The 144,179-nt window shown below is 40.5% G+C and overlaps 3 protein-coding genes, 4 long non-coding RNA genes and 1 other non-coding gene across 12 annotated transcripts; 5 read left to right on the top strand and 3 right to left on the bottom strand.

Moving 5' to 3' along the window:
* The first annotated feature begins 25,655 nt into the window (after window positions 1–25,655).
* LOC111271248 (uncharacterized) lies at window positions 25,656–54,916 on the top strand. Its single transcript, XM_022851926.2, has 6 exons — window positions 25,656–26,464; window positions 47,077–47,271; window positions 49,806–49,947; window positions 50,083–52,431; window positions 52,980–53,149; window positions 53,386–54,916. Exons 1-6 carry the CDS (start codon window positions 26,441–26,443, stop codon window positions 53,773–53,775), a joined length of 3,270 nt encoding a protein of 1,089 aa, XP_022707661.1. The 5' UTR covers window positions 25,656–26,440; the 3' UTR covers window positions 53,776–54,916.
* Window positions 40,160–46,698, top strand: LOC147752019 (uncharacterized). Its single transcript, XR_015315247.1, has 3 exons — window positions 40,160–40,510; window positions 40,892–41,668; window positions 45,282–46,698. It is a non-coding gene; the product is annotated as an uncharacterized LOC147752019 (long non-coding RNA).
* Window positions 54,917–65,346: 10,430 nt separating the features above from the next.
* Window positions 65,347–73,632, bottom strand: LOC111271247 (uncharacterized). 3 transcript variants are annotated; one of them, XR_002686763.2, is made up of 5 exons: window positions 73,462–73,601; window positions 70,313–70,456; window positions 68,725–68,841; window positions 65,952–66,216; window positions 65,347–65,560 (listed from the first exon to the last, which is right to left on the bottom strand). It is a non-coding gene; the product is annotated as an uncharacterized LOC111271247 (long non-coding RNA). The 3 variants fall into 3 exon arrangements; XR_002686760.2 differs by lacking the exon at window positions 68,725–68,841 and having other exon boundaries at window positions 73,462–73,632; XR_002686761.2 differs by lacking the exon at window positions 68,725–68,841 and having other exon boundaries at window positions 65,965–66,216; window positions 73,462–73,630.
* Window positions 73,633–73,650: 18 nt separating this feature from the next.
* Window positions 73,651–88,314, top strand: LOC111271246 (uncharacterized). The gene is made up of 4 exons (XR_002686759.2): window positions 73,651–73,764; window positions 83,216–83,541; window positions 84,781–85,067; window positions 87,434–88,314. It is a non-coding gene; the product is annotated as an uncharacterized LOC111271246 (long non-coding RNA).
* A 1,514-nt stretch (window positions 88,315–89,828) lies between these two features.
* On the top strand, window positions 89,829–90,144 carry LOC147752018 (Nuclear RNase P). The gene has a single exon (XR_015315248.1).
* A 955-nt stretch (window positions 90,145–91,099) lies between these two features.
* Window positions 91,100–91,806, bottom strand: LOC111271251 (uncharacterized). The gene is made up of 3 exons (XR_002686764.2): window positions 91,713–91,806; window positions 91,299–91,405; window positions 91,100–91,189 (listed from the first exon to the last, which is right to left on the bottom strand). It is a non-coding gene; the product is annotated as an uncharacterized LOC111271251 (long non-coding RNA).
* On the top strand, window positions 91,417–112,511 carry Tango1 (transport and golgi organization 1). 2 transcript variants are annotated; one of them, XM_022851927.2, is made up of 17 exons: window positions 91,417–91,700; window positions 95,375–95,577; window positions 95,893–95,995; window positions 98,552–98,814; window positions 99,367–99,417; window positions 100,796–100,970; window positions 101,328–101,440; window positions 101,845–102,015; window positions 102,775–103,800; window positions 104,369–104,596; window positions 105,233–105,828; window positions 106,032–106,186; window positions 106,567–106,921; window positions 107,066–107,376; window positions 107,525–107,653; window positions 108,560–108,925; window positions 110,799–112,511. In XM_022851927.2, exons 1-17 carry the CDS (start codon window positions 91,574–91,576, stop codon window positions 111,002–111,004), a joined length of 4,578 nt encoding a protein of 1,525 aa, XP_022707662.1. In that variant the 5' UTR covers window positions 91,417–91,573; the 3' UTR covers window positions 111,005–112,511. The 2 variants fall into 2 exon arrangements, with proteins under 2 accessions (XP_022707662.1, XP_022707663.1); XM_022851928.2 differs by lacking the exons at window positions 91,417–91,700; window positions 95,375–95,577; window positions 95,893–95,995 and adding an exon at window positions 97,250–97,904.
* A 2,211-nt stretch (window positions 112,512–114,722) lies between these two features.
* On the bottom strand, window positions 114,723–139,001 carry LOC111271253 (uncharacterized). 2 transcript variants are annotated; one of them, XM_022851931.2, is made up of 7 exons: window positions 138,786–139,001; window positions 136,969–137,016; window positions 134,518–134,561; window positions 122,719–122,953; window positions 121,198–121,352; window positions 117,861–118,194; window positions 114,723–116,732 (listed from the first exon to the last, which is right to left on the bottom strand). In XM_022851931.2, the coding sequence occupies exons 2-7, from the start codon at window positions 136,997–136,999 to the stop codon at window positions 116,599–116,601; spliced, it is 933 nt and encodes a 310-aa protein (XP_022707666.1). In that variant the 5' UTR covers window positions 137,000–137,016; window positions 138,786–139,001; the 3' UTR covers window positions 114,723–116,598. The 2 variants fall into 2 exon arrangements, with proteins under 2 accessions (XP_022707666.1, XP_022707665.1); XM_022851930.2 differs by having other exon boundaries at window positions 138,871–139,001.
* Window positions 139,002–144,179: the final 5,178 nt, after the last annotated feature.

Here is a 144,179-nt window from a genome sequence, read left to right as displayed (position 1 = left end):
ATAAAGCGTCTATACCGTGTGAGTTAGGGCTGGAATCAGTCGATGCTTTTTTCACAAAACCGGACAGGGGTTAAAGCCGAGGGGACGAAGAGGTTTGGGGGGTAACAAAAAAAATGCCAAATCGTGATAATAGTCATAATAGTACTACTGATCGGTGACACTCTGCTGCATAGACAAGACAAGGTGAGAGTCTGGCTAGCAGTTCACTGGCTCCTACGCTGATAGAATAGAAGCACGCACACACACAAGATACTGCCGGGTATGTGCTGATGCTGCTGTTGACTGTAGTCAGTCAATCAATTGATCAGTCGGTCCTCTGCTTTTTGCTGTTTTCTTTTATTTTCGTGTTGCGTTCTCTGTTGTTGTTGTTGTTGTAAAGATCCATAATAAAGCAGACGGGCAAGAAGGCTGACAAACAGCTAAGAATATACGTGGATTGAAAGCAGTCTGATGAAAAAGGAAAACTGAAGCGAATAATCCTTGGAGAGGCAAGGTTGACAAGAAAACCAAAAGTGTCCGGTCGCAGTGAACGTTCGACAAAGTCGAAGAGATATGAAAATAAATACACGACCCGCTATCATACATCTGTTTTTCATTTACAGTAACCATATCTGGCCAAAATGGCTGCCGCCATTGCTATTGATGGCTTTAGCACAAGTGTATTAGTGGTTCTCATCAGTGAAACGCTGAGTTAGCAACGAGCTTAAGTGCGTGTATGTACGTACATGGTTTACAGCACGGCTACCTAATATATATATATACGAAAAGCCATCATTGTAATGTAGCTAATATTAGGGCGTAGCAAAAGCACAGAGCAGAAGATGTTCTATTGTACCCACTATTCATTTTTGAATTGCGATTAACTGGAAAGATGTTTGATATAGAAATACACCAATACCAGCCGTATTTGTTCTGGAAGGTGGGCATAGGGCAGTATTCCACAGAAACACTGCGCGTCATTGTGAAAATTTCGGCTTTTGCTGCGACAAAAAAAATATTTATCCGATTTGGGTGTGGGCCCCTACACTGTCTCTTACAATAATAGATATTCATAAATATCTATAATACAGTATATGATCATAATACGTAGGTCTCACGTCACGTGTCCTTGTAAGGGTATATATATATATATATATGATAAATTATGTTTAGGCTTGCTATCAGCGAAGGAGGGCCAAGCCGGCAATTACCTTGGATGTACGAGTCAAAATCCAGCCATTAGATAAGGCTTTGGCTTTAGCAGGATAATTACCACCGTCCTCTCCTATTTCCCCTTTTTCACAAAAACAACAGAGTTAGTATAAGTTCGAGGTCTATTTTAAAATCGTACGGATATACAATGGCGGTTTGGAACCACAGAACGGTGATATAGTCAATATTGTGGTTCATTGTAGCAAGTTCGTCCTGTTTGCTACGCATGAAAGCTTTAAATTTACTTCCAATACTATCACATGCCAAAATATGCGGACGCAATAAATGCGAAAACCGTGTTCCTTTTTTTTTTCTAATCGCAGTCGCAGAGTCATTAGTTCCGCAGTTCTTATTGTTTCGCGAAGAACAGCTGAGGTAAGTAACCAAGGATGGTCTGCGGCTGCTGATTATGGTCAACACTACAAGCGCCCCAATATCTATCCCAACTCTCTGAAGAGAAGTGCACGTGCCCGATGAAGGACTAACAATAGGAAAGGTGGTATTACAAAAAAAAATCAGCTTTAAAAGGACAGAAGGCGCGTTACGTGAACAGGACCTGTATGAGAGAGAATGGAGAGCATGGCAAAATGTGACAAATAGTTTTGAGCGCTATACTGGAAGCAATAGATGAAACAAATAGACCCAATCAACCAGCAGTACCCAGCGCGTATTTTCGTCATTGCCACCGTTGCTGAGCGTTACGGCTAAGTGGTATTAGATAGATAGATAGATTGGTGTGTGTTTGTGTATACCGGCCGCTGTATGATGTCGGCCTTTACCTGCACCAGATTCAGCTCATTCCGCTAAACCTGTATACATTATTGCGGCGATATATGCTTAGCTAGACATATTAGTATGAATATAATAAAAAAAAAACTGGGGGAAGTAGTCACCAGTCGTTTGCATCTGGGGTTACGTATCCGCATAATAATGGAGAGATAAAAAGACAGTAAGCCCGCGTGCAGCTTTTCATAGATGGGTTAAGCCTTCAGTGTGGACACATTGTATGCTTACGTACATGAAGAAACCCAATTTTGTTCATTCGACGTTACATGAAGGTTCAACTTCTTGGGAGAATTATAATAATGGCATTCGCAGGATAATGGATTCAATCTGTAATACCATTGACAAAAACAAGATCATATTTTTATTGAATCGTCCGTCTAATCAAATAGAGCCTCTATGCATTACTACCAATACAATGTCTTTACACGTTAGCGCTTCCCTGTGAAACGAAAGATTTGGACCATTGAAGGCACCTGAATGAACTGAGCAAACAGCCAACGTTACTTCGGTTGACGATGTTTTTGTATTTAGAATCATAACAGTTGGCTATCATAAGTTTGTATGCCTAAAGTGACAAAAGCAACAGTATCTCTTCGGTATTTTCTTCTTCTTCTTCTTCTACTAATCAAATTCGGTCTCCAATGTGCCTACCATTTGACGGACGGCGCCAACAAAACGTAGCCGGCATATGTAGCCCTATGTTCAATAGGTTCATACATGTGAATCGAACCATAGTGGTCGATTTCGAGGAAGACAGAAGATCCTCTGCTTAGCTTGGTACATTTCGTTCAGTGACAATGGTACTTCAGTATTTTTTTTTTTTTTTTTTTTCTATTTTATTATCGTCCTTCCCTTCAAGTAGAAGTGTTCTTTCTGCATGCTCGATTTTCTCATCATTACTTTATGGATTACCGGGTTTGCCCTTGTACTGTTCCCATCTGCCCCCACTCTATCTCTACCTTCACCAACTCGATGTCCGTTGTTTGCGTTAAGGAGAAGGTGTTGTACAATAAAAGTGAGTCATGTTACAGCATCCGGACGCCAGCCATGTCGATACTATCAGATACCGCTGTTTCACTTACACGCAAGTCTAAACGAGGAGCGAATCCATTTCGCGCAGCTGGCGATCCACGAAATCGCCGCAGCCGCCACTAAGAACAGGCCGGACACTCGACTCAGAGTCAACAGCGAAGAAGATGATGATGCTAATAATGAGTGTTGCATTCAACTTCTTATTTTTGTTGCTTGCTGTCTCAGTTGACGACTATTTTTCCTCCAGGATGTATCCATTAATAAACCCCGTTTGGCCCCCAATCGCCGATTACTCCCTCCACACGTTCGCCTTCTTTGCGAATGACTAACCAAAGAATTACCTACTAATGACAGATGCAACAACAAGAATCCATTAAGTTCTACTCATCCGGTGTCTCTTCCTTATCAACTCTTTCGTCCGCCCCTCTCAACGGCCATCCGCCCACTGTCGCCCCTTCAGATTTGCCTTCAAAGTTTACACTTCTGCACCACCGTTTCTAAGTAATTATATATGCTGCCTTTTACTTTATACTCTATGTACTTTATAATATTGGCAACTTCAAGCTAGTTCTTCGCCAGTATCGTTTTTCGCCCTGCAACACTGTTGACGGGAACCTTTGCCGATAGGGCGCCCGTTCTGTGCGCCAGCACAATCAACTATTCAGTCATGTTGACACGGCCACAATGATAACAACATTGATCGAATACCAATGCGTCACGTAATGTCATAATGCAGGACTGTTGTTCCACCTGAGTCGCCTGCTCGGTCACGTGGAATTGCTTGAGCTTCATTACGTTTCGACGCCTACTTTGCTCGAAGCATTGAAGCCACATTGGTCCCCACGACAACTTCAAATGATCGCACTGTGACGACCAACGCCGCCACTTGGACACGGCAGCAAGCACGACAGTGATGACAATGGAGTTAATGATGGATTTAAGACGGCGACGATCAGTTCCTACCACGGAAGCCCTTTGCCAACCACCCGAGGGTAGAAACAGGGGATGGCAACGCTTGTCGTAAGCAGGGGATGGGTAGAAATGGAAGGTCGATCGGTAAATATAAGCACTGCTGTTATGCCATGTTGCTGCTAGTAGTAGTTAGATTTCTGCAAACGCTTTTGCTCCTCCTCATAGTTACAGTCGTAGTGGTAGTGGTTGCCATCGCCGACTTTTCTCTCCAACCATATTTCCAAGCATCCCAGCGCAGCTTCCGTCTGAATGCACATCTGATCACCACCATCATGACGGCCGCCGCTAGCGCTAACACTGGCGCCGTCGAAGATACGCTGCCCTGCCTGACGGCTGTCTATCTGCCTATGAGGCCAATCTCCAAGTGGGAAAATCTGGGCTAGCAGTTCGGCCGTCTGGCATCCTAGTCATGGTGCTATGGTTGTTGTTGATGGTGACGAATCTTGGGCCACTGCTTCAGCAGCCTCTTTTCTTCATCATCTCTGCTTCGTCTCCCTCGTTCAGCAGCAGCGGTAGCTGTTGTTAATGTTGCTGACAACGCTATTGGAAATGATAGAAGCGCTGCCAGTTCTGCTACTACTCGTCGCGTTAGTAAAAATCGCGCGAAGCGATCGAGGAGACATGACTCGGTTTCGGCTCCTCAAATGCTTCTGGCCAATATCAGCGGACAGCAGCGGCAACGGCATAACATTATCGACTACCGCCGATGGTAACGCCCGGCGTTGGCCACAACAGCCGCGACGACAACGACAGTAGTAACTAGAGTTGCCAGCATTTCGGTGGTTCGCTCTTTTTAGTAGCCGATAGAAATGTAGTCGTATCCAACAATATCTAATTGCTTCGTTATTTGAGAATTTTCGGCAGCGGCAGCGGAGGCTGGGGCAAACATGAAAGCGCTATACCGCCAAAGTCACGATGTATTTGACGACGACGGCGGTACAAGATACCAGATATCCATCAGACACTCACTCCACCAACAGATGAGCCTGCAGAGTGTTTCCGGTGCATGTGTATGCCTCGACTACCTAAGTAGACAACTGAAACATTGAAAAATACATACCACACTGGCGATGGCAGTAACAGTCGTGCGTCATAATAAAGAACAACAGTAGCAACAATGGCTCGTGTATGTGTTCCCGTATACGTGGTACTATTGATGCAAATATGACATATAGGAGGAGTCCGAGTCCCGTGAGAGAAGAGGAAGCCCTTTCGCAGTTCCTTCGTCTTCTATAACAATATATAATACTACGATATAGAGGTATAGATATGAATGAATCGTTTAGTCTCCGAAAAACATGATTAAGAGGTACAGAGACACAGTCGGGAACACGGGCCAAATGAGCATTAGAAGCGTGAGTATTATTGTTGCTCTTATCAAAGACGTTCCATCACTATGTTATTTCAATAGAAACACTGAATAACGTTTTCCAATTTATTTGTTTGACAACGAATGCACGCCGTACTGGCAGACAGACAAATAAATACGTGATCAGGTTCGAGTAAACACAAGCTTTACACATTCAGATAGATAAATACCACCAAGGTGTACATGAATCAGAATTAAATTATAGAAAAATAGGACAATTAAAATGTACCTTATATGTTTGCATACCGTAATAGTCCATTGTTATACCCACGTTAATTCTTTAGTCACATGTTTAGTGAGCTATATATCAAGAGAGGTGGTATGTAAAACAGCTTCAAACTTTTGTTATACTTATAGATCAATGGTAGAATGCAAATATCTTCTACATTGAACGACAGAGAGATAAACGGTGATCAAGCAAAAATCTCAAACCCGTTCTTACACGCGGTAAAGGAAATTTCCCTTTTGGTACCTAAATAAAGGTTTTGAATTCTACTTAGTTGGGAATTAACGCCTAATAGATTAGGCCGGTCCCCAATACAGGACCAACGACTTCTCTTCCTGCTACGTTGTGTGTATTTTATGTAAGGTTCGTAGGTAGACATTCAGTGCTAGAGTCAAACTATTACGGGATCCTTTTTTTTTTTTATGACAATATCACGACTTCAGGCGTCCCGTGCTTTTTTCAGATCGGCTCTGACAGGGGGAGGAGCTAAATTTCTTGGCAAACTGCCGTTCTGTACACAGAATTCTTCTCGTTTAATGTTTTACAGGATTTGGTCGAAAGGGCTTCTCTATAGATTTCAGAGCGACGAATCTTAATGCGACAATACGACCTAATCACCTCTTTGGCGTTTTTATCTCATGAGATTTAACGTTAATTTTACCACTGGCACAAGCACCAGGACCGATTATTCTAAATGCGCCTGAGGGACTAACATTGGCCCGTTGCATTATTGTAAATTAGTAAAAGCTAGGTTTTATATTGCTCATTAGACACGTTTCAGATGGAAAGGATGATGGGAGTAAACTAGGGGCTCTTACCTTTGGCAGATGCGAAGCTTTCAGTCACCATATCGAGTACGTCTAAGCCGTCATATATGAATGTAATGCAGATCCCAAATACTCTACAGACATCCTAATATCAATACTAGCACTGTAGAATGGCTGTGATCTACAGCGACCTGCAGATCCTTACGTATCTGGTGGGGGCATATTTAGTCACTGTTTGATTCCTGCAAAGCAGTCACGACCGACAGAAAATCTACGAAGGCAATCAGCGAATAAAAATGTAACACTTACCTGACACATAGGTCAAACTTTTTCTGGAAGTTCATTAGTTTCCAGTACGTCTAGACAGGCCGCTGATACTCGACGAAATCATCTGAATTTGATGTACACTTTTATTTAACTGTATTCCTGAATCACCTTATTGGAAACTGAATATAAAGACAAACGGAATTCTCTACTGAAATTGATATTTAGACAAATAGGCTACAATGGTATCAAGTGCTCTTTTTATTTACTCTGATGTGCCCGTTGGCGATGAAACCACATGGCGCATGGTTTAACATGGCGGTTAAACATGTCGTTAGTGTTGTCCATCTATATATGTAGACGCGAGAACTCATTAGTATGTTGGGAAAAAAATTCCAAAACAGTTTGATAACGACAACGCTTTAACGTTTCGTTCCGGCACTCAGTAATCCACCAACCAGCAGTTACTTCCGGACAACTCGGATTGTTCGCCTAGCTCGACGTGGCCGGCCGTCCCCGCCTTTCCTATTTTATTATTCAGAAATCAATAGTAATAAAAATAATGACAGCATAATATATACATATATTTAAATTGAGCTTCTAGTATAGGTACATATAATTGTACGTAGACACACTTGTGTACAATCATAATCAACAGCTTCAAACGTACAGGACCAATAAAACTACTACCGATACAGTTAGTTATATAGTGTCTTCTCGGCTAGATTGAGCGTTTACTAAGTACTGTCGCAAGTTTAAAAAAATAAGTTAATCTACATTTCCAAATTACGTCACGACGCGTCGTGACGTAATTTGGGCAGGACCGAATCTCAATTCAGCCGGCGACGAAAAACTTTGCCAATAAGTAACGCTTCTGCCATATTCTTTGCATGATTCTGCCATTTGAGCTTCCTAAAGTACAGAGTATCTTCGATCGACTTGATTACACGTATTTTAGTCCAGGGGTGAGGTAAGGGCCTCTTGACAATTTGAAGGGAAGCATCGCCAGTTCTTTTTTTTTTTTTTTTTGTTGATTTCGCATAGTTTACTAACGACAACGTTCACCGCTCACGTAAATGTGATGTCTGTATTACGTTATTAGATACGAATAGAGCGAATCACTACAAAAGCGGCCATTATGCGACCACAATGAAAATGCGGCCAAACAATACGTGTGAATAATGATCGCCTGGTCCTGGTAAATGCGACCTTTTAACCACAAAACCATTAGTAGATTCTAGCTATAACATAACACGTCAGACTGAAACCCCTGATCCCTGCATTTGGGAATCGAAACTGAGACTACAGTAGTCATAATAGTACGTTGTGTTATCGGTGGCCGTCACAAAATGCTACCCTCCTCGTGCGCTGCTTTTCAAATTACACAGCTATGTCAGTCGAATTCCCGCACACGATGATGCTTTTACTATCTCCAGCCAAACGGACAAAGTTAAGAATGGAAAATGTACCAGAAGGACTCAGCGACGGTAATCTAAGCAGCATTGGCCCGACCTCATGCTTAATCGTCATTTACTGTTCGATGATTAAGCCTAAAGTCAAACCGGTGTGGACCTGTTATTGATTTGGCGTAGTTTCTGGTAAACACAAAAAAAAGGACACTCTAATTATTGGTACAAGCCGGTCGGACTTCCGGCCAATGTTTTTTGCATCGAATGTTAAACACAATCATCTGATGGCGGCAACAGCAAGAACCGGTCTCACGTTAGCCATCTGTCGACGAGTTCAAGGTGTTATGCTATCGAAGAGTGGCGAACGGAAACAATCGTTACCGTGTTTACCACATACAGCATCACCGTGTGCTACTCAGTCAACATGCAATTTTTGGACGGTCCTTTAACAGTACGTTCGGGCACAGACACTTGTAGCTCCTGGGATCGTTACTGCAGTATCTCCGCTACTCGAAGTCAGCATCACTGGTTTCGCAGAAGACAGCTCGTAAAGGTAAAGGGTTCGAAATCAATTGTGCGACGAATGGAGACGGAACAGGCCGGCCAGGTTAGTAGTACCCGGGGTCAACGTGAGCACTGCGAGTGAGGCAACATCAGTATGGGGCAGTGATAAACAAACACGAGGCAGAGGTTTAGCAATAACAAAAGCAGGGCATCAATACCTCAAATGCATTGTCAGTTACTTATTGGATAAAAAAAAATTACCACGCAGCAGCAATGTCACCAATGGTCAATTCCTACAATCAGAGGTACGCACTCTTAATTGCGGATGGGTCGACGAATATTCCGCCCTAACAGATAATACGGGTCTTCAGTTGTTTCATCAGCTCCCACCGCAACGGTGTAGCATTATCATAGTTATTAGCAGGTATCATTTCTCATCATCACTCAAGAATCCCGTATGCGATCTTTTTTAATAGATTAAAAAAATCCAACGTCCTTTTCAGTATGACCCTATTTGTATTCGGCGTACCGTACGTATGACGCAAGCTTGTCTACAGTATCTTCCTCATTTGTTGGATTCGCAGACCCAACAACAGCAGCAACAATCGGCAAGCCGAGAAACGTGATCGATCTGGGAAAGTGACAAATTAGGAAATATATATGAGAAGAGTGACGCGTGGATAATACTTCTCAGCTGGAATCACTTTGGACAAGACGAGTCACTATCCACCCGACGACTTGGAAAGTTCTCGGAACAAAAAAAGGAAACGAATTTATCGGACTTCGTATTAATGTTGTTAGTCATAGAAGCAGCAAAGGGTCCTGTCAGCAGTGTGAGCAATGATAAAATAGTTGTAGCTACCCTATGTTAGCAGCTCAGTCTCATAATTCCGACTCATACTGCTCACCGCTAGCCCAAGAGCCATAAAACTATCGTCTGCAATTGCTATGTCTGCAAATGTTTTCCCTTAAATCGTCTACGGGTCTGTTTCACCGACTGCGTGATTTTAACAGGGTGTGTATGCTCAAACGCCTGCGTCTGCGTGTTTCTATCGGTCTCTCTTGCTTTCTTGTGCTGTATAATATCGCTCCGTGTAATGCGGCAAGCTGGCCATAAAAATAACCACAAAAAAAAAAAATATATATATATATATATATATATATATATATATATATAGAAAGTGGCTGTAATTGTAATAAGATACGATGACTGGTGACTGGTATTATAGCGGTGGCGGTGGCACTTAAAAAAAGGTGGCCGACACTTCACAAACTACAGGGTGTATCTTTACGGCTCTTATTTCGGGCCCAGGTTGCAGCGGCGGAGAATTTCTAGCGAAGGTAAGGATTAGATTTAACCAAATCTGTGTACGGATGAAGGAAGGTGACAGACTTCGAACAAATAGGATCAGCCGTGTCTGATGTCTCGCTTAGCTAATCAAGGGGCGGAACTTCTTCTGAAAATAACGTAGACGCCTTTCCAGACATTTATCTGTGTTTAAGTTAATCGGCGTGGCATTTTCTCTACATTCACCTATCGATCTGTCCATTTGCTTGGAGAACGCGTATCGTAGAACACATTTTATATATCGACGATGTGTGTCGTTGACCTGTTCGTTGTAAATTTGTCTTTGTCTGTTAATTAAATATTTTTTTCGATAGGTCCTATGATATAGAGCCACCTCTCTTTGCTCGATATACTAAAAGTGAAGGCAGCTATGTTGAACGCGTTTCACCTGACCCCAATCTTTACGCTACATATTTGTTTTTCGTGAGCCTTCGTTGTCATAGGGGAACAATCCGTGTCAACAATATCGCATGCGGCACGGTACTCTGGCCCACATCGAGATGACTTATTGGACTCGTCCACTCTAGCCTAACGTAGACTAACAACGACACGAAAATTACTATGCGTTGGGCACGGTTTAAGTTTGCCGTGACGTCTGAGCGTCGTAATCCTTTGACTTACTACTGCATACAGACGGATTGCATAGACGAAAAAGGACGACGTTCTGCCGACAACGACGGTATCCTGCTCGCATAGGGCTACCAGAGCTAGTTGTGCTCACCTATCGTTCACTCTGATACCGTCATCGGCCCAAATATATTGAATGGCTGACGCGAAGCTCACGCGAAGCAATGAGATATTGCAATATCAACGCCGTTGATTGATACGGCCGAACGACCGGTAGTGATTGACACCATTATAACTACAATACGATGCAACTGCTCCTACTACTACTACTACTGGGGCACAATAAAGAAGTGATGACATGAAACGTCCATCAGCTGAATCGCTTGTGGTGCAGCTGTGTACTGCCAATGGCCAGCTGGGATTTCGACGACACCGATTCAACCTAATATAGTTCAAAAGGCTGCCGAAGCCGGCGGGCGGATAGTATTCTCTAAGATTTAGTTGACGTCTATCCTTCCGTCCTGATCGCCGAAGTCGCCATTAAGTGACTGATCTGATTGCAAGAGCCAAATGCACGTGGCTCACCGCTGTCAGGCCGCGTTAACACAGCGAAAAATGGCAAACTGATTATTTGTTTAGCTACAAAATGGTTTTGTTTTTGATGGAATTAACAAAAATAGTAAATCGGTACAACAATGTTATTAAAACATCAATTGTTGAGACAATAGCAACAACAAAAACAACGAATAACACTTACGGTAACATTTGTTTTAACTCGTCGTGAGGACAATATTTGGTATGACGCCATAACTAAACGGAAGCGACTTGTTATAATTTACCACTCTGACTATTAGATGGCATCAGTCGTTGCTATTGCTATATAAAATTCAATTTAATAACGTACTCAAATACAAATCATTATAAGCATTATAGAAGAAGCACCATTAGTATTTTTTTTTTTTATAGAAGATGACTATATTAAATTAAAGAAAATTAAGGAAATAAAATAAACATCCCTCAGTGATTACTAGACCTGTTCACGGTATGTAGTTATAAATTTGACAGTGTGATATATTGTTGAAATGTCCATATTGTCACTGCACTATCTCGTATTTACACACCGTGTAAGTACTAAAAATGCAGTTCTGAATATCTTCGCAAGGCACGATGCTTAGCACACGCAATATTAGTATTTCGACTTGAAGACGTAGTTATCTATTTTAGATTCGTTAGCGCGCGTACTTGCATAGAGCTATAGAAACCTGAAGGAACCACGTTACAGTAAAATAGCACAAACGGTAAAACGTATACTTCAAGCCAATTTATCTTAAATATTGAACTGTAAACAGATAATATTCTTAGTAACTTAAGCAGTTGACCGGCTTACAAACACCTCGTAAGGATCAAAGTTGGTCGCTGGCGTCCAAAAAAAACTTAGTGGTCCTTTTGTTCCTACCAAAGCGTTAGATGCGAAAGAACGTACAATGTCAGGAATTGTTCAAGAAGACCTCAGGAACACGTTGCATGTCCTTAAACAAAAAAAAAAAGAATCAGATACGTGCTTTCTCAAAGCAAAACCAACAGGTATGACTGATGCGGTTTACTAATCATTTTTCTCCCGTAAGTGAAGCCACCTTTGTGCTCAATTGCCCTTTAAAAAATTTTTTTCATTTCTCGATGTAACGACAAGATGATCGCTGACCTATTCACGATCCAGAAAACGTGCCTGGTGTGAGTAAAATCAAATTTTCGGCCAAAGCTCGTACTCTGTGCGGTTTCTATTGAAAAACGCGACAGGCCACTATTTATCAAAAAAGTACCTGTATATTCTGCCAAATATTGTGCGTTCGCGGATAACCAGTCTCTGGTGGGAGACTATACGTCTTCCAACAAGACGGCGCACCAGTTCGTAGAAGCCTATTACTGCAGGGTTTGCTGTTGGAGAATAGGAGCATGTCCTGAAACGAAGACAAATGGTCGCCAAACAGCCCAGATTTTAATCTCTTGCGTAACAATGTATAAAGCGGTCTTCAGCGAGCGTCCGACAAGCTTCAATCTGACAACGTGGACTCATTCACGTTCGCCAAATTGTAAACGGAGTATTTGAAACGAACCTCAGAGCGGTCGAGGATACGAAACTTTAATCATAATGATTCGTGGTCATACTGAATAAGCACATGTAAAACAATTTGTTGAAACATGTTTCATCTAGATACAAACTAACAGCATAACATTAACAAGGCGTAAGGAAAAGTCCCAATTTAGGTATATATATGTGGGTGTGCGTGTGTAGTGTGTCTGTCTGTACAGGCAGTGTCTATATGGAATACCAGTCGAGAAACGCAGCAGGTAAAAAAAATTAAAAAGACTTGGTTTATCACACTTTTTAATTCGTAGTTTTTCTGCTTCAACTTTTCGTTCGTTCGTTCGTTCGTGATGCTTACAGACTTCGGAATGACACAAAACGCATCGTCTTCACCGGCAATTTTCTGCCTTGCTGTTGCTATTGCTTGACGATGATAGGATCTTCAGTGCGCGCATACGTTCGGCTAGCTTTCATGCATAACAATGAGCGCGGCATTACCGTGGCAACTGCTGCCGCCATTGAAAAAATGGGGGGAAAAGGGGGGTACATCGGCAGTCCGACGTATCAACGGTCTTCACCGACAGGCGAACGGAAGAACGATCGACCGGATGCAAAAGGTGGACCAATTTCTCAAAATGACCACCGTAACAACACACGACCAACAAACTGGCGAAAGCGATCCCAACCTTTTTCATCATTATAAACAACACGACCAACGGCATTAGCAATACACTAGGTTATTGCATCAAAAATGTGTGACGTATGGCATTTACCAAGCAGTGCATTACTTGGATATATTTATATTGATCGCCACCTTATCCCGCTGCACCCTCTCGCGGACGATGGGATGCATCTTTATATCTGCGATCTTCTACCTCTAAGCTTTCAAAAGATTGGTACTTGTTGCCCCCGTCAGGTATTATTGACTGGTACTAAATACTTCTGACGTGCTGTTCCTATTTTGTCATCATCGACAGTTGTACATGGAATCGTTATAGTGACAGGACATGCTGAAGCAAGTCAGTTACTTGATGATGTGATGCTGACAATACGACAATGTCCATAGCTGAAGGCTAGCCAAAAACAACAAAGAACTACAAAAAACCTGAAGTACGAATAATCCATTTGAAAACTTTATTTGCAAATAATCATGGAATCGATGCCGTTCCAGCTGAAATGAAGAAAAAAAAAAAAGTAAAAATGTCCGCACCTGTTATACCTTCCCGCCTGTATACGTATCAACGTCTTTCGTTTCTGACGCAACTGTTGGTTTAATCGAGATCATTTGAACAGTCCTCTAGTAATACGATTTGAGTGACTTTTCGGCGAAGCTTACCACGTGGACACGTCACAAGCCCAACAAAGCGTTTGGATGTACACCTTTTTGATAGGAAAGGCTTGCCAAATACATGCACACATAGCTCCCGACCGAAGCCAAAGATGTAACGGAAGCGTCGTGTAGCGGACTCCACAATTAAAACCGATGTCGAACTAAGTTGTTTGCCTCTAGTTAATCACTTCGCTTAGCGTTAATAGACCACCATTTATCTGACACAATCTACATTAATCACCATGTGCATAAGTTAATCGTTACTAGATCTAGTTACAATCAGCGCCGTCATCAACCCTACCAGTGGAAAAAAAATGCTAGTAGCGATTGCAGACGAAGCCAGTGTAACAAACAACGTTCGATGGCATCGACATCATAGAGAAAAAGAACCTATCTGAATGATGATCATCGTGCACCGTTTGATCGGTCCACGGTATCGGGTCGTACGTGCCGGCGCATCATCGACTACGCAGAAGCAGCACATTCCCGCCCTGCCATTTCCGGAGCCATTTCCAACAGAGATTTAAATACGTTCCCTTTTTTTTGGCGCCAAAATATGTGTCAGCTTCATGAGTAGAAGCAAGACAAAGACGGACTAGCCCGTTAATGCTGCGATAGACGTGTGAAGCCGCCCCCGAAAAAAGTAGGAAATACTGGGTAAGTTTCGCATTTGGCATTGTCTCGCTATAGGTAGTGGTGGAGCTCTGGGACATCTGGGCGCTCGATGTTCCAGCGGATGGGGCCATCTTTCCTTTGGGACGATCTTCAGTCGAATTAGCGGAACAGCCGGGCCGCCAGCACTGATTCTAGTGCTGCAGCTCTGTATGTCTACCGGTTTCATTGTTTTCCTTGTATTTGTCCTGCCCCCGGTGTAGCTTTTACCATACGAGATCATGATGGAATCTTTTTAAATGGTGCTAAAGATAATGTGGACAAGTCTGCATCGCATCGCCGCAGTTAGGCGCAAAGTAACTCTTTGCCGAATTTCCTTTCCGTTGTGGTTCTGTGAAGAGAACGGGGGTACCGCAACTGTGCTTAGTGGTCCAACTAGAAATGTACCTTGAACCTCCGTAACCATGGCAACAACGGCGTTGCAGAATTATAGCGAAATTGGGAGAATAAAGCGACGTCGTTCAGAGGTCGGTTGAGAGTGTAAGTGATGATCTCTAGCATAATCATAGGTTTCTATGAGCTGGCCGGTTCAAAATGGGAGACGGGACAACAAGACGACGGACAACAGTCTCGAAGACTTGATATGCTGTAAAATGGAATTGAAACTATAGGGAGCTTGCTTAAATATAATGGTATATGCAGGAAACGAACCAATTTTTAATTGCACGGATAGGGGTTTAAATAGGATGTGCTTACAACCACGCCGAAATAAGTAAGGTGGGAAATAGTAACTTTCAATACTGTTCTAAGGGGTTAGCATCAAATATCTATTTTCACAGCTGAGTCTTACAGCTACAGATAATACAGCTAATACAGGTCTGGGGTGCGCCGTTTAGCCTCGCTTTCAAAGTAACTCAATACGATCGATTTGGAACTGATGAACAGGGAAAGAAATTATGACCGTATGAAACGTCTTAGGAGGTGAAAATATGTCCGCGCCTAGCCTTGAAGCTAGGCCACCTCACTTAATGTCGTTAGCTTAAGTAGTCAAAGACATTACCAGCGTTGGGTCACGGAGCGCATTAGCAGCCAACTCAGTCGGTAAGTATATGTTCACAGTCCATAGCCACGATCCGCTCAGTCATCATTACTGTTCCGTTAATTCTTCATCCACGGCACTTAACACCTGTTAAGGTTGCCGCGTTACCAACGCCAACCACCCCATCCTTTTTCATCTCTTCCACTTAAGAGCCACCAGAGGATCAGGATCAGTTGTGGAAACAGGAATTCACAAGTGTATATATATATATATATATATAATAATCACAAATCACGTTTTTTTATGACTAACAAACATGGCGTCAGATCTAGCGGTCATATTGTCCAACTAATCTAAAACATTCGCCCAATGATTTCAGTCATCGCAATGATTCTGTTCAACACAACGCCTCATTAAATCCATTCAGTTATGTAAATATGATGATGATGATAATAATAATTTGCTTTTCAACTGACAACACTGTTACTGTTGACTTGGTTTCGGCGACGATCTCGCACAGGTAGAGCTATATGTATTACCTGTCTTTGTCATAGTAAAGCTATCCTCCATAGTAACGACTATGGTGATGGCCTCGTGCAGTTGAACAGCCCGCACTCTATAAACAGCAACGACAAGGGCCATGGAATCAAGCCAATCAGCACGATCGATTTGATTGATTTCCTCGATCTGCTTGGTTGTTATTTGTTAGCGGCAGGCTGTTCTTCTATTGGCGACTGTATGGCAGAGCATCGTAATGTCGCCTTGCCCTATTATCTACTACTAGATCGATCGGTGAATATCAGCGATGCAAAGCGACGATTCATGTGAGCTTTTTGTTTTTTTGCATTGGTAACACACAATCTAACATACAGACAACGAAAATTCCGACGGCGAAATTGACAATGAGTGGGCACCGTAGCGATGATAGCTACATGAGACGATGGGGGACAGATTCATCGACACGTTCCACTAACTTTTACCCTTTTCCACCTTTATTTTCGATAGATTTCTGTATTCGTTAGCGGCAGTAACGATAGCAACGGCCCACTTTATACGGAATAATTTCACTGGTAGTGTAGACCTGGGCAAACCTAAAACGATGAGGTGAAGTCGATACCAAAGTGAATCCGAATTTGAATGTCCTTCCCTGAGATCAAGGCGAAAAGCGAAAGTGACCGTCATCGTCGTGGTCGTCATCGCCCCCAATAACGTTCTTAAGAGCGAATAACATAACAAACACCGAAGTAAGTAACTTCAACGACATCGATAATAACGATCGGTCCCCTGGCAACCTGAGAACGGTAGCGTTAATAACACGTGTTAGATTGTCGGTCGACAGCAGCGCTAGTAGTACTAAGTGAATATGCACTTGTTATGCACAAACACACAAATAACTAACAGACACACAACAAGCAAACGATCCAAGTGAGCACAAAATACGTTGTTTCTTTTTATCGTTCGCACCTAGTTTCGTTGTGGCCGTCCTTTCTGTTGTGCAACAATAACAACGGATTAGCAAATGGATGACAAGTAATGGCAACGGCTCGATCTAGATGTAGATCAATAATAGATTTGTATAGTAAATATAACTGTGAATCGGAAGAGGAATTGTAACCGAAGAACTAACATACGCCATGTGGTCCACATCATTATTCCTATTGCTAGCAAGCAATTAAGTTAAGGCTTAGTGATGGTTGAATGAATGGCAAGTTCACTTTTTTCTCGACCCGAACCCACACGTACGTCGCTGACTGTTATTAACCTTTAATTAAAAACAAACATTCGGAGAGCGTCTACTGGGTATTTGTACTGACAATAGATGCAGTAGTGATCTGAGGACGAATGTCTTCGGGGTTTCGTATTAGGGACCACTGTTCTCTTTCGTTGTTCGCGCCATTTGTACACCAGAGGTAAAAGTCCATCTGTCAATGACTGATCGATAGAAAGCACGAATGATAGATCGCATGTGTATCTACTGTGGTTCGGACGGTTAACGATATTCGGGGACGAGAGGGTGATGATAGTGAGTGGGGAGTAAAGACGGTGGAAAATTTTGATAAGAAGAAAGAAAGTGTAACCGCAACGGTTATAACAATTAAAGACGTTATCGCTAAATTACGGGTCTAAGGTAGTCGACAGGAAAAATAGAGGAAAAAAGTCTGTTACAGCTCAATTAATCAAATGTACTTCACGGTCAGACCATGACAAACCTCGACCATGAAGAGGATGGTGGTAATGATAATCGTCCCAACAAGGTGGGAGTCCTTGGCTGGACGTCATAGTGATAGCAGTCTATGGGGTACATTTATCTTGGACGTTGGACAGAAATCTTTTTGTAAAGAAATATTTTTCTTATAGCGAATGTATTTATATTAAAGTTATTAATTATTAAACTTCATCTCGGTGAAAATATCCTGTACAATCCCATTCCCAATAAAAAAAAGTTATTCAAATTTTGCGTTTCGAGATTTCTCTTTTACGTGAATCTAGTTAAATAGTGGTTACAAAAATAGAGTTAAGTAAATAAGCAAAAAGAATTCATATACACATATGTATACCCTACTCGACCTGGCATCATTCTCCACTCGCTTTCTATTTAGCAGGTTATTTCAATGATCTTGCAGAAACGTTATGTTATTTAGGCTCGTCTAAACTCCAATGAAGACTACGGTTTCATCGACAGCACAGCTCCGTAACTATGTGTTTCTAGGCTGTACGTTAAACATCTGTTTCACTCGCAAATTTCGTGCTACTTTCAAGCTTCACATCGTACCAATGTCCGCCTTAGGCATTCCAGTAAACGGCTGACTCCCAGCACGGAACGATAAGTCTGTCTTCGCCCGGATCCAAACCCAGACCGCCACGGGACCTTCGGGTACAGCAGTCAAACACGTTACCTACTAAACCATCAACGGAGGACACTAAGCGTACCGCTAAAGTCGACAACGCGGCTGAAAGCAAAAGCAATAAAAATCCGCAATGAAGGTCTAAATCGAAAGATGATGCTAATTCAACGCGTCGGCTGGAATTTTATTTTCAATCAACAATTTACCCAAAAAGAAACATTTTAATTTTAATTAAATGTTTTCGTGCGCTTACGCTCATTGGAGCGTTCTCGTGCTCAGTACAAACAGGTAATGAGATTTTCCGTGTTCAAGCCGTAAGCCATAAAGACCTGTTTATACGTATTCGGCTGCTTCGTACTCTTATTCCCATAGGTTTTTTTCTTTGTGTTGGTGTGGTAACGCAGAGAGTTATATATGGGGAGACGCGTACAGCATCAATAGATTAACATAAATCAGTTCACTGGCTGGCTTGAGTTGAGAGGTTGTTCATAGTAATACTGAAACTTAACCAGAGTTCCTTTACCTTTGAGCTCAATAATGTTGGGCTTGTAGGGGCTTTTCTCTGACCATATCACTGATCTGATGCGGTAGACCGATAAATGTAAAGGCTCTGACAGCGACTCATCTAGAAGGGCATTGCAGTCAACGTCCCTTAGTCATACTGATTGCTGGCTACGCTAGACGGCCAGGCTTTGTTTCGAAAAGGCAGAAATATATATGAGCCTGTTTAGTAGGAGAGGTAAGGGATTTAGTTAGTATGGATAAGGCGGATGTCTCGGCGACTTTTTCGCTGCGGGGTTAGCTATATCCACTGTAATAGATATACGTCGTTGTGGTGAGCTGTGTGCCTGCCAGTGCCGCTGATTCTGAGGTTTCGCTATCTTTACCGCTTTACCATTTTGAATCAGAAAGCGGATGCTCCAGGGGCGGGTGCCCAACGAATAATGTCCTACTACCTGGGTTTCGTCCGGAATAGAAGAAGCCGATATCCAGTAGTAAGTAGTTGCTTATTTATGTAAGCGGGCAGTATACGTACAACAGATACGGACGTGAAGACGAATTTGCATATACCCCACTACGTTTTTTTTTGCTTGACGAGTTCCGCTCACAGACACCAACTCGGGCGACATGATGATTTTAAACAGTGTAGTTCTCGCCGTCTGAACACAACGACGGCGCGTGACGCAACGTGCGAGCAGTCTATGCTATTATTACCATTGCAATTGCTGTTATCATCACTTAGTCGGTCCTAAATTTCATAGCATTTATCGGCTATTTCATAACCACAATAGATATGTGCTTTCTAGCTGAGGCTTTTTATTGTCGTCATCACTTCTAGCAACAAAAAATTCAACAATTATGGGGGCCCTCGACCATGCGAACTCACCCCTTTTCTCAACGATCGGCCGTCGTGTCTCAAGACACTTCGGATAACATAGCTGAATAACTTTTATGTACATCTACTATTCCTACATATGAGGCAAACTAAATTTGTATTAACTGTGAATTCGGATAATATCAAGAATCGCAGGATGAATTTTAATCGTTCCAAGACAAAGTTGTCCACTGAAAAATTCCTGTCTGTGGAAATGCGTTTCCATTTCCCAAGGGAACCCGCAACAAACTTACCTAGGCCAGTAGTCCGGTCATTTCCCTATCGTGTCCTGTACAACGAATTGCTATCATAGACAGTTCAATAGAAAAACGCAAGTCACGCATCTTCGGTGCTATATCTCATTAAAATGCGATAGGCCTGCGAAAGCAGGCGCTACGTTGCACAGAACAGTAGCTAGGTCCGGTATCATTCGAACAACGACGTCGCCTAGCGGCAGCCGCTGATTTTTTTCTGATGGGTGGAAAAGGGAATGATGTTGAGCGAATTTTTCCGCTAAAATAGAATGTTCAGTGAAACGAGCTCTGTTGAGATTACCAAAATATATCTATTAGATCTTCCCCTAGCTCGTCCATATTAAATATAATATCTGTTATTGGTTCACAAGCCATCGATAAGCTAAGGGCCAGAAAGCAACCGAATTACACATATAAATTTGGAACCTCCTCACAGCTTTTGGCTTTAACTAGCTTGGAAAAAGGAAAGAGTTGATTTTTTATACGGAAACTGTATAATCAACTTAATAGTTATCATTTGAAATAATGAGACGTTTTGTTGTTCTATTACGTACGGCTTCTCCCGTTAAAAAGTTTGACAGGCTGGTTCACCCGTTCTCACAGCCCCCCTTCCTCCCTCCTCCATAGCTTCTTTTTTTAAATCGCTGTGTTGGCTCCGGTAGAGTAAGGGTTTTTACATCAGCTTCTCACTTAAGCTATTACCATCATCATCCTTAACAGCGGCATCAAAATCAGTAGCAGGACAGCACCTTAATAAATGATCGTAACTCGACTATGCGCGTGCTTAGTAGAGTCATGCGTGAGTCCCGTTACCATTAAGTAGAATAAATGACAGGGCAATGCCCGTTCGAATCAAACAGTAGCGCATCCCTCTAAACAGTGACGCTGGTGGCCCTCATCGATGACTTCTTACGCCCACCCATTTCATCGACCAGCCTTCCACGTTCGTCGTCACCTTAAATCGACAAAGACGAATAGACATCCCCTTGTTAAAGTGTTTTTGCGCAAAAATCATCGAATATCAACGAAGAGCACAACGAGTCGCGAGTCGAAAGAGAACCAGGAGGAAACAAGAGCGCATGATAAGACCGGAGCCAGGTAGCCAGCCAGCCAGCCCGTTCAGCCAAATCGGCAGAAATACTTGCGTTCGGGGGTGGATCGAAATTTAGAAAATATATTCATGCGCTGTTACTTCTACTGAAAGAAGCAGCTAAAAAATCTATGTGAAAAGAAAGTCTATAAAAACAAACGGTTTTTGATTAAAAGTTGTGAAATTACTCATCAATTTAACCCTCATGGGGTTCGGTCAGCTGGCGGCCTGACAGTGGCGAAATTAGAGATGCATGATGGCAGGGGCATCGAACTAATGTCTGTGGGCCATGATGACTGATCAGTGGTCGAACTTGTTGGAGTCGTAATGGCCGAAAGTTTTAGTGCCAGTAGTGTCAATAGAAGCGGATCTCGTCATGGCAAGCGTGAATGGCCTTAAAACTTTGAATTATGAAAGACGCAGTGACAGGACTTAGTGCAGCGTTGTAGCGTTCATCGTTTCAAGTTGACTCTCAGGCTTCCGCCTCATGGTCGTCGCCGCTCTTTAGCTATGGAGTTACTGAGAGACACAATGCCACAGGGATTGGCGTCTAACGATTTTTCCAGTTGGGTCCAGATACTTGTATATGGAGACGGCAGCTGCTGCTACGTAGAACAACACGGGGACGCCGTACATGAAGAGTCGACTGCCGATCGTTTTAACAGCGCAAAGCAGCTTCAGTACATCAAAAATGATGATGGGAAAAAAACAGTCTTTCATCATCATCATTTATCTCTGTTCTTTCGCAGTTTCCCTATTAATATTTCTCACTTACGTAAGTATCTATCAAAGTGTATGTGGGGTTTATCCGTATCGTCTAAACCTATAACAACTTTTAGCCTATGTTCGTTAAGTTAAATAGTAAAGTGTGGAAGAGGTGGCGTTGATTGTGGTCAAAATCAGTGATTTCTTTATTTTCGTTGTTGATATTTCCCATTTTGGGCTATTTTGTTCAGGTAACAAGTAGTAGCCGTCGCGGTTAGCCAATCGCTCGACCGGCCGGCGTTGTCTCTCTCACAATAGAAGTTTGTGTGGCGGTAGCAGCGAAAGTACTATGTCTCAGCAATTTAGTTCGTTTTGGCCGCCTATAGCTATTTTCCTCTAGCTCGCGTCCATTTGCTACCGCCGCTGTTTTACATTTACAAACCGTTTGCACCAATTTTTCTATGGTTTTTTTTTTTTTTTTTTTTTTTGTTTGTGAAATTGTCTCATTTTATTGGTCTGTCATCGTCGAAACACACGATATATTATCCATAGTTGTTATCTGCTGCCTTAGAAGAAGACATCACTGCTGGAATGATTTTGGCATAATATATATTTCGCTCAATGTTTTATGTTACTACTACATCGTTCTAAGCGAGTTCTCAAGCTTCTATCTGAATGTAAAGAAGACTATTTCCTCAGACACCTTTAGCATACACGTACTACCCAGGGATTTGAGCTAGACATTATTAAGGCTAATAAAATTAACTAGTAGATAAAATTTATCGATGAAAACAGTAAGTTTCTCTTGTTCTATTTCCCTTTCTCTGGATCGGTCGTACAATTAACATTGAGATAATTTAGATTATTTGTAGAATTTGAAATTGATAGAATAATAATAATTCATGGCACACTTGAATCGACAGCGTAGAGCTAGTAGATGTTGAACATCGTCCCTTGCAGTGCTGTACGCTAAACCATTCATTGATTGCCACTCAAGTTGGCAGCATTTCGGGTTGCATTTGCCTTTCGTCTGATATAAAAGAATCAAACTCGAGCGAAAGATAAAATTGTGTAGATCTTGGTAACTAAGTGAAGTTTTGCTGACCTTGCACAAGTGTGCGTGTATCGGTTAACCAGGACACTTGCGGGACAGCATAAAGCTGCCACGACGACAGAACTTTTCAAAACACAATAAACGCCGAAACACGTGACAGTTCCTGTTAACTGTACCTTGCGTATGAGTGAACGATAAGAAAAAAATTGAGGCTCAAGCAGCGATTTCGAAGTTAGTTGGTACGATGGCCGAACATTGAATCCACTTGCTTGAACAACTTCTTAAATAATCCTAACTTAAACTTGTTATGGCGGGAAACCAGCCGCCTGAAACGTATTGCCAAAAGCACCACTATCGAGATCACTGAAAACTCGTCGTACTTTAGCCATTAGACAAAGGAACATAATCTAGTTTCGGCAACAGGACTAGTTCAATGTATTACTCACACGTATGAAAATATTTTTTAAATTAATTTTTCTCTACCAGTGTCGAACGAACGCGTTGATACAACAGAAAAGCATAAAAAGCCTTCTTTTGTCCTAGCTTTTTTTCTTATGCATTCTATGAAGGATAGCAGCTCAAATCATGTCAAATGGAGTTGGCTACGTTTCGTTTATAACGATTTGTTCACTCATTAGCCATCTGCATTCTGATTGAAAAGGTCCTTTCCTCAATGAACAAATTCCATTTTCTTTTTATGGACGGAAAATCGTAGAGCCGAAGATCGGCAATAAACGCTGTACGGCGAAGCGGCGATATAAATTAACGGTTAGAAGATTAGTGGGTAGGCACCTATTTATTTGTATACGACGAAATACAACTTTTGAAAGCGTCAAAAGGAATGCTTCATTATTTTACGTTAAAGTAACGTCATTTGCGACTTTCACCGAAATATTGCGTGTCTTAATGATTTCCGGGGTCAGTAGCGCCTAAGGATCAAATCTTTGCCGCTAGGATAAGGTAGTTTTCGTGTAGAGTCGCTAGTAGACTATTAGTCAGAATCGAGCAGGCTATCTTATTATTATTATTATGTCCACGACATGCCCACGTTACGTATTCAATGTCGTGGGGCATGCATTTCAAAGAGAACTAGTCCCGTCAATACGACATTTTTTTTTTAAATAAGTTTCTTTTATGTATCTGTGCTAGTTTATAAGCGTAAAGAAAAACATTAAGAACGATGGATAGCTTCATTAGCAATATGTTGTAACGTAATGTTCTTTGGAGCTGACTTTATTTACTATAGAAATGCTGTTCGATCTTGATTCCACACAACGAAGACGTGTGCGTTGGAAACAAACGCCTTAGCAACAGGAGACTGAAGTCACCAGGTGCGATACATAGAAATTCTATTACATCACATAGCTCTGGTGGTTTCTATTCTATCGAGTAATTAAACGTCATCGCAACCGCTAAGGGTCATAAACTAATGTGTGTATATATTGTTCGTTAGTCGATGTTGCCAAAACGTTAGATTTCATCCCTCGATAAATTCACTTCTGTATGCTCTTTGTATTTTTCTATACATGAATCGGGTACGATCATAACTGCGCCAAATGGAAAAGACTCATTGTCGAAAGGCATGATGATGACGATGATGGCGGGCGTCTTGACGATCATCATATGAAAACCCTTCTTCTTTGAAGGTTTACTATATGAGTGTGTGTATCGGTACCGTGATGTCACGTTGCCTTTGATGAAGTCCTCGCGCGATTAAACCCATATGACACAAGTTTCGCCAACACGGCAAGCGTAATCAATAGGCCTTTTACTGATAAAACCTATGACAACAACTGCGATATTTAACCGTGCTAAACAATTTACCACGTGCAGTATGACCGAGACACTGCTGGCGCATGCGTCCTGAAGCGCGCGACTTATTTGCCCGGTGGTGCGGCCGCGTTTCAATATAACATGTATATATATATATATATATATGCGTGCATTTTCACAAAGAGTCCCGCATTTTCCCCATAGTTTTGGACTCGGCGCACACGTCTTCAGCACATCTATTCCATTGCCAAGCCCGCCCGTGGATCATCCAGTTTCTGTGTCTGTAATTTGACGATTATGACTGTTACTAGCACTGCAAGATGGCGTATGTCACAATTCATGCGCAATAGCGCTCAAAGTACAGACTTGAGCTCTGCTTAAAGTTTCTTACTCTAGCTTTTGCTATATTTTTAAGTAGATCCTAGCTGCCAAACTCTGCGAAACGGGCCAAAAAGATTTTTTGCCGGTTAAACCAAACCTGTGAATCCAACAATGTAACAAATCATAATCCTACCCGTCTATACATTGAGTCCATTTGATAAAATTAATTGTAAAACACTTGATAGACGTTTGAGTTAGTCGTAAGTTCTAAGAGCCAGTGCCGTGCAGCGGTGTAGTGTGTGGAATAACTACATTTACGGCGAACAGCGTACTTTTCGCATAGACCTATCAAACACTAACCGGTAGTAATCATTTCTGGTACGAGCAATAACTGTACGTTATTCTGCTATTTAACGTTGGAGAGACTGTTCGACAAATATGTTTGTAACATGCTCTCAAACTAACGTTTGAGCCCGTTGGGCTTCCACGCCCGCCCAGTTTACCAACTTTCACCCAGCTCGTTTTTCTCTTTAGAATGCTCCAACTCATACACTCTGAGTGTTAATCGTCTGACATATCTATCAGCCGCCGCTTTAGCTCAAGAAAGCCTCTTTATCTAATATAGCTGGGGTAAACATGGTCTCCGTAAGCTACGGATCGCGCTAGCTAGCTAGCGCTGATGCGGCGATTCACTGTCTTCACTGACCAATGGGCACCCGCTGACTTCGTTGCGTTACTACGAATTCGCATGTAGAAGAGAAGGGGGTCGACACACGAAGTGGAAACTGTACAAACAGCTATCGTGTGCTGTGGCCTAATGCACTGAGGGACTGAATGCTGCCGACGCTGCGGTCTTCGTCGGATCCTTTGCCCGTCAGGGACAACGATGCCTCTGGTACGGTTGATCGCCGACTTCGACGGCACTAACAGAGCGGCCGATAGGCGGACGCGCAGACAGACGGAGCATCTTCCGCGCTAAGGGCTTGCTGCCTGCCGCTACCGTCAAACACCCGAAGCAAAACCCTCGTTCGAATTGGTGGCAGTGGCGTGCGATGGAAAGGAGGTAGCTGTAAGACATGCGAAGCCGGGCCCGGACTGTCAGTGTAGTGAAGTCCGGGGCCCGAGACGGTCGCCGGAATTTTGTGAAACGAACAGAAAAAAATAAGAAAAACACGAACAATTTCTATTTCTGCCGCAAATGCTAATACAATTATAAGTCGTTGCAGTTCTCCCTTTCTCTACGAGAAGTCGTATTGATGCACAAAACAGAAAAGCGAACATACTTCGTTGAAGCCTAAACATCTCGTTCAAAATAACCCCAACTTACGGCCCACAGACAGAAGGTAACGGTGAAGATCCAGAAGAAGCCGACGGAGACGTCAGACTAGCGAACTTGGAAGTGCTTCAAAAGGATAGTGAGTGTGTAGCACGACAGAAGTGTGGTGTAGTACGAGTCACGAGGAGGCGTGCAGAAGTCGAGAAGCAGTTCTGGACATTTTTCGGCCGCTCACATCGACAGGATGAGGGTGGCGTGCAGGCCAAAGGTACGTCTTACTAGTTTGCCTTTTTGGTCGCTTAAAAACAAAAAAGCAAATTTAATTATCGATTAAATCTCCGTCATTAGACTTCCATACATTTTATTAAGACGAAAGAATAAAGAAATCGAAAGATACCGTAACTGTAAGAAAGCGCACCGTTACTCAACCTTACGACACTTAAATTGGCGTGTCCGGTATTATGCTTTCCTTTGGCTCATTGAGTACGATGTACGTAGCTAATATGCTCTATACAAAAATATAAATTGAGAATAACATTTTATTACAGTACCGATAGACGTAACAAGCTCATGCGATAAATACCGCTTAGCTTAAAAAACCTGTCAAAGTGGAGCGCACTAACCAGAAACCAAGTAATCACCCAATGAACACGATGTCAGTTAAACTAAGACGTTTGGTAGCAGTATCAAGAAAGTGGTAGTAGTAATAATGCAAAGAATCAAGAATTGTTTATGGGAAAACAGCTCGAAGGCTCCGCTTATTTCTGCACGTGTATTTTTAAAATGGCAGAACAGAGAGCCTGGGAATTTTGCTGGTTATGTGTACACTCTACTGCAAGCCTTGTCAGATACACTAGTAGCGACATATAACCGTGTTTTTCTGGCAACTCTATTGCATAACATTTTGTCCTCGTCCGCCCACGAGTTCTACGTCACAGTTACTACGTTAGCCGCGCGACCTCAGTTGGCGTACGTTTGCATTCATTTAAGGCATTTGTATATATATTCAGTATATCCTTCGGTAGATTCTTAAACTTTGACGACGCAAAAAATTTGAGACAGTTCTCCTGTATATGCTGTCGGTTGCTGTAGAACTACGCTCGGTAATAGTCTATGTTCTCTTAATTAGTGTTTTAGATAAATCGGTAGACCAAGTTCGTTGCCAAGGGCATGGCTTCGACTACGGTCGAAACTCAAATTGATCTATGCTGCAATTTATTGTCACCTTGTTGCACACTTTATGCCATCGTACCGAAGCTACGTTTTCCTACACTATCTGTACCCTGTTGGCATTCATAGCTAGCTTAATTAACTTCAAGCTTAATTAAGCTTAAGCGACCTGGCTGTAAACAGAAAAATTACAGGGATCGTCGTTAGCTTTCGATAGGGTGGCTAACTTTCGATGGGTCCATTGTTTCAGAGGGGCAAATTCTCTTTGCTCCTGTCCTTTCTATTTAGCTTTTATGGGCGACATCGGAGCAAAGTACACTGAGAACCCTGAACTTCGTTGCGAGTGCTAACGGTTTACGCGATGATCGGCGTAAATGTCTTAGCAGTTAAAAAAGAAAGTGGAACTTGTTGTGAACTTATAAATAGAAACGTTTAAAAAATATGATGGACGAACGCATTTTTTCAGACCAACCTTAAAATGAAGATTACTGTTGGAAGTAGTATAGAAATTACTCTCTTTTGAAAATATGTAGAGTATAATTCTAGATAAATAAGTTCCAGCATATGCTGTGTTTTATAATAAGTTGCTGCACGAGTGCGCATGGACCGTAGTGCAAACGCCGAGTTGTAATACTAATAATGATCTTAGTAATCATCGTCAAGTATAAAGCATTAGTGACAATCTAGTCTTAGACAAAATGACCTTCTGATTTCCGGCGCCGATAGGCGCGTTATTGATGTTCCCGTAAGTCTGTGCTTATGGTTGTGCCACGGGATACTATTCCAGCACAAGCAAAAAGTATTGTCTCTGGTGGTGTCCGTATGCGAGAAAATGTCAAGTAGATACATGACCGCGGAGAGAGCATAGGACAGGTAAAAAAGCAGTGAAAAGGTTCTAGCATAGAAACGACAATCAGCCATATTGACTGCTGTTATTGTTAGAGTTGCTAAGAACACGATGTTCGTCTTCGTTCTAACTGAAGTATGTAACGCTGATTTTGACAATTTTTTCGATTTGCTGCTACTGTTAGATGGGGCAAATATCTGTATGTACATGCAAGCCAACTGTGTCCTGCGACCGGCATTTGCGTTGTTGTACACCGCAGCTGTTGCCGTCCAGCAAGGGGTCTAACGATCCTAGGCCAGCGACAAGGGTAGATAACTCAACCGTGCTCAAGTTATCTTACTTTATGCCTATGAGTATATTCTTATAAAGGTTGCTGATTGTAGTTTTGGTTATGGCAACGTTGACAAAATAGATCAGTAAATATTTTCCATTGGAATAAAGTAGCACAAATGAAACTATGCAATGGGGACACATAAGTAGAATCTACGACGAAATCGAGAAAATTACATCCACACTTCGCCAGGTAATGGTTCAGGGTGAACACTTTCATCTTTTGTATGAGAAAGTTCGTGTGCGAACTTCACGTCCACGGTATGTCCAGAACGTAATCGTGGTCAAATTTTTCATATTCAACTTCATTCATGATCTACTGCACTTTCTACATCGGGAAACACATCCATATCACTCGTGTATTTACTATAATACAACGCATGTCATGGATTTTAATAGCACTCTTAACAGAGGAGGAAGTTCATTGATAATGTAAAAAACAGTAATTTCTTAATATTAAACACCTAAATTTGTATAGTTGCGTCGGACCCAGTTCTGTCTGAGTTGTGCTAAATTGGTCGTCCGTAATCAATTCTGTTTCGAGCACTCAAAGGTCCCTGGTTGCAACGTTCCATAAAAATATTGCATAGAAAACTGGAGCCTCTCATATCAGACTAACTAGTAAGGATATTAGAGAAAACTGTAACCTAGGACACGTTCTATTGAATATTTACGTTGTATTTTTTACGACTATTTACTAATAACTATATACCGAAATATTAATCACAGGCCCTAAAAACATAAATATATTTTTTTTCTATTTACACAGGCGGCAATATTGGCGCCATGTGCGAAATTAGTTCTAGATATATAAGTATGATATCGAGCTTTAAGGCTGAACAACGATTTACGAAGGACAAAGCAGTAGGACTTTTTTTCCACATGTCACCTACGGAACCGTTGTCAGATATACTGACTTTAGTCAGAGGCAACAAAACGTTCGCGCAGTACTAATTCAGGAAGCAGACAAGCGGCCAAAGTGTTTCAGCTCAGCGTCAAATGTCGTCGCTCGCCTTAATGTTGATAGTAACAGGCATTAGTGCGTGTTCTATCGTGGTTACTACTGCTCGTGTCAAACAAGTCATTCTCGTATGTCTATGGGTGTGCGTGTTTCGGCGTACGAGTTCATAAGAGTTGGCGCTTCCCTCAATCTTCGTAGGGGTCTTCTCACCCCCTTGTCGGCTACTGTCGCAGCCGACGGAAGCAAATGTCGCGATGCCACTAGCGAGAAGTGATTGGCCGATCCACACATAACTGAGAAACGAACGCAGAAATATCAAACAAACTAAGCCACGACGAAATGAACGGAAAAAAATCCAGCCTACAATGGTGATGCTGCCTATAAAGTCAAATGTCGAGGACGAAAAAGGAAGGAATATTTGCAGATTCAGATGGCTGCCGTCTTCGTCGTCGCCGGATCAGTGTCGTTGCACGACACGCAAGACCGGCCGAAGAGGCTGTACATGCGGGTCGCAAATGTCATTCACGAACGAAACAAGTATTATCTTCTGTAAACGTTTACACGGCTAGAGCAAGCCGCTGCCGATATTCTTCCTTTTGACATCACAGCTACTGTGGGGTCAGCAGCAGAAGCAGCAGCAGCAGCTATTCTGATCGGCTAAAAGCGGCATCGACGCATTTATATACCGATTTGATTTTTAAGATATTCATGTTTGTAAGGTCTGAACCTCACTAGGCCACCGTCATGCTAATGGACAACTGTAAACGAAAAACGAATGTAGAAGGGCGCTGTTGTTACCTTTAGCCTAGACGTCTCCAGGACGTTGAAACGGATTGTCTGCAGCCGTGACAACAACGCTGTGAGAGCCTAGTAAATCGCTAGACCAAGCTTAAAGGAGCTGGCGATCAAAGCATGCCATCAACGATCTCTCGCAGATGGACCTGCCATACTTTCGATGTATTATACAAAACAACGAAATTAGTTTAAAGCTAATTATTTTACAGAATTGTCTAACTATTAATATAATCAAGTTAAAATCACACTACTGAATCAACTTTAACTATGTCAACCTCGTTGTGCTTATAAGTGCTCGACCAATATTGGTGGAAACATATCGCTGTAACTTACCCGAGACCCACATGTTTAGATACTCACAGGTTCAGGTCCCGTTTACTGAACAGTCCTTGCCCTAGTGGCATTACTACTGCGCCTAATAGGATGATCAAATTTAACAATAAGCTGCTAGAAATCAATATGCGAACAAATTAAAAGGTAAAGCTTGTAAAGTTGCCCCAGCTGTCTGCCACGTAACTTACGACTTACACGATCGACTTGAAATGATTCAAACTAAAAATATTGTATTGAACGCGCTTGCCTCGCTCCAATTTTTAAATCTTCGCCACATACTTCTTTGTCTTCAAAACGTAACGTTGTTTCTTATACGGGCACGTTGCGCCTGTTAATTCATATATCCTTACTATCTCCAATCGTCCATTATTCAACTAAACCTATGAGATTGTTTGATTATCGTCTTTTGTAGTAGACAAACAATCTTCTTGGTCCTTGTGAACGAAAATCTAGGAGGAAACCCTGCCTGATAAGAAATAACTCTATAAATATAACATTTTTGCCAAAAGTTATTACTAAAAATTTCGCCTCCGTACAGATCGTATTGCTTGCCCATTCTTTAGGCAATGTTAATCGCGTTTTATGCTGTATCCTGCCGAATTTAACGTGCGTGTTCGAGGAATAGAAAAATATTTATTCCAATTAGAATGCAATGAGTAATAGCCATGTAAAGAGAAAGTTATGCTGCTTGCGTCGTCTTATCAACGGTGTACTTCAGCTATTTCAGTCGACAAGAAAGCACAAAAATGAAAAAAGGGAAGGTTCACTTCGGCGATTTGGGCGGCACACTCCCTATCTCCGCTGGGGGTGTCAGACGTTCACAGACAGATTATCTTACGGCCTCGCCACTGTGGACACGTTATCCAAAATCCGAGTGAGTGTCTAGATAGCAAGACCAGATGGGCGTCATTGCCTCTTCAACATTGTTGGCTTATCGGACTGATTTCGGCAATGTAAACAGCTGGGTAGATTGATAAGTCACGAACTGGATTACCTTCCGAGGCGTTAGCAATTCAAACTATCTTTCCGCGATTGCTTACTGTAAAAATTATTTCTGTTTTATATCTGATGGCGCGCGTATGTGCGTCTGAATCTGATAGCCAAGTAGACTTATTCAGAACTACTTTTTTTCTGTCAAAATGTGAATTAGACACAGGAGCAAAAGTGTTGCTAAGAATGAAACAATCGTCAGATGTCATGCTTCATGATATTAGTAATATCATGCATGGCCGGAAAAAAACGTCTGCATTGGCGGGCTAACCAGCTAGTTGTTGCAACAGATCCACTTTTCCTTGCGGATATATTTAGTACTATACTAATTAAACAATTAACGTTTACATGTCTATAACCCAAGTCATCTTCCAGCTGTTTTGCGTATCACCGCCGCCCAGTATAACGCATTCGGTCGGAAAAAGCTTTCTCGAATCATCTTGAAACTTTTCGCAAAATGTTTTTCGAAGTGTTGCCTGCGTCCTCGTATACACACGTAAGTTGTCGTATACGGAACCTTCCTTTAACATCAAAACATTTGATTTCAAGAAAGTACTATACGTATATTCATTGTCGACGGCCTGCTCGATGTGGAACAATTGCATAATTTGATAATACTAAATGCCGGTGTTTGACTTCATGTGAAACGTGCATTGTACGTGGGAAACAGGACGGGTTATGTTCTACTTTACGAAATGGAACTCGGTTGAATTATTGTGGAGAAAATCAAAGCTTTCAGAGCGTTCAGCCATATAACAACATAACCTTTTATCGTTTAATTGACCCTTACGTTACCAAATTATAGATCGTTACCGTTAAAAGTTTAATATGGTCATCAACGCGGAATTAGAAATATCCCCTAGCATGTCTCTTCTCGGTACTAACGCCTATCCCCCGCGTTGTTGACTTTAGCTCTGAGCCATACAACCAGTCAACGATTATCATTGAGTAACAGCATTTAATGTCGTCGTTTTTGTCGTCATCGAAATGCCGGGTTTATTTTCGCTATCGACGTTCGCCGGCAGTTTCCACTAACTTATAATTAAATATACCACTTCCCCATCACCATATTTCAACTTTCGTCCTCTTTTACTTTTATCCCCCCAGCCATGCAGTCGCCGTCGCTCTGCGTATCTCTTGTCTGAGTCTAGCTAGCCTTTAGTTTCTTCGAGCGTTAATTCCCCCCTCCCCTTCCCCTTCCCCTTCCCCTCCCTCCGCCTGATTGAGGGGCTGGCAAAACTCCGATAATTCGTCGTGCAGCCGATACGCTGTCGCAAGTGGCAACGCGATATAATCAGTTGAGTCTGAGCGGTGATGCTGCTGCCATTGCTACTTGTCGGGTACCTGATCCGTCCGCCGGCTGTCTGAACAAACGATTGGTCCAACCGAGTCAGTCAGTCAGTCGTGATTTGCCACGTTGCTGCTGCTGACGCTGACGCTGACGCTGACGTGCTACTTCGCGCGTTCTCGTCGATTTCACTTTTTAGTGCGCTTCCTGCTGATCGTGGGCTAGACGAAGAAGCGGTTGATCAGTGAACATCGCTTCACGCAGTGGGGGAGACTGATTGCCTTTTCCCTGGCTTTCCTTCGTATCGTCGTCTTTCTATGCACGCATATACACAGACTAAAAATGACGATCCCCACTCTTTCCCTAGAAGAGCTCGAAAAAGCTATCACCAGATAATGGGCCTCTTACTTTTTTTAATACATATGGATATATATATATATCTCTCGTGGTTAAACTTGTCATGATGGCTATGATGATTTGTGGGGCGGCGGATAAACAACAGGAAGAGCAGGGCGGTTGGAAATTACGCACATACTAGAGGAAATCCGGGCAGCGAAGCAACAACAAACAAATATGGTGCTGCTACTGACCTTTCCTCCGTTTCATTGCGCCCTGAAGTAGTCGTGGTTTAGCGGATGGTCCCGTAGTTCATGCAGACTTCACCGCGCTGCAAAGGCATGTTTACTGGTGCTGGTTCATCCTGACGCCCGAGTGCCCGGCATCAACGCTGTCTGTATATGCTGATCAGCCAGTCAATACTTCCTAGGTTCGCGCGCCATGTCGCAACAGCCTGCTAACAACTGTAGTTTGTACCGTGTCCATGGTAGAGGCAAGCAGTTCGACCATACTTCTGATAGCACAATCACTACTATTATATTTTCCATGAAGAGAAAGTAGACGAAGTGGAGCTGGGCAGCGTGGATAAACCTGTAGAGTCAAGTTAGCACGCTTCTGTTGTTGTTACTGATGTTGCCGTTTCGGCATTAGCTGCAGTGGTTGGTTATGGTGATGTTTCAGATGCCCAACGTCATAGCGGCTAGTTGAGCTGTCAAAGAAAACCGTTTTAAAGAATTGCTTTGGCAGGCGTCAGATGATAGGGAAGCGACGAAATCCCGAGAAATCAACAAGCAGCCAAGCATCGTAGCCGGCATCGCTGCCCGCTCCGACGCGCGCGTCGGTGCCGCTTTGTTTTCCTCGTCTTGTGTGATGGCTGTATAAGATAGCTGGTAGTTGAAAACGGTGCACTTACTACTGTCGCCGTTTTCCCCACCGTTCAACGTCAATGCGACAGAATGCGATGCAATATCCCAATGCGCAATTCAATGCCAGTGAAGGAAACGAGAAAGGCTCAAGTGGTCATCTGTCGATCGTTGCAGTGGCCCCAGGAACTCGCGCTAGCTCAGGCGACGACAGTGCTGGCGTCAGCAACAATAGCCGCAGCGCCCAAAATGACGTGGATCATTCTTCGTACGCGTCAGTTCGAACCGGGCTCGACCGAGGGCCTGCAAGGGGAGCAAGGCTGCATGGGAAAGAGCAACTTTAGGCGGAAGAACTATGCTTGTTATAGCTGTTATTGCTGATATTTGTCTACGATACACTTGTAATGGCCATCGATATCACTAATACCCTCACCATTATGATCATCATCAGAAGCAGCGTCGTAATCACCACCGTCATTATCGGCATCGACGTGGTCATGATTAGCATCTTGTTGGTTACTTCGACCGCTACTAACGGCAGTGACTTGGAGATGCGGCTAGCAGATGTGTACACAACGGCACAAAACGGTCACACCTAGTAGAAGACGACATGATTACTATTAGGAATAGCATTGAGTTAAAAGGTACATCGGTACACCTGCTTCTTTCTGCGGGCGTTGTTCGCTACTGGCAGGACAGTTACCGTTGGTTTAAGCTGGCGCCACTTCCCTCAATCGTATTAAATTATTATTATTATTAAATATACTTTGCATAATATTAACGTGAATGTACAGCAAAAGCCTTCGAGCTGTTCGTCGTACGATAGTCAAAAGCAGGCTATTGTATCGAGGATTTGTCGCTTGTTGTTGACCGTTATATGTTCTTGATTATTGTAGACGCTGTCTGTCGACCAATTGATTTATTGCCGTTGTTATTAAAGGCCTGGTGATTGTGATCAGAGAGATCATACAGACCGATTGCCGTTCGTATGAGGTTTGCCATCGAAGAAGGACCAACGCCACAGAATGATGATTAGCGAGAAGTCCACGGTTTGATACTTTTTGACATACTTTGATACTGAAACACAAAGCTATCGTAAAAATCGTCTGGACGTTATTCAAAATTCAATTATAGCAACACATGTGGACAATATGGTTCAATTTCCAATGGGATACTTGGTTCGAGTTTTCGAGCATAGTTCACATCTAATGCCTATAAATAAAGGATAAAAATGCAATTTTAATAGAACTTTTCTGTTCTATAAACTTCTTTGTGCTTTGTTTACATTTTTAAATACGCATTATAACGCGCATAACGACATCATATATACGCATGTGCCTACGATATAATGCAGGTCGAATTAGCTTAGGAAAATTGTTGCAAATCTAACGAATTTAAAAGAGCATCTCAATTTAAGTCATCGCAAACCCAAAACCATTTCATCTGGCCTTTATAATAAATCAGAATAGTCGTGCTCGTATAGGAACGTTCTTTTTTATAGGAAAATATCTGCGTTCCTCTGTATGTATGATGACTACGAACTATAGAGATCTAACTTTGTCGTAGATGACGAAAGGGCTTTTATTATAAGGGAGACGGCCGAGCACCACCGAACTACTACCATCGAGCTCTAACTAGGCCCGCGTTTAGAAGTTAGCATAGTATTTAAGGCATCTGCCGCCCGGGCAATGACAGGTGTAATCTTAACAACATGATAATAGTGAGTGAAGCCTGGTCGGAATCCAACTCAGCAACCAGATCCTGTCCCCACGAAGACGATACGGAGGGCCCAGTTCCGCCAGCCTTCACTAGCAAATGCAGTATCAGCAGCACTAGCCGTTATGCCAGTCTCTGGCATAACGGCTAGTGCCAGCAACATGGCCAGTGTTGCGGCCCCTCTGAGGCGCAAGAATTTAACCATTAGGTCGTTAAAAAAACACAACACATACGTTCAAGAACACACACATATTAACCTAACCAGAGACGTAGAAAAAGGTAAATACAACAGCGTTGGTTAGCAGTGAAACACCTACTGCCTTGCCTACTGGAAGGTTTCGTTTAAGGAAGGCTAACTACAAATTTCACTACAACTCGTACGGATGCAGATGTTGCTGCCGGTAACTTGTGCGGCTGGAAGTCAACACACGGTTATCGTTTCTATTGCTTTGCTCCTCTATTGCACGCAGCTGCAGGCGACGTAAGAATCATCATTAACACCGAACTGGCAGTAACAGCTGTTTTGCAATGGAGGCATCAGAAGTCGTCAGCAAAATCAGCATCATCATTAGAATCGAATCGGTCACAGAGCATTATTCCTCTTCCTCGCCCACGCGTTTTTCCCCTCTCTCGTTTCATCTTTTCCTTCCCCTATCCTGCTGTCTCTGTCTACTTGTGGTGAGTGGCCTTGCTTGCCTCTATTCCTCTAGATCTGTCCAGTGCTCTACTTTTGTTACTGTGGGCATCCACTCATGATTTTGTTTGTTCGTGTCATCTGCGCTTAGATTTCGCGCCGGCTTTCGTTGCTGCTTCTGTCGCCAATGCACAGCGGCGGTGGACCATGGTCTGGCCGCCGTTCGCTGTACATTGCCCAGATAACTGCCCATGGATCGGCAAAGCGGTCTAGCCCAAGAGGCGTTGGCGGGTGCAACAAGAAAACGCGACAAGCAGTAGCGGTGAGCGCGAACGTCAGGCACAACAAGCGTAGCAAGGTAACATGATGCATCTCTGGGGGGAAAGAAAGTATGGAAACGGCTCCTCTTCCCCCAGTTTTTTCCTCTCTCCCTCTTCTGTCAGTATGTTGTCGCAATCGTCCCGGTAGCGGTACTCGCACTCGTTATATCGCTGTAGCGGTAACGGCCATCAACATGGTGCGTGGCGTGATGCTCGCGAAAACCCCTTCGAAGGGGAAAAGCAACGGCATCGTTCGTACACTCCCCGATCGGCGTTCGTGCATTGGGATTTATCGGTCATTTCATCTGGCTTATTGCTATTATTTCATTCTATCGTTGGCTTAAGCAAATATTACTGGTAAGCGTTGATCGTACACTGAGCGAGCAATGGTCGAGATGAGTGCCGCGGCGATAGGGGCAATGCAAGTGAGCGTCAAGTCGTTTGTCGTCCTAGATTCTACAAATGCAACGCCCTACCAAGCAGTTTTGTCCGAATGGTATTATTAGGAACAGGATAATCACAGTAAGTAGGTATACCCTATTGCGTCCACATTTGGTGGACTGAAAAAAAGGCATGTATATAAACGGCATGAGGCATCAGAAACATCAAAGCTCTCGTGTGAGATAAATAAGCACAAAGAAATACTGTTTACGCTTGTAGATTGGATAGCGAGGTTTGCTAATTCGTTGAGTAGTGTTGATTAAAAAGTGCATGCACAGAAAACAAATGATTGGCTAAGCAAAAGTATTCATAGAAAGATTTGCAATTTTAATCGTATCAATTACCTTAACTCTCTGCTGCCGTTAACTAGCTGACTTTTACTTCTGAAAAAGTATACTTTTTATCACTAGTTTGTTACGATTGTTATCCCACAGGTTCATATGCTAAGTACAGCCCAGTTTAAGGGATGATTCATCTTTAACAGGCCTTAAATTACCTGTCCAAAATGGAAAAAAAAATCGAAGTTCCCGCTAGCGTTATTTCGGTATTTTCAATCAGCCACTTAGCACGTGAATTGACCTACCTAGTCCTCGTTTCTTTGATCATATACCATATTGTCATATGATGAATAAGCTAAGCGTAAAGTTCCTATAGAATATACTAAGTCTGCGTTCAGCTGGTTGACTTATTTAAGAGAGGCTAAAGAATGTCACCGTATCACTCATACTCAGTAGTCAGCAGGTGAAACTGTCAAAGCTGGTGGTACCTACTACGCGTACGACATCCGCGTTTGTTACGCTAGGCTGTTACTCCTCGTATATGTTCAAGTGCATGGTCCATAAGCCGATGTCTGTCTATACTGGGCAGGCCACTGGGAGGGCCCCGATGGGACAAGATACATTTTCGTCCCGAAGTCTGATCCAGCGCGGAAGAAAGCTATGAATGGTGGGTGAAAGCTGTATGCATTATCGCGAAACTCATGTACCCAGACAAAACAAATAGAACAGTAATCGCCTCGGGCGTTTCCACATAGCTGCTACATACTACTACATTTTAGCAAGCAAACTGACTCAGACGGAGTACGAAATGAACAGGAGTTGTTATTATTGTTGTTTTTCCGTCAGCTTCTTCGATGTCTACCTTCACTGTAGACTTCATTTTAACATTCACGTTTTGGGAGGATAGACTTTTGGCAGCCGGAACGCGTTTTGCTATTCTTGGCTCTATTACCCAACAGCAACATTGGCGCAGATAAAATAACACTACTAACAGGGAAATCAATGTCAACTTGTGAGCCACTCAGTGAAATATATATATATATATATATAGTAATGCGTTCTGAGCTGTTGCTTCTGTTGGGTTCGCTTGCGAAAATCGGTACTAGCCCTCTTTTATCAAAGCAGCTTTACGGACAATTACGAGATAGTTACGTTGATGGTAATTCTGCGCGATTATTTTGTTTATTATGAATCTATAATGCAAAAACGACAGAAAGAGCGCTGCATCAACAATGCTGTGTGCAAGGCGGAAAAATGAACGCCCATATATTGTTTAGTAATAGATATTGTTGCACCCGTTCCCTGATAATGTTCGTCATGATCGGCACTGATCTATAACGATACATTGTGTAGGGATGATAAATACGGTGCCTTCTTTCATGTCGTGAAGGTGTGCGTTAGCAATTGAGCTAATTTTCTATAAGCGGAAAGTCATCAGGCATTAAATGAAGTCGCAGAAGAAACAGCAGTGTGCGCTCCGCAGTATCTAGTACTAAAAAAACAAGATAAGAAAGACGTGATAAACAACATAGTAATAGCAGTGGCATAATCGGAGTGCGTTCCAGCCCATTTTCCACAGAAAAACAAAAAAAAATAGAAGAAAAAACTTGTTTCTAACAATAATTTATAACATGTGCTTTGCAGCGCCGCTGGGCCACATATCACAATATGTAAATGTTACAAATGGTTTATGGTGCAGATCCGCGTATACGTCTACCTAAGAGAGCGGATAATTAAATTACGGTCTTAATTTTGTTCTTCGAAGAGCGGTTGTGACAAAAGTTTGCATAGAACATCGCTTGTCTATGCAAAATTTGTTCGGCTTCTTTTTTTCCTAAAATAAGCTTTTCCGCCTTTTTTTTATGCGGACTAGAAACACAGTGCATAGATGATTTTCTTGGGCCCATTGTGTTGCTAATGTGCCAGCGATTTTAATTATTATATTAGATAATATCCACAAGAGGATTTATTTTTCACTAGCGTTTTGACATTGACATGTCACAAAATCCTAAAACCTACACATGGTAGATAAAAACTGCGTTTTTAATAACGCAATTTATATAGATCAGGTAACATTGTAAGTAATGCGGCCCTGTAGTGGGTTGAGACCCAGCAAAAGTTATATGGTATCAAGAGCAGGAATATATACGCACCAACAAGACGCATTCCACATCGTAAATAGTCGAATTCGCTCTGTGCACTGATCTGTGATCTGATGTCAGACGTCTAGTGACGAGTTTATTGCCCATTGTGAGCTCCCTATGGCACGAGCTTTGGCCTTTACGAGCCATTTTCCATCCTATAGCACATTTACTTCTCAATTGGAAATGATTTGCTATTAGGAACTGATGACACTTTTATGCCCCTTTGTTATCTAAAACAGGTTCTAGCGCGCTCGAGAACATTCGAAAGCCGACATTGGGGAGAAACCTACAGTTACCAGGCAAAAGCTGAAGCGCTCAAACACAACAGTGCAGAACAAAGTGACAGTTCCGATCAATTTGTCCCAGGCTTTTTGACTGAAATGCCCCTTTTAGTAGTGGCGACTATATTCGAAACACAATATACTATTTTAATAGAACCTCAAAGCTGGCAACTTTCTCGTTCTGAAAGCATTTAGCATAGAGCCCCTCTTATACGTGTCACTTACGGTTGTTCAAAAATAGCACAGATACGCTTCGTCTCAGCGGTTTTTTTAGGAGGCTTATTTTGCTGGCCCAATACTTCTAACCCATTCTAAATGTCAGGATTAGGGCCACTCAAAAACGCATCGGCTTACTCTACATATCTGTTTGGCGTGCTTCACTCGCTCGTTCGTTATTGCAGAGAGCCAACACGTTATTATCGTACGAAATCAATGTGTGCTGACAATTATGATATACTAGCTTACTAACATCGAGTACGCCTTTTCTGTGGTTGACTGAGACACTCTCTCTAATCGTATTGTCTTGGGCTTACGAACGCTTCAGTAGATGTAACAGAACGCTTCCGATCATCACTTCAGCTCACGAGGTAACGGTATTTCAATTTTATTTACAATTTATTTGATGCATGTTTTCATACTATTTCTGATCATGAGAAGTGTTAAGGCTAGTGTAGATGATATATATATATATATATATATATATATACATATATATGCATATTGCAGATTATACTAAGACGAACAGACAACTTAACATTTAACATTAAACTTCGACACTTATTTTTACTTATTTAATCGACGGTGATAAAGTGGGAGCCGTTCCGCTCCTCTCTGCGCTACTGAACAAGAGCAGTGTTTTTGAGTAATATAATATAATAATAATAACTGCGAACGATCAAATGAGAAATACTCATATAAATAGACGACTTTTGTTTTTTCTATTTTTCTGGCGAACATTGACACGATAGGTGATTAAACATCTGACGATTTTGTGCCACGTGAACGGTAACTAGACAAGGCACAACGACGACTGAAATTGAATTGTGGGTGCAGCTGGCAGATACATGGTTATTTAGGTGTCCTTATGGAAAGTATAGCGTCAAATCTATTCATGATATTATATATATATATTTTTTTTTTTTACTGATATTAGACACGCTAAAGAAAGCTATGCAGCAAAAACGCTCTTATTACCGATCTGTGTAGCCCATTTTAGCAAATTGATTATCGTCGCTTAAAGACAGGTTCTAGATTGCGTTTCCGGCCCGGCATTTTCGTCAAATTTGCATCGGCACGCTAGCTGCCAGTACCAATTTGGGTCCCTGGCTAAGATCAAGTCTCCGCAAAGCTTTTTGCCAATCGATCGATCAGTTTAATAAGAGCTCAATGATATATAGCCCTATATCATTTTCTTGGTAGCAGGTAGCTTGTTGCAGAACTTTGTTGCAGCTCAACGAAACGCCATCTGAATAAAAGCAATCCAAAGACTGGAATACCCAGCCGTTGTCTTCGATCTAGCTTGGAGAAATGCGTAATTAGACACATTTGCAATAGTCATAGTTTACTCTGCTTTTTTGCATATTCCTTTTCATAGTCATAAAATTGTACGCGTCTTCTATCTTCTAAATACTGTGACGGCATTTTTGCCATTACCCGAACCTCTGGACATGTTCACTGTTTTGAGTGGCCCCTGCCATTGATTGCCAACGTCCGTGCGACGGATACGCAGACAACATACAAGACAGGTACGATTAAGCACAAAACAAATGTAAGTACTCTAAATATTACAGCCCAAAGACCTACTCCTTTTCTATAATAGTACTCTTATAATGCGAGTGTTTTTGTCTGCTTTTTTTCTGAGCTTTGGTGTACTTTGGTCTGGATATTTCCTGGATAACAAAAGCCAATTCAGCACAGTCGTTGACAGAACGTTGCTAAAGTGTAGGAGGAGGCGCGACAACAATAAATGCAACAAAAGTGTTGTTACGCAGAAATCAACTGACTCACTTTCTGGCTCGATAGGGTGAACGGGTTCGCTGTGGCAATATAACAAAGAAGAGATGCAGGGCACAAAATACCTATATCCAGATAAATTCAAATTAGATTGAAGCGAAAGTAACATTGCGGGAAATTTGCAATGACACACTATAGAGGAAAATGGAAGTGTCCCTTGTAGACATCCCTATTATTGTTACAAGGTGAGGGCACTTGAACAAAATATACAACAATTACGAGAAAAAAGGAAAACGAACAAAATATAAAAGAAGAAAAAAAAAACAAGCGGAACTTTGACCCGAAAACTTCGGCAGCCCAGCTAGCTTGTTCTCCCTACGCACCGCCTTTTGTCGTTCCGTTGTTCACTCTAGCTACATCTCATCACTAAATCTATTGGAAGCATCTACGGGCCATTTGTGCTTGTTGGTCATCGGTGCGAAACTTTTTATGTCTAGCAGATTCTGATGAATTCACTCATTGTTATAGTAAATGACAAAGGATTCAATAAACCGATGATGGTTCAGCATACGATGACTAAATAAGTAAGCCGATTTGAAAACAAGTAAATCTAACATTGCCGCGAAGCGTCGCTTCAGCGGAGGACTCTTGCTAACACGTAACGAAGTGTGTTTACGCCCCTCTTCAAACCTTGGCCGTCACGCGTTTTCAACTTAAATAAGCAAATACGTTACCATTGCACAATCACGGAGACATTTCAAATTGAAGATCGACTATCCGTACGGAAATCGAAATTTGGATTTAAACAAGCCGTCTGCATTTTCAGTTAGTGCACTCTTCAAACTGAAAGTTTTCTTACATTTATATGCTGGTAAGCTTCTGTGTTACTTTCGTTGCTTGCAAGTTCTCAAAGCAGAAGAAAGGTGCGAGAAATAAAATCAAACGCTTTTCCACTGCTAAAACTTGCACACTCGCTCTTCGCAATATTCCCTTGTCTCAAATAGCGCCTTAGGCAAAAACAGACCCAAGCAAATGTCACCCGTCGTCGTTACCGTTAATTTTTTTGCCCATTTGTACTTCCTCTCTTTGTTTTCCAACGTGCCGTTTTTCGGCCACTCGTCCGATTAAAATTTTCGTCTTTTTTCGTCGCCGGATCACTGAGTCAGTGGTCCGCAGTCAGTTGACGACATGAGCAGCTTTAGTCGACGGCCGCAATGAATCGACATAGGGATATTTCTTTTTCCTCACGGTGAAGATTATTTTAGTACTTTGTCGTTAATCGCGACCTGCTTCATCGTTTACCTTATTCCGCTCACTAGCATCACGCAGCTTAAAAGCGATGGGAAAATCCACTAACGATAAGACCCTCTCGCTTCCTTTCTCCCGCTTTTTGAGTTGGTCCGTGCACGGACCACTACCACAGTCGCTATCAAGACAGTCTCCGCCAAATCAGCGTATCTTACCTGACGAGATAATAGGGGAAGCAAGGGGAAAGGTCAAGGTTGTGCGGGAGGGGGTCGAAAATACTGCGCTTTTCGGTTACAGCAGTGCTAATAGCTTTACTTAAACAAGCAACATTAATTTAACCTAACAGTAACTTAATCAGCGGGTCAGCCAACCAGTCAGCGAAGCGCAGTATGTAGGGGTGAGCTGGCCGCGTATGACTCGTGTTCCCATGCTCGTCGGTCAGACCGAATCGGATTTGTTTGTCTGGTCTGTCTGTATAAACAATGGCGACCCTTAGCCAGAAAATCGCTATAGTGTGTTTCAGTGATTGTCACATGCTTTACACAGGGTGATTGGAAGATAACACAATCAAAGCTTTGCAGTTATGGTGTGAACTTTTTGTATCATATTAGTTCTCCCTATTTTCGTGTAACAATGTTTACATAATGGTGTGCATTATAAACAACAAAAAATCATCTAGATTTTTTTTATTTGAATAAAGGGTTGATAACTTTGCTCAAAAATCAAACCAGCACCTTATCATTTTAAGCGAACTTCAAAGTCCCTGAAGTCAGTTGAATGGTTTCTCCGTTCTGTAGCGTATAGTTTTTTTTGTAGTGTATAGGTTTTTATTACATGTAAATTTATTTCACAAAAAGAGGGGCAATAAAGTAATACGATTAGTGAAATAATGTGTCGATGGCCAGAAACAAAAACAAATAGGGAGAATAAGAACAAACATTTTGAACTGACGCTGCATTTCGAAAGCTGAGGATAGGCTTGCTTGGAGACTACTTCCATTTTTTTTTCTCTTAATTAGAATTCCAATAACTGGAAAAAGACAAGAGTATTTTCCAGTACAAAAGAGCTCATAGAATGACTAATTAAAACTGGATATTACATACGTGTATGGGAAGATTAGTAAAAATGTAACCTCGACATATTTGAGTCATAAATTATTAATTAATATTAATGAATGAATGAATTTGTTGAAGAGTATAAATTATGGTAACTACAGACTGGCAGGCACTTCTTTACGATTATGCTTATTACTAGCAGTTAAACGCGACAAGACCAAATAGAAATACCGATGTCGTACTAGACAGAACGCATTTGGTTGATAACCGCTTAATGGCTACATATCTACATATATGACTATAAGTTTCTGACGAAAGGCCTTTCAGTTTTCGCCCGCGGTACATTGAGTGTTTCGTTTGTTCGTTCGTTCAATAGAATCTGCTTTTAGTCGTACTTTTTAGTTACCTGTAAGGCACGCAGATCCCTTACGTAACTGTTCTTCTGGTGAGACTTCGCTGCCCAGTGCCCCCGCAGTAGCTTCATATAACCCATCCTATGGATGTTCACCAAGACCATTTCTGGTCACTGTGAATGCGATCGTTGTTAGTGGTATTGTTACTCGATCTGCGGCTACGGCTGCAGACGCGTCTCCAAACAACCCGGGTAGGAGCCCCCGGTGAGGAAAACGACGAATCAGCGAACAAATAGGCACTGACTACGCCGCCAGCAGCCGCATCGGTAAAGAAAAGACGTATTTTTGTTGTGAGTAGCAAAAAACGCACGAAAGAAGAGACAAGATGGAAATGGGTCAGTGAACCCAACTTCTAAACATATCTGTACCCAGCAGTGGCTATTGCTCATCGATAAGTTGGTTTGCTATGGTAATGCAGAATACCGCGGCTAAAAAGGAGAGTCTCAAAACTCATTGCCTTCGTCACTGGCATCGGACTCGGTTCTTTATTTTGTTGCTGTTGGCAGATGTGATCAGCCGCAGTTAGTGCGTCGCCTTACGCTGTACGAAATCCGTTATCGTAGCTTAATCGACTCCGTGCACTGTACCCCATACTTAACATACGTTCCCCTTTAAAAAAAAACTGCTCTACCTCTATTTAGCGGTCTCGATCTTCCTGCTTCAACAATCTTCCTTTCTTTCTGTTTCAGGTAACTTAACCAAATATATACCATAGTAAATGCACGCGCATAAGTGACTGACAGCCGTCGAACCTGGTAGAGCAGCTGCTGCTGATAAACGTGACGATGATATGAAAATATGACCGATAATTGAATCATTGAAATAAATCATTTTTGCTCGGAACAGCTATAGGAGTCACTCTGTCTCATTGAAAAGGAGGCTCTTCGCCATACGAAAGCTAAAAAATGAACAAATAGTGACCGTAATCAAGGTTATTTCCGCTCCTGATTACTATACCATACAGCTTAAGAGCTTGCTGACCTTTGGAAATTGTGTGACTTACAAAAAAAAAAAAAAAAAAAATAGAATATATTATTGTCGTCGCACAATGAACATTTTCGCTAGGGTTTACGAGAAGATACACAATCAACATGTTTATACCAAGATCCAAAAAGGAAATCAGTACAGTTTGGGAAAATTGCATTTTATTTGTATCTGTTTCACAGAAGACGTAGAGACGCGGTAGTGTGTTTTTGCGGGAAGCCTGCGTCCGTTCCAACAAAGAAAGAATTAACTTTAAGTGAGAATTCTGGTTGACACAATTACGTGCCTGTGAAATTTGAAATTAAGGGCGCCAGTGCAACATTGATCCATTAACATACTTACGACATTTAGGTTTAAGTTTATGTTTAACTGTGTAAGTTGTTTTACACAGGAGTTAGGCCTGAGATAGATTGGAGGAACAAATGTTACTTATTTGCTGAGCAAAACGTTTGTTCCCACACCCTAAGGTCAATCATGTTATAGCTGGGGAAACACCTAAAATTAGTTTCAGTCCAACGGGAATTTCCTCAAACTTCACAGGAGCTGAATGTCACTACCGATACAGAATGGAAAGTTCACATGTACTCTAATTAGGTAAACGGTAAATTCGCGTTATTGCCAAAATATGAACCTTTTACATAACAGGGCTGTGTTTGATTATCAACTCTTTATTGTACCTTATTTTACATCCTTTAAGGCAGCTTGACAAACACTTACCACTGCAGGCATCAGGGCACTTAAAAAGGACATTCGATCTGTGTCGATGAAAGAGGTTATCATATCATAGACTGCGTCGTCAATTTTTTCAAACAGTAACACGTTTCTCAGAAGCAGGTTATTCAGTAAACAGGCAGCAGGTGCATATATAGACAGACCAACGCGGCGAACGAACACGGGGTAACGTATGGGGGCGGTAATGGCAGAAGCGAAATAACGACGGAAAGCAAAATGCTCTTAGATTCAAAAAACATCTGTGACTAAACGAAATTCAATTAACGAATGTCCGTCATGTCTTCTTTGGAAGTATCTCGGCTGCGCCTAGTACTGCTGCACAATACAAAAGAGCTACTGGGTGAGATATTGCTACATTGTGGGAATACTATTGAATGTAGCTAGTATCCTTGCGATCGGTGCGTATTTCTTGATAACTATGGCCAAATATACGATAAATAATACAAAATTATTAAATTGCTATTTGATAGACAGTGATTCGGCCGTATTAGTGGGTCAGGTAATTTGCATGTGGCATTTAAGGAAACTACGCCAAAGGAAAAAATCTAATTCGGATTATGGACAATGGGGCTAAAAGTGGTAGGTCCGTACCTAACTCTCCTAGCATGCGCTTGAGGGTGGCGGGTCACCCTCTATTAGACACCCCACGGGAGGATCGGCGTCGTTTCTGCAGGCTACATGCTAGTTACGACGCTAACAGATGAAACCTATTTGTACGTCTAAGACAATAATAAATATAATAATGCATATGTTAATTTTAAATTTCAGGAAACTGCTTTGCTCTTGCTGGCGTTAGCGGTGAGCGCTGCAGAAAGTGACGGGGGACTACTTGAAGGCGTTGAAGTCGTGACGTCGACATCGGTGTCTGTCAGAGTGTCCACGTCGGAAGATCACGTACCGAGAGAATCGGTTATTAATCATGTCGTTGAAAAGGAAAAAACTCAGTCAAATGCCAGAGGAACAGTAAGAAAGAGCAAATTTCTATTAAAGAAAGATTTAGAATTGTACAGGTTAATTATGAGTACATCAAAAGTATAATCCTCTTTTTAATTTTTGCTCTAGAAATCAAATGATAGAGAACAAATGATCGTTTTCCAATGGCAGCATGTATTTATAGCAAAGAAAAAAAGCAAACCCCTAGCTAGATACATTAATACTGTCCAAATGATGATATTGCACCCTGTGAAAAGAGTAACTAAAACATCTGGGAGAAGTCAGAGTCAATTATTCATGTTTGCCCTTTACCGGGTTTTCCCGATTTCTCTCTACCTGTTGTATCATGGTCGATTACATTATCTACTGCCACCTTCTGGATGACACAGGAAAGTACTGCGTTGGATGTTCACGAAAAAAAAAAGACAACAGAAAGCGACCAAATCGTTCTCGATATTTCTTCTGTTCTGGCATCCACCATCGAATTTGCAAATCATTACATATTGTTGAAGTTGCAATAACAATAAAACGCGTCGGATCGGGAATCAATAAACGTACAGTTGAGAGAAGCGTATATAGTCTGGGTTTAAATACGGACCAGATTTGACGATAGGCAATACTTCAGTTTGTGATAAAACTATCAATTGCGAATCTCTGATCAAAAAAAATGCCCAGTTCCTTTTCAAATCAGTTAGTAGAGTTGTAGGCGACTTCTAGTTTCCTATTGTTCATCATCTAACTATTAGGAATCCTAATAGTCTCTAATTAGTGTATACGGGTCCATAGATTCTGATATATTAGTCGATTAGTAACAAAAACTTTTGGAACAGAGCCGTTTGTGAGTCACTGCCTAATGCCGACCTTCACGTAATCAAAATCACAAAAAACGTCCTGTTTCGCGAGAAGCGTCCATAGCAACTTTGTCAGCCAGTGGGCTAGATCTCTTAAGAGTCTTCTTTTGTTGCTGAAATCTTTACTGCCTAAATAACAACAATTTCTTGTAGCTAGCCATCATAAAGTATACGAATCGAGCTGCAGTCAACCTCTACCTATAATATGCAGTCTTCATCGTACATCTCGTTATCTAGAAGAATTTCGTTAATCACAATCTTTTTTTTTTTTTTTTTTTCACTGAAAGACACGATGTAGCTAAATGTAATGCATCGTCAAGAATGAACATGATCCAATATGGTTACGTTCATTTACCTAAATATGCAGATTTCACAGTGCTAGTATAAATTAAAATTTTATGATATGGCGATTCCCGTACAAAATTAGCGGTAGATGGCGACATGGTAAGTTCCCTAAAAAGTCTTTTGAAAAAAGAGCTGAAAAAAATTTTTTCAGGGGATGTATCCCTTGTTAAAAATTATGGATGATTTTTAATTGTTTGCAGACGTTGGCATTGCGGTTCTTAATATCCCATATAGCCAATACTTACGGTCCAACAGGTGATCAAGTAGTAGATGAAGCGGATCATGTGTTTCAATATTCTCTACAAAAATAACGGTTGATGTTCTCGTATCCTCTGTCCTTCAAAGGTATACATCAAAAAAGTAAACAGGAAAAATTAAATACATTCTTATGACGAATGTGCCTTATGTACGACTTGCCTCCATGTAGCAAGCCACTTTGCGTAGTCGGTTGAAAGGGGCAAATATAAAATTATATTTTATAGTTTACGGCAAGGTCTCTGAAAAGTTGCATTGCAGACGTATAGCAACAGTGAGAAAACTACTAGGATAGAATATCGAATGGAAAAAACCAACTTATCGTTACCATTATAAATTGTTATTTCTCTTAATGTTTAGCTATAGCTTGCGTTTTTCGATACTGGCATCCTAGTCTAGCGTGATACGGTGACCCCCTGGCTGTATAAAACACATGTAGCGGTGTGGCAATTTATTCCATTAGACAGACTACCAAAAGATAAATTAGCAAGATATGGAAGTTTGCTTCTGAAAATGTTAACGTTTCTACAAAACGTTTGTATATGTGTATTGTTGTCAATAGGATCACTCTATGATTTTGAGTAAATATTACAACTAACATTATGACCAGTAGGTAAATAGTTTTGGCATTTTTTAAAAATAACATTTTTAAATTGTGTTCTAAGAGTCGTAGTTACATCTATTTCTTTGTTTAGTATTTCAGGCGAATATATATTATAACAAAAAGCTGGTTCAATAGTTTCGGATGTTACCCAAGAGTACTCAGTTTAGAAATATACGCTTATTTTTTTAAATTTGTATTGCAAAAAAAATGGAAACTTGAGTTTAAGAAATTAATTTTTACTAACAAATAAATATGACAAGCAATAAGAAATAATAATAATAATGAAACAGTTCGTTTGTTCCAGAGACAGCTTTGATTTACGCAACTGTATTTTATTTTCTCGTAGTTAAATCTGAGAAGTGTACAGCGACCAACTCTAAGTTATTAAATCTGCTCAAACTCTGCTCAAGTATATTCTAACCAACACACAAATGTACCACATGTTTTTTTTTAACAAAACTATTCTGAGGGTTTGCCTAATAATAGTTCATGTTTTATTTTCATTTCAGGTGACAAAAATGTCCGCCCCAAAAGGTGTGATGAAGGAAGATCAGCAAGGTACTTCTCGGGTGGCTACACAAGGTCAGAGCGTCACAATCAGTGCTCTTGGCCCTAGCACAGAATCGCCAAAGTTCCGTGTTCGTCATAAATGTGGGTTATTTTTGTATTATTTTTGTAAATGTACTATTTTAGTTATACCTATCAATCAGTTACTGATTTCCTGACCAAACGAGTGTAAACAGAAAAGCTTTGGCTTTTGCACTCAAATGTTTTTGCTCATTCCAGCTGGAAGTACATTACCGACCGCCGCGCCAACCCTAGCCGAGGCTACAACTATCGCCTATACAACCACAGCCTCCCCGAGTGCCGAAGCACCAAAGGAAGCCCCCCGGCGGAAACGGAAGAGGCCAGCGGGATATCGTCGCCCTATGCCGGAGGGCCAAGCTCCACAGCAACAAACGGTGCCTCATTCAGGCCCAATTCTGCCCAGACGCAGCCATAGACCTGAACAAGAGCGCAAGCACTCACAGGTGAGACCTCATCAGCAGTTCGCGCAGAACTATCAACCGCAGCAAGAGAAGCATCAACCACCCCAACAGGAACAACAACAACAACAACACGTTGAATTAAACCATCAACCACAGCTTGACTTACCCCAGCAAGCATCCCCTAGTCCAGCCCAGTTACCCTCGCAATATCAAACTCCGCCGCCACGTCATGAAGCCATCAAACCTTTCTCTGTCCCAGCGCCCGTACCGGCACTTGCTTCTCAACAGGATACGCAACAGCAATCGGAAGCCCATCCTATAATGCCCGCACTTCAGTACCCTCTCCCATCCCCACCTTCACTAAAACCTGTGGCGCCAGTTCTGCCTCCTAACATACAACATCCCACTGATCAGCCCCAATCTGAAGCTGTCCCGACCCACCAGCCGCAAGTACGACCTCGGCCCGTGCAATTCCAGCCGCAGCTGCATAACGCTCTACCGATTCCCCGCCCCGTGGTAACTCCCGCTCAAAATCCTCCAAAAGTAGTACCAGTAGCTACAGCTGAGCCCCCCTCTCCTCCCACTCATTCGTTAGTTCACTCTAACCAGCCCCAAGTACATCTTCCTATTCTCTCACTGCCGGCAGTTCCATCATCTCATCAGGAGCCTGTACCTTTACCGCCGGTACCAATCAAGAAAATTAAGCCCCACAAAGCTAAGAAACAGCATCGTGCACCTGACAACTCCGTGAAGCACGCGCCAATTACTCGACCTATCGTTCAACATCCGGTTGATCCGCTTCTATTACCGCCTACGCTGCCCCCACCTACAATTCCTAAGCACACGGCAACGACTGCGAAGTCATCCTTCCTCTCGTACTTTTCCTTCGGTAAGAAGGACGAAATAAAACCGCCTGAACCGGTTCCTGTGCCTCTACCGCTAACTGCACCGACTCCCGGCGTTCAGCAACAGCATCAACAAAACCAATACCAGCATTATCATCGACAACATGCTGCCATCGACCCTTATCAGTCGGGGGCTGCAGAACTACCTTTTAAGGAGATGCCAGTAAAACCACAGAAGTTCCCCAAGACAACAAAGAGCCAGAAGCAATCGAAGCTTTCAAAAAAGCATCATTCTCAGCAATTCGAAACCCCTCGATCCACACCTGCTCAAGGTAATGATGAGTATCCCATTCCACCAGCCGTGCCTATTCCGCCACCGAAGTACGATGAGCCCCACCGGCATGTAGAAGCTGCGCAGCCCACTTTGCAGACAACCGTGACCTCTCCACAGACCTCCTACACGCCCCCTCCTGCCCTGCAAACAACCCGAGACATCCCCCAAACGACATTCCAACAGACAACGCATTACCAACCGGTGGAAACCCAACGGCCGTATCATCATGCACCGAGCTACACCCCGTCACCAATGAACCACCTTCCGTCGTTCCTTTTCGGTTACCAACACGGCCAGCAACCGCCCCAGCAGCTCCAACAGGTTCAATATCACCACTTGTCACCCCCACAGCACTATCAACAACAACAGCAGCACCATCATAGCGTAAATGTGCAGCATTCCCATCAGCAGGCTAAAGTTCCTGAGCAGTTCCCGCAGCAGCCAACACATCCTCACGCTAACCACCATGCACAGCCGCAGCAACAAATTGGCCAGCAGCTTATTCAAACGTTTTCCCAGCAGGTCAGTCAGCAGCGGCAACAGCAACAGCAGCAGCAGAGCCACCAACAACCCCAGGCACTTCTTGTGCAGATGCCACAGAATGTCAATCCCAGTGAGCAAATTGAGTTGCCTGCGGAGATGCTGAAGGCCCTGGGCGTGAAGAGCGTCGCGCCAGGTGTACAGAAACCTACTGATAGCCTTGGACAGAGTCCCGCGCCTGTAGTCGGACACCTCTCGAATGGTAAGGGTGTGGTAGTATTAGACGAAGCGTCGAATCGGCCTTACGTTCGACCAAACACCGCTGCTTACCACGCTTCACCAGAAGTCTACGGGAGTCCAGTGGCGGTTGATGTGTCCAAAACTCCATTCACCAAGGGCATCCCACACGGGTTTCCGGCTCCCTCGAAAATTCAAGTTGATGAGAAAACTCAGGTTTCTCTCTCCGGTGTAGTTTTGTCACATGACGGTAAGTTATTTACATGAACTAGGCTTGTAGATTAAAGTATAACCAATGCATTATAGTCGCGTCATACGTGTTCAGGTCCATATTTTGACTTTGCTCAGCCACATGAAGACATTCGCTCAATTGTTGCCCAGGTGTAGCCCGAAACCCGGGTTGTAGTAAAGTCATTATACATAGTGAGCTGTACGACGATGAGATTATTTATTCAGACACGTGAGGTTTAAGGCACGTTTAAGACACGGAATTTTTTTAATATCCAAGATCATCTTTCGATGGCCGAAAGTATCGTGAGGAAAATTACCTAGCCTGAACGTCACATAGACTAATATCGTGTTCAGATAAAAACTGGTTCTCCTTTGTTTAAGCTAGTTCGAAGGAGATCTTAAATTAAAGACAGTCACTATTTGAGATCTTAATTGCAGCCGATTATTAGTCGACCCTGTACTGGAATTAAACACGGTGTCTAAGCGAATCGACATTAGCCAATCTAATTCATACTAACTGGCCCCGGTAGATGGCGTTCATTCTGACCGATACAGTGGCGATTTCAGGTGGGCTTAAGACAACGTACAGCGAGCTGCCGCCTACGCAGGTAAATCTTAACGAACCGTTAAATGTCCACATCCCGATTAGTCAGCTTCCTCCACGACCTGCAGTAAACGTCCGTATCAAAGGGCCTGACGGCAAAGTATCTGAAGTACTCGTGCCACTCCATGAAAGCGTAAGTACACGTACATAAAGTTAAACTTCGATATTTCCACTTGTTCTGATTCAAACGGATATTGGAGGCATCTAAAACTTATAGCTTAACTCCTACTGTAAAACGGTGCGCGATAGTTAAACATTTTAACTTATCGAGTTCACCTACGTACTTCCTAGATGATAAACCATTTAATGCCTAAAAAATTTGTCAACCAATGCTTCATAAGGACCTCAATACGCATTTCTTGTCAGCAGAACGTCAAAAATGGAGGATTTCAATTGCCTCCAATCGGCGGTCTGATTGATCAGGCGGCACACGAGTCCAATGGTTCACCGAAAAAGTACATTCCTACTGACTATTACACTTCTGGGAAACCGGGCCGTTCACACCACCGACTACCCGTTCCCTATACGCAAGCATTTGTGCCGTCCAATCATCAAAGCTCTCTGTTCGCGTCGCCATCGAACCCGTTCCTGCATTATGCTAACCCTACGGGGCAAACCATTATAACAAGTCCACAGGACCCCCTACAGGCAGCCTCTTCCTCTGCTCAGAGCTCATGGATCGGTGGTTGGGGACACAGCATTCGCAGTGTCGGCAGCCGAGTTGGATCGATCTTCTCAAGGAAGGCGTTGTCCAGCTAAAGCAGCGCATCCCATCCTATATTTACCCAGACGCTTAAACACTGGTTTACCTACAGCAGGCGAATACTAGTACAGCCACTGATGAAAACCGATTTTAATTGAAATATGGACATAAATCATCGGAAACCGAAGAACAACATGTGTTTTTGAATATGTGTGTACACGACGGGGAAGCAGCTAGGCATAGCCCGTATTATTATTACATATGAAAATTATTACGTACGTTTTTACGTATGAAAAATACGGAATGAAAAGAGGAAACTTATACGAAATTAATCAGGTAATAATAAAACACGGTGCCAGTATGAGCTTGATGGTGCCAACAATAGTGACACGCAATATTAACACATATGGGTTATGAAAATGAGTGTAATACTGTGAACAGAAGGAAACTGAATCAGCAATTACGTACGCAACACGTAAGCGAATTCGTTGTGAATACGGGAAAGCTTTTAAGCGCTTAAAGATCAACCGAACAGCAAAATCTACAGGGGGCGGGAGAGAAGATAGAAGTGAAGTTTGTCGTACGAATGAATGAGTCAACGTGATGGTAGTTGATATTGTTCTTTTTCTAAACTATCTTTTATAATTTATGTCAGCTCTTCATTTTTGGGGTCGTGCGTTCTAAAATAGGACCATGGCCCTAGCAACGGTGTCCGACATTTTTCATCTCCTCATCGAGACAGGCGTTGCGGAAGACTTCTTTGTATATATAACACCTCAGCGTTTGTTGGTTCGTCAACTGCCAAGAAAGACAATTTTTCGAAAATAAAAATTAAATAGTTCTCAAGTTCCATTAAATAAATACAAGCCACATTCGCGTCATCATGTGTAACTGCGAGTGACTGTAGAGTAGCGGATGGTTGGGATTCTTAGGAAAACAAGAATTAGGCCGAGAGCGAGAGAGAGCGAGAGAGAGAGAGAGAGTGAAAGAGAGACAGAAAGAAAACAAAGCGGGAGATAACAATATATTATTTGTAATAATTATAATGATATTAATTATTATTATTATTATTATTATTATTATTATTATTATTATTATTATTATTATTATTATTATTATAGTAAATATGAATAAAGTACAACAACGAAATCTAACCTATTGAAAAATGTGTGTATTCTTGTTCTAGAAAGAATGGCTAAAAAAATGGGACTTTGGAAAACCATCATAATAGAAGTACTTCTCTTAATAACCCTTCCGCTGAATTTCTTTAGGGCCTTGATAGGTGTCGATTGTTATCAACAATTAGATCGATAGAGCTGACTTACGATTGTCACTGAAAGGCTGAGTGTTTACAGGCACAATTGTGAATTTAGCTCAGCAAGCATTGAGGAGTTACTGTAGGCTGTAATTGCTATACAAGCCTACATCAGAGGAGGAACAAGACACTTTAGGACTAGAATCCAAAGGGTATTTCCAATGGGAAAAACGGTAAGGTCTTACACCGGATGAAGGTCTCTTTGTATCATTCTCATACAGTAATTATCCCTTCTCTAAAAGTAAAGTAAAATCCGACCATAAGTAAATATTTGGTAGTTCAAATATTGTCCCCGTAGAAATATAACGGGTTCTTCTTCAAGACCAGTTACACACGGTACGTATGAGAAACTTTCCAGGGTTTGTCGAAGTTGAAGTTTTTCGCTACAGCATATAATTATCTATAGCTTTATTCTATACTGGCAAATTAAATCAATTACAGTATAAACAATGCATTGCTAGCAAATTACAAATATAAATCTATGCATATGTACATATATGTTTTTTTTCCAAATAATTTGATTAGAGATCGGTAGTAGTAATGGGTCAAAGATCACATTTGTAATCTTTGAGTTAGCTTCTAAATAGATCTACTCAGAAACTTACATTGTAACGTGTAGTTTCAACCTGAAAACAACATATTCTTTTTATACCATCAGGGCGCCTATGGGGCCAATCATCATGCCGAATAATTCTATACTCGTAGAGAGAAAAACTGATAATACTACATCACATATGGTCAATGCAATGATTTTTGCTCATCACTCATTTTTCATACCGCCAAAAAGGTGGCTAACTTTCTTGCAAAAAAATATGGATTTTCCAAAAATAAACGCACCTACATATCTCTACGTTTCGAGGTCCATGGCCGGTATCGCCATTACGTATTCGATAACACGGCTGGCTCCCACCAGGAAAAAGTCTGTCCATGTTCGGGCTCGAACCTAGACCACAAGACGCAAATGCGTTATCCAGTAGGCTATCGCTGGAACAATTAACTATAGCTAGCAGAATAGAGTCGCCGTTTGATACAAAATGCCTTATGGTCCAGTTTAGTGTAATCAAGCTCAGGGTATTGAGGGCGTAATGTTTGCTTGCGGGGAAACGCGTACTTACATGAGCTTTGAGAAGCCCGTAGTGCACCCCACTTGCAAGGAGACTGGTCTGTACGAAAAAACAGATATCAACCAGCAGATATTATTTCCCATTGTCAAACTGCATGCATAAGTGGGATTTCGTGTTCAAAGTATGCTTTTTAGCCTTATAGTATTTTATTATCGTTCACAAGAGCATGATTAGGGTTAAAGTATAAACAAAGAATATATGATTATATTATATTTCTGAAATCTTAATACGTTCAACGCGTTAGGACTTGATTCAAGGGTTTTAAAACTAAATTGTCGTATATATATATATGTATATATATCATCACCGCGTTTCCATAAAACATCACACAGTTCACCTCCTCGCTAATTACATGGGCGAGAGAAAGCGCGCATTGTTGAAAATGCATATTCTTTTATATATCTATTGCCAAAAAAAGCCCATCGGGCAGCATGGCGTCAGCATATCTTAACTGATAATCCAGTCAGCTGACAAATATTTGGTTATTTTTCCACACCTGGTGTGCACGATGTGTTATTGGCTGTGTTTGAAATAGGCTTTTTGAACAGTTCAAATAAGCGCGCCAACAGAGCAACGACAAAGATGTTGCAGCTGAACATCTTGTGATTAGTGTGGCTGGCGATGTAACCTTGTAGATGCTAAGCATTGTCATTCTCTAGGTCAGTATGAATGCAATACTTGCGTTCGTAACGCCATTAGCGATTCCTTCATGAGTGAATCAGAGGAATCAAACTACTAGATAACTGTTCCAATCTACTTTTTCTTAGAAATATGCAAAGAGTGCTTCCGATTGCCGTTACTTTCGATACTCCAATATGCCTAACGCGTCTGAATAAGCGTTCACGTGATCCTGATCTTCCTGCAATGTGGGACAGTGTTTGCCCGTTCAGATTTTGAATTCAATATTAAATGCTCTCATAAACAGTGGGATAGGTAAAAGTTCACTGCAGAGTACGGATTGGGCATGTAAATAGACTTAGTAGTTATTTAATCGAGAGTTTAAGACCTTGCGGTGGTACCGACCTAGCCTATGCGGTCTTTGGCTTTTCATCAGATTACGCCTAAATATATGCCAGACTTCAGTTTCATTGGAGTCAGGCGAACGTATTTTAGGGGCTTGTTGTGGCCTAGGTTTGAATCCGGGCATAGAAGCGTTTCGTTTTGTGCCAGCCGTCTGACAAAACGTCTAACAGCGGTCGCGGACCTAAAGGGTCAAAACATAGAATGGTATGTTGAATAAAGTAAAGATTATTTTCTAAAAATCACATTATATCTGCTTTCGTGTACGAAAAGTGTTAATTAGTCTGTCTAGGAATAATCATTGTTCAAAGCCAACATGAGACGCGCAAGAAAAAAACCTATTGTATTTAGAAAATGCTAGCTGGTCCTAAGAAAATTGCTCGCTTCAAGTTTTTTAGTTTCGATCATCCTACGAGCCGTTGTAGAATAATTAGACGTAACTTTATTGTTAAGTGACAGCTGCGAGAAACACCTAGCGTGAGCTTGTACCGGGACTCGGTCTGGATAATAAGTTAACTTGTCAATGGGTTTCATATAGAAATAAGTTGTTTCGCTGTGAGATTACTATCTTTCTGTAATGTGTGTAACGATTGCTTATGACGTCTTCTAACAAACTATTACGAGTCACGTTCACGATCCCGAAAGTTGCCTGGAGGTTTATAATGATTTTTCTTTTAAACAACCATTTGACAGCTTGTCGACAGTTGACAACTGAACTTCAGGACTCTCGATCCAGAGTCGAGTCCGCTCTACTCGTCCTTCCACCGCGCCAGTCTCAATATTTACTTTAATTGCTTCTCTACTTTAGCCACGGTTGATTAGTTACAAAGGATCGATATCTATAAGTGGTATTGAAGCTGGGCTCGTTACTTTGGCGAAGATGAACGCGAAGCGGCCAACCTAAAACGATTAGGTTGTCAGCCAAATCTGCTTGTTTTTTAGATTTGGCGATAATCGCTTCGGGTAGTTCAGTCGTTTTCACTAGATCCATTGCTTTGGGATGAAACTACGTGCTGCACACACTCTCATGGTCTGACCCGATGACTATAAAGTTCGATCTATTTTGCCCGTTAATGTTCCAGTTCAGTTCAGAGTTCAGCGGGCTGACGATGGCACGATCTAGAAGAAATTACATGCGAAAGACTTCGGTGGATAAATAAATCATTTTTTTGATACTTAAATATTTATCGCACGGGCACGCAGATCGTAGTGTTTATCAAGGCGGAGTGTAGGAACATTACCTTAATCTCTCAAGAACGCTTTTCCAGTCTATTAGAAAAAACTTTCTGCACAGAAACATTTCAATATGTCGTTTCTAGGCATAGACACTCGTCGATACGTGAAGATATCTCCATCTGCGATGATGTTTCCGATCGACTCCAGTTCCAAACAGCAGAAGTCACTGCTAGGTGAAAGTGCCAGCTTTTAGCCAGCGCATAGGGGTTCCGTCCGAAAGCAATAAACAATATTTGTTGTTTCTCGGAATTGCAATTGATCAAATGAGCAGCAGGTGTTTATGGGTCACGCCGCTTCCGGGCCCACAGGTATCGTTAGCCACGGTGCGAAACGTATCCTAGAAGCGTCTGGGTTTCGCCGTGCACCCTAACAAGCCCGTATATATTGTTTTAGCAAATTTCTCGATAGCTACAAAGATTCTTTTTGGCTGAAACTCTCCAGATCGAATGGAAAGGACTAGATGCAGGCGCGATCTTAACTAGACTCGCGGGATCCGGAAGGTGGGAAGGCAGTAAACAAACTGTGTCACAATTCGAAAACATAGTATATATTTTTAGTCGCCTAAAAAGCAGCAGATTATGTTTTTCGTTGGTTTGATTTTTCCCTTCGTGTAGCAAAAATGTTCCGCTAGAAACTACTATAACGAAGCGCCTATAAGAATGTTTTTACATCCTTGGGATGTATATATCGGAACAAAATCGGGCTAAATGGCATTTGAATTCTTTAACATTATAGAGACTAACTATTATCTGAGTCTTTTCTTATCGTTAATTTAAACGTATTTAATACGAAAGTTTCTATTAAGATGTTCGGCATGGATCCACGGCTTATTTTTTTCTTTCTAAACTCTTCTTTCGATTGACCCACAAAGCGCATTCCGATAAACTGAAGTTTCGGCCATCAAAAATCGCCTTTTTAATAACTTCATTTATATTATAACATTAATAATTCCAATTTCCAAATTACCAAATGAAACTACTGTCAAATATCTTGTAAACGACAAACTGTAGATACGACCGAAACTACATTCGCAGGACATAGAGGACGTAGTTTCGGAGAATGTTAAATATTACAAACACAGAATAACCAAATGTAAGTTGTTATTTGTTTTCGATGTGGTTGTCTTTAGAAAACTTCAGAACCCATAACAGGTGCTTCACCACGTCGTGTTATTTGAACTCAACATGAGTTAAGATTAGCTAGTTTACATCCCGCTGTCGTTGAGTGATTAATCTAAAGAACAGATTATGCTGTAACTACAGTAAGTAAGAATTTACATCTAAAAAAACAGTAGAAGTGATACTTCTCTTCCACAGCTGCATCAACCAAGAACCTCTCTCTTTCCTTAATTAATTTCCTTAATTGAGCTCTATTTTCAGTTTGCGCAACGATATATAATACATGTAGCATAATATATATATAGTATATATAGAATTGGAAGCCCTCACAGCTCCAACTTCCTTATGTTCCATAGAACATTACCAGATTCCATATAGAACAGACCTGTTCTACTCTGGGAATGTCTTGCAGTTATCTCTTACAGTTATATCTTGCAGTAATATCTCTTACGATAGAGTAAAATCGATTATTTTGTCAATAAAACTCCAATATGAAAAGAGGCAAAGGTATTTTGGTCGCACTCAATCATCAAATCAATGGTCGTATACAGCAGACACGTTCAATGAGCGGTAGCAAAAATTCTGCTACCGAAAGCTGGAAAACAAATGCACTCGGTTACCATATTGGACAATGACATATGGCAAAACTTAGCCATATGTGTATATTGGTGTCATTATTCAACTCTCACTGAATACGGCCCTGGAACGGAGGTTAAGCCGACTGTTAAACGAATCTAACGTGTCTTACGTTCGGATTAGGACCGATCCCAAGTTGGTAATTCAAATATCGCGCCACCTTCTGCTCCGTAGTGATACTTCATTGTCGCCAAATCGGACAGCCTAACCAGAGAAGCTACCGAGTCGTACAATTTGTTTAGAACTTTCCCCGAACTGCGCCTTTTCTAGTACGAACAGATGATATCAAGTTATTTTCTAACTTTCCTAGAACGAGTAACCATACGCTCAAGTGCACAGTTCTGTTTTATGTTGGACATTTACAAAGAGAGATAACTGTTCATCGTACCACGTACCAACAACAAATCAAGTTAATTACATCTAAGCTTAAAAGATGTTGTCAATTATGCCGCTTGGATAATACATCGATTGGTACAGATAAAACCAGAAATGAAATGTTTTCTACATTTGTGTCAATGTACCTTCTATGATCACAAAATCTGAACGGCGTAATCGTTACAAAATCATTCTACCATATTTTTGACATAATTGATATTTCGGAATTAAACGATATTGCCGATGGATGGCAGAGATGTTGACGATGATTAACTTAAATTCCTTAAAAAAAATTACGTATCAGTCCTGCTTTCGACACACTCACAGACATTGGCACCCAGTATAATTTACTCCACATTATAAAGCACATATATTTTAAAAGAACTGTTGAGAAGCAAAGGATACTTTAGATCAACAAAATAAAATTAATTTTTTTCTGCAGTGATCCATAACATCCTTAAAACCTATTAATATTTCTTTTTTTATAGTGTGCCGCGCAAAAGGCTGAAGTCAGCTACTCAATTCCATTTCTTCTGGGCTTCGTTACTGTGCTTTATAATCCGGCAAATAACTTTGGACAAATTTAAATTCAAAGCCTCAACAGATTCAACTTAAAGGTATAGTTAATGTGCATGATTAATACGTGCATAAAAGTTGATAGGACGTGCCGACCTTAGCCTTTTTCCATGAAAGTTACGCTCAGGGTTGGGTTCAGAGACAACTGACGTATTCTTTGAAAATAGATATAACTCATAAATTGATTTAGAGATTTTTAACCAAAAACGAACCGTACACGCACGGCCGTTGTTTAAATAGATGAACATATAGATAAGGTCAAGTAACCTGATTGCGTTAACGTAGAGTGAATATTGAATTCAAATTTGATGACTTTGAAATAGAACGACTCGAGGTATATGCCTCGAAAGTGGATCTCGACGAACTGACTAAGTTAGTTTCGATGTAAGTTTTTGTAACTATTACTATCGAAGCTGCAGGATTGAACTTTACGAAACATAGCAATATCACAAGTTACAGCTCGCTGGCAGTCTATTTTAGAACAATTAATACTAATATTGCTTACTCTTATTTTTTTATACTCGATATTCTAATTAATCAATATCCTTAATTTCAATCGGAGTTGAACTCTTTGCACCGACACGTTTTGCGTATGTTCCGTAAGTCGTGGTCGATATCAGATACAGGGAGCGTGAAGATATATAATAAGAGCTGAACCTGAATTAAGGTGATTTTCATGTGAGAACCTTGAAAGCTCTTCCGCTTAAAGTGCAGGAAAAATTCTGTCTTTTGCTCTTTTTTTTTTGCTTGGATTGCTTCTTCTGTCCCTCAGAAGAGCAGGAATGCACAAGATTTCTGCACAACAACTTCGCGTAATTTTGATACTCTGTCAGGTCTTCATCGACTGTATCATAATCGTGATTTTCATCCAACAAAGATCTCAGCTCCAGTCACTCTTCGCACAAAATGCCGACCGCAGATGGTTGATTAGATGCGTATCAGCCTCATCAGAACCAATTCTCGTACCGTTGAGTACGACTGGCCCAACTGACAACGAGCACCAAGAAACCCAGCCCAATAGTTGAAAACCGAAGTCTCATCACCACTGTGATCACATGTTTTCGTGAACCTTTTATCTCTAATTTATACTCTGTCCATCTGTATGAAATGCTAAGCATTTCATACGGAAACCGTTAGCTAGCATTACTTAATACGCCAAAGCACAATGGGGTGCATTAAATAGTGGCAATCGTTACAAACGCTGCAGTTTTGCTGATCTTTCGGGAGAATTTCGGGAGATCTTTCTTGAGGGAGTATTCGGAAATTTACTCAAGGCTATAGAAGGTTAAGCAGATTTCCATGGTTTCCGAAGTAACTTCTTTTACCACTTTTATTCTTCCTTCATTTGACAACTCTATCAATATTTTGATAATTAGATAAACTTCATTTCACGTAAAGCTCTGGCTATACTGTTGAGGAGTTTCTAGGGTTCTAAAGAAAGTTAAAAGTTTCTGGAGATACACTTTTACGGATTTGCTTACTTTTATTTCGGTAAAGAAAAAAAAAGAACGTACGAAAAGTTCTTTGCAAAACTATTACATTTTACTTATTAACTTTGTAAGCACCCCTTTTCCTTCACATGAGAAGTTGCGAATAAAAGACTCAACTAACTATGTATAGGCAGCTGATTTTGTCAATCCTGATGGCACGTATAAGACAATTATTTTCATGTTACGACTAAGCTATGTTCTCCAATGAAATATCTATCAATCAATGCATTGACTGCATCAATTAGCACTAACGCTGAATCTTCCATTACAAGGACTCAGCCTGTTGGTATTCCTTCAGTAGGAACGGTTGTTACTTAGGAAGCATAGTTTAATCCTTCTTACCTTATGAAAACATAAGCCTATTTCAATTACTTAGTAACTACCGTAACAAGTAAACAGAGTGCAATCGGATTTGTACGACGGTGAGTTCTTCCTAGTCAGATTCGCTGCATTGATTGTATTTCACACAAGGTTGTCACCTCATAACGATTTGTTCGACACTGAACTGTGAACCTTTTTATTATTAACTGGCGAATATCGCACGTATGCTTGTTTCTTTTCTAGAATACCGTAATTAATTTTTGTGCCATGATTTAATTTTTCCATAATTTAATAGGCAGCTTGGAGGATAACTTTGAAGTCGCGAGGGGGTAGATCGCAAGGAGCCCCGCAAGACTCCTGTCCAACAGAGAAAGAGCAACTCGACATAGTTGACTTTCACCTTTAAAACTTCATAGGCACGTTATCGAATCCGATCATTTTATGGACTATTACGTTTTTCATTAGCATCTATGAAAGGGTTTTCATATATCAAATAGAACACATAAACACATAATAACACTTGAATAATATGTAAACACATCTGTATGGACCATAGAATAATTAAATATTTTGATAGAAACTAGTCTACTCTCTTTAGTCTTGACCCAGTATCACCTTGTTACTTATACATATATTCTCGTAGAAGCACAATAAATGATTACCTATGGTTAATGAGAGGATCCTTATCGAATTTGCGTTCGTTCTCTCGAGCACTGTAAAGTAAGAAATCAAAAACGCATTTGTCTCATAATACTAAGACAGCTTCAGTTGAGTCCCTTTAAAAATATCGACGATGATTGTTTCTGTTCGCCATCTTATGGATCTAAGGTGAGAAAAACACAATGAGAAATTAACACTTTAGGCCTTGGATAAACTAACAGTGAAAAGGGGAAAAACAACATCTATCAAGCGAGTTAGCTGGAAACAGTCGTTAACTTGATGAGAATTTTAAGAAATTGAAGAACATCTTCTGGGCAGCTGACGAACCTGAGGGCCTGTCAACGTATGCATGTCGTCGGACCAACAATCTAGTCTAAACTCATCCTGGCTTCGAACTTCCGTCACGTGCTTTTGTTGTAAGTCTCGTCATTTTTGCACCTTACCTGTTTTGCGAAAAGGACTTTGAAAAATCACAAGACCTGAAGTTCTATATTTTAGCTTTTCATAAAACTTGCACTAGGCAACCGTGTTTTCCAAAAGTACGAGTTTCGATCATTTGAAGGTCAGGCTCCGCAATCAACAGATTACCAGCCTTAATTAATTTAACTCCTTGTAGTAAAGGCTGCAGTAAACTGTATATATAGGTATTAGCATTAACCAAACTCTATGTGCCTATTGATTTGCTGTTGGTCCGATAACGGATGACCCTCTGTATCCCTCAAAATTATCGCTACTTAATGCATAATAAGTTTATTCCGAAGCTCGTCGTCATTTGCCATTTGCTTTCCGTGGCCTTCCTCTGAGGTCATGTTAATCTGGCAAAAAGATACGTCGCCGTTTGCGCAGCTTAGACGAAAACATCACTAAATATTAAATCCACTATTCTAATTAAAACATAAAAAAGAAAGGATATCATAATAACGAACGCTGATGTTGCAGAAAACGTCGATCGGTATGACGCTTTTTGCAGTAAAGTGTTAAGAAATTAGTTTTTCTAACTCCGATGATAGCTTGATTATGGTTAAAGATATGATTAAAGGCTATGATTGACCAAATTATTAAGCCACTCCACAAAGACCAGCACCAAGACGAAGCTTGATAGCCTTTGCTATTTATTAATGAGTAACCGTAGTTGAAGTTATGCAAAATTAAACGAGGTTCTACGTACTTTCTTCATGACTGAACTTACATGGTCCTTTCCGTTTATTAGTTATACTTCGAGGACAATTGTTGTACAGCAAAAAAGAGCAGAAAATTCATCCGAGAACTTCATTTCTTTGAGACAAGTTACATGCTACAAACGGAAAAACAAATTGTATAATTGGGAAATGCCTGATTAGAATATATACATATATTTTTTCTTTGATAGTCCCAATTTGATGCATATTTATTAAGGGAAAAAACTGTGAATCGCGAAAACATGCGTCACAAATGCAGTGCCCTTTCCATTAGTATTATCAATTTACTTTTTACAGTTTTCACTCGATTTAAATAATTGATCGATAAACAACAAAACTATGATGCAAAACCGTCATATTTATATATTTCATACGTCAATGATAAATAACTGTGTAGTTCATTCCTATTTAGTGTAATTTCAATAGCGTAAAAAGTTCAATAAAATTATTCTTGTTGTCATTTACCACGGGCGATAATAAACTTTCGCTTGTAAAAAAAAAAAAACAAGTTAAACTAACTATTGACTGTGATACGATATAGATAGGCTAGTGTTTTGCTAACATTCATTCTGCCAACATGAGTTTCAGTTAGAAATTTTATTACACAATCTCAGATTTATTAGACAATCGACGTGGGTTACGTATGACGCTATCAAGCCCGGCCGAAGCAATTAAACGCTGTCGTACGTCTCTTTCCTGACCGTATTTATATGCTAACGTATTATCACTGCAGCAACGATTTATTCACAACTTCGAAATTATAGCTCCAGCGGGTTCCGAACCAAGTGTAGCCTTATTTCCATAACGAAACGAAAATGAATTGAATGTTACTGTAGATAAAATTTTTTAAATGGACGATAATTGCAGCTTTTATCCTGTTGCAAAGTGGCAAACTAGAACAATAAGGCCCCTTGGCATTATCGGTCGTAGTACCGACTTCGAGACAATCTTCGAGTCTCGCTCTAATTCGACGTTATATTTATCCACAAGCATTTGATTTTGCCTAAATTTGTTAGCATGTATCAACTAATCTACGTAATACAAACGAGGCACGTTTATCTTTGCGGTATAATTACATAGATTTGTCTCCAATTGGACATACATCATTCGTTTGTAGCCTAATTTGACAAATACACACACACACACACACTCACACACATACAAATACAACGCAATATTGTACCTGCCCTTGATACCTCTTCGAATATGAGCGGTATTCCGGTCGTCGTTAAGACACCTTGTATGCGTTCGCCAGTTCTTTGTATTTCTTAATATCCAAGTAGAATTTTCACAACGAACGAACGAACGGAGCGTAACTTATGCAGAGACCCAACTTTCCATTAACTTGTGTGACTACTTGGTCGCCACAGAAGAATATACACACCTTTCTACAAGATAACTAGCAAAACAGCGTATTCGCCAGACGATCGCATATACCATCCTTGGTACTGAAATGAAGCAATAAATGTTGCGAAGAAGCATAAAATATAACGATGACAATAAAATGCACGTAAGAAGTGTATAAACTCACAGCGAAAAAATGGACTCGAAGATAATTTTGCTTAGCCCTAAGTCACAACGTTGGAACTCCAATAGTTTTGTGAACATCTAAACCTAGCCGATCTGCACCTTCTCTGATGGAACAAAACCTCTTTAGCGATAAATGAAAAATAGACTGCCCGAAGGTGTGCTCATCCATGTACGACAAACACCCAAAGACATCGATAGACCTCTACAAGTAAACAATTTGCAGTGTATTTTAATTTGACCAACAAGATTTAGTCAACTTTCAGGTCTGGTATCCTAAATCCTGAAGTGCTTTTGCATGTTTTGTATGTGTATATACAACATCGTATGTTTAATTATATCATGTGAGTAGATCAACATCGAAAAACGTCTTGCATTACCTATCTCATTTTCATAATAATAAAATTTCATAATTACTGATAATTCGTTTCAGAAAGGTTTATTATTAGTAGAATTCACGTGTTCAATAGCTGTTATTTAAAACTCAAGCTTTTTTTAATCGTGTTGCATTTCAAATGGGCTGATCCGTTAGCTATGTATACTGAAAGCATTTGCTTAGTGTATCAATATCGATTGACAGCTCCACTTCACGGTGGAATAACGGCAAATTTGGTTATAACTTGAAGTGAGGAAATGCATCAAGTTAAACGGCTGCCATATTCTATGCCGCAAGGAACATTCGAAAGACGAGGTACATATTTCGAAAAAAAGACCGCCTAGACTAAAGGTTCACTTGATGCTCTGCAAACGAGCCTTGCCTATTATATGTTGAATGCAAGAAAAACCTACTCGCATTGTGACACAGTTGATTGCGTTCGTAGGCTTACCTTCATAATTTTCATCTCCTTATACTTTTAAATATTCGTAGGACAATCAGAACTAGTCAAACGTATCATGAATTTTGATGACGCAGTTGTTGCAGAACGCCTGATACAAAGCGCAGGACGCTTAACTCTTTTACTAAACGAAGACAAACACAATCTTTCATTGAAATCAAAAAAATCGCTCAAACGCCTTTTGCTGTTTAACGAAAACTATCATTTTTTGGGGAGCATAATGGCGAGAGTTCGAAATCTCAATCGAAGGCGCCATAAGAATACGATAAGCGACATCTTTCTAAATTATTCTCGGTTTGTTCATGGAATGGCCGACACCAGAAAATATGAAATGCCATGGAACGTCGATGATTAGATGAACTGAGAATGGAGCTGTCGCTTACCGACAGACAATCCCATTCGTCGGAGGTTCAGCAGAACTTCTGTGGACGACAAAGTGCTTAGGAATCTTTGAAGTACGGATAACAACATGCTAATTATCTTCAGGCGATTGTATCGGCATTTTTGTCGTAAATGTTAATGAGTACAAGGAAGCAATTCAATTGCGGTGCAATGAGGGATCAAAGCGGATAGGACTATTTGAGGATGCACTTTTGAAAAAGCGAATTTCCATATCGATTCCTATAAAGAAAAGTGTAGAACAACATAAAACAGATCCAGATAGAACAAACCACCTTCACGATCAGTACTATTTTCATACAATTTGTATAAAAATTTGAAACACTAGTCGACATGACCCTGAGTCCCAACACTGATTGCAGTTTGTCCAAAACTCTTCGACCAAATAGGAAGTCGTCCACTAAAGGCTGATGGCAATTGGATTGTCAAAATCTAATAATGTAGACGGAAATTGTTTGTTCAAAATACAAGAAAGCCTTTTCGAAACGAAAATATAGAATAATAGGGTTCGTGAAATACCCTTTTCTTTTTTTTTTTTTTTTCTTTATGGGAATGTCCAGTGTCTCACGTGAACGTTTGAAATCATTGCTGTGCCTGCCCGTCACATGGCAAGCGGGCGGTTAGCTGCGCTAAGTTTCGAAAAGCACACTAACTACAGCACTTGTAAGTTATAATGCGGATACCTCCGGCAAAGTTACGACGGATAAGGATGATGTTTTTTAACAATGAACACTCATTTTATGTTACAGTAATGTATTAAAGAGGCAACGTTTTGATTAACTGCTCCTGCAGTATTATTCCTAAGGTCGCATAAAAACACTATCGAGCAGATTCTTATAGCAAAGATAAGGTGTTGTTGATAACCGACTAGCATGGTTTTCTAGCACCTTGTATTCGTCAAACCAACTCCGCACATTAGTACGTATTCCTTTGTTTGTTACCTTTCTTGCCGGCTGCTATGCTTGCAGGTGGACCCCTCAATGGCAGCTTTCGTTCGGGCAAGCTCTGAGCATATTTATTACGGCAGAGAGTTCGGATCACCCAACAGAATCTACGATAATAACGAGTCATAGCCCGCAAACAACAATTTCAAAAGAGTTGATTCTGAGATGCTCGTTTTTACAGAATCTTTCAAGTACTGATCCATATTTGAGTCCGTATACAATTGACGCGCAGCTATGGGTTTTCACTGACCTTTATCACTCTCTCAAAGAACGGTTAACGTCTATCCATCAACTCGTTTAGGTATCCGGATTGTGCAAGAGGATTTCGTTTAATCGTCTGTCCTCCGATCGACAGGTATTGAAGTACCTAAGGAAGAAAAAATTCTTGACATGGTGGTTTCTACAACTTGCATTCACTCCGAGGAGGGCAGGATTATGTTTCGTTAATAAAGGCTGTAAAAGAATGACCGGGTAGAGATACAGCCGAGAAGTAGCGTGTTCCAAAATCCATAGTTAAAGGAATTGGTGGTAAAGAAAGCGCAGGATTACTTCTTCCGGGCTATCAATGATTCAAGCCAAAGCTAAAAACATCAATAACGGAGGTTTTTAGGGAAACTTGTTAAAGCTCGTCGCTTACATGGATACTTAGTGGAACGAGATCGACGCACTTTGATTTGATCAGCGACATCAAAAACTTCTCTTTTGTACCTAACGGTTGTAAAGCTTATTAAAATGATATCGACATCGAAAAAAAATGACATCGTGGAGAAGCTGTTCTACATTTACTGCACTCTATTTAGAGCACTGTTCGGCATTTTACGCATGGTACATATAAAAAACAAATAATTTTTCACTGACATAATGAAGAAAAATCATAATCGAGAAGGTATTTTCTAACAAATATATTGCAAGTTGTGCTGATTCGGCGTATCGGGAACGTTGGCTTACTGTCACAAGCATTCTAACAGAAGATAACTAAGTCTTTTGTCTGGATAAAAAACACATTCTAACAGACATTATAACAGAGACCTTTTCGACGACTACATATTCCCGAAAGCCCAGAAAGTTGGAAAAAACCCGCGGTTGCGGAAGCTAGCTCAGAGACGCGCGTGCATGGAGTGTGACATCAGTTTCCGATTCATACTGGCGCTTCACTCATGAATTCTGTTGTGGATGGCCTTTCGAAGGCTCTAGCTATGCAGCCCCTTAGCAAACGGCTTGCTTATTACATGACCGTCGGAATCGGAAGTGAAAGTTCAAAGTGACATGGCCGGAATGCTATTGCTTGTATCAGTGGGGTCCCTCTCTGTGACCCAACGTTAACGAGGTAATTCGGCATTGTGCTTTATGTGTGCATCCTGACTCCCTGAGGGTTCACGACTCATATGGAACACCTATCGGGTGCAATTTGTTTTATATTGTGTACAAATATAAATATTGAATGTTCAATGTCTTTTTAATCTGATAAGCGAAAAGAAAAGAATGAATCACACCACATAGCATTATAAAATATTATGATTTACCGGCATTTCCAGGTTTTGATCTTATTCCACAATCGTTTTCTAGTTTGGTAATAGTAGTACCATCTAATTATTCCTTGTATAAAAAGGAATGAGCTGTTTGTTGCAATCGAACACAGCCAACTGTTACAATCTGTTCTTCGTACCGTACAGGTTTTCCTTGATGATATATCATGATACAGAATGCTAGAACTTGTATGTTAATAACTACAAGTATCCTAGCACTTTCTGTTCATTATTATTATTATGAGAAACAAAATGACAGTAATGGGCACAGGTAAAAGCGAATCACCCCTATTGATTCTGCAGGAAACAGACCTTTTATGCCTTAATGCCTTTCAATGATTTCACATCCATTTCAGCCCAGTTTTCAAAAACGGTTCTGCCTATTTTATATACATCGGTGATTGCCTCAGAACCTTGTTGATTCCTCCATAAGGTTCACTTTCCTCATAGGAAATTCTGCAATAAAGAGGAAAAAAAAGGTCGTATATTTCTTAAAATCCATGTAAAAACAAGATAATTCATGTAGATGTGTTTCGCGATTAATTATGATAGAAATAAGTAGTTTGAGATGGGGACCGGCATTATGGCTAGCAAGTAAAAGCTGCGCAGAAAAACAGGCTCTGATGCTGAATTTGTTCATGGAATAAGTTTCTGTTTTTCTTTTTTTACAATGCTCCGATTTGACCAATGGTATAAAGTTTATCGTGTAATAATGTTCATAATGATAATATTGGATAGATATATAATTATTTAGTATATAATTATTAAAGACGAGAGGAATCGTTCATTTCACACACCAATCCGCAACAAGCTAACTGATTTTAAGCACGCAATTGGTGGGCTACGCCGTTTTAGTAAATGGCTTCCACCCGCACAGGAAGGCTTTTCTATTGAGTGTCGGTTTGAGAAGGCTGCAAGACGTTTATTGGCGACGACAATCCGTGAAAGATTTTGAGAATACAGAAGTTGTTAGTCCTAGTCATTTGTAGAAACCGTTGCAACCCTGTAGGTATTCCTGCAGCGCGTCTTGAAAATATAAGGTAATAATAGGTATTTAATTAATTTTCAGGAAGTATACCACAAGCACTCAAGGTTGACATCTTGACCTTACCCTCAAATTACAAGTAAATTCGTTTCGTATGAAAATCTCATAACCAACATATGGCTAAACGTTTTCCGTTTCTTATTAGGAAATGAGACAGCAAAGAAAATGTTACTGATAGATTTAATCAAGTAGACGCTGTTTAGTATTATCGAGGGCTGGCATGGAATAACCAGTGTTAACATTAGAATGAGTCCACCCTGTGTACTAAAATTGCGAATTTTGGTTGCAGTTTACCAATATCGTGAAGAATCGGTAATACTTGACTTTAGCAGGTCTTAATGTGGTGTCTAAGGGAATTTCATGGATGAGCGCAGTATTTTAGGCCAGAATGGACTAACAAATAGAAAAAAAGTCACATTCGAGACCTTGCGACTCGGATTTACTTATAAGTAGAGCCTGCATCAGCGCATTGTTTTTAAAGCTAGTCAAAAGTTATTCGAAATTATCTGCTATCTTTTGGCCTACTTTGTAGCTCTGCTATCATTGGAGGTATGGTGCAGCTCAATAAATATGATTGTGTGCACTCGACACCTCTAATATTCTGTATTGTTATTATTTACGAACAGACCCACTATCGGTAGCGGCTTCAGTACATGCTAGCTTTGAACGTCTATGCTGTCGGCACATATTTCAGGCTTAAAGGTTATGGCACTACAATTTTTAACCCCAAAGGAGTTGCTTGTTCAGTGTTTATTTCTCTAGAATCCTCTCAATAATGGCTCTGACCTTACGTATCACTGAATGCATGCCACTCAGATGGTGCTCACTGATTTTCGCGGTTCCTTTAAGGAAGAAGCTCTGAGGGAAGCTTGTATTATTATTTCTGGCTAGCTATACTTGTGCCTCAAAATGGGTGAAAGAAATTTCTCAAAATGGGGTTTTCTGCAAAAGACGTGCGTTGATGTTCCTGGATGAGTTTTTTACGTGACTAGTAGTGTTGCTCGCCTTCGTGCGTCCCGTTGAGCTCTCTTGAAGAAATGGGTTGGTTTTGATATGAAAGAGAAGCAGTCGACTGAATTAAAGGAATATGATATAATGGTCTCCTTAAATGTTTCTTTTATATCCGAAATTAACCGATGTGTTAAAGAAAACGAACCTAAGGGATTCATTAGAACGAGAAATAGATCGAGATAGATGCACTTGGCCTTTACTTCCATCCAATTACCAAAATGAAAAACTTCTATTTTGTTCCTATCACGTTGGAGTATGACCTCTGCGTCTACATCAAGAACATAAGATATGATAGCCCAAAAAACCTTCTTGTCCAGACCAAAACTCGGGATATTGCGTGCGGTGATTCGAACCGAAATCGGGCTAATTGTTATTCCGTGATGGAACAACATCAAAGTGGTATCTGAGGGGCTTTTTTGACACAAAGGCAGTATGACTCACAATGTTTCGGTGCACGACAAATCGCGTGTGTTTGTTACAAATAATAAAGACGAAAACAAAATAATTGGCCGCGTTAATGCCGCTGGGCAAATTGGCAAAGCGCATCTAGGTGGTTACAGCTCGCACTTATCTCAAATCTGGCAGTTCCGGTAGGTACTTTAACTATGTGCTAACCTTGGGTGACACACAAGACAAAAAAAAAATGACATATGATGAATTTTTGTACGAAGCGTCGTTTATACACATGAGCTTCAAGAATCCTGCGGTGAAGCCTTTTAGTACACGGCTGGATCTTTTCCAAACTCGAAAGATCATGGCCGTATGATTTGTATTGGTGATGCGTAGCTCAACAACAGGCGTTCTTTTGCTATGACTAATTGTGGACAGCGACTGTGCAGCAGGTATGCTAGATAGTTACGGAAACGTTTCATTCTGCATACCGGCAGTGCGAAAACACCCGCGTCGTAACTTCAAAAATAAAACCAAACGAACGTCAAGAACGGCCAAAAACTGAATTAAACGAATAACTACGAAAAAAAACCAAGAAAACCCACTTATCGATGTTGTATTTAAGTAAAATTTTAAATGTTTAACGTTTATAATAACGACAATTTTATTACATCACATCAACCTAATAGCTGGTCAGATCCCACAATACATGCTACCTTTTTCCAGTCAAACAGTTGGTTGCGTATTCAAATGTGGTTGTTGATTTCAGTGTAGAATATCACACAAGGTTCTTTAAAAAATGTTTTTTTTTACAGATATTATCACTGCAACATTAGCCAGAGCGAGCTTATGGGTGTGCGGTGTGCAGTAAAAATTACCGGTGTTATTATATATAAATTATTACATATAAAAATTCCACACAGTCTTGACGAAAACAAATTTCATAATGCATTTAGATTCAGGGCCAACGATACTTTTCCTTTAGACCTTACACATATGCACGATAAAAAATTACCTTTATTGCAAATGGCGCTTTCTTTCTACATTTCTACAATCTAGAATACTAGCATATATTTTATGGAACCAGCACTACTAAATTAATGTTGTCCGATGGTTTTCACAGTGAAATGAGAAAATCACAATCTAGGATATGGTATGACTTCCCGCCAAGATGGCGGAATAAAGAGATTGGTTCTTTTTCTAAAACAAGGAGAAAACGCTCAACGTAGCTTGCAGCTGCGTTGAACGGGTCCTTAATGACGTCCACAGTTGCGACTGTCACACTACAATAGTGACCTCTTCTGACCTGTAAACAACGGTAAGCAACCAGCGCTCTTTCGGTTTCCTTTTATCTTTAAGTAATCGAATATCGGGAAAAGGTGCAATATATTAATGTTTTGAAACTCATATTGATTTTAGAATAGGTTGTACGTTTGCCGCTAATCGGCAACAACGTTGGCAGCTTATTCATTCAGGTAGTAAATAAGGCGAATTATAGTAAAACGAATATCTCTTTGGAAGTTTAATTTCAATGTTTTCATTTTCAATATTTCCATTTCAAAATGTTTAGATTTATATACGATGTCACATTATGTTTTTGAACTTTAAAAAAAGATTTAACAAACGACTATTAAAATTACTGATCATGGTTTTGTAGAAGACGATGCAGCGTTTTGAATGGACTGAAAAAATGGGCGCGTGGGTATATGTAATTCGACCAGGGTCCTGAGTGGTGTGAACCATATGATACGGTCACACGGGCTCTATAGATGTTTTTTTGTACTTCCACGCTTGAAAAGTAGCTTTTTCCAATTATCAGGCTTTTAGGGTAGAGCCTTGTCGTAGGGCAAATTTTATTATTCAACACAGTTGTAACAGGGGCGCCCTCATATCATCTCTGCAATTCCTATAGTGCCATAACGTCACGATACATAATACATAGAAATATTATGTTGACATATAGCAGAATAACCTGTAGGCGTAGAAACCTATCGGTGCTTAGCTGTGGTACCGTGGGTGTACTACATAAGACTATGTTATGTCAATGCGAACAGTTGAATTATCACAGGGTGTTTCAATTTACCAATGAGTGATAACCTTCATTTCTGAACTCGTACCTTATTAGAAATGATTAATAACAGCAAGAAGGGTGGAGGAAGACGGTTTAGGTTTGGATTCGAGTGCTATGATATCCTCTCTAAATATAAAGTTGTCGTTAATATCATTTTAAGCAGAAATCACAGGAAATACACGCGTCGTCACTTTCGAGCGTTTGCATGGAACACAATTTGCTAACCTGGACTTGGACTTGTAATATGATTGTGTATGCTATCAATGTAAACTTGTGTAACGTAAGAAATTTATTTGTAACAAAATGTACAAAAAAATTGGCTACGGACCGCAGAGAAACTAATGGCGAAATGCACAAAGTTGTTTTCCATGCAAATAAACACAAATAGGACAAACAATGCCATACGCAGACAGCAAATAATCTAAGGGTAGTTTTCATCCATTTCAGAAGAACAAGATGAGGTCAAACGTATGAGTACGTAGAGACAAATACGATTAAATGCCGCAGGCTTATTTAGATTCAATGTTCGAAACGAGCAGAGCACTTTTCTCGAAGCAAAACTGAGGCGAGTGCGTTTGTTGTAAACAACGATCCTGCTAGAATCTCGTTGAAAAACTACAAAAAAAGTATACTATAGACATGGTAAAAGACGGTAGTAGGGTAGGGGCAACATCTGTTAATATAACTTGTTTTATAGTTTGTGTCTAAAAAAACTATTTTTAAACATTTTCGAACAATATATACAGAGTCCTAACATAATTGTCCAATCGGAGCTGAGCTAATTAGAACGAAGCTCGGTTACTGTACGCTTTACATAAAATAACGAACGTTTCTTATATGAATTTATTTTTCTAACTATAATTACGTGCGCAGACAATAATATTAACTGAAATCATAATTCAACTTATCCGAGAGCTTCGCAATCGCACTGGAGGGGTTTCTTGTTATTTGGCAACGCCAGATACGAACCGAGTAGATGATCTGTTTTTGTTGCCTGTTTTTTTTACATATATGTACACGTAACATTAACATAACAGATTCGTCTATGTATAGGAAAATCTTACTAGACCAACTATCTATTTGGAGTGACTTGAGTCGAGCGACTGCAAGTATTGTCCCATCGAGGGTCACAACCGACTCAATGTTATCGTATCTATACTTAAGTCAGGCCAGAGTTAATTTCCTCCCGTAGAGATCGACAACTGTGCATAGAAGTTACAAACACAAACGGAGAGAAGACCAAGAGGAGTTGCTGTGCACAGAGATCAACAAGGGATTAAAAAAATCCATCATCAAATTTCCCGTCGAACTTTCTATCACCGAGGGCTACCGGAGCATGAGAAACAGGCTTTGTAGAGGTATGGCCCACCGGATAACGAATTGGAATGGGAATAATTGGCCCACCCCGAACAAGTGCAGCGGCTGCTGCTAGGTCAAGAAGGCCTCGGCGTCGGAGGTCACGTTGAGAACACCGACATTCGACAGTACCGTCAACATTAACATCACAGAAAGGACAAGAGCACAGCGCCCCTGGGGCGAAAAGGGCAACGTCGTTATGTACGATTTTCGATGAACACCATGCTTACTTTGCTAGCTACGTTGAGCTTTTACTGTTACTCTGGGGAACTAACTCGCTGACAGCCCAAGCCACTTGATCACTGTAGTTGAAAACAGTAGTCGCGTTTACTGCAGCGGCATGCGCTTATAAAGGCTAACTGAATGCTCCGCTGGGAAGGGGGGCGAGATGATGCAAAACTTTTAGCGGCAGTTGGATTTCGGGAGATGTCACAGGGTAGATACCCTATACATTGCTGCCGACTGCCTACTAGTGTTCGCGGTTGTCGTTCACCATTGAATGGCGGTGACGGAGTGGAAACGCTTGACAGCCATTGGGTAACGCGTAGGTCACTCCGCAGGGGCAACTAAACCCGCTATTCCCCCGCAGAGAGTTCGAATGTTGACTGGATAAAGCTATTGCCGGGATTGATGCGAATATGAACTGGACTACAAAGGCTAGCTAAATCCAGCTGCCATCCACTATGAAGTTTCGTCTGGTGTCGCTGACGGTCCACCGAGAATATCAGAGATCATTTAACGAAAAAAAACCATGTGGATAGCTAACCGAGACTAGCCTGAAATGAACGGCCCGTTTTGGGGGGCACGTGCATCGCCAGGCTATGCAACGTGTACTACTATTTTGTTTGATTCAGTTAATAGTTCATAAAAATTTTATAAGAATAATGCGAATCGCATGAACATCAACCAACATCTAAAGGATTTCCTTTAGAGACGCTCAATCATTAATGTTAACCGAGTCTTCTCTAGTTCGTGATTGTTATAACCTTTCGTCAATCGACAAGGATTTGCTTACCGAAAAGGACGTTCTATTATTTTAACTTAAAGCGCACAAGGATCATTTTTCCTGTGACGTACCGCGCTCGTATTAGTGATATGTACAATCGCCTATCTTTGATGTTGCCGGAACTATTGGTTTTCAGCGTAAATGTTCAGGCATTCTCTTCAATACATATGGACATCATCTAGCCGTGCTAGGATATGTCAATAATACTTGAGAAAGTATATAAGGTCATTTTCTGAGGACTTCTGAGATAAAACGCCAGATACGCATGATCACTGTAAGCACTTAAACTCTTTAAAAGTAAGCCGTGCGAGTCTCTGAAACATCTGTGCCAGGTAACTTTCTTTTCGTGTGCCGAATGTACGCCAGATTTCGTACGACCGTATGTCGGGTGTGGCCAGTGACGTGGTCGAAAAAACCAATTAGGTCAATGTACTACATCGAAGCGCCAGCTTCAAATCCTAAACAATTTTTTTAATCTAAGTTCATTAGTTGAAAACTTTTATAAGCATTTTCGACAAAAAGCGACAAAACTCTTACGAAATTCCAAGTATAATCGGATTCCAACAATTATTAAGCAAGATATATTACTTGCAGCGTTCAAGACATACATGACGTTAAATTTAAGGTTTTCGGATGTGGGGTTTGAAGTCGAACCGAGCTTGATAAGCGCATTTTTCGAAAATTTAAATAAAACTTTCGTTCATTGTTGCCTATTATTATTATTATTATTTATGGTAGAAACAAGTAAAAAAAAATGATAAGGACTTAACATCTTAGACTGTAGCGTATAGTTAAACTGTTCGTATTCGTAGTGAATAAACACCCTTGCAAGATTCCGAACATTCGTGTTGAGCACCCCTTTCCCCCATACGATTCGTAGGAATAGGTTTTTATAGGCACATATTGAAAAGGAAGAACCTGTGATGAAAAAAAATTTGCTGTTCGCGTTCAACGAAATAAAGGACAGCTTCTTTCCTGATACTGATTTTTTTTCTCGTGTAAAGTACGTTTTGCTAATGTTACTTTGAAATTAGATTAAAAAATCATACCATCTCAAAAAATACTCAAAAAATGTGGCTGGTTTTATAAGACTGAACAACTTTATTAATGAAATTTATTTAGAAGTTCGGTTATGTAAAATTCAATTTGCCTAAGAATTTTGACAGATTCAATACAATCGAATGATTGGTGAGATATAGCAAAATGGTGAATTAAGCTAAAACGGTACAATTTAAAAGATCCATACATTTCTAGAAGATCTGTGATCAACTTTTTGGGGCCGATCATATGCAGCTCGTATAGGTTCAAATCGTTTAGTACAGTTTCCTCTTCAAAATATAGATAGTAGAAAATCGATATAAGGATATTGCGTTCACAATACCACTGAGCAAATTAGAACTTGTAAAACAATCAGAAAAAAGATGATGCTTAATTTAGAATAAACTTCCATGGGCTACGTGAAGCTATGATTCCCCTGTGGTGTGAAGTGAGGCAGCAGGTCTACTTCATTTCTTGTGGTGTGCCCGTATAGCATCGCGCACAGTGTTTTAGAGCGCTGACATAAAACAGCCATAATTAAACAAACGTCGAGGAAATAATATTAAGACTGTTTTTTTTTTTTGTTTCTGTGTAGAAGATTTAACTAGTAGTTTACTTACATATATACATGTGTGTATGTGCATGTTAGTACAACACATCTAACATTAATTCAATATAATAAAATGCTAAGCAGTGGATACGCGTTTACTTTAGTACAGTTCAATTTCTGTTTGTTTGTAACAGCGTTCATCTTGTGTGAAAATACTCCATTCGAGATTTAACCTATACTTCATTCCTAGGCTTTGCCGCGTGCAGAAATTTATGCAGACTCAACATTTCGTCCAGTATTTATGTGCCCCTAGGCTAGGAGCTAGAGCTCAGCAGCTTAATGCATTTGAATCAACACTCTTATCTTCAGAGAACTGACGAATTTTTACAGCTGCAGTCAAAGTTTTAAGTTTTAGTTGTAAAAACTGCAGTAATTATACCTTAGCGGTACATACTCGTTTTAAAATTTTATCATCGCTTAACGTTTATCACGCCCACTTCTTTCTATAAAGTATTTTTCACTCAGATCGACCTCTAACTAATGCCTCGACAATGTAGAGCACATATGCAATGTAAAACGAATAGTAAGAAATGTATAAATTTAGAGTTTTCTTTAGTAACGTTTTTAACGTAACGTAGATCATTATACGATATATATATATCAAGGTTACTAACTAATTATAAAAACCACTTTAGATAATGTGGATCTAATTATGAAAGCGGTATAGCAATTGCAATCATAAGAGTAGTTTCAAGGGCGAATTTTTTCCAATAAATGACATGTTCATATCTTCGCGGCAGTCAGACGGATCGACACACCCCTTGACTACCAATATTATATTATTTATTATTTTATATTATTATAACAAGATTATGGATGTAAATTATCTTGTTTTATGGGTGAATAGTGCGCTGCCAGCCGTAGGAGCAATTCCGTTTGCGCAAAAGGTCCATGGCTAGCATTCAGTCTTCATAAACTAATAGCTCAATTACACAGTATTTTTTTTATGCTGCAAGTTATTAATCAATATATGAACATACTGGAATTTCAAGGCTGCAACGAAATCCGTTCGCATCCAGTAGCCCAGCTGAAACTTAAGAAAACACCAACGTGTAATAATAACAACACCGAAATTTATCGCTATTCAATAACTTAACACGCGATATGCTTCTGTTTGACCATTAAACGTTTTGTTACTGAACGGACATTTAAAAAAAGTTCATTTTGTAATAGATTTCTCGTTACCGTGTATTGAGTCTCTATTTATAATTAGATAATTTTATGTAGCATATAATCGATTTGTAGTTAGTCAGACTTTAGGACAGACAGGAAATCGACTTGAAAATTTCTTTACGATCGTAGCAATATTCTAAATTTCAGTATCAAGCATCCGGTCCATGTGACGATCAGGTACTCCGCCGTAGAAAGAGCTACAGCGCGCATGATCCCCTTTAAAATTCTTGATTCCAACACGGTACAGAGCAGACAGAGAGAGGTGTTGGCCCAGATACATGGATCTAAGAACGGATCACGTTCTGAGACGAGTTTTCCTTCCGTGCATCGACGGAATGATTCGGTGGGCCGTCGAAGGGTCTCTAGTTTTCATGACTTAATTGGAGTACGATGTTCTTTCTTACCGGGTGTCCTACTAGATCTCTGAAGATTGTTTTTTTAGTCTATTGAGTTGTCTTCCTATTGCTTGTTCCCTATTGCGATTGGCTCTGCGTTCTAATTGAGTTAAGTTGCGTCCTCGTTGTTAAACTTCACTTCGCTGAAGACTGTGTAATATACGGTTATCATGGGATTGAGTTCTCTTGCGACAGTTTATCGGTCTTCTTTTTTAGCTGCTTGTTGCTTATAATAAGACGTTCGTGGTTTGCGGTCAGTTCTTCGCCAATGAATACGATTTGACTATCCTATAAGCCAATGATTTCGCAATAGTAGCCACATTAGCTTCTTCGACAGAATCGTCGTGCGGTCGTGTTGGCAATTAAAATCTGTTCCGACTTCATCCTTTGTGTATATTGTGTATTTGGTGAAATGTATTTACAGGCTACACTGAATGAATTTACTTTAGGAAAGATTTCTAGTTGCCTGATTATGCTTTGCGCATTTTGGAGTTTATCGTGACATTTTCATGCTTTTAAGTTATTTAAAAAGTTTTATATATAAAAGTTATATAAAAAAAATCTACCTTCAGTTTTGTTTCTCTGCTACTATAATTGCTGCTAAAGTCTCAGTTACGCAACACATATCTAAAGTTCTGTACCTTGTTCATCCGCAATCACACAAAAAAGGTGCGAGATTGTATTAAGTCGCTGGGTTTCCTGATCAGGCACTACAAATATCACACATAGGTAGCACTTTTTAGAAGTTGTCTTGTAAAGCAGGGGCCAAATACGTCTTATCCTTATGGCGATTATCCGATCGAGACAATAGTCTGAATCATTATGGTTAAATGATTTGAAAAAAACAATTGAAGAATACTGACAGCTCCGGAACGGAACGTTTACCGTAAAGTAAAGCTTTGCTTTCGCTACTAAATGTGTTGATATACAAAAGGTCGTCGTTTAAATCAAACCGAAACTTACCGTTACGAAAAAGCGTACGTAGAGAAAACTAGAGTAGTCTAAGTGCACTCATCATCTTAGATGTTCCTTTTTCTAAATAATACAGCTTCGTGAGATAATAAGGTAAACAGATTGCTTTCTAAACCACGCACAAGAACCTACTGGATCTAGCATAGGTGCGTGTCAATTTTTTTCACATTTCCTTTAACCAAGCAAAATTTCCTAACCAAAAGTCTCTATCGAATGATGCGCTTTGCCCCATGTTTGACGAAATTTATGACATCGCTCCGATCGGAAATGGCAGATATGCCATATAGAATGACCTAAAATATCAAAAAATAAATTCTTCATTAAGTAGATAGATTCAGCAGCGAACAGCATAAATAGAAAACTGAAGCAGCAAGGTTGGGGTTAGGTAATGGCCGGGATGACCCGTATCGGCTAAATTGTAGTATTTTTTTTTTAAAACACTGTTACAATAAATATCTGCTCTAAATTTAATCATTAATTCAGCCGCCTTTCAGGTAAAAATTATTTCTTAATTAATTTTGTTTTCCGTAGTCTCAGTTGCAACGATCATCTCAAAATAAAGATATAATCTACATCCAGTCACACTATTCCAGCCGCACGAAAATCTCAACAATATACTGTGGAGTTGTTTGGAGGCCGATGCTCAGGACGTTTTCACAGAAAAGTAGTAATTTTGCACGTCCAACGATGAAAGTGCACAAAAAACTTATACGTTGTCTATTTTTTTAAGCTGATTATGAGTCAAGCTACACATGCAGTTTCGGTGTGACGACAGGTGGACTGAAAAGATGTAGGTTTCCATTCAAATAAAATTAAAAAGTGTTGTTCTAGCCTTACATTTCTTTTCGAACACACAACTTCGACTACACTTTTATTCATCGTAAATACGCATAAATGAAACACTTCCCCGTCATTTAGACCCTTTTCTTCAGGGTCTTTTCCCACAACAAGCAAAAGCAAGCCGATACCCTATGCATAAATCCAATATAAAAATTTGAACATCTTAAAGATGAACCCAGTATACGGTACAGCTAGAAACTTGATTATGGGTTTCTTTCCAATCTAACGTTGACAGAACGTGCATTTTTTCTGGGTATGACAACACTTGATTTTATCAATGAGGGAGAATATAAATGAAAACTTCAGGGTACGTAATCCTGTTGCCAAACACGATGTAAGGCACCGCTCTTAAGATGGACTTACCAAATGTATAATGGTTTTGGATCTTTTAATAGATCAAAAATCGAATATCTGGCAAATTGGACCTTTCCGAAAAATCAAGAACGGACATGAAAAGGAAAAAAGTACGAGAAGTTAGGAAAATCTAAATTAAAACTTAAAATATATCAAAAAAACATGTTTCGAGAAATAAGGAAACACGGCATATATGCATCGTTTCCAAGGTGCAAAATAAGTTGAACGATTTGGTTCTATAGAAAAAATACTAACATCTCTTAATCAATATCTGTTGAATATCCATTGAAAATTACACTCTTGCAATAATGCCCTGAAGTAGATCGAAAAGCCAAACGATGGATTCGCAGAACACGTGCCCCTAGAAACTACCTGTCTACAACAGAATGACAATTAGCGACATTTTACTCAGTATAATACTGTGTAAGCTCTCAAGCCCTCCGTGAGTCTTTAGGTGTGAAGTTGAGCGTTGTCGCGCCAAGAAAGTGGTTGAACTTCACTCAGTAATTTTGGCTGTTTCATGTTCAGTTTGTTATTATCTCCTCCGAAAATTGCTGATTCCCATGCCCACGCCAAGTTTTGAGCGCCTAGGGCCGACATAAATATTCAAAAAGAAGCCTATGCAAATAAATAAAAGTACCAGGACTCGTGGAGCTGTAGTAGATAACCCCGTATCAGACTACATATTAGAACAATGCAAAAACAGGGAGAAGCAAACATCTATACGGTTCGTTTTTGATTATTCTCAGATCATGCAGCACCCTTCTGTCAATCTTTTTTATGTCTCTGATTACATAAAAATGTATCGTATTTTGACAGGCACCAAAGACGAGCACTAGTATTCTTAAGCTTTAGGATTAGCCGGTTTCCAGCACAGCTATACACAGTTAATTATTCGTTTCCGCATCAAATCATTCACAAAACTCATTTTCGAATCCAAAATTTTCTTTCTAGAATTTTCCCAACTGTTTTCATCGAATACAATGCTTATACGAGCAGTCATCTCTACCGTGCCTCTGACATGAGTCTCATATTCGAAACCAGTCAAATCTACTGATTTTTCATACCGCACTGCAATTCGCCTGCTGAAAGCAAGGATAAGCCTAAACAAATCTTCGATACCAAAGCGCTTTAGGACACGTTGTCGTCCCATAAAAACCCCAGAAAACGCCATCTATCTGCCATATTTTTCAACGTTCGTCGAACGCAAAACGGTTTGACTGTGTTTTCTTCATCTGGCAGCTATCGAACAGCTCCGTGGGGATGCGCAGCTTGGTAAAGTATGTATCCGAAACCAGAATAGATATTATTCAACTGCGACGATTATGATCCAGTAATACATATAACTGTACACAGAGCCAGCTTTGTTCCTTCACACCTATCATTTCTGTCTACAATACCCAAGAGCTTACTGGGTCGAGGAAATACAAGATAAGATCTATTCTATATTCTAGTAACAAGGAAAGCGACAAGGAAGAAGACACATTGGTTTCAACAATTTAAGAATTGGCTAAAACGAATGTTGCCAATTCAATCGCAGTACATTATTTTAGATAACTTCTAAGGATTGTCTGATACTTCAAACATTACGTTACAGTTGTTCCTTGTTACAAGAAGCGCCTGCGTAAAGGTCTCAGTTGGAAGTGTGGGGCTAGGGGCACCTGGTAACTTATTACATATATGGTTATCGTAATACGTAGTCTGTTATTATACGTTCCTACACCAGACTCAGCTCCCGTCTGCTTCTAGCTGGGAATTCTCTGTTTCTGTTCTCCTCACGCAAATAACAATGTAACAATCATTTAATTGAGTTTCACAGTCTATAGCCACTGTTGTTGCGACGGTGCTGGTTTAAGTAAGATTACGATTATCCTGCCACCGACATAAAGGAGAGTATAAATACCGTGTGCGTATTCGGCCACGCGAATCTCACGCTTTCAACAAGATATATGTATCGTTCCCCTGATTACATATTTCAGTCGATATAGTTTCCTTCGTAACTTTAATAGGCCCGTCATTGTCTTATATCCAGTTTTAAATTTCGTCACAGCTCCGATTTATCCGTACGTATCTCTAGATTTAGTGTTAAATATAGCATTTCAGTACCGGTCGTAGTGTAACTAATACGCCCCCCCCCCCCCACTACTTTTAGATGCAGTAATAACTGTGGTCGTCCGTTTCAAAGTTAACTGCAACTCACAAATCGGTGCCGGTTTAAAGGAGAGTAATGCGCAACGAATGAAAGAGGGAGAGACGAAAAAAAATAAACAGTGTGAAATTCTGATGCTTACGTATTATTACACGTCCTATATTAGGACACTGTCAGTTATCGATGCAACAAAGTACCCGGTGGCCTCGCCTAAAGCTATCCAGTGAAGATGGGTAAAAACAACATGCACTTCAAGTTCGTCATATTGATTTTCCATAGCATTGAATGTGGACATCATACCACAAAGTAAACGAGATTTTGTATATTTTTGAAATCCGCCAGGTTTGCTCTTGAACATATGTTTTTTCAGTGCTTGCAGGTATCCGCTAAGGCAACATCCTGCAAGTTTGGTGTCCTTTCTCCTCGAAGCTGCTAAAGCTGCTACGAAATCTTAAGACAAACGCCAACTGAAAATGATTGTCTATATAAAGTAATTTTACGATACAAAAGAATATTGTTCATAGGGTCAGCGCATCAACTGCATAGTATTTTAATCATGTGATACTGTTTGTGTGGTGCCATATGAGAAACTCTCGTTATTTAATAAAAGATGTAGTTCGGCGTAGCCCCAGATCCGGCCAGAATAAATTCTACTAGGTAAATATCGCATGCCGCGACTTCCGAACTTCGCCAGAACTTCTGTAAAAATAGACCTCGTCATGACAAAAGTTTATCTAGTCACATAAGTATTGTCCCTACTGATTTAACAGCAGCTTAATATCACTAATTTCAGATAACAGAATTGTATACTTGTAAAGCACTTTTCCGGTCCCAAATCAAAAGTTGTCGTCAAGTGATTACTGAATGGAAAATTAGAAGATAAACTTGATAAGACGGTCTTCAACGAACCTGGAGCCGTGCGGTCATTAACCAGGCCCGGTGTTCTGACTGCGGTTGACATGAAATAGTATCGATCTCGATATGCTTTATATTTATAGATTTAAGCGTTTTTAGAGCCGATCTTTCGATTATGACAGCAGTCGTTTCTGTGAAATATAAAAAGATGGGAGCTGAAGATGCCAGCTAGAAATAGTTCCTGCCTAAAACAATATATGTAGACAATAAAACTTGCAAAAATGAAGTGGCTGGAGAGTGAAAGTATGTGCTAGTGAGTTGTGTAACCGTTTACCTTTCTATAATTAACAATAATAATGCATTTGTTACAAAAACAATTTTTACTCTGATGGCTCCCTGAATATATAATTTGCAAATGATGACGCCTAGTTTGTAATAACTAGTTCACACGTACTGCTTACGAAGTACTAAAAAAGAACCCTTTATTTCAAAGACCCTTCTCCCTGAACTAGATATTTCAGCTTTTATCAGTACGTATCATATATACATCAGTACATACCCTTTTATAAAGCTGTAGGCTTGGGACATGTTATTATATATTAAATTGATGCCCAAATAACAAGGTATCAACAGTTGTCGTTAAACGTTTTTTAAATCAAGTTAATGGTGCTGGAATATTTGGGAAATAACAAAAGTTTTAATTTTGAATAACGTTTAACGAAAATTTCTATGTTATTCGCCTTAAACTACCATTGACACCGAAGTTTTTCTTTCGTAGATTGTTCAGCATACGAATGAACCTAAAATCCCGACATCTAATATTTTATCAATATGGTTGCTCTCAATAGCAACACCATTACAATTTAGAAAAAAAAAAGGTCACAGAATTGAGAAAGAAACCACTATTTGTTAGGTCAGACTGAGGAAATGTCCATACTGTTTACAAAATTCAACACAATATTTTAAACTTTTTACACACGTGGGTATGAGCCGTTGATTACGGATGTGAACCTATCATTGACGCTGGTTCAGAAACTCGAAAAATAGTAATAAGAATAATAATGAACACACGCAATATACACTTCTCTCATATAGCATTACATAGATGCTAATCAAGAGACTCGTTGATGCTATTAATTTAAAAATAGAAAAACTTATCGACTAATAAAAAGATATTAAATTTAAAAGCAGTTTAAAAAAGTTCGATTATTCAAATCAATTTTCGTTTATCATTTAGCTACATATCTCACCCTTAAAAAAGCAAAAGCTTTTTTTATTTGATCTGATAAGGTTGAGCGAATGACGTCCAAAAGACTTTTATTAATTACGTTCATAATTTTTACAAATAAAATATAACAAGCAGAAGCAAAAAAAGTTAGAAAAAATATAAGTTAGAAAAGAAGAACGGGGGTTTTTTTAACCCTCATTTTACATTCATCTACAGAAAGTATTCTCAATGGCGAAGCATAACAATAATTGTTGACTGCTTAGAGTTACTAGATATTTTTTATGCAATGTACATGTGATCACAGTCTAAGAAGATAGGACTATGAAAATAGCGCTAAGGACTCCTATCTAGTATCAACAAGCGTGCCTAACAGCAATAACTCCGTACGGCTCCAGCTGACAACAGAACCCTATCTTAAATAAAAGTAAAAAGACAATGAATTAGTATTAGGTTAATGAGCTACTCAACTGTGCCAATACATGTGTTAATTTGGTAAGTGGTTTCTTTTGCCTTTGCAAGTTACCGACTTTCCGATCTTATTGTGCAGATTTCATAACTAAACAGCTTCAGGGTCCCGGCTTCAGCTTACCTTCCTCATAACTACTGCCACAAGTCCAAAACGCTTGACCGATCCTTACACGAGCGAACTCCCTTCCCCCATTACGATTTCAGCCAAAACGTCTGAAAGACGCTTTATTATTTTAACGTTTATTCCAGTGTGTGCTTGAGTTAAATCTATGTCTCGAAGCCTGCAGTAAAGGAAAAAGTTTTTTTCAAAAGAGTTAGTGGTCTGCAACGAAACGATTATTCATATCGCTGCAGAGGATACGATCCCGATTTAATACAGTGACGCAATCGCCAATTAATTAACATCGGTGACTCAATACGTTACTTGTTCGACAGCGTACCGTTGTGACGTTCAAGTCTATCGTCATTTCAGATACTGCTCGATCAATGTATAGTCGACTGACAGCCTGTAGAGACTCACTTTCCGTGTTTTGAACTCTGAGCAAGGCGCCAGATTGGACATCTTCAAACAATGTATTGCACTCGGGACCTTATCATGTGCCGGGCGAGCTTGTTTTTCACCGGTTGTTTACTATTATCGTCATGGCTGGTATGGCCTGCTTTTCTAGGAGGCTCACTATCCCGCTTATTCAACCCATTGACTTTGCTGTCGCCAGCGCCGTGGATCGCGTCGTCTGCCATGATGGCCTCAATGTCGCTTCAGTCGATTGATCTACTCGCGTGCCTGTGTTTATTTCCGTGCATCTCTAGTTTAACTTCATTGACATGCTTTCTAATTCATCTTTTCACCTCGTATCCAACCAACCTTCAATTGGTTCCTTTAAATACATTCCTGGTAACGGTATTAATGATCCAGCATTAATTGTTCTTCTTCTATGTATCATACTGTTAACTATATTATCATAAAGAACTAGATCCAAGCTTGAAGCTTACCAGTACATTACTATATGAGCATACTATTACATTTTCACTTTACAAAATATACACACTGCAGAACCTTTGTTTTGCAATTCATATTTAATTAGCGTGAGCTGAACCTAGGTCACTGCTGTATCCTATGAAAATTTAATTGGTAATTTGGCAACAAATCCTTTGGCAAGAACTATACGAAATTCCGTACATTGGCAACTACGCTGAAGGTTTGTACATGACTCAGTGGAACTACAGAAATGCTTGTCATCGAACTACACCGTTGAGTTAATTTGCCTAAAACATGGTTACAAAGATACGAAGTAACTTTAGTGTCTATTGAGTATAATTTGAAACGAAAATAAAATGTAGAACGAATATTTATTACCAGCCTATTGATTCTCGCATATTGAAATTTAATTTAGATTTTGCATAGTATCATCTTTTATGAGCAATATATATATATGTATGTAGTCAGCCAACATCCTATCTATCGTGAAAATATAAGTACTTGATTTTTATAATTTAAGTAAGTAATTTTATAATAATAATAATTTGTATCTAATACGAATACTTATTAAAACCACGTCTCGACCCAGCAAGATTATCTAAAGCGGTTACGATGTCCCCTAGAGTCTTATGATGATAACGAGAGATAGCAAACTGAACGTACTAGAGGTGTTTGACTCGCCTAGGAACAAGACAGTGTACCGGCGTTTTTTCCTATTACTATCAAATGAAGGCATACATAATTTCGCCCACTTCGTTTCATGCAGATCCAGCGTTAATTCGAAGAAACGGCCGGCAAATTTTCCTGATTGCTACTTATTTTGTTTCTGTGGTTGCAAAACTGGGTTCGGCATGGCCAACTACGCGACCGAAAAAGTGACTGAAACAAGCGAACTGTCTGGTATTTCGTATCGAGGGCCTGTTTTGGCCTTCGATCTATAAGAGGCATTGAGCAAATACAAACAAACTGTAATAGAACGCGCACGAAAAACCCATTCCGAATGAAAGGCTGGTGAAGACATTTGATCATCAGTTAGTTACATCTGTTAGCAATCTGAGGCCACGAAATTAATTGTTTTTGCCTACAATAGAGAAAGAAAGGAACCTGTAAAGTGGTTATATTATATCTACATAGATTAACACATGTTTACTATAATTTTCGCTAAAACTTGAATCTGCTTTAAATTTTGTATCACATGTAATTAATGATTATTAGAAACTCATGGAATATTTAATAGCAGCCAAAGAAAAAGCTTCCACCTATTAAATTTTGTTTTTTCGTATGGACATGACTTCGTCCGTAACGCGCGAATTACTTTTTTCACGCAAATATCGGACGTATTATATATAAGCGCGCTGGCTAACCGGGGTCTTATAATACATTAAACTAAATACAATTTTCAAATTAGCGTTGCCTGAATACTGTCATCCTCTGTCGTCGAATTATTATTCATTTTATATATGTACCGTGCACGCTTATACGCGATTGATAGATAAATTTTACTACTTTAAAGATTAAAGTAATCTAAGCCTCTCTCTAGAGGGTTAGATAATACTGCAAGTTTAGAAAAAGCCCTGTCTGTGCGTAAGGGTGTTGGTCTTCTTATGACGGGCCAACGTGCATACCCTAGTAGCGCACTTGCTACAGCTACGGCAAACTTCGCCGCTACAATAAGTCGGTTTTCTGTATAGGTGTACGCAGACTGAAATAGAGCTATTATACATTTCAAGTACCTTTTAGAACTAGTATATCAGATAACCCATAAATGCAAACGGCCTCTTTGGAAGACTTTAAGTTGACCTCAACCGAGCACCCTATCGGGGCGAGCGCATGCACACGAAAAGCCAGGTATAAAACGGGCTGACACCTCGTCGCACACCGGCGGTCCTCCGGGTGATGCCCGCACAAGGAGCCACGACGGGGTGCAAAGTCACCTAATTCGCTCCTGGGAAGGTCTGAGGCCGGGATCATGAGTCGCTCTAAAAGGGTGGTCACAGAAATGTGACGGGCTCCACGAGAAACTCCGCCTGGTTCCCTTGCTGTGAGCCCCAACGGGTCGTGAGCTCGGGGGACGCCGCGCGCCAGGGTGGTGCGCGGGGGCGCTGGGACAGGTGCCCGATCGGCTGTCTGAGTCTAATATGCGGGACGGGGCATTCGTTATCGGCGTGGGCCTCCGTAACTGAATTCAGACTACTCCACCTGGAGGACACACACATTTTCGAGCAACCCACAGAAAACAGGTTTTCATTTGTTTATCCCCTAACTCATATCGCATTACCTACATGAACACTATAGAGAGAAGTACTGGTCACACTTAGGGCACGAACAGAATTTTTCTTTATATATTTGTCGTTCTAATAGCTCATTTCGTGACTATTAATCGCCATTATGCTTAATGTACGTTGTTACATAGGCACAGTTGAAAATTCGAAAGAAAACTAAGCCCTTTATGTTGTTTATTAGTGTCACGAATAATTATATCCCTTTGAAAAAATATTTCATAATACGGCAGGTTTGTATCGTTCAGTTGTTACTGTTATTAGTATCTCGTATAGTAACTCGTGTGTTAATTTTGACCTGTGAATTAATATTTTAGGTGTAAGAACGTCTAGGTATGTAAGTTCTCAGTGCAATAAAAAAGATACTGTATATTCAAAGTAGTAATAAATACGTGTAATACATATTACGCAAATATACATGTACTACTACTAATCAAATTTAGTTAATGCGGCTAATAGGCTCTGCTCATTCGCGTAAAATTGTGTTATTAGCTAAATAATCTATGCAAACAAATGAATTTATTATTGTTTCAGCTTTTTATATTATTTGTTTCTTTATTCAAGCAAACATTTTTTCTTCCTTCTTTAACACTTGTAGCCTTGATTTGTGAACAGGTTCTTGGCATCACTTTTGAGGCGTAGTGGCATCGAGGACCTGCTTGCACTATGAGGTCTAGTCGAAATGGGTCCTACTGAAGTTATCAGGGTCAAACGTATGAAACGGCATGGTAACTACACAACCGCACTTCTTATGTGGTAGATGTACCCGAGGCTTAAGTCAGCAAATCCTATTTTTTTTTTTAATATTTTATGCAGTTATTTATGCAATTAATATTGCAGTCACGATCGAAATATCTTTCAGGCTGGTGCAACAAGATATCGGGCCAATGACTCCAATGGTCGACAGTCGTAACTCTACCATTTTGCTGTCCCTACGTAAGTAGAAGCTTCGCAAGCCTTTTGTCTTGTTCTGAAATATTTATTAACTCACATCTGGTATATCACATATATATTACATAGAAAACATAAGCTACAGTAATAATCGTAGAAAAACGATATCGTCATGCTTCGTTACACACCTTGTTCCGTTATGACGGCCCCATTAAACGTTGAGTTTTGAAATTTCGCGCCCTCGGACTTGTCCTTTCCACTGTTCATTCGTACTGAGATGTTCAAACGGAATTCCCTGTTCATCGAAAAGTGTATTTAACACGAGAAGCCCTTATTTGAAGTTTTTTATGAGCTGATTAGAAATTGACAGTTTTCAGGCTACATTAAAAACAACCAAACACTTTCGTGTCTTGTTGACGTGTCCCTGGCTGTGCGCCGACGAGGTGCAGAGCGAAATGTTACGATGGCCCATCCGGTAGTGAAATTTGCTGAAATTCTAGCACTTATTTTCCTTTTTGCTAGCGTCCTATCTATCATTTGGGCGAAGGATTTGCCGAAGACAGTGAAATGCCTGGATAAACTTTGTGAAGGTAAGAACTAACCTAAAAATTCCTTAGAATCGAGATGTTCATTTGTAGGGACGTTTTACGAAGTGTCCAGCTGATCGTTCGACATGTTTCGCTGGCAGTATACCTGCTGATGCCGGGCTGCTGTTATTCAGTATTACACGGTAATTTATCTCTGTTGACTAGATGATTGCAAAAATCGGCCAGTATTTCCTCGTAACAGTGAATGTGTGTTCCATGTTTCTATGAATTCATAAATAGTAAGTTTTCCGATAACATTTAGGTAATGTACCTATAGTTGGTGATGTTACGAGTGTATTCACATTCAGCTTATAATGGGCTCTATACGACGAGGTGCCACATCGAAAACTGCAAGTGACATCTGACAGTGAAACATATGGAGTTGAGTCGCACTTGTGTGGTGCGCACATATACATTTTAACAGTGGGACGACTGTTTGTAGCAGATTATACATACGAAAATATGGGCACAACAATGATTAGTACGTTTACATACACTATGTAGGTCTTTAGTGAATTAGTGTGAGACGGCCGAGGATGGTGGTCTTAAATTAGTCTAAAGGCTTCTTGAGAAGAGCAAATGTCGTACCGCGTTAAGAAGTGCTAAAAAGGTGACCAGAATATTCAGTCATCTACGCCGAGAGAAGTACACGCAGATATTACAGCTTGTAGAAGTCAGGCAGGCTCGCACGACGCAGTGCCTTAGCTTTATAGATTTATTGATAAGAGGACTGTGGCCAGGACTGGATAATACGGCCTAATTAAAATGATGAAAGGCCAAAAGTAGATTTTCCCTATTTATATATCTCAAAATTCTACAAAAGTTTAACACTAGTCCGGTTGTGTGGTGTTCCGTTAATCTATACTCGAAAGTAATTCTAACCAACGTGATTTGTACTTCGCTTTTGCTCTACTGAAATCTCGCTCACACATAGAAAATACAATGCTGTAGTATTCTGAAAGTATTTAAAGCAGATTGGCATTGTCCCTCGTACTGTATTACGTTAGATGCCTATTATTATGCAGATAGGTATAGGCGTGATGCTAAATGTGGAACATAAAGAAGCTTGCCGTGGTTCTTACTGATTGGTTTTTCTTTAGCATTTTTCGTGGAAGGCATAAAATGAACGCGGATGTTGCCCTCCAGTACCTGTTCCAGACAAGTCATGCAAGACCTCTATTAATTAAATAGATCGATCGATTGATTATGAGGTCCGATAGTAGAGAGGCTAGCCAATACTACAGAAATCGTTTACACCGTTGTTTATGCGTTATGTAAATTTAGATATAAAAGGCTTGATTGATTCAATATGGTATATCACTACTGAGACGATATAGTTGCGAAATGGTCATTAAGGCATTATAATTTTTTAGGGATATCATGACGGTTTCAACTAGCCTCTTGATTTCTACAATAGCCTAGGCGTCAACACCAATAATATGGATTACTGCCCACCCAGGGACAAAAACTTGCAAAAGATGCTCATACTTAAAATTAAATGGCCATGGCCTGCTTTCTCATATTAGATGGCAAGTAGTTAAGTACTAAAGGAAGTATTACTTCAGTACAGACATCTTAAATTGGTTACTTCGTTCCTTCTGCCATTGAGCTCTCCCATGAACTTCAGCTGTTCGATCACCTATGTTTAGAGGAGATCAACACGTATTATAATTACAAACCTATTTGGCCCAATTATTTTAAAAGGCTACACTTGCTTATATAAGGTAGATCTTATATAAAAAGGTTTTTATTATAATTATTAAATGCAGTAGTATATTTATGAACTACTTCGTTATTTTTCGATATTTAAACTCATCATCTCTAATCAGTTAGCCTCAGTGTTCGTATTTAGATATTGATTCTTTAATAATTACGGCTCCCACTCCCGCAGACTTACACTGAGATGATGCCAGTTTTAGATCTTGGTAGTCAATTCAACATTTTTAAATTTTGAATGTCCCATTTGATCGCATAGATGTTTGTATGTTCATTGGTCGGTTAACTAATGCACTAACACGCTGAGCATTCTGCCTAAATCGAGATGCCTTTTCGGCCAAATCGACACTAGAGCCGCCTATTGTGCTAGGAACGAAGCTACTAATCGAATGTTGCAATGGCTTCTTTTGACGGTTTTTTTTGGTATTTCATATTGTTAATGACATTCTTTAATCTGTTTAGCTACATCTGAGCGAGATAGGATCAGGGATGGTAAGCTAACATAAAGGTAAATGTAAATAGAATGATCACTCGATGAGGAGGAATAATGCGTATTGGTGTGTGAGTGTCTTTTGCAAAGTATAATTGCCTTTAGTGTAATTTCAAAAGAAAGGGGATTTTTAAAGATGCTTACCACAAAGTCAATCTAGAAGGCATACGTAACTGTTTTGCAGAATGGACAGTCTACCTAATGACCTATGCTGAGGTATATCGACAGAGAATTGCCGTACTTTAGAACATAGATCATAGTTTACTTTTGATCTGCGTAAGGGTTGATTTGGCTTAGCCTGAGACCCTCTTAATTGTAAATAGCGCTCTGAATAGAAATTTGAGTGGTATGTAACCTTTGACAATGGATCGCCTTTTGTACTATAAATTGTAAGGTCAAATTGGTGCTTATTAGTCTTGTTGGATAACACTGATAACTACTTGTCAGTTATCATTGTTATCCAACTTATTTACAAACAAGTTAGTTGGAATAACACCGTATTATGCTATCGGATCATATATGTTCTCTAGCAGTTTTGTTTTTCACACAATCGTGTTAGCAAACGTATTATTGGATAATACCACTGCTAGCGGCAGCGACATATGTCAACCAAAAGCTTTGTCTTCGTATTATAAGCCAAGTGACAATTTTTTCAAAGCAGCTAAAATATGTCGAACAGTTTGGATCTTCCCTTTTTTTTTTTTTATGTTTATGATATCCTGGTTATTTTCTTACGGGCTTCAATTAAATTTCGCGTTGTGATTCATTTCTCAAAAGTTATTCTTGGCCGGTTTCTGTCTTTCTTATTAATGGCTATATTTTATGTACCAATTTTTGTATTTTTTTGTTTTTATTTTTCGTATGTTTATTCTTTTTTTTTAATAGATTTAAACGACAACCCTTTATCTAGTGAAGCAACGTAACTGTTGACTTGAAAACCGACCGACTGACAATTCAGCAAGTGAACTAATTTGTATCCTCAAATTCAAACGATAACAAGAATATTAAAGTGCAGAAAAATCTATTAGTGAAACAATGTAGAAAAGGCGATTTACCCGATGATACCCACCTATGTACTAAATAGATGTAAAGTTTGATGTACGCTACTGGCTTAGTTAAGCATTGCATAAGTTGCTATGCATTACTAGCATCAGTTTTGTTACTTTGTGTCCTGTTTGTGGAGATTATTATGTCAGTTTAGAGAGAAAAGACAAAAATGTTGTGAAAACAGGACTCTGTATTTTAACAGAGTAATAAAAAATAATAAATATTCTAACAGAGTAAAATGGAATGAACATATCAGTGTAATACAGTATTAAACGTTGCTTAAGCGGCGTAGCCTTGCGACTTAGGACGATTCTATCCGTGATAGGCGAACTTCGTAAAAAATTGTGATTTATTTATTTTGATGTGCGATACATGTATTTCGAGTGATTTATATATCTCGCTCATATTACCATGTCATTACCAGGTTCTCAGGGCGAGACCATTGCTCCACATGCAGTGCCAAGCGACCACGATCTGAAGTTAAGTTTTGAAGAAAGCGATCACCTACAAATTCTTGGCAACGCTGATAAGTATTATCTTGCAAAAGATTTGAAAACAGGAAAGGTCGGCCTCGTGTCAAAGACGTTCGTCAAAAAATTTGACGAAAGCCCACATGCCACTATCGAGGTGAGCTCCTCATGCAATGAAATCCTTGATGAATAATATATGCTATCTTCCTCCTTTCTTAAACTGCTTCCTGAACTTAACGTTTTTTGTTCGAGCTTCATCATTTACCATCATTATACGGTCCGGTCTTCTAAAACTAACCCGGATGTACTGCGGCATTCATTCGACAATACGGCACCTACTCGCTAGCCACGTAAATATCACATCATTCTGTGTTGAAAACCATTAGTTTAAAAATAAGAGTATCAAGACCAGCATTTCAGGCGGTCAGAATTACAGGCGCATAACATAGGTGTCATTGCCTGTTTTTGTCAGGTCGATCTATCTTCGCTATTGGCAGAGCGGCAAAACGTGGCATCAGCTCTCCAACCCTCCCCGACCAGCGATAGACTATGCGTTGTAGATGGAACCACTTTAGGTACGTGTTGAAATAGTTTGCATATCGCAGGCTCAGCTAGATGAAGTTTAAACATGCAACATTTAAGAGGGTGACAATTCTGGACAAATTAGGCGCGTCCTTATGTCAGCGCTTAATATAGTTTTGTGTGATTTGAACCCTTGCAGTACAGCAGTTTATTTTAAATGTGTGCCAGAATCAACCAGATTCACTTTCTCAACCTTATCTGTATAGTTTATTTGTTTAAATATATACCTTACTTATTTGCTGCCTATTATCTACTTCAGATAATATACTAGATGAAAACCAGATTGATCGCCACTGGCTAATGACATAAGTAGTTTTTATTTACTGTTGTAAATAGATGAAATTAAGTGGGCTTGTCTTCCAAAACAATCCAGTGTAAAACGTTAGAAGTGAAAAAAGTAATCGCCGTCGGCGCGCTGGACTTCTCATAGTCTGTTTCGCAATTTGATGCGTTTACAAGGTATCATAATTCCCAGTAAGTATATCACCATGGTTTGCGAAATCCAATGGTATAGCATTTTCACTTCTCACGCGTGTAAAAGTTGAAGAAATTGTGACATGCACGTGTCCGACTTTGCACTTTTAGTGGGATTTGACTAAACTCAAAAAAGTCAATATAATATCCATAACTTAGAACAATGAATCTAGCATTGCGGCTTGTTTACACCATCCCTTTTCGTTTTTTCTTTGATTACCATCAATCTGTACTACTCCAAATACAGAGAAAAAACGTGATCATGTTATACAACTCCTCTTAAAAGCGATCGCCAACAGTTGATTTCGACGTATCTACATTTTTTTTCTGCCCATATGTGATATTCCCACTCACTTACATCCAATTTTCCAGACGAAAAAAAACTAGTATTAAGAATACTCGTTTTTTGCATTATCGGCACTTATTGCACCTATTTATTGTTTGCCTAGTACTGGCTGAGCAGAATTTAATCTGTGCAATGGTTTCTAACCGACGTCAACTCATACTGTGTAACTCGATAGCGCATTATGCGACAAATAGTATCATGGTTTAAAAAGGCCGATGGTTTGTTTATCCTAAAAAGCACCTCCTGTCACTTTCCCCGAGTGAAGCTTCTATACGACTTGTCTACACCTTCTATGGGTTTCATCATGTCAATGCCATTTTCGATCCGCTATATCAAACGCAGGCCACCATAGTGTTTAGCTGTGTTAATTTCGTTCGCTACGTTCTATCATAATCTCGTGCCTACTCTACTTACAGTCTAGTTCTACCCCTTGTACTCTCCCAGACGGCTACGCATTGTCGTCTGCTAACACGAACCATACACGTATCGAACAGGGAAAAAGCAGCGTCAATCATCATCATAACCATCGTCGTCCGTCGCCAACAACAACAACAACAATCGACCGTTGTTTTTGTTGTTTTTAATAACTGGTCTGCAGTGTTGCGTCTCTTTTCCTTGTTCAATTTTTTTTTTATACAAAAAAAAGAAAGTGAAAAAGGGGAGGGGAGAAACAATCTATGCTATCGTGTTATTTTCGTTTATGGCTATGTTGAAGTTTTTCATGAGCGAAAACTAAGCAGTCATTTATCGAGTGTGTTCTACAAGGTGTTTACAGTTGGTTGAGCAGCTGTGTGCTATTGAATGAAGTTTCCGTATAATTTGTCGGAGCATTGTGGAAATTCTCTCGCGGTCATGTTGTTGCTGTTGTAGAGTTACGGCTGGACAGGCTGTGATCAAAATTGCCGTCGTTGAAAAGCTATGAAAACGTGTTTGTCGGAAGTGAATATTTTATCGAACGTAGTTGTGCGAATTGAAAGACACCCGCAAAAGCAAAATAGATTTATGCTTAATAACAGGTTGATAAACAGAAATGTCAAAAATCTCCATTTTTACTTGTCTCGTAACATTGGTAGTCCTGAGATGTAAGTATTATAGTAATTTTTTGTTTTCAACTAATATGATATGTCGAACTAGAAGTCTATTTGATTTACAGTATCACTGAGTACCACTACTGATACGGCTTCTTCATGTAACTTAGCCCATATTGCACCGTTGTCGCTATCCTCTGCGTGGGCTAACTTCGGATTTTTTTATGTAGTCGAGGGTAGAAGTGTTTATGCTGTCTTTATTGGAAAGTTTGGAAATTCTGCACCATCATATATTTATTGAAAAGTAAAACCTGTACAATATACTGTAGCAATGGCTAATATATTACTAGTACTCGTAAATTTATTTTTTGTATCGATATAAGTAATTTATGATACATTGAGATCTTCAATACCATATCTTCGTAACTTATCAACTAAAAAACTAAAAAACCAAAAAGAATTATTCTAATAGATCGCTATGTATTTCAGGTTTTCCATAGGCCTTGTAAATATTTCATTCAGGTTAAATTAAATGGACAATAAAGCTAATAAAAGCATTCATAACAAATGAAAAGGTAACTATGTAAAGTATATTATATCTGCATTTATTTATAGTTCAAGGTGGGTCTACTTTCCATTCCAACCGATGGTCCCAATATGGCAAGGGCTTTACAGGTTTTTTTGCTTGGGTTTGTTACCAGACGGCGACGTATGCAAGGACCCGGTGAGCACCCAGTATACGGTTACGGTAAGACCAAATGCGCGTGTCGCGGAAAACGACGATGGTTTAAAGGAAGATGAAAGGCCTCATGAGGCGTCGTCGTCGTTTAAACCAACTCCCGGCATAGAGGACCTACCGGCTAGTAGTGCGCCATCAGCGGAAAGCAACAGCTTCAGTCGAAATATTTTTCAAAAGGTGTATCAGGAATTTATCGCCCCGTTCGGGCAGGAGATAGAGCTTTCAGTACGTAAATATGAACGTTATACCACATAGACACCTTGGTTTTTTGTTGCCGCGAATGAGGGCGTCAAAAATGATTACTCTCACTTCTGGTCAAGCTAAAGTAATCAGGTATACACATCTACATCTGCACCTAGTTAGTATGGCTTGTTACGGTGTTTTTCCATGCACCTTTGCGGATCGTTTTTTATTCCTACCATGAATCTCAAATTATTCGATTTAATATGAATGGCTTAAACGTTCCCAGGCTAGCACATTACTTAATTTGTTGCCTTTTCGGTTTGACATATATTCCTTTTCGTGGGTGTCCCATTTATCAGATACAACAGTCGTGGAAACAGTGAATCCATGCCTCGTGAGCAATGAGGGTGTTAAAGTACCTCGTAATTCCTCGGAAAAAGTAACACGCAGGAAAACGAGATGACTTGGTTTTGTTCAGGTCAATACATTACGTTATGAACATTGGAGACCAAAGTACATGAGCTTTAATTGAAAAATGGCTATATATAATATTGATGATGTCGTTATTATGATCTCGCCGTACATGCGGGCCAGGAAGTGGACTGTGGCGCGGAGTGTTTACTCAACACGGGTGCAATCGCGCAGGTGGGTTCCTCGTTCACCCGGTATTTCATTCTCTTCTGTCTCGTTGTTATCCGAACTGATTCTACGCGTATTTCATCTACGTTTTAAAAATGTCATGTAATTCTGGGCACGTTCACTTCTCTCTCTCTCCCGCTGAAACAAGGGAAGCTTTGTTTATTTCGACATCATAGTGCATTTATTCAGTACTTTGTGACCTTAGTTACATCTTATTTGCGCTGTTAGTGAACGAAATAATTATTGTCGTTTAAATGTTCCAGTACTTGAGCATATTCCACATAACTTTAGGCTTTTTTAAGCATGCAGTTGTTTAGTAGGCCTAAGCAAATTCTCAGTGCGCTCCTTTTTTCAATGAGCTACAAAATGCGATTGCGCTAGCATGAGTAAATGAGGTAAACGTTTTACCTACAACGATAGGCTGGAAACAGTACTACTTTGAGCCAGATAAGGCTCTCGACACTGCTAGTTCTACTGCAGATAAGTGTCGCACAGAGGGAAGAAAGGATTGACTCTCATGCTTAATACTGTAAGTACATTGTGTGCAGTTTGTTTTTCCTACATATTTGCATTTTATTTCTTCATTATAACGCAAAATTTCGCTTCACGGTAAAACTTGATCACGAGTCACGAAGCATCGCACTTGTTTCTGATAAGAAACAATTGCTAATTGTTTTATGTTTCATTCATAATCAGAAACGGTCGCCTATAATTCAGAATCATACCTAGTTCTTTATGCGAGTAATAAGCTTGGTTGCTTCACTTGACGTTAGTCTGAGAGTGATAAGTGCGCAGCATTTCAGTATACGGCGCCAATGTCCGAAACATCATTCTTGCGGTTTTCTGCCTATCGAACGCTAGGAATAGTGCAATTGAAAAGCCCGGTGTAGTTTCAAATAACAAAGAAACAAAACGGCGAAAATCGTTGTGTGCAAAGATTTATTCAAATAACAACTGCGAGAGCACAATTTAAGGTCAGATTAGAATTTATTAGAATAATTTTAGTTCCGGTTTTTTAAAATTATAATCTAATTTCGTTTCGTCAAGTAAACTAGATCAAACAGTGCAGTGAGTTTTCCGATTTTAACGGGTCTGTGGATAGTATCTTCTTTTTACTTCTACCACTTGTTAGTTATTTTCTGTTTCGGTTCTTTTAAGAGATAATCTTTATTTTCCTTATTTCAAAAATCTCATCTCCACAATATGTCGCACATTGTATGTAGCTGCATTTCTTTCAACTATCTCAGTTGATGTTTATCACTGTTTATGTTTTTATCTGTCAGTGTTTATGTTACGGGAACAAGTGGGATCGTCATCGCATGACCCTCCCTAATATTGATATTTAATGGTTATTTACTCTTTATATATCGGATCAACTTTACAGGACCTCGATGGCAAGAGTGCTGGGTCCGCACCGAAGACTTCATATAATTTGCCTAGTAATGCTGTACAAACTAAGGCCACTGGTACAACCAGCAAAGGTATTTCCGTCGATGAGACTCGGATTGCCAATCGGCTAGAAACCAACATTTCCAGTTACAACATAGTAAATGACGAAGGTTCGTTGAATAAAAAATAAGAATAAAGCGTCCTGTAATGGTCGAAAAATTGTTCGTTTGAAATAATTGTACCTGTTTTTTTAGCTCGAAATTGAAAGGAGTTGGCTTTTTTAGCGTCACTTGTGCATTCAAATAAAGCTTTTACCCTCATCATAAGGTACGGCGCCATTAGTGCAATAAATTCAAGGTTAGGTGACATACAATTCTATAGATATACAATATGTGAATATATGCATATATTGGAGCCGTTAGATCTATACGAGTTTACAGATTTGGTGACAAACATGTATGTGTTGTTTAAAAGATCAAGTATATCTAAAAGTATATCTATTCAGAATTATTATATTTTTATTCTAGTGAACGTCAACGCATCGATTGCTGCAGCTGCTGCTTCAGTTAGCCCAGACACAGAGAATTCCGACGAAGGAAAATCCCCGAAGCTTTCCACCGGCGGTGACGGCTCGGAAAACGTAAGTATGTTAAACGTAAAGTGAAGCGGACACGAGTCTTCGTTCGTAAAAATTAGATCAGTTAAAAAAAACTTAGTGATGATTTATGATAAAGCTAGAATATCAATCCTTTCCACGATTGTTTTTCCCATGTCGTTAAAATACGCTTGCTCACGTGCACGTCGCGTATAATGTACGGGGCCGTCACTAAAAACCTAGTAAATTTCGATTAATTTCTCAGTGTCTTATACATATCGAGCTTCTCCGTTCTAACATCCTGATTTCGTCTTTGTTGTATGTAGCGTCTTTTCCTGCTCACCTTACTTCTTCTCGCCGTTTATCCAATATTAAATATACGTGGCTATTGTGATGTTATTTTCAGTGATTATAATGATTAGCCATTTTAATAGAGTGTGTATTTTTAGTTTGCCAGCGATCAGGCGATCAGACCCGAAGCGAAAAAAGTCGAGAAAACGGCTGATACCGATAACAATTCTGTGACAGCGGACCAGCCTCTTAAACCTGACTTCAATGGAGAAAAAGCTGAGAATCCAGCGCAGAATGTAGTGACTGGCCCTTTGCTGGCGACAGCACCGGTCGGTATATGGTTCTTTGTTTCACCTACTGTAAAATGCTTAGTCTTGTACTTATTTTTACAGGTACAAAAGGAGATATGCCTTTCGTTATTATTTTTTTTAACGGCACAGCATTATACCATATCTATTTTGAGTTGACAAAATTGGTACAAATTAATTTTCCCATTTAAGTTTGCTATGTCGTTTAAAAAGACCCCTTTATTTTTAAATACTACTTTTAGCATGACTTGAGCGTTATTGATCCAAGCCAAAAGCATGTGCATACGCCTATGAATAAAACAAATTGTCATGGAGTTCAAAGTATATTTTCATGCTGGTCACTGATGTCTTATTTTTCGAGCGATCAAAATACGTAGTAAAATTCTGGCAACAATTTTTGTTCTAAAGCCCGACTGGTGGTTGACGCCTATTGGTAGTCACAAATTCAAGATCTATATTCTCCGGTCTACATTTCTTAACAAAAATCAATCTTAGCAAGATATCTGAACCTAAGCTGCGTTCAACAACTAACCTTGTGCATTTAGTTAGTTGGTTTACTTTTTAACAACATTGTGGTGTACACCAAAAAACGTCACATTGTTACTTGCTAAAGCCTATTCGTATCCTTTTAAACTCCGCTTCTAGTTAAATTCCTTTACGTGTCGTGTGTTTGTGACTGTTAGGTACAGTACTCGCGCAAGATGTGGTGATGGTAGCATTTACATTCCTTTTCGCATGTGATGCTAACCTGAATAGATTCATATTGTTTTGTACATATAGGAGAAACTCATCCCTCAAACCCAAGATATATCTGCAGTGATGCCGGATCCTGATGCTTCTGTTGAAAATGCAAAGCCGGGTAGTAAACGTAATGCTGCCACTGAAGGGGTAGTGTGGTCAGACAGTAACGTCTTATCACAGCCTGGCAATAGTCAAACAGGTTTTTCTGAAGAAGTCTTGACTCCGCAACTTGAAAAAAACTCAGACGGTTCAAATATAAGCATTGCTGACCCGGCTGAGCATACTGTTCAAAGCGCTGGAGATGGCGATCGACAGGGTGCCAAAACAGTGACCGCTAAGGTAGATATAGCTGAGGCCATCATTGAAGCCTTCCCGAGTGCAGATGAAGCTCAAAGGAAGCCTAGTGAACCACTACTGACTAGCAAGGATCCTGATCTAGCTTTTAGCAACCAGGCGGCAGTAGAAACCCAACATCAAATAAAGGTGGCCTCTAGTTCTCCGCGTGAAATTACTCAGTCTCAAAAGACACCGAAACTTGAACCCGTCGTGAATGTTAAAGGATCGGCACCAAACAAACTTCAACCAAAGGTCGTGGTTGGACAGACGCATATAAATCCGACGAAAGTGAATAATTTTAAACCCCCTCGTACGCGGACTACACATGGTCATTTTCACCGAAGTCACTTGCATTCTCACGGAGGTCATGAGCATTTTCACAGTGGACATGGTCATTCTCATAATGGCCATGAACACTCTTATGATACACATGGACACGGAAATTCGCACGAAGTGGGAAACGAGCATTCACCTCCAAGGCAAAGCGAGACTTTACTATTACAGGATCCATTCAAAGGACATTCGTATATTGAGGAGAAGCCAGACACGTTCCCAGCACTTACAGAAACCAAAACATATAGTAAGGTAGTTCAACCAGGGATAGTTGGTGAGACCCCTTCTGAAAGTAACATCCACCCTGACTCTGGCAGTGGCTTAGCCGTCAACGCCGTAGCAAACGACAAGCCCGCTCCGGTTAGTGACAACGGACAACGTCAACAGAACCCTGTGGTAATGAAGAGCCTATTAAGTTTAAAATTTTTTTCTTGATTCAATTTGTTTTTTAATTTCGACTAAGTTGCCCGGTCTACGTCTTTTTTTTGTATGAAATATTCTGAAAATGTTTGACGAGCAATTTCCAATAGTTCTTTAACCAGTGCATGTGTGAATAGCGTGCTGATACTGTGAACTGGAGTTGGAGTGTCGTGTTTTGTAAGGTCATGCATTGCTTTGGTTAAAAGGGAAGTCGGAAGAGTAGAAGCACTAGGTGACTCGCTAATGTCCTGCGAATCAGAAGTTTCCAAATTACCGAGTAATGTGATAGTTATTTTTGCAAGTAATTCAGAAGCTTGTTTGCTTTTTTGCTTAATGCGCCATCCATTTTACACTGTGAGAGCACCTCATGTTAAGCTTAATTTGATTAAAAACTTGATTTCTAGTTAATGAGTTTAGATTATGTGTACTCAAGTATCATAATTTTGACTTTCGTACAATGTGCTAGAACGTACAGTATGCTTCTTAAATTCATATATTTATCTGCACGTGTAATTTGAGACAATTGTGGTGGGAATTATTACAGGGGGAACCCTCGGAGTATACCGTGAACACTTTGGAGCAGACTTGTGAACGTAAGGATGGCGTTAGTTGCGACGGAGGGCCTGCGGTACCGTTGGGACAGGAGAAACATGTCAAGCTTCAGTCAGCAGAAGATGAAGCCACGAAGTCGGCTAGGGCTAAGAAAAGAAGACGACAAGATGACACATTAGACTCGGCGATTCGAGAGTATGTGGGACTTGTGTTGTCGGTGGTATGTATTCCATTTCTACAGTATATTTATGGTAAGAGTGTTCTGTTCCGGTATGTGGCCATGATTGACTATTACAGTAACCGCTTTTACGAGCCTAATTGACACATAAATATTTAAGAAACTATTGAAAAACAAAATCGCCGAAAATCAATGAATGTACTCCACGAACCAATTTTTCTGTATTGTGCTGCACTAAGGTGGGGTCGTTAATTTCCTTTTTCTCTTTCCTTTGAGTTCCTTGTGCCTCTTTGATGGGGATGCGACGGTGTAGAACTGATGCGATACCATGTATTCAAATTCGCTCTGAAATTGTGGTATACCGCACTTCAAACTGTTCTAAAACATGGGGGCTCATCGTATGAAGCTGTAATAACGTGACCATGTTTTTTCAAATTGCTTATGTTTATCTAGAGTAAAACGTACTGATTGCTAGAAATTAGATTGCTGACTGAAACTGAAGTTTGCTTTCGTTATTTGTATATTCATTTCCTTATCGTATAATTTTCTTTGTGACAAAGCTTAAGTAAACTAAAAGTTAGTATTCTAGTGTGTGTATCTGGATCTGCAACTTGCATTATTATTATAGATAGCTCATACCATAGATATATAATTTACGTGTTTCTTCGTATATCTCAGATTCCAGATCCATTGCACAGATTACTTTGGGACCTTGAGGAGCAAGGTGTGTCAACCCACGTCGTCGTATTGACGTTCCTGTGTGGTCTGGTTGGTTCTTTTCTATTAATTTTCTTTAACTGCATCTCGATGAACTCTAAAGAAGGTACCCTTTCCGACTACATAGCCCGATTGGAGCAACAGTTGTTTGCACTCAAAAAGGAACGTGAGATCCTGCTCGAGACCAAGGACACTGGCCATGGCCTCGTTGTCGGGACCACTGGCGGAGATCAGGCGTTACCTAACGAGCTGATCGAGCACCATGAGAGGGAGCTTGAAATGATACTAGCTCGAGCCAATAACGTTGAGCAGGAAGTTCAACAGCTGCAAGAGCAAATCGAACAAGTTAAGGCCGAGCGAGACGCATACAGTGATGACGTTAATGAAAAGTTACAGGAGTATGAGAAGGAACTCTCCGAACTGCGTTTTGACGTCGAAACGAGCCGAAGAGAAGTTGAGCGTAAGGATAGGGAGCTTCAGGTTAAAAATGGTACCCTCAGCGAGTTGCAGGCCAGCAACGCTGAGCTGCTCGAGGAAGCAAAGATATGGGATGAGAGGTAAATAGATTTTTTGCTTATAAATATTGGATCGTATTGAGCAAAACATGCAAGATGTAAGAAACTACAAATTAATGTGGGAATTCTTCTAATTAGTTTATTCGTATTAAAGGCATACTATCATATCGCTATTAAATACTCTTGTAATGCGTTGGTTTGATCTATCTATGTATATAGCGTCTCATGCCATATTTTATTTGCAGGGTGAATGAATTGACATCTCGCGAAGAAATTAATTTGGCAGAAATGTCCAAATTACAACAGTTGCTGGAGGAGAAATGCGCCGAGGTAGAAGCTCTTGAGGAAAGCCTTAAGAGTATGAATATCTTTGAGAAAGCACAGGAAGCTTTCAGTGATGGTAGGATGACTATACGTGCCTATATTTTGCTCTGTAGTTGTTGAAATTGACTTAAGTTTGTTTCTTGTAGTTATAATTATTATTATTATTAGTTATTATTAGTTATTGATGTCGACACACATTTTAGAGCAACTAAGGTATCTTGTAATTGTGTTGGATAATGATGAAATGAAGACCACCCTACATATGGTATCCTTATACAGTAACAACACATAGACTTCGCTTCATGCTGGAAGCCAGCGCTTGGAGCAACGTCTAGCGCCAGTGCCGGAAAACTCGGAGTACAAAAAAGCTCGAGACATTTATCCCGAACATAGAAGTCCGTCTGTAAGAATTCACTTGATTAGTCTAATTTAATTTTGTTTGCCATATTGTTGCAGGTGACGAAAAGGAAATTATGAAACGCTTAGTCGATGTGCAGAGGGCACAAAAACAAAGTGAGGAGCTAATGTCGATGAACACTACTCTTCAGAGCGAACTCACCGAAGCAAAAAAGCAGTGTGATCGATGGCGAACTGAGGTGGACCAACTGAAGGAATGTTTGCAACAGGCTGAAAAAGATAAACGGGATTCTGAGCAGAAACTAACAGTACTTACTGAGTATTTCAAGGATAAGGAACTCAAACTGCAGCGAGATGTGGTCATGCACGAAACTTTGCGCCAACAGAAAGAAAGTGACGCTCTTACTGTCTCCGAACAGCTGGATCTTTACCGCGAGCAGACCGCCAATCTGCAGTAAGTAAAACACCCTGCCAAGTAAATACTCATTATTAATTATTATTAATACTATATCGTGTGGTTATTGTTTAGGTTAATCATCACGTATAGCTTTACGATGAGTGCATTTCATTATCTATACATCTGTTATCATTTGAGTAGAGCGGAGGTGGCATCGATGAAAGAAGAAATTGAAGTGTCTGAGAGAAGATACAAGCGCCATTTGATGGAACAAGAGAAAAAAACGCATGAAAACTGGATGGCATTCAAAAACGCGAACAAGACCATTGAAGACTTAAATGCTGAGACGCAGGTTTTGCGTCAGCAAATTATCGCAGCAGAGGCAGCTCAACGAACTTTAACTCAGGCCGCAGCTTTGCCCCAGGACCGCCCTCGGCCACCGCCCCCGCTTCCTTTGCCAAAAGGAGCTCAGATTCCACTTCTGCCATTACCGCTGCTTAACGGCCTCAAAGGTATTGTCTATGTTAAACGAAATCGATTTCGTGTCTATTTAGCTCTCATGACGTGAGGTGACATTGTCATTGACTCTGTATGAGTACAGCCCTCGAAATTATGAAATTGGTAATTTTGTAAATCCTTTTTTTATTGTCAATTGTGCAGCAAGCGAAATGCCGTCACCCCCTTCGGCTCGCTATACGAACGGGGCAAGATGTACACCTCCTGTAGGGGTGGTCCCTCTTCCGACAGTACTGTACCAGACGAAATCCAGCTCGTCGCGGCATAGTTCAGGTACATGTTTATGAGTGTAACCCGCAGTCGCTTCACAAATTTGTACCATTCCGTTAGAAAAAAATTAACTAAGTAGTTGTTTTAAATATGTATATTTAGATTTAAGCGTCAGTTACCTAATCCCTCGAATATTTTCACGATATTAACGTATGTGGTTAATTGTTAGGAGCTGCACGAGGTGCATTGACCACCGACACAATTGTAAAATGTGCTACTGTCAACGATATAACATGATGTTTAAGCACAATATGTTGAAGTATTGTTGACTAGATTCTTGTTATTTGAAGTTTATTTATTATGAACCATTAAGTTTTACATCGCGAAGGTTTGTAGTCAAGTCTAACTTGAATCGTTGTACGTTATAGCGAATAGATTTCTTGTAGTTAAATGGTGGGCGTGTAAACGACAACGATCACGCGACACTTATAAGAGATAATTTAGCAACATCTAATTATGTCTCTAACATGATGTTTCAATGTTTCTTGCGGCTGCTACGGGATCGCTTGTAACAAAAACAAAACTTCAAAAAACAACAAACATTCTTTTTTTTCTTTGCATCCATTATTTCTTCCGCTGAGAAACAATTGTCTCTCCTTATCATATTTATCTCTTTGCTGTTGACAAACGACTGAAAACATTTTATTTGTTATGTTGCAATGGCTAAAATCTTTCAAATCTACTGCTTGCGCTTCTACAAATGATCGATGCCTTTATCACAAAATTTCGGCGACTTTAATCAAAACATTTAAAACTCTATTTTTTTTCGTAATCTCTGCCCAATTGTGACTTTCGAAAAAATCGCGCCAAAATGAACTCACAAAAAATTAACCGATCCACGAATCGAAACAACTAAATTTCACAACAAAAAAATACATGCGCACAAATACACGATCAACAAAATCTAAGAGAGAAAAGACCATCAGAGTCATCGACGTCGCGAAGACGACCACGAAGAAGGTCGAAGTGAGCGGAAGTCGAGGGGCGACAAGGCCATTGACCGGAGCGAGCCGCACCGCGATCGCAACCGCAATCGCGAAACAGCTGAAAGGAGACGAGAACGAAAAGAGCAGCAAATGCTTCTTGAAAGGGAGAAAGCTTCGCCAGCTAATTCAGCGAGCATCACGAGTGGCGAACAGCAGCAACAGTCGCGACGAGGGGCAAACAAGGCGTCCGAACTCGACCGTGATCCATCGACTCCTTCTGTTGTCGGTATTGCCGACAGCAGTGGAATATGCGGTGGCAGTACTGTTAAGGAGAACGGTAGCGCCAGCAGTAAGTGTCTTGTGGGTGACTGCTGCGCGTGGAGTACTGTGACAGCTGAGTTTATAATTGCGTTTTGTTCCTTGTGAAGGAGACACATTAGTCACCTAAGATTAGTAATAACGTCAAAAACAATAGTTACTGCTACTATTGTTACCGTTGCTAGTGCTGTGAAGTAGTGTACGTGAGAAAGGTGAACGAGTGCCCATTCTCAATCCATCCTCACAAAATAGAAGGGCGTTTACCCATCCGCTGATAATCATTTCACGAATGAATGGATTTTCTCCTGCGTTTTCCTGCTTAACGCTGTATGGTTACGGAAGTAATTCTACAGAATCCCTCCTCGCTTCTATTATATTGACCCTTTTCGTATGCTAGTAATATATGCAGAGATGTTCTTAGAAACTTCAGAATGATAAATTTGTTACATAATCATGCTCGTAAATCTGGCTTATCATGACTCCTAGTATCGTTTTTTTTCAAACACTGCTTAAGTGTTATAACCGTATATTCTATATTGACGATACATTGCTTCCGCCATATTCAAAACACTTAACGTGCTGGCAGCGCAGAAATTCAAGGTACATCAATTCATGTGTTGTACATAGGTGTCACAGATCACAACAGGCACTTGATGTGATGTCGATTCATGTTTATGGCAGTCTCTCAGTTTGGTGACAGTCGGCTTCAGTGCCACTGATTTGACCTACGTAATCCTTAAGAATTCTTCAGATTCTGGCGTCTTTAAGTAGTATTACTGCACCTATTGTAGTTACCTCAATTTTTCTGTTCCGTAGCTCTCACCGACTGCCATATAGAGACTGAACACTAACTAGTAATGGTGGTGGATTTGAAAGCTACTCAACTTCTCCGTTTCGTGTTTGTAATTTAACTTATGGCAAGGGTCACCTGCGCATTTGTTCCGGTCTGGTGCACACATCTTTCACATGCCCACATGCACCGATAAGAAGGCTCACGTGTGTTTCTTTTTAGTATTCATATCCATTTTCTACACAACGACTTATGCGTGTTGTAGATCGAGCGTCACAAAATCGTAAACTGTGTTTGTACTTTACACTTCTTTCCGTTGTTTTTGTGTACGAATGACTGAAGTTAGTGTATCTTATTATGGGAAATGCGCGGAGGCAACTGTTTGCGTTTCTAATACATCATAAACATTAGGTCATAGGTCATAACAGATGGATGATGTATGTTTGATTGCCTAAATGTTTAGTTTTCATTGTTTTACATTTAATAAAAGGTGTATTGTAACTTACGCAATAAGTGAGCTTAGCATACTTATTACATAAGTATGCTAAGCTCACTTATTGCGTAGCTTCTATGATTCAAAATCGGTGTCTGCATGGGTGATAAATGTTGTGATAATAGCTAGGTGGTTTAGACAAAGGATTCGAGAGCCATAGTATCAGCAATACAATAATAATTTTTAAACCTACTAGGATTTGTGGTCTCGTTTCATGGGGTGTGGCCGCGCTAGCTAGCGGTTGTCGCAATCTATTGTCTGTGTGAAGTCCTTTGTACCACCGAAAATATACAGCTTCTACAAACTATAGTACTTTGCTTTTCTTGTGAGTTTTCGTCTCAGTGTATGGCTTATGTTTTATCCTTGGTGTATGCCATTGCACATCTGGCATAGTTCTTTAAACCATGCGATCCTATAAAAAACGTTCTCTGGCCATATACTGTTCAACAATCACTTGCGCAATCATCTTGAAATTAATATATCGTTCTATTCGAAGCGTATTCATTTCGAATGAACGCCCTTAGTTCGTGTTGGCTTTGAGTTGACACTCAGAATATGTTAGATGTTTGACAACGATTTACATATGCTCACCTCTCCATTTATGTCCGCGGGCTATTACAGATGGACGATCAGTACACTCTGGGGGCTCGAAGGGAGGAGTCATCAGTCCGGAACTTCGGAGAACATTCGCACACAGGCGGAGTGACAGAACTGACCGCGGCCGCGCTGATTGTTATGATCGGAATGAGCGTAATCAAGGTGACCTGGGAGATCGGCCCAATCGAGACTACGGGGAAAGATCCCCACGAGACAACCCCCGACGGTAGAGATTACTCCATGCTGGAGACTACGGCCGGCATTAACTGCTCAAAGAAACGACTATAAACGTGGTAAAAACAAAAGGACGCAAAGAAATCGTTAGAAATCTTGGAAGAAGTCCAAGGATGATGCTTTGCATGGCAACTTCATAGAACACGAAGACTGACAAACAGAATATGACAAATGACCGCAAGAAGGAAACTTAGGACTATTGTCCACCTCGGACTGTTTTGTCGATCGAGTGTCTATTGAAAATTACAGTGAACTGAAGCTAGGCGGAACGTAAAAAACTGAACCCGTTCCTATCGAATGCAAATCTGTCGTTAAATATAAAAAAAAAAAGATGCCATCCTGTAAATGTAAACGGGAAGTGCGCAAGATGACAAAATAGACAAAAAAAAAGCTCTATGTGGACATGCTTAGAATGGCCGTGATAATCGACCGCAGAATCGAAGGAAGGACCCTTCGGCATCGACGGTTGTCCGATGAGTCGTCATCGGAATTCGCTTCCCCATACAGTTTCAAATATTAAGAAGACGTGCTGTACAACGATGCTAACTAGACATAAATGCGCACATAGGTTCTCATGAGTCCCCTAATGTGAACGCTAATGGAAGCACCATAGAGGCGTTGTTTACAAGTAAGAGTGTAGAGCGCCTTGCTGAGTGCATTTAATACCATCGTAAAACAGTACTTTCATCGAAAGTGACCATTTGATTCTTTGCTGTATTATATGCTTAGATAATGACATAGCGAAAAACTAGGAAAACGAAAGATTCTTAACAGCGTTAGCCCGTGGGTATACCTTGAAGCGCGAGCAAAGATTAGGTGATTTACCTTATTTTAGTTACAGAAGGATATTACGTTCACACTATCAAGTGTCTCTTAAATAGTCATAATCCGTTGTAGTGGGTCTTTTACAACGTTCCGTATATTTTGCATAAAATGTGTAATTTTTTTCACCTTGAGTTCCGTTCCTTTCGATTCTTCTGCGATTTTTTTTTCAGAAAGGATTCGAGACCTTTTGTTATTTGCAAAAGTACATGATACGAAGCTAATGGCGTTGAAGAACAAAATATATTTACTAGGTTACCTTGTTATAAAGACTAAATAAATAGCTATTAAGTGAGCTAGCTCTGTTATTAGTAAAGCTCGTCTTCCTCTATTCTATACCTCGTCTCGGATACTAACATGTTAGTGAAGAAACTGCGTTTTGGGGCAATAGTTTTTTTTACTTTTTTTAATCATTCCAGCGCTGCTGGAAACTCGCTGTTAACAGAATGATAAAGTATGTAAATTAAAGTGGCAATGAGTTTTGCAATATATAAAGCGAGGTGACGGTGGCAATGAGATGCAAATTACAAATATTTATATACACAAGGAGCACGACAGACGTACTCCGCGGCGACGATTTTATAGTATAGGGGATACGTAGCGAAAAATTTTCAGAGGAGTGAGACTGGAAATTAAGAACAGTAAATGTAAAATAAATCAGTGTATTTTTTGTTGAAGAAACGTGATGTCTTCTTTAAAAACAAAGATACATACTGATCTTTTTTAATTACCACGTACTGACTAATTTTAATTTTTTAATAATGCGGAACTCAAATTTACTGTTACATGTATACACAAAATATAAGTTCGCTTATTTTTTTTACCAGGAATGGCTTCCTTTTAGAAATTTTTCTCTAATCTTATCTGCATTTTAAAAAATTAAAGCTATTGCCATTAAGAATTGATAAAGCAAAGTATTTTATTATACAATATAATGTGTTAGGAAAAAAAATATATATACATATAATTATGTGTAGCATGAACGTATGAATCGAAATATTGTTTATTTCATTATTGGTGTGCCCGATTGGGAAGACTGCCCAACGATGGCATTGCACCGTATGATACTGCCTATATGAGGATGCCTAATCTGGTGCAGATACACGCAGCCCTTGGCAAATACAAACCCTCTCTGTCACGTCTGGTGTGATGAAGCCTATGTACTGTAAAAACGAAAAACTATGTATCGGGTTATGCTGAGTGATCTTTTCCTGGTTTTATTAGCTGCAGCTCCCATATTATGAAAATCGGGACCGGTCTTCACTGTCTTTCGCTGCTGTGCGTTGATGAAATTCCAAGACGCTTGGATCTGCCACGCAGATCCTCCAAGAATAGCGGCGGGTCGCCTAAAAGGTATACGTATTAATTCAACGTTAAGCGACGCAGGTCCATGGTTCAAGGAAAAAGACTTGACTCGGTTAAGTCTAAGACTAGTTCTTTCAGTGAAAGACAATTTCAATTCCACAGCAAACAATAAAAATCACAAAGCCAGCCGTACACAAGAAAAGTTTTGAAGGCGCACGTATCTTCACCCTCGCAACCATCGCTCGTCGCACTCTGTTTGTCATGTGCTCTGCTGAAGTATGATTATTCGTGGATAAGTTCAGGATCAGTTACTTGAAACAATTTCCGTACTTGATGATCGTTCTGTCTATGTAGAACGTGTTAAGACGGATATTCTTGCAAGAAAGCTGTATTTCTGCTGTGAACAATAATATTTATAATTATGATGGATGCATACAGTTCCTTGAGAAACTACAGCACAATAGAGCCTCACTAGGAAGCCTATGTGTTCCAGTGTAAGTGTATAATCTATAGAGAATAAATCATTTAACGCATTCTTATCAGGTTATGAGGGAGCACACATACGTCTATGTTATGCGTTCCTTGGCACGATAATTATACCAGAACACTTATAAAGTGTTACTATTATTGAAATTATCGCACTTCTATATTAATGCAAACGATCTTTAAAACCATTACCGGGTGAAGTGCATCAAAATGCTCAGAGTCGTCAACGGAGATTTCAAACTAAAAAATCTGCCCTCTATACAATCCTCACAGTTGCGTATACATGTTTGTTTTATTCAGGTAGCATTAATATGCTCCAGTCGAACTAAAAGGTTACAGTAAGTAAATTATTCTGTCAGACGCCTCGAACGCTACCAGAGTTATTTAATCGACCTTTTTTCGCGTATTCGATTTTGCTGGAATATTCATCGAATTAACTGTTTGTTTTCATATGGAAAAAATGTCTCAGCCTAGTCTGCTTAAGTTAGCTGTTGGTATATGCCAATGTGCTGTTGTAACTTACACCGCTAACCTATGATGAGCATTGTAGTGTGATTTTCTTCAAACATTTTTCAATGCGTCCAGTCGTCCTTTTCTTCCTACTACTAACTATCTGATAAATGTCACAAGATTGATCAGTTTATAGCAGATTTTCCTAAGAGAGTTTGTCATTTTGATATTCCCGTTAGTTTTACGTTGTTGCTACCACAATACGCAGACAGATTTAAGATAAAATTGCACCGATACCACTACATAGGGCTTCTCTGCAAGCGCAATAGCAAATAGTTAATGTATTGGCAATATCCAGTAGCTACTACAACATAAAGAGTGGCTATTGTTGGCAACGTTCAGATAAAAACTCACTGTACGGGCATGTGTGAACTTGCTTCTATTCTACATGTGATGGAAGCTTATGATAGCATTCGCTTACCATATTTGCCAATTAAAATATTTAATAAAATATATAAAGTGCTGCCATATTCAGCTTGTGTATGTACCTGACAGAAGTGCAAGTAATCAATGATATATATTTATTGCCTATAATACATATGATATATATATATATATACATTAAAGGCAATGAAAAACAAATGAAAAGTGTGCAGTTTATTTATTTTTTGCACAAAAATTTATTTAAAAAAACCATCATTTCAACATCAAACAAAACGATATATAAATGATGACGTACACAACGTGCTAGCTTACTTATATATTTATCATTAATCTTACCCTTATCATCTTCATCGCTTCACCTCATTATTATTATTATTATATAAGACTTATCATCATCATTATTATTATGTACATACGAAAAGGAGAAGTGTCTTGTGTTTCTATTTCGAAACGCTTCATTCATTAATGACCTGCCCCAAGTAGATATAAAATAGGTATTCCATAAGGATCCTTTTATATTTTCAGCTACCGTTTGTGGCAACTACTACTGCAACAGTAGTTATCAGTTGTCCAGATATATTCTTTTTTCGTTAACAATAAATTTCTGTCTACGTTTTTTTGCTGCATTTATGGTTAATATCTTGTACTTCTCTTTACTACAGTGTATTCATTAAAACATGGACAGTATGGCGGCTGGATTGTCGAATATCGGCGCAAATTTTTGATTCGTTTCCGTCTTGCTATTTGATTGCGTTGAGGTTATTCGAAATTCATCAGAAGAAGGAAGGCAAAAAAAAAAATTTCAAAATTGACTCCACGACTCGGCGAGGATTAAGTGACTTGGTGTCTTTATGTTGCTGGTCCGTTAGGCGGGACTTGATCGTTTTGCCCTAAAAAAATATTGATTTTCCCTTTCCCCAAAATGATTGCAATAAATAAAATGGCCGTGCCACATTGACGGATAGCTTTATCGTACAGGGGCTGAATGATCCGCACTGCAAATATCATAAATACTCAGTGTGACTCTACCGGCAGGAATAATTGATACTGCTCGATCGCAACTCGAGAGGCTAACCGTATGATCGATTCGTTTATATATTTACTAGCAGCACTGTTGTGTTCCTCATGTCTGCCCGAGAATGTGATTTACAGAAATGTCTTAATATGTAATTTTTCATTTCTCCTACTAAAATTAACTGTCGTTCTTTTTGACTCGAAGTCTATATCGATATCATATATAAACATGTAACTTACTGCAGTGTTTGCTCTATGTGGTCTTTGAGAGCTGAAGTCCCGCATCGAACGATTCAGAAGTATGCCCGAATGTCTGTGGCTCTACCTCTAGATAGTACCGTGCTGTTTGATCAGTTACAATAGTACTGCTATCTCGCTCATCGCAGCTGTCTGTTTACGTTTCTGAAGACAAGTTCTTTTTGTTAATGATGGCCTAATGGCTCTCTAGAAAAGATGTATCGATTTTTTGAAATGTTAATCATTCAAATATGCCTGAATCATCTTTTAAAACTATCCATTGCTTATTAAAACCCGAGCTCAATAAATAGGCTAGACGTTCTTAGTAAAACATCAAGGCTTGGAAAGGCGTGGAACAAGGCCCGTTAACGTGGACTTGGAAGCAAAGATCTTTGCCAACCCATATTTTGCCTCGATTTACGCATAAACGATGCATCGTCATTCGACACCACACCAAGTCTATTTTTGCGGTGGCGTCTATAGCTGAATTGCTTCTTCAGTACATCTCCCATCCATAACAGCATGCGTTTGGGTTTGTCTCGGGTTGGGTCTACGATGGTGATCGACAGTTGAAGTTAACATATCGCCTGGTGGCATACTCTATTCTACACCCTTTTTCATCGTGTTCGTGTTGTTTTTTACGCTAAATTTTGGTCATCATTATCAGCATGGTATCTATCCAGCAGAACTTATCTGAGCAGTGACGAGATTTAACTATTGCGAAAAGGGTAGAAGGGAGGACTTGACATTTTCGTTGTTTACGAGATGTTTTTCGTTCTTACTGTTTTTTTCGTGATTTTTTAATTTTTATTTCGTTAGCTAGATTGGTACGTTAATGTCGGATGTACCAAACACGATGTTGCGATATGTTGCTTTCGGCGTCATCGAAATCGTTCGAGTAAGCGCCGCCTCCTCGCGGCCTCTGGGGGGCAGGCGCTGGTGCGGCCGGTCTCGGAGTAGTGAACGCTGTGATTACATCCGCGTATCAGCATCAAGGTGACAACGTTCCAGAAAGGAGGTTGCAAAGACGGAAAAGGGCAGAATTAGTGGATATAAAGATAATACAATGGAATTGACATTGTTTATCTCAAGATTTCATTGAAACATTGTCATGCATATATATACTTGTGTTAATTCTAAAAAAGTGGCTTTAGCAACAATTGGGTTTGACAGGTTTTTAAATGTTCGATTTAAAAACTTCATTATAAAAAACGAAAAAAAAACGATACATTCTTCAATGACTTTTTTTTAGATTATATTTTATAGACTTTTAGGTTCCTGTTGTTATTTAATTTCGTAATTTTGTATCGGTGCTTTTAGTGTTTCGGCCATGATGATTTGCCTTTGGGTAACAGCGTAAACGACGCACCTAAAAAGAACGATAACTATCAGCCTTTGTAATCGTAATCTGATTTTACTTAGATTGACAGTAGGTGGATGCTGAGAAACGGTTAGATACGTGCACACACTTTAGCTGAATGAACTCGTATTTGTACGCCTCCGAAACATCATCATGATCTACGGTTATATCGGTGAACAATAAAACAGAATTAAGCAAAATCGATTTGATAGTCTTCAATGCCAGTTTTGAATCTAGGCATTTGGCAGTTGGAAGGTAACTACAAGTGTGGTTCGCTAAGTACAAAGTGCCTCTGTTCCTTTAATTCAAATCACGAGAGTCCGTAGCTTCACTATCAGAAGCGGCAATACTACTAGTGGAAGCCGAGATCAAATGAGAAATTGAATTACGCAAAACCTCTGCGTATAGGCCTTGTATCCGCCTGTATTTATTTCCAACCGCTGTGCAGTTACAAAGCACCACAAACGGTACAAAGTTATACCATAGACTATACTTCCTTTGAATAATCCATGGTCAATACGACTTCGAAACTTTAGTACAGGACATTACGTTGCAGTTTATGCCCTTTTTTGTCTACGGTAAGCGAGAATCTTTGGGTGCATCTATTACACTGCAATACATAGAATACTGTCGATGTGAAAAGCAAAAAAAAAAAGAAACATGACAGCTTATTAAGCCTAACTATTATTCTGTCTCATATGTTGTAGTTGTTGCAGACTGTTCAATGAACGTACCAGGAGCGGGTCTAGTCACAGGCTCCGGAATGACCGGACGCTGAGTGCGGGACTGGGAATCGACACGGGTGTTTCTGAACGGCTGCTGGGTTGGAGCTTGTGGGGCAGGCGCTGGGGCGGGACGTGGGGCAGGACGAGGGACAGGCTGAGGGACAGGCTGAGGTCGGGGCTCAGGCTCCTTATACAGATCGTTGTTCAGTCCGAAATAGGACGATGACGACGCGCAGTCAACGTTCGCCCACCAATCGCACACGAAGTAACGCTGGTTGAAAATGGTGCCCACGGGGCAAAGGAACGAGTTCTTTTTACCGTCAGCCTCGCAAACGTGGAACACCTAGGCAAATAAGAAAATAGCGATTTCATTCTGAATTGATTGTGTTCAAATTGGTAGCTTTATGGAAACAACATTATTTTTGTTTGTATTGTCTATTTAATAAAAAGCGCCGTAGCATATGCAGCCAGGAATATCTATTTGAGATTTTAAGTAGCGATTCTGCGGCTGTCGAACATAATTTGGCGCGTGATACGTAACGTATAGTAGTCATTGCCTTCTAAAGAGAAGGGGCAAAGATTTATATACATAAATGGTTATTTGTCTATTTTTGAACTACATAAAGATAAGCGGTTATAAGCGGAGAATTAATATATATATAATACGATATGTTGACGGTCATAACGAGCTAAAATAGATGCTGAGGGATTCTTTAAAAAACACTTTGATCAGTAAGAATCAATTGATGCGTCCTCACTTCGTTTCCTCGTTCGTCTTACATGGGTTTCGGTAAAGCCGCTGCTTTCGTTGAACTGATGAACTAATCACTATAATATTCAAATATAGTTTACAGACAATAGGAATTTTAGGCTCGAGATTTTAGGCAACTTTCACATTTGGCTAAAATCGTTTCGTCATTATTTATTATCCGTTAAAATTCTTCTGACGGCTAATCACCCGAGCATTTAGCGTCAAAAACGGAGTGACAAAAATAGATACAGGTACCAGTTGCACGGGCGGAGGGCTAACAACGAAAGGCTCAAGAAAAACAACGTCGACTACTTACACAGATTTAGAAGCAAAAACAACTGTAAAATCAGCGCCAGCGACGCTACCCATCGCTCGCATTTTATCATTTCTGGCGGTACACACAGACACACACAGTGATGAACCACCAAACCGTTTCATGTTGCAGCCAAAACGTATTCGCGCTACGGTGACTGAACAAATCGCCCCAAATCTTTCGTCGTTGTCAACGGTCACTGATCATCATCATCATCGTCGTCGGTTATCGTCATAGGCATCGGTGTGTAACGACGATGAAGACGACTTCTGCAATGAGAAAGTGCTTGACGAGAAGAAAATTGTTGACGACGATGACGCACTGGCCACCCATATCAACTGCTTGCAAATGTCGAACGGGAACTGGTGCTGCTCCAAAAGGCAGAACATATGAGACTCGTAGTAGTGAATCTTTTAAGTGTTAGTATAATAGTAGGTACTGCAAGATCCAGCAACTAGTATCCCAGTTGGATCTTCACACAGGGTAGCGACTACGGTGGCACGAAGAACCTATTGCAACTCACTGATTCGCGCGTCCGAAACGGACAACATAATTATAACAACCGACTCAAACCTAACCCGTATGGACGCCAACGGACGAAGTTGGTTTGTGCAGCGGTAATAATGCAAACTTAAGCTGTATCAAAGACAATACGCGCCTAACTACTACGTTTACATAACACAGCATACGTACTATGATGTGCATATGTTGATGTACACGTCATTGTTAAGGGAAAAGAAACTGACGTATGAGTAACAAACCGTGGGCTCATTTTTAATGTCAGATATAAAAAGCAAGCTTACTTCTTTCGTTTCATTCGTTCAAATGTGGTCGCACTAAAGTGACGGAACACCAAAAGGTGATGTAACGAGCTCATTAGAAGGATACCCCAGCCAGGACGATACCGAAGTCGCCTTGTAGATTTATCAATGGAGCCTCGGATAAAGAAGTTAGAAGGTTACAAAATGCTGATCGTATTACGTACTCCAATGAATTATTACTGATGAGCGAGTTACCATAGTCCAGCTAAAAACAAGGGAACATCTTTCCCGTATTCCAGCTGGTTATTCGATTAAAAACCATCACGATGTAAACAAGAGTAGAATATGAATACGATTCTGCTGCACATATGCAAGGGTTTCTCATAAAGGTCTATAAACTTTAGAAAATTTCCGAACGAATTAGCTTAATCGGTAGGTTCGCGCATCACTTAAAGTATGTACATGGAGAACTCTTGGAAGACAACGTTATTACAGTGTTTTTATGTCTATGTCTATTATGAAGGCCTAATGTGCAAGGCGAAACGCTGAGTCCGTAAACTCATCATTAAACCCATTATCGACAGGTGAATGGCTCTTTTCTGATGCGGTACTTTACTTATACACCGCACTGAAATTTCTGTGCTCTGCAATTTCTTTCGTTGGAGTCCTTATATAGCTTCCGTTGCCAAACCCGCGGCGCATTTTCAATTAAAGTCACTATTTGATTATTTGATACAAACGAAGCCATTTTGTTTCTACATCGAGCCAAAAGGAAATTGCCAATCAGCAAAACGGTCGACTTACCGATGATTCGGCATTTTTGAAGCATGTATTTTTGTTTCTCATAGAGACACATAAATGGGATAAAATGACACGGCTGTAACCGGACCAGGTTCCGGTTCAAATAAGCGTTACTACACAGAGCAATGTTCACGATCCAAGATGTTTTTTACATAATGTGGATATGTCTTTCATTGGAAGGAAGAGTTGTTGTTACACCAGAACATGATTGACTTTGATCTTCTGAGTTCACACGGCCTTTACAATGAAGTCAGTATCTCTGTGCCGATTCACTGTTGAAAATTTAAAATATGGTGGGCAAATCAGTAAAGACACAACACGCAGATATAGACACGACAATAATTAAAACTTAGCGCTGTAAAACTTAACACCAATTTGATCAGTAATAAAGTAGAGCCTTTCAGAAAAGCGCAAAATCTATAATACTGAATACGCGTTACTTACGATGGCTTCAACTAAGGACTGAAATACGTGTATATGGTAGACACGAATTGGCCAAAATAAGTAATACTGGGTTTATTCAGCCAAGACATCCCAATCGGCGTCAAGATTCCTTGTCCTTTTATGCTGAAAACGTGCATCCGTTGAGTTTCTGGGCAGTATGCTCTGGGGTCGTTGCATTCGAAGGTCGTTCCAGTATAATTTTTTTAAAAATAATTTCTTTTAACTGTTATCCCTAAAAGAATTTTCATTTTTATATACCGAATATCAAATTCAAACCTGGCAACGGGCTTCAATATCAGCGTAATATCCGGGAGTTTGTCCTTTGCAGTCAAATGCGGTCTGGGGAATGGTTGTGAATGTGGGATAGTCAGACTCGGGTTTACCCGGAATCGAGTCCTCTAGACGCCAATTGGCCGGATCGTCGTAGTCATCTGCGAAAAAAAAAACGAGCAGGAGCATATCCGCGTTAGGCAAGCTCGATTATAGCATAAATAAACACAGATATATTCCTCGTCGCAGCTAAATACTTATACGCAATGCATAACCAAATACTTGCTTGCACGTTGCTTTTTCATTGATAACTAATTAGAAAGTAATAGAAATAATCAAAATGTTGGTTACACTTGAAGCGGATCATTGATGTTGATGTAAGGCTAGCGTGATCCATACGTGATGTCTTTCCAATACCTGATATCGCGCTTGATGATCCGAGAACTTCGCACGCTTTTAGAACGCAGACTGTAGACTTAAACAATGTGTATGATGGATCCATTAAGTTATTTCAGCTATCAGTTTTATCATTTTTATAGCAAAAACATTGAAAATATATGTTTCAGTAGAAACAACAGGATGAAAATTAAACGCGTGAGCAACCGAAAAAAAACTGTTCATTATCGATGACAAGCCGTCTCATGTGGATGATTCTACTATGGGGGACCGTATGAGCCTCTTCAACGATCCAATGGCACTAAACAGATCAGCTTGAGTGTGATCAACATAAAATAGTTTGTTATTTGTTTTTGAGATGCTAAGGACGTCGTTTACCCTGAAGTTACCTGTTCGCATTCATTCGCCTTTGACCGAAGTCCGTTGCGGCAAGATGCACACTCATGTACACACAATATTATATATCAAAAAAAAAATATCCACATGAATGCTAATTTGCATTTAAAAAAATTAGTTCAAAGGAAATGAATGATGATATCTAAAGATCTTCCTATTTTCAGTGCGCCATCTGCCTTCACAACGGTCGTTTTAACGGACAGTGTAATTCTGACAGGCAGCCACCTATAGCCGCTATTCAAAGCTCAAAATAGTCAAATAATGTAATTATGCGTATTATGTAACGTCCTTTAAAGACTATTGAGGTAACATTTTGTTAGCATACTGTTAAAGCTAGCATTGAACAATTATCTAACCATTTCATTTTTTGAGCGACGCTTCTACCTGATGGCCGTGCGTTTTCAGTAAACTGCGAGCACGCCTGCACGACACAATACATTAACGCGCATATGGTCGTGTTATGCTACGTAATCAAAGTCATATCGATATTATAGGGTACGGATTAAAGCTGACTGAAGCGGCCTCTTGATTTGAATAACTAGATTTCTTCGAGTTTAAGTGTTGTTTCACACAGCTGATGCCCCTCTCAGCACGAAATAGAAGGTGTCTCTATGTTCACCTGTTTCGAATCTAAATCACCCGATCAAGTGCACTAAGTTTAGCAAGAAAACACGTTACCCCCTATAGGATTATAGAAACGGTGTCGCGGTCCAGCGTTCGTCTAGTGAAACTTACCACCGCCGTGTGCCCCGTGTGCAGAAACTGGTCTTTGGGATGGTTGAGCGGGTTGAGGTCGAGGTGCAGGAGGCGCTGGTGCTGGCTGAGGACGTGGGATTCGCCCCTGAGATTGGACTTCGGTGTTCCTTCGCGGCGGGGGCGAGGTTGGTCGATACGATGGCGTATCGTCCCAAGATACATTGTCCTCTTCATCGGGCAGTTCCGGACGCGCATAGCCCTGACGCTTCAAGAACTGTAATGAAATCGTATATGAAAAGACTAAGTCTTACCCATTAATCCAGCAGTATTTCTGCGATAAGTATCAAGACGTTTTAATAGCAATAAAATAATCAGTATACGTATCAGGATATGCACCTTCATCTTATTTCCATGGTACCGCTAGTTCTTTTCAGGTTTGCCTTAAGCAGCGTTCTAAATAGAAACCTCTCCTTTCCTTTCACCTTTTCAAGGGAGTGAGGCGCTTTTGACTTAAATAGTAGTGCAACGGCCCTATTTGCTTTGGATGTTTTACTGATATACAGGATGGCCCTGATACTGTTGTGGTCGACTTTCCTCGTTTTGACATGACTCGTTGTTAATACATTGACAAAATGTACAGTTAATAGAATATTATATTGAGGTACAGCTCAGCTCATGCTGACAATAGCACGAGCGCCTTGTAGTGATAAAGTAAGTAACACATTTAAGGGAATAAGGAATTGCAAAATTAACATTTTCAGCTATAGATGCTAATATGGAGGCGATTGTTTTGAATGTGTGCGTGCAACACGCATGCAACGTTCACATAAAAATTTGGTACTGTTTATGCTTACTTTTACCGTCGTCATATGACGTAGTGTAGTTACAAAAAAAAAAAAGGTGAAATATTTTAAAATGCCGCGACAGTATGTTAAGTCGCGCAGCCGAGACGCATGGCCCCTCCTTTTGAAATATCGTGTTGTTGTTGTTGTTGTTCGTTTGTATTCGTAATATTCAGTAATTACAACGTCGTAAGCCGGGCTAATGAGAGTTGAGAAGATGAAGCAGATTATAGTTATAGGTACCAAAGAAGAGAGCATAGTAATACGAAGGCTGTAGATTGGATCGGGTCGAGTTGAACTGTGGGGGGGGACAGACGGATGGAGGGCGGGGAAGGGCACAAACCGGGACGCAAAACATCAGGGGAACGATATACAGACAGTTGTTGTTCTGGCTAGCTCTGTCACTGTAGACTTGAAGAAACAGTACGGTAACATGTTGATGATTACTAATGGCGCCTTTAGCTTGAGCCCGCATTGAATAAAACAACAGAAAGCTGCTGAGTCTCAGCAGCTTTCTGTTGTTATATACGCTATAGCCAAACAGATGAGTACAATCCTAGCCGTCATGCACACCAAAGTGAAACTATACGGTTTATCTGTACGGAGCCGATCGCATCGACTTCTCGAAACGTTCGAGCAGTTCTAAGAAGTGGCTACCTGGAATAAGGGCCGTTAGGACCTTGCAGAAAGATTGTCGTTGTATCTCAAACATGGACATATTCTCCATAATGTATTTGATTCTTATGTTGTTTAGCACATATTTAAACTAACTTGTAACATAGCAAGATAACTTAATTCGTCTCTTGCATTGAAACAATAATAATGGTCGTAGCGTTTGCGTTGTATGCGTCAGAAGAGAACTGAAGATGCCACCGGTGAGCAATTATCTGTTCCATGATTGCAATCCTATGCTGGAATAGTAGCCAGTTTAGGTAATTAACAATACATCGATTGGACATGTAAAATAAGCCTGTTCAAGTGACCACCACCAAATACGAAGGTCGAGTCAGTCCGAACCAGATCCGAACAAAAGATCGATATGTGTGTCGAATTGGAAATTTTGTAAACGTTATCTTGCCAGACAAATAAAATGTCTACCAAACAAAAAAACCAGCAGGACTGACTTACGTGCTGTACCATTTGGCTGGTAAATAAATATTCTATTGTCCTGAAGGTTCATAATTTTAGGGTAACGCTTTATTCGCTATTGGCATAATTAGGGGAAGTTTCTCAGGCTGCAATACCGTAATAGCGGCTTGTAAAAAGCCCTATGCGATAGCATCCAGAGCGTTTAATGCAACCTAGAAATCTTTTCTCATACACATTATCCCATAGAACCGTGCTTGTCAAGTCCAACCCTGACATATAATGGGAATACACAGATATCGTAGCTGCGTTTTGAGAGGATTAATAAAAACAGTTCATTTAGATACGGTCTTCGATGTCGCATACACACAATGATGTCCAACTAGAACGTCTAGAAAAAAACATTTTACAAAAAAGAGCTTTGTTACTTATTTAAGATCCGATAGAAAAACAGAAAATATCAAACGGATTTAGCCGGATTCAACGTGACTTCTTCACAATAGGCGGCTAGGAGCGTGGATATGGTGTCCAATTGTTAATAGTTTATACATACATATACGTATACGAACATAAAAGGTTTGTCACAGTGTATTATGAATACTAATTGTTTTAGTTTAACATAAAGAAAAGGCGTTCATAAAGAGTTAAAAATATCACAAGGCCTTATTCGTGGTAGTATGTAGACTCAGAATCAGGAATACCCAGGAGAGATAGATTTCCCGGATCACTCTGCCTAAGCCCAACACAAAAAGTTATGCTTACGCGGAAGCATTAATAGCGACTATTCGAGGCCATATATCCTATGCACGAATTTCGGATATCAGGTATAGACTCCAGCGTCCTTTATGCAACGTGATGCTAGCAGGACGTCTCACAACTGTGTTCGCATGGTAGATGATTAATAATGAATATAAGCATTTCCATGGAATACTATTTCCTATATGTTCCCAGAGAACATAGTCTGAACTGATTAAATGGGTAACAAATTTTCCGTATCTTGTCTTCTAACTTCGGTTGTGCATGCACGTTATCACCAGCCGACGACAGTGTCTTAGTGAAGCTGCAGATAACAAGAGGAATAGATGAACGTTCCCATTTTTTGATGTATGCACAGATTATCCAAATATAGCAGATGATTGTAAATCGCGCGTGACGGGACGGTGTTGTCGAACGAATACTCTATGCCTCGGCTGTTTAAATTCCGAGAATCCGACAAATGAGTCTGCGCATAGCTCACACCACTGAAAGTGGCCGTAGCAGCAGTAGCAATATCTGGCCTTTTCCTTCAATCTGAATGGTGTCTCACGGCATCCACTAGCCACTGCTGTGTATTTATGCGATTATACTGAAATTCTGTGGCTTTCATGATAACATATCAGCGCTGTCTGCCTACCCGACAGCAGCTCTTGTATGGTTCAAAGAGCCTCCCACTCCGCTCCGTTGATGTGCCTCACCGACATTGATAGAAGTCATACTGACACTAATATAGGCGATTGTTTTTACTTCGAGGCATCTTAGGCTTGGGGTAGATTCAGCTTCGAAACGCCTATCCCACACTGTGTCCCAATGAATGGTCGTCGGTGACTCTTCGCCCCGGCCGATCCGGGCGGCGACTATGGTCTTGGGCGAAGAAGACCGCAGCCAAAAGAAGCGCTGAGTCAATGGCGTTGCCACACTCGTAGCGGTGGGACGTCAGCGTCAATGCTCAATAGTGGCGGGTCGTATACTTCGGGAACAGAAGTACAAAATGGATGGATATAGCACTATTGTTGATGGGGCTGCTTCCAGCGCAGATCAACAGAACTCCCCGCACTAAACACTATAGCTGGTGCAGAAATGATGTCCCAAAGATTGTGGGAGTAGCCAGAAGGACAGTTCGCAGCAGAAGCCGCATCAGCTGCTGACGACAGTAATTTGTTCAACGAGGGAGTGAAAATAATCACTCATGATCGAATCCAGAAGATTGATTCTTGTAATATAGTTGAGTAGACGTAGTGCGGGGATTTTAGTTGCGTGCATATATTACGGGTCGACCCGATTTAGTCATAAGCTTAAATATAAGCACAATGGTTCAACCGCATCGGGTCTCAACGATATGTTTCGATCGTTATTCTCGCTTCATTTACAACATTTTAACGGGAAAATGCGTCCAGCTTGGAAGGAAATCACGTATTGTAGAATTATCTATAATATAGGTTGCCCTGGTGATAAGTTCCACATGTCTCGCGTCGTCCATATCATATCCACTGTCTACAAAAAAAAAACCGAACCTAAATTATTGCGCGACTATGATAGACTCAGGTACTGTTATTGTTGGTCCAGAACAAAGGTGTTACGATTAAAAACGGAAAATAATAGGCGACAATTGGAAAATCCATTATTATGTCATCAAATCTTTCAAAAAAATGTCTGCATGATTTATTTCAATCAGCAAAGCCTTACTTGAAGTCATCTTGTGCCTTCTATGCGTTTCTATCTCGCCTGTGTTAGCCCGGATAATCGGACATTTTAACAAAGGCATAGGATACTAATATCTGTGCGCCATTTTTGAAGGTATATATGGAAACGTAGAATATCGTTTGTCATGAAGTACGGTTGGACTGAACTAGACAATGGTTACCAATTGTTTCAGCTGGGTCAGAATATCCAGGACGCTTGTTGGTTCGTAAACGAGTATCCTGTAGTAATTCTCAGAGATAGCCTATACAATCGTGTGTAATTTCGGTGAGCTCTTTCTGCATAGACATTAATCAAATACATGCATAATTTGGCGGGCTTTTTAGCATTGTTTTTGGCAGCGTTGTTCCATCTATGCGTCTTTTGCTTTAGATGTAGATTACGTCGTTGTGAATCTAATGAATGGTTACACATAAACGACGAATACGGATATTTGTCTATTACATTATACGTTTCATCTTGAGGCTAGGTTCTCAACTCTTTGCAGTTCATAGACAAGCACTATGAATAGTGTATCTGTGCCCTGTTGTTTCTGTAGCAGTGCTATTGCATACCGTTTCTAGGGTCGTATTTTTGACAAAGGACTGCTCATCGTATTAGAGGCTAGTCCATCCCTCATGCATTTCGCTATCAGGAGCTCCTATGGTGATTGTGAAATTACCTAGCAAAGAAAGTCCATTTGCCCGAAAGTCTCAGGCGACTCCAAGGACCGCCTTCGCAGGTATTGACCCTTACGTGGTGCAGCCTCTTGCGCGGACAGGTACCCAAACGTCAACAAGTCAACGATTAATGGCGGCCTAGATGGCCTTATATTACCGGTGCGCCGGCTTGGTCTGCATATCCCTTCAACTCTAACCCAGTAACGTCCCTTTGTAGTCGTTCAATAAGTCTACGTGTACGCCGTTGTCGCTGCTTCTATTACATCGGCATAACTGTCCTACCGAACGGTGCTATTTCTTCGAAGTGATGCACCAGCGGCGCGTTCGGATAGCACACCAATGAATAATACCATTTTGTTTTGCTGCCATTAGATCCAGCATTATACTACAGAATAGAGGTGGCTTCCGCAAAAACAGGCAGTCGCTATTTTGTCCGGGAACAGTAGCCACTATAATAGAAGAAGCAGCTGTACGTCAGTCGAAGCGCTGATTAACGTCACCATCACCATTTCGCTCTCTGTCTTAGGCTGCCCGTTCCTCGTTGTACTTTACAGTTACTCTCGTACACGTATATGTTGGTAGGGGGCAGTTGTGGTTGTAACTGACGATGAGGTATTATTTTTTGTTTCTTATTTTAATGCAGCCAGTATCGTTAATGCTGTTGTCATTGTCATTGTCATTGCTGTTGTTGTTGTTGTTAGGCTTTTTTTTTGGCGTTATCGTTGTGATAACCGTGACTTTGGTTTTGCTGAGCTACTGGCTGATGCGTTGATTGTTACTGCGCTGGACCGCTCTGTAGTAGTAGATGTTTTCAATGATGGCGGTGATGTCAACAAGACAATTGAAGGCTGTCGCTGCTCCACCAGCGGCGCCACAGAAAGGAACAAGGTCGGAACGACGGTGAGGACGATCCTGCATGATGGACAGCTGTGACACGAAGCGGGTGATACAGGGGTACCATAGTTCTGTCACTGTTGCTGCTGCCATCCATCGTCATCACAACCAGCATGAGCATTACCATCATCTAATAGTAAATTCTGCCTGTACAGCAGATGTGTGCACATATACCCAGTTGCATTTTGGTCATTTCTGTCAATGGACACTGCGCCGACCACTAATGAGCTATATTCGGCCGAGAGGAAAATGTAGGCTATCCGGGTAAGCACCCATACAGGCACATGGCCTCAAGCTTAAAAACATGAATATGCCACTTATACAAAAAGCAAGGGCTTGAAAGTGTGTAGTACAAATATGTTGTTCCCCACTGAACAAAAGGAAGACGAAGTCTCTTCGAAGGAAGATAGTGCCAAATGGATGTTGAAATTTGGGCTGGCGTTTTACTCAAGCCTGTTGTTTAGTGTGCCCCTTTTTAAGAAGTTAATGTGCACACTTCGTCTACAGATACTGGGCCGCAGTAGTGTGGGGCTCAAGTGGATATTTTCAAACTTCAACAGCATCAATCAAGTTCACGCGCTCCTATGTCCCTGGTCCTGGATGGGTACTTGTTTTAACACTATTCTTACTCCAGAGAATCGTACAGGGGCACTTAAACGAGAGCTACCAGTCAGGCCCTTAGTTAAACGCCTACCGGATTTTAAAAATGGTAAGTTAAATAGTTGTCCTGTCCGTGTAACGGTTGTTAAGTTAACCTGATAAAAGTGTTTACATGCAAGATGTATTGATAAAATGAGCAGGCGTATTTTGAACGTGGAAGAAATTCATGACAGAATCTCTTCGTAATACTTGACCCGTTAAGAAAATAGTGTGCGGTGAAGCCAGAAGAAAAATATGTATTTAATAACTGTGGAATTAATTTGGACAGCGAGACAGAAGCGTCACTTAATTATTAAGTTCCACAGAAATAATTACAAATTCGCCAAACGTCTTATCACCGCAAAATACCCACAGATGGATCGAGAATAAGTTCTTAGATGTCTCTATAACGCGCATTTTATCAAAGGGGTGAATTAGGTTGCGATAAAATTTTCTTCACAGATTTCGACCGCTGTAGCTATGTGCTACTAGACATTTGTCTAGTTCACAAAAAAGCAATTATGATATATTCGTATTAAGGAAACAAGTGATGAACGATTCTTTGCATAGTCGAGGAAGCATAATCGTTTCTTTAGTTCGCCAAAACATTGTTCCTTACATAAGGAGAGCCGAAGCGAGACGTTTTATACACATAACTAATTAAAAACTTACACTTGTCAAGTCGTCCTTTAGTAAATTACCCTAATTTGGAACGATATTTTTTTGTATGCTGTCTCCTGCTTCTTCTAAATGACATATGGCACGGAACACCGGTAGCGACAGATAGATGCTTATCATAAATGGGCGCGGGACAGACCGACGGTGTACAGTTGAGACAGGCAAAAGTTTTACCTATTTTATTCAATAGCTTAGCTTTACGTCAGCAACTGAAGAAGAGCCAGACCCGCACATGGTCACTGTTCAAAGGTCAAGGATGACCATTAAGATGTTCAGTTAAGCCCCAGTCGTCACTGTTGCCAGTGCTTCTTGCAACGACTGGTTATTATTGTATGTATGTGACTATTGCTGCAGTTAACGCCTTACGACAGTAGGATAGACTTAGTTCCATAAAGTTCACGGCAAGAAACCTGTCCACCAAGAAACGAGTCACAGTTTGCTTCTCAACACGAATGCATTTACTCAAGTGAGTCTGCATTTGTCATATGTGACGTGTCCGAGCAGCCGACGTTGGGTACCAATGTTGACAATTTTTTAGGATCACAAAGAGGTTGCCCACCTGGCTTAGGGGGAACGGCATATTTGTAACACCACCATTTGTAGTAGCTGTTGCCCTTTCGACGTACTCACGTAGACCTGATTTAACAACCGACAGAGGTAACAAGTTCCACCTAGACCTATATTTATATGCAGCCAAATAGTTATATAGCCTCTGTTGTCAGACGCGCGTCGTTGCGCTCGGTTTTTGTGTACGTGATAATCCGCGAAGGTACTTTACAAAAACCTGCATTTTGATAATCCTGACTATAGGCAGGGACGTACGTAGCCATTGCGAAAATATGCGCCGAGAACGAAAGGAACACTTTAAAGGACAGCGCGTGCGAAGTTATGCCGAATGTCCGACGACCCGGTGGGCGATATCGAATAATACCCGAAGCGTCGATAGAGATACTATATCTTCACTCGGATCAACAGGACGCGACATCAGCCAGACAGCTTTTGTTTGTTTCTTTTTAGACGAATAGGGTTACGTCATTTTAGTATTTGTCTATGATGGATTCTGCTTGGCGAGGTCCACTAGCAAACTAACAGCGTTTATTGCCATCCCTTCGTCTGTGTTAAAAGCAAACAAGTATGGTAGGTCACAACAAGCCCAGCTCTCCCTGTTGTTCCTGCTAAGTTACCTCAGTTGATGCACCACTTGAGAGTAAGATTCGTCCGATGGCCATTAAGCAGAAGAACTTCATAACTGCATTGTTGGCAACAAACGAGGTCGAAGTCTGGCTTGTACCAAAAGAAAGAAATCGCCGCCATCGTTGATCTTGTCAGTTAGAGTGAACTAGCCGGTTAAAATGAGTTTGTCCGTTGTATGCGAGCGTCTGGATGACACAGTTAGCCACAGCTATCGGACCAACATTATTCAACCTAGGTGTGTCAATACACTCCCAAATTAATACATAGACATCTGCTAGGTAATTGTATTTTATTTTGGATAACCTAACTCATTATCATTACTAAATTTACTATCTGTCTGCTTGATTTTGATATGACCAATAGCCAACTTGCTGAAATTCTGTGGACCATTACTATGGAACTATGAAGAAGAGTCAAAGAACGACGGGGACATTTCTCATAAAAATACTTTTGGCGCCGCTAACACGTTCGTTTACATAGTGATGCTCAAAATTCTGTCAGATACGCTTTGTCGTCGATCACGTACCCGGCGAGAAAATTACTTCACGAGATGCGAACAGATTCGAAATTCAATCCCTATTTATGCACAGGACGAGACAATCGATGAACACCAGAAATGTCTTACCGACAACGACATCATCTTGCAGAATAGTCGTGCTGCGTTGGGTGTTGGCCGTCCTGGCCTCTACCACAATTTGTCAACACAATGCATCGACCCGAAATCAAGTCGGTTCCTGACATCATCAGGCACAGACTGGAAAAAATTCTAGGAGAAGACGACGAGCGCCAGTAAAAATAAGATTCCGTAAGAATACGAAATGCAAAATGGTTAAAGGCGGGCATTAAATCATTCGTTCGCTTACTTCAGCGCTCGTTGTAGCCATCGTCGGTCTAGAAATCGAGTTATTTCTAAGCATACAGCGGCGCCGGGAACAGTTGCTAACAGACGACCCCCCCGGTCTCCGTTTAACTTGTACATATTGGAAAGCAAGTACTGTTAGATGAACGGACGCATATAATACTATTTGATTGCGAAACCGTTCATTCTGAGCTGAGTTAACAGCCTAGAGACAAAGTCATTGGATCGCGGCAATGATTTGGTAAGGTACGACTGACCCTTCGACAATGGCTGGATAACGAGAACGACAAACGAGGTTGGATAAAGAAGTAGGGAAAAGGACTTTCATTCCATTTTTGTAAACGTATTGATTGGTATTACTTCACACGTAGAACATGATAAGCCCACCACTGGTATTACTAATCCTTTGCACCTTTTTGTCATTATAATGATGTCTTGCTACCGATGACAATGGTCCGTTGGTGCTACGCCCGACACGGGTGTCGTTGGTGTAATCTAAAGCAAGGCAAAATATTATATAGTTATGCAGGCAACATTATGTACCTCACGGCGAATAAGCGGCGAAATCGAAGGAGATTTATCTTATTGCACCTTAAAGACCCTTCAGAGCTTTACGAAGACGTTTATGACGAGTCTCGTGATGACGTAAGTGCAAAATGGAATAAAAGAACATATGTAAGAAAACTAAAAGAACATAAAAAATTACGTTGAAATCAATGACGCAATCATTGTGACCAAGTAAATGACACGAAGCCAACCTATTCTCGAACGACAGAGAGTTACTAAGCATTATCTGAATAACAGATTTGTACGTAGCAATCGTGTGTATTTTAGGTTAGGCGATAGGTTACATAGCACAACTAGCTTCCCTGCTTGTAGCAGAGCATGCGCAAGACGAAAGAGTTGCAAGTCTTTTAGAAATAGGGTGAATAAATCTACGAGAACATTCAAGAACATTTTTTGTCAAGTATGATCTCCTAAAGTAAATCGACCCCTTTCAGGGCAACTACGCAACCTTATTTTACCAGAGATATAGTCTGGGAGGTCAGAATCTACGAACTAGAGAGTTTTCTTATTGTAGGCTATCGAAAACGCATACCAAGTATGATAAAGGCTAGAATGCTAACGTTTAACTATGTATGCTACGAACAGATGATAATCATTCAAATGTCATCTTAAAGATGCACCTAATCCGATCTATACTATTCGTTCCCGCGTGAAAAATATTAATATTTATGATTTTGACTGACGGTTCGTTCCATTCGATTTAATTCTTTGGATTCTATATGGACGGTTTTTATTTGCTGATGATTTGCGGTAGCAATGCCAGATCAGCTTTGTTTGCTGTATCTGTTTGAAAAGACCGGGCGCGTTCTGCCTGCAGGCCTTCCCGTCCCGTAGACCGAACAGAGACCGAAGAAGCTACTGGAAACCTGTGCCATTGAAAACTATCACCTCACACATAGTGCCCTTGTGTAATCACCATGCGTAGAGAGTTCATCTCAATTTCCCGTAACATCGGTACGTCGCCATCCAATGCATTCAATTCCGTTGGCGATTGCCATTGCTCAGCTACGATCTGTTGTCGAGTTGTTGGCAGTGTTAACATAGCCGAGAATTGTAAACACGTTCATAACTTGTTTAATCACAGCCTCGATGCATCGTCGTGCCTTAGATCGGGGCACCCGATGGTCAACTGTTACTTACGGCTGTTGCTTGCTACAACAAATGTTTCCGTGCGCGTCGGACCACGCAGATGATCTGAAGGTCGCGGCCATTCCAACGTCGATAACGTTCGTTACGAGAAGTGAACGATGCAGTCGGACCGAGAGAGGCAGGTATGAATGAACGCGGCCTTGTTGGCCTCTGCCGGCGCTAACGGCCAGAAACCGAAGAGAGAATGAGCAACGGATAACTTGGCAACGCTAGTCGCCGTCCAGGCGACTAATTATGTCTCGCCGTTTGCTTTTTCAATGGCTCCTGGCAAATATTCACTGCTGTGGGCATCATGTGGCCATTTTAGTTGAAATGTCACAAATCAGGATTGGATGATAAAGGCTAAACAATAAGCGCCAAATAACAAGATTAGCAATAATTGTATAGCGAACTATTGGCCATCAGCATCGGTGGCAGAAGTGAACTTCATGTGAAGACAGCATGCAGTCGTCGATAAAAGGTCCATCCGTCTGCCTGTCTCTGATGGTTTTGGCCACCCTGTTGGATTTTGAGATGCCCTTTGATTAGGGATGATTGCCACTGCTTTCTTGGTAAGCAGGTTGCGTTATGGTATTATAATCTAAAATAGTACTGTCTGCCTGAACAACTTCTGGTGGTCTTTGACGAACCTATCGAATCACTGTTTAAAATGACCCGGATTTCTTCTATGTTAGCTGGAGATGTGTTGTTTGTGAATGGATAAAACGCTGTTACTATCGATAGGTTGCGATCGTGTTTTTTTAGGTTATAAATCTTATATGTAACATGAAAGAGTTTTAGCAAAACGGGTGCAAGAGACAAAAATAAAACTTACCCCTTTATCGGAATGATCCGCAAAAACCGCTTGGCTGCCGACAGCTGAAATATGAAAACAACACACGTGTATCAGAAAAATACGAATCATACTGACTCATATGTGTTCACGACCGTATTGAACGGCATTTTCATTGACAAGGACTCTGCTTCCCATTTCAAGGTAACCGTCACGTAGGCTTCCCTAGATACAGAACCGCGCTACACTACCAAGTACGAAGGGATTATCTTATAGCGGCCTGCTGTCGGCTGATCGTTAGTCTCTGCTTTGGTAAAATACAAGCTCTATTCAGACTAGCTATCGTAACGTAACGGTTTACAGTTCGAACGAGCGAAGCAGCGTTGTCCTACGCATGAGGATTCTACAATTCGTTTGAATGATATGTAGGTGCCTTTTTGAAGAGATTTAACTGTGTACTGGCAGTAATTCCAGCTCTATTACGTCGATAACTGTACATGCAGAGAGATTTAGTCTCCAATGCAGATCACGTCAAAATGGGTGTTGCTTATTTACCAGGACAGAGCTTCGCACATAGACACTGTAGCCTGATACCGTTTTAGATGTCTATACATACAGAGATAAATATTCACAAAGAAAAGCAGTAGATCATGGCGATCATATAACTGTTCTCTAGGCAAACAGTTACGTTACCATCTATCGACGTTCTACTGAATTATGGGCCTTGTTATCGGCCAGTCACTTTCGGCAACTGTTACTTTCGATATCATTGTATCGAGACCAGGTGTTCTATTTACTTGTTTTCCTTAAGTATATAATAAGACGCTTAGTTATTCTTCCTGTCGCCGGGTGATGTGACGCTTACGGAAGCCGTACTGTTGTCGTCGGCGCTACGATCACCGCTGTCCGAGGTCGCAAATCCCCCGCGCAGCGAACTAGAAGCACGTGTCTTAGCGCCCCGTGTACCAACTATTTCTTTATAGAATCCCTGTTCCGTTCGCAGAAGTTCTGTGAGCCGTTTTTCTAGCAGCTCTGCGCGCAGTCCCCGTAAGCTCCTTTGGCGCCGCTACAACGCAACTGCGCCGATATCGCCGGAAGCGGTATAGTCACTAAAAGCGTGACCACTTCAATATGATCATCAACAGCGAAAAACGACGCATCGACAGAATTGGACGATTCGGATGCTTTTGGTCAGGACTTAAAATAACAGCAACACTCAATGGTGGACAAAACCAGGCGTTACCGTCGTCTTTATTTAACATAACGGTGAAAAGTGCGGTAAGCTAAACTGTTGTTTGATTACTCGTCCAAGAACCATCGAAGTCGTTGCAGCTGCACATGAAACAGCGGCAACGTACGGAGCGACAAACGATCTTTTAATGGGCAAGCGGCTCGGGCGACGTCAAGAACCGTCATGGACAGATAGGTAAATGCACACAGACGCTTAACCCAGCAGACAGACAAAGCCGAAGCAATGGTCGCATGCGTTGGCAACGGTGATGATGTTACATATACCGCAGATCACTGCTTATTCCGCTATACAGCTGATGCGCGTACGCACAAATACAGTTATGTCGGACCACTGGCGCAATGATGGCCAACTGAAGATAGTACTGATCCTTCTACAGCCATATTGGGCGTAGGTCGGTATTATCGTACGGTGTTGGTGATGCCGCCATCATATTCTGGGATAGTCGAAACTGGGAAGGTAAAGGCGTATGATTGAATATGTAGAATATAATGTAACGAAGCGCAGCGACCCACTATGTAGATAGCTAAAAGGGTCAGAACAAGGGAATCGATTTTAATCTATTTCTATTAATTAGGTATCACTCTGGAACCGCTATCACGACGATATTAGAAAGCTTCCTGTATTTGAAGTAAGGTCACTCTTACAAGACAAATGCTTAAGCACACAATGTAAGTATGTGCTTGTGGGGACAGGCTACTTTAAAGTTAGTCATTAGGGATTATTTACGCGACTGTGACACCTAGCTTAAGGTAATACCCTGCTGATCTCCGATCTCGTGACTGGAATTTAACATCTGATTTAATGTTTAAACGAAACGTATTCCACTTATGGGGTTTCTTTTCAAGGTTCCACGTTTTGTCAAGGACTTCCTTGGGAAAATGCTCAAGTAAAAAAGGAGCTGATGACGTGATCTGACTAAGCGAATTGCAGTTATTGGGCCTTGATCCAAAGGCCATAGATATCATTCTTTCTCCTTTCATTGAGAAAAAACGATTGGTAAAAAAAAAATGCGTCAAATATAGCAAATCAAAAACACGGGATATATTAAGTTAGGCCGGAACTTGTCAATTTGTTTTTAGATTTTGGACCGTGTACAGAATGGTCTGGCTAGGTCCATACAACTTAATAATGGAAAGAAATCTACACGTTTACTTGTGAAAAGCTAAAATGCATTTTTTGTTCTGTAACTAGATTAGAAAGAAACGTTTCAATATAATGGTGGCCACTATTTGCTAACTTACCGGCCACGAGAGCAATGGTGAACACCTTCATAATTCACCGCCTTCCTTCTGAAACGAAAAAAATTGTTTCCATTAGGTAGAAGCATAAAATCCGTTTAGCAGAAAAATTGTGCTGAGTAGTATGTCTATATAGGATGGACGAGTACAAAGTACTACTGTAGTTTTACAAATGAGATGATGAATTTTTGACTAGTAGAAGCCTCTTAGTCGTGCTACAACTTCAGTAACAATACCGACAAAGCTTTGGTCTGTATAAATAATACGGACACATGAAATGGTTAGGCTTTGTACTGTTTAATGCGTTAGGTACAATATGTACGTCTTTGTACGAGGAAAACGCGGTCTTATGCTATGAAGCTATGGTTCGTAGCGGTTAAAAGGGGCGGAAGCTCGTGCTCACACGAATGCTCCGTTTGCAGTGTCGTGTATCGTCGCAAGGATTTTCCAGCGGCGTAAGAGTCGCCAAGCGGGGCAAAGACCGTACGGCTACTACTGTTCCCGCTATGAAGCGGTTCTTTTGTTGGCCAAAAGGCCAGTGGATTCTTTACGGAAGTGTTACGCCCCGGGGGTCAAAATTGGTCATCCACAGGGTAAATGTTATGGCCGCATCGCTACACCACGACTGAAGATCATCAGCTCTGATTCCTTTCACGTCTTTTACGGGCAAGTTAAGAGTATCCCTGGTTCATGTGATTCATCAAACCTAGCACTAGATTTGTTTAAATCTTCTCTCTGCAAAACTAGCATCGAAATTCATAGAACATCAGTCCACGCAGTGCATAGGACATATTTATGGGATACTAAAACTTCGTGGTTTTAGGCAATTAAAAAACGGAGTAGCACGGGGAAAGGAGAGCGGAACGTCCCAAATACGTATGAAGTTGACGGCATATTTTTCAATGAGCGTTAAAAGGCAGGAAAGCACTAGAACCCGTTAAGGCCTTAGGTTTCTAAGTGCATATCCTGAATCGTATGAAATAGATTTAATCAATCTGAAAACAAAGCTTAACTGAACCGCTTATAATAGATTGCTGTTACCGTTACTTTGATGTTTATTGCTTCCGAATGTGCGCAGTTCATACGAGTTATTTTTCACGTAAGCTTGGAGACTTAATTTATCTGCCTTAGATCTGCTTGCATTTTGAATAAAACAAATATAGCTTTAGTAAGAAACATCAGAACACCGATTATCTCCTTTCTAGTCGTCTCCTAGTGAACATTCGTGCTTCGCTTAAAAGTAAAGCCTGTCACTGAAAAAACGACCTTTTGTGCAAATCACTCGTATCATCAGACGGCACTACCACAACACTCTTTTTGCTCCTTGGATGCCATAAAATCAAGGAGTATCCAATACAATAAAGGAGTGACACCGAACACATGGATTGCCCTGTGCGACCACTACGGTCGGTCGACCGTTCGCCGCCGCATTTGTAGTCATTGGATGCGTACATACATATAACTAGAAAAGTCGTACAGATACATATATCCTGAGGCATCACGGTGAATTTTTGTGGCTAGAGCACTTCACGCTTAAGTATCCTTGGTCAACGTTAAGTAAGAACTCTTCACGACGCCGCTGCAACATTACGTTGTTGTCGTCGATAAAAGTTCCACGTGTACTAATAGCTAAAATTGTCATCCTGCGAGCCTACATATTGCATAAGGCGTCGAAAAATCGATCCTTTCGCGTTTTCCTTTTTTAGGGTCACTGTTTCTATAGTCATCCCCACGAAGCTATCCACAATCGTCAAAATTAAAATCCATTATCTATTCACGCGCCTCCGTATCCTTGCAGCAATGCGACCTCGACCGCTTACCTCTCGACGACGAAGACGATGGTTTCAGTTAGAGATACCGAACACGCTTATTGTTGTTAGTTGTTAAGTAACGCAAACTACTAACCGAGACTCGTCACGGAGCTGCGGGGGGAGGGAGGAGGTATGGGTAATAGGAATAATGAATAGACACACAACGCTGAACGAAACAACGGATCGGAGGACATACGACGAGAACGACAAGACACACGAACTGGACGGGGGCTGACGAGGAGCTTTTATAATAACAACAACCCACCATCACCGGAGCCGGCGGCGGCTGCCCCGTGACCGCGGCTACGGCGGCTGCAACGATGGGAAGAGTGAAGATGAGAAGGGGACAGCCACCGCTGCGGCGCTAGCGGCCATCAACGTCGCTTCGACGTTATCATCCTAAACATGAAGACGCATGAAAAGGCGACAGGCACTGAGGGAAGATGACAGTAAGTGCTTCCCTTAGCGGTGGTGGCGGCAGGCGACGCTAGTGGTGACGCGATGCCCCATGTGTGCCACAGTTTGCAGCGCGGATTGCGCGCGGCGGCAAGCGAGAGAGCTGTAGAAGATCCGCGAGCAGAAGGGCTGCTAACGCCTGAGTTAAAGACAGAAGCAATGTGGCTAAAAACGTGTAAGACATAAGGGAACAGCAATAATGGCAGTTGGCAGCAGCTTTGCCGCTAGAAATAAACGAGAGAAGGTGAAATGAGAAGACACCAATTACGTAAAAGATGGTAACGACACCCGGTTAACGCAAGAACGAGTCTGTCCTGCGTCACTGGGGGCGACAGCGTTATCAGTGTCCGCAGACCGAAGGACGATAACAACAACAGCGATGGCAGATGAAGCAGCAGCTGTCGTCCGCAACAGCAATAGCGTGCACCCTTTTTTCCTCAGCCTTTTCCTGCCTCTACGTGCGGCGCGCTGCAACTGCAGAGAACAATAAAAAGTGAAACGGAAGGAGAGTGAGAGAAAAAAGAGAGAAGAAGAGAAACCATTCACTGCATGCAAGACTGAGGAACCGAATAGTCATTAAATTACTGGCGGAGTAGCAGAAGGACTCGTGTGCCCCCTAGGAACACACAAGGACGCAGAGCCTACTAGAGATATACACGCGGTGCGTGGTGATAACGGATTACAAAATTAAGGGGATTCAGGTCAGTCGTTATGTGAGAGGCATCGCAAGTAAACATACATGTACGTACGCATACGTGCCACAGTATATGTTTACGTTTAACACGTGGCGGAGCTGAGCGGGGTGGGGTGGGGTAAAGCAATAAAAATCTATGACATACCAGTTCTTCCACCGCTAAACAATTTAGCTACGATGGCAGTGTTTGTATTGATGTACCTATCGCTGAATGAATGATTGTAGGTTATAGATTAATCATTTAGTTGGCTGTCGGTAATTTCTAATTAATTATATAGGCAAAGATATCCAGATGCGCAAATGAATGAAGATGCAAGAATTTAGATACGCATTAAAGTGTCGCGTAAAATCGTACCTGATTATTTATTTGTTATTATTAAGTTATTGCAATTTGAGAACCGTAGATCTTAAATAGGCGGCTCTCTATATAGGAATAGGTGCGGTTGATTTGAATTACATATGAGTACTCACGAAGCCATCTGCTGCATCAAACAAATAAGACGATCCCTGTGGAGATCACGTGATAGTGATACAGGAACTTAAAGGACTAAGTTAGAAACTTTGCAGCCGAAGAAACTTCAAAATGATTTACTCGTATCATAATGACAAATTTTTTTATGACGCTTATTCATTTTTATCTTTAGCTTTTTTTTAATTGTGAACATTGTTTATTATATATCCTTAACTTATGCGTACCTTGGAATAGTTACCCTAGCAACTTGCTCTCACACTTATACCGCACTGTTGTTTAAAATCTGATTGATGCCGGTACCGGGCAATATAAAATTCTATATTAATTTGATCTGGTAGTTAGCAGGACGAAATGTTTGTGTGTGCGTGTGTGTCTGTCGAACTCGCGATATCATTGGACAGTTTATGAAAACGACTGAGTTTATTTTTACTGCAAAAGAAAGCATCCTTATTTACAGAAAACAGTATTTATATCTAGGTGAAGGACATGTCTGCAGGAGTTATGCAGTAAAGGTAACGATAGCAGTGAATATTCTCATGTATTTCGTATTAATGATTTTCCTATTGTAGGCGTGTTCTGATGCGATCAGCTTATTAAGCCTAGGCAGCAAAGGTTTGTTAGATACAACGGCAACATATGTTTTGTTATAATGTCATGTTTCCAACGCGAACGCAGACATGTAGCTAGGTGTTCAGCCCATGCTCACTGGAACCGAATTTGAGTGTGAGATACAAGGAATCTATACTACAATTAATTAATATAGTACATACTACGTATAAGTTAGTGTGTACACACAGGCACTGCATGGGGGGGATCTGGGTCATTTGCATCGATTTGTGTGCGTGTTGTTACGCTGTTTCTCTTGCTTTGACCCGTGTAACAATCATGCATCGTTGCTAGGGTCTTTCGGCTCTCTGTTCTCGTTCCGCAGTTAAGGGTCACATATGGAGTAGTTTAATGCTGAAAATAGAAAGAATGCATTCCACGTATAGCGTACCTGAGAATGCAAATGTTCTCTACTGATTACATTAACTGTGGGTGCTACTTAATAGCAGCTTCAATTGTCGGAGACCTTAATTGAAGGCACCTACGACTAAAACGCTGTTTGCGTAGCACTCGTATATTTCCTCATATAAGGTCGCCAAAGAATTCAGAAATTTCGGACCAAGAACATCCTTATAAGACCTCATATATGTTGTGGGGCTTTTCGTTATAAATAATTTAGAGATCAAATCAACGCTAATACAAGTTAACATAATTATTTGGTTAATATGAAGATCAAGGTCAGCCTCTGTCATAACTGTAACTCCTAAGCTTTTTGACCGAGGCTATCACTGAGACAGTCACATTATTTGTGAGTCTGTTTGTAAGGGCATATGGCCATAGCCTTTTGGGCAGGGGTGATAATATCACTGGTGCTGCATCATGCAGACGCGGTTTCGAATGTCCGCTAAAGCAACAAGCGATGGTCATCATTACTAGAGGAACCGAATAGCTCTAATCGTCCGCAGAGAGTTTATACTGAACCCTGGCTAGGATCGTTTATACAGGGGGTAAAAGTAATGAAATGAAGAGTGTCAAGGGGCATGCTAGTTCAGAGCTTTAGCTGTAATTAAATTTCAACATAAAAAAATTAGGGTCTTCAGGTAACCTTTTATCAGGTTTGTAGAGCTAGGGTCTACTCCCAATTTAATGAGCTTCTTTATTCGAAAGGCATGATTGACCCTGCTCAAAGCTTTGAAAAAGGGGAGTAGATGCAGTCGAGGTTCAATTGATGATCTTAAAACAATGCTCAGTCTTGGATTTTTGTAGTAACCTGTATTGCCATGGACTTGCCCCCATTTCGATCAGAATCGAAAAGCTGTCTCAGTGCTAAGTAGGCTATGCTATAGTTTGCCTTCTTGAATCAGTCAGGCTATTACACGCTATTGAGCTACAATAGAAATCGCGATCCACACACAGTTACTGCATATGGAACACTCCTGTCGGGCTCCTTTTCCCCCGTTATTACACATGCGTTTGCTTTCTCGGAAATAGCTACGATCCAGAATTGCATTTTCGTTCGGTTACTCTATTTTACATCTTACCAGAGTTTCTACTGTGGCCGAATATCAGTGTCAGAGTACAACTGTTGCTTAAGCAGGTGACATTCATCTAGATTATACTATGGCTACAGACTGATCGGAACGGTTTGTTTGGCTTCCGGATAATAGTGGAATCGATCATGGAAACTAAATTGTTCATTTTAAGCGTGATTTCTTTCTCATAGAAAGTTTTTGATTATTACTTCGCTGGATAAGGCAGTCCTTTAGTGTTCATATGTCCGCTTGCGTAAAATAGGACAACAAATTGTTAGTCCATTGTATCGGTACCAGCGGTCCATCTACATGACGTTCCAGAGTCTGTCTGCCGAGGTGCTTTTTGTTCCAGAGACGGAATTATTTCGATCTACATTGTTTTCGATTACTGTAAAATTATCATCTGCCGCCTTTGTGCTTGTCCCGAAGGCGATACCTATATAGGAAGAAGGCCCAGTTCTCCAGTTAATTTTTTTCTGATGCGGTGCCTTTTTTCGTTTGTTTATGGAACTAATACTTGAGCAACGAGGAACAACTTTTTAAGTATAGGTACTATTGGAAGTTACCTTAAAGTATCTGTTTTGTTGAGTAGGTTAAAGCTTATTATCATGTTAATCAGGTATTAATGTAATAATGATAATAGCTACTTTCTCCACTTTTGATTTCACTCTATGTGAATAGTCTTGATACGCTTGATTTCTGTATCACGCAGCATGAGGCGCTGGCCGTTGACAAGGCACAACGAGTTTGACCGCATCGTATCGTAACAAATAGCTTTATGACGATCAGAGATTTCAGTATGTCGATGCACTGTTTTTTTTTCCCGCCCCATCCATCTGCTTGGCGATTATTAGATAATGTTAAAATGGGATTGTACTATATAGAAATTTCTGAAATAGCTTAAAATGACGAACTCTTCAAAAAGCTACGTTGATTTTAAAATTATATTCTGTATATTTTTTTTTTACAATTCGTTGTCCGGCATATATATTGGGACAGTTGTTCAGAATTAATGCGGTAACTAAAGATCGGCTGAAGTAGTACCAGCATTTGTCTGAGGTGTGATTCACAGTACCGTCAATGAGGAAAAGTGTACAGCCTACTTAGTATGAATGATCCTAGCTTCCCTAAAGAAATTCGTATGAAATAAACTCACTTCGCTTTTACTATAGTTAGGGCCGTCCCACGCTTTTTACGCATCCTGTAGATATCGGTCATGCACAATATTAACTTACGTTGTATTCTTTATTTTGCTAAATAAAAGAGACCCATAAATTTCGTCCTGGCTGTCCTGTGTTTAGAGATTAGCCGTACCGTCGACTATAGTTTTCTATCATCTGTCTGAAGGCTCGGTATACAGAAAGTATCATTCGAAAAAATACACATTTCGATCGGTCTTAATTTCGAAACGAGAACGTTTGCGTTGGGCCTTGATTTTCGCTGACGAATTGGAACAACGTTTAAAAGCACATTTAAGGGGCGTAAACGAACTCGGTAGTGTGTCATTGGAGACGAAGGACGCGCTAGGACGATCAGCCACAAGGCGCGTATGAAAAATTAATTTTGTTCGATGACCGCGCGTCAAGTTGAACTATAAGCAAGTTCCATCTATTACGATTGAGTCTACCAACTATAGTGGTTATTACTGCCTTCACTGAAGTGTGGCAAAACCATGTCTCACCGACGATGTCCAACAGTAATTG

The sequence above is a fragment of the Varroa jacobsoni genome, unplaced genomic scaffold, assembly GCF_002532875.2.
Source record: "Varroa jacobsoni isolate VJ856 unplaced genomic scaffold, vjacob_1.0 contig00447, whole genome shotgun sequence".
NCBI classification, from domain to species: domain Eukaryota; kingdom Metazoa; phylum Arthropoda; class Arachnida; order Mesostigmata; family Varroidae; genus Varroa; species Varroa jacobsoni.
This window is presented reverse-complemented; position numbering and strand designations above follow the sequence as displayed.

Bases quoted from the DNA above. Each gene is read 5' to 3' on its own strand.
- LOC111271248 (XM_022851926.2), top strand. From the start codon at position 26,441: ATGAGGGTGGCGTGCAGGCCAAAG. The intron at 52,432-52,979 runs GTAAGTTATTTA...TGGCGATTTCAG, and splicing joins TGTAGTTTTGTCACATGACG to GTGGGCTTAAGACAACGTAC. The intron at 53,150-53,385 runs GTAAGTACACGT...TCTTGTCAGCAG, and splicing joins TCGTGCCACTCCATGAAAGC to AACGTCAAAAATGGAGGATT.
- Tango1 (XM_022851927.2), top strand. From the start codon at position 91,574: ATGGCCCATCCGGTAGTGAAATTTGCTGAAATTCTAGCACTTATTTTC. The intron at 98,815-99,366 runs GTACGTAAATAT...CATGCGGGCCAG, and splicing joins GGCAGGAGATAGAGCTTTCA to GAAGTGGACTGTGGCGCGGA. The intron at 101,441-101,844 runs GTAAGTATGTTA...GTGTATTTTTAG, and splicing joins GCGGTGACGGCTCGGAAAAC to TTTGCCAGCGATCAGGCGAT.
- LOC111271253 (XM_022851931.2), bottom strand. From the start codon at position 136,999: ATGAAGGTGTTCACCATTGCTCTCGTGGCCG. The intron at 134,562-136,968 runs GTAAGTTAGCAA...TTCATATTTCAG, and splicing joins CACCATTGCTCTCGTGGCCG to CTGTCGGCAGCCAAGCGGTT. The intron at 122,954-134,517 runs GTAAGTTTTATT...ATTTCATTACAG, and splicing joins CGGATCATTCCGATAAAGGG to TTCTTGAAGCGTCAGGGCTA.